Source organism: Aedes aegypti, chromosome 1 (genome assembly GCF_002204515.2).
Source record: "Aedes aegypti strain LVP_AGWG chromosome 1, AaegL5.0 Primary Assembly, whole genome shotgun sequence".
Lineage (NCBI taxonomy): Eukaryota > Metazoa > Arthropoda > Insecta > Diptera > Culicidae > Aedes > Aedes aegypti.
Genome location: NC_035107.1, coordinates 142,291,076 through 142,399,377, shown reverse-complemented (window position 1 = coordinate 142,399,377; position 108,302 = coordinate 142,291,076). Strand labels below are relative to the sequence as shown.

Genomic DNA, 108,302 nt, shown 5'->3' with positions numbered 1-108,302 from the left:
TGGGGCTTCGTTCTTAAGATGATGTTGTGGTCGATATATTTCTTTCATTCGTGTTTTGAAATTAACTAGTGAAAAACGGAAATAAATCCGTTTATAAACGGCTAAGTTATACGCCCTCAGAGTAGCGATTGTCTAATAAGCATAAAGCATCATAAACCACTTAGCCATTTTGTTTTGTTGTATTTCCTAACACCTTCTCTCCCCTCGTGCCTCATGGTCTTTTGTCCACACAAAAAAATGTATAGTACGTGGTCTTTGACCACAAATCATCGCCTTGCCTTGGCTGATCCTCGCTGTATCTCTTGCTCTTCAGAACTACGAAGGCCTCCTCCACTGACCTTTGATCGATTTAAATAAGGTCGATACCTTCCACAAAGTCAAGGAAAGAGACCGTGTGATTATAGTGCCGTTTATCTGCATGCTAGATCTCATGATAGCACCCTCGAATGAATGTTAAACAGTAAAATCGAATGTGTGTCTTCTTGTTTCAATACGCCTAACGTCACAAATAAAGTTGATACCTCGTCTGCAATCCATCGAACCATCCAGCTTTGCCCGCATCTGCCTAATAAGTTTCGCCGGACAACCATGTTCAGACGTTATCTGTCACAGCTCATTTTTTCACTGAAGCTCTTGAAACCAGCCCATGCTCTGTATTTGGTGTACACAAGACTTAAGTATACATATCTCAGTCTTGTGATAGTCTAGTCCCAGTTTTCTAGTATTCATCCAGACTGTGTAGATAGAGTGTACACCTTACTTCTTCCATCGATTCGTCATAAAACAATAGGGTGATGTCATCGGCGAATCCAACCGTCTTGAGCCCCGTTTTAAGAGACAGCCTCAGTACGTTCTTCGGTAATTCGAACGCTCCTCGAGCGGTCTCAGTCTGCTTAACAGGATGCGTGTCAATATTTTGTACGCCGAATTCACCAGGTGTACTCCACCCTGTGTACTTTCTTGAAGAATTTAATCAACCGATATAATTCGTTAGAATTCCAATTTTATGTCACTGGTCGACAGTATACGCAAAAACTAAAGGGTGGTTTCGGTTTTCTCAAAATGGTTGACCCCTAGCTAAACAGTTTGCAAAAAAGCCCATTTTTTGATAAATCGTGTGTATTTCTTCACATGATAGGTATGTCTCTTATTTCCATTGAAACACAAAACAATCTTAGTGGCATCGTATAGAGAAGAGATGTAGCTTTCATTCGAAGCTAAAACAAATCAAGCGACCATTTTAAATTCGGCCGTCATCTTAAATTTGGGTAGAAAATCGATTTATCACCATTAGCGCACCGCTCGTTCTAAATCCTGAGATCAACATCAGAAAGCTGAGTAAAAACTGAGTCAGATAGGTCACAAAAACTAGGTAAGCAATGCACATTGGTCCAGTGAGTTCATGGGTTCATGGTTGGCCGGTCAACTACCACCAATCTGCTATGTCTCACTTCGTTTATTACCGAAAGCATGGTTGAGCGGATGCAAACAGATGTTATATACACCGACTTGTCAGCTGCTTTCGATAAGCTAAACCAGAGTATTGCTATCGCTAAACTACACAGACTGGGGGTGAGCAGTACATTACTTCAATGGTTTCGATCCTACCTTTCTGGTCGCCAGCTGATGGTCACCATCGGCGATTGCACATCAGAAACCTTTCCTGCCGCGTCTGGGATACCACAAGGCAGCCATTTAGGACCTTTAATCTTCCTGCTATATTTTAACGATGTGAACCTAGTTCTCGAAGCCCCACGTCTTTCGTATGCTGATGACCTCAAGCTTTTCCTGCGAACCCAGTCTTTAAATGATTGTCATTTCCTACAACGACAACTCGGAATATTTGCGAACTGGTGCAGCATCAACCGTATGTTGGTTAATCCAGAGAAATGTTCGGTGATTACTTTTTCAAGGAAAAAAGAGCCCATCTACTTCGACTATGAGCTGTCCAACACGACAATTAAACGTAAAACTCACATAAAAGACTTAGGAGTTATCCTTGATTCGCAGTTGAACTACAAACAACACATGTCATACACCATAGATAAAGCATCTAGGGCTTTAGGCTTCATTTTTAGGATGACAAAACATTTTTCCGATGTTCATTGCCTGAAATATCTGTATGGATCGTTGGTGCGCTCGATTCTGGAATATTGTTCTCCCGTTTGGAATCCATATTATAACAACGGCGTTGAAAGAGTTGAATCGGTCCAGCGACGGTTTCTTCGATTCGCCTTGCGCAAACTGCCTTGTAGTGACCCGTTCCGTCTGCCAAGTTATGAGGATCGTTGCCGGCTAGACCAATCATAACTTGGACCAAGGAGCTGCTTCGAGTTCGTAAGGATACGTCAAGAGCTCTCCTGGTTGCTGACATCTTGCAAGGCCGAATAGACTGCAGCTATTTACTACAGCAGATCAACATAAACGTACAACCGCGAGCCCTGCGTAAGTGTTATGTTGAGAACGCCGCTTCATAGAACTAATTATGGCCTGAACGGTGCGATTGGTGGAATTCAGCGCGTTTTCAACCGAGTTTCTGCATCATTCGATTTTCACCTACCTCGGTCAACTTTGCGTCGGCGTTTTGTGTCACATTTCGCAGAATAGTATATTTAAGTTTTAAAATGTTTTTATTTTAATTTTAATGTTAGTTCATTCTATCATTATGGTTTTTGTAGTCTGTTGATATTGACTGTTAAATAAAATAAATTAGACTCCACTGAACGAAATTAAGTGGAATAAATTAATAAATAATAAACACCGCTAGCGCATGACGGCTCACCATAGTAGCATGTCCGAAAGAACTTAAAACTATTGAGAACCAGAGCTACAGGTCCAAGGCCCTGATAAAGGTGGATGGTTGTGATGGCTATGACCGTGGTCATCATGTAAAAAACAAGCGGATAATGCTGTATCGAGTCACCACCGAGGAGACAGCCCCTCTAGCACGATGAGGTAGCGCAACCCTGGTTAGGTGGCCTATCGAAGACTCTTCACCAACCAAGAAAGGCAAAAGTATAGCAAACGGATTGATTTTACGGCAACAGACCCGGCAAAGAATAAAGGACAACGATTGGAAAGTTGGATCTTATAACGTAAGAACTTTGAATGAACCCGCACGTGTTGGGCTCCTGGCTCGTGAACCGTGTGGAGTTGGCTTCATAGTGATTGGGAAGCAAATGAAGCGAATTATTCGGTGGAAACCGGTAAGCGACCGAATCTGTGTGTTGAGAATGAAGGGCAAGTTTTTCAACTAGAGCCTGATCAGCATATATGCGCCAACGAACGATAAGCCTGATGACATGAAGGATGAGTTCTATGAGAGCCTGAATAAGGCCTACGGAGAGTGCCCAAAACAAGACGTCAAGATAGTCATCGGCGACGCAAATGCGCAGATCGGGAGAGCAGATTTCTTCCGACCCGTCATTGGAACGGAAAGCCTTCATTCCGTTACCAACGATAATGGCCTGCGGCTAGTAACCTTCGCTACAACTAGAGGGATGGCAATCAGCAGTACTTACTTCGCACGAAACTGTGGGACCCTATCCAAGAAGCTATGACAACAACGGCGCGGGAAGTGATCGGCACTGGTCAACGACGAAGACGAAACGACTGGTTCGATGAAGAGTGCCAGAGAGTGACAGACATGAAGAATGTCGCCAGAAGCCGTATGCTTGTGGCCGGTACCCGACAGAACAGAGAGCGGTACAGGGCAGCGAGAGCCGAAGAAAAGCGAACTCACCGCAGAAAGAAAAGGCAGCACGAAGAAAGTGTGGTAGCTGACGCTCAAGAAAGCATGAATGATATGCGGGTATCCTATGCAACGGTCAAATACCGTACCAGTGCCCGCCATGTGCAATGATCGAGAAGGGAATTTGCTGATCGATAAAACGGCGGTGGCTGCCAGGTAGAAGGAGCACTTTCAGCAATTGTTGAACGGTGGAAATGGAAATGTAGCGAGGAACAGGATGAACATAGATGACGACGATCAAGCTGTGGACCCACCGACCATAGGAGAGGTTAAAAAGGCTATCAGCGAGCTGAAGAACTGTAAGGCTGCTGGGAAGGACGAGATCCCGGTCGAGCTTCTCAAGCACGGAAGCGAGTAGCTTTACCAGTCGATCCACCGAGTACTTCTGAAGGTATGGTTGGACGAAGAATTGCCCACCGGCTGGTTGGATGGCCTCATCCGCCCTATTTATAAGAAAGGGCACAAACTGGAGTGTGCCAATTACAGAGGAATTACCCTGCTGAATTCGGCGAACAAAATTCTGTCGCGCATCCTGTTTAACAGACTGCGTCCGCTCGAGGAGCCCTTCTTCGGCGACTACCAAGCTGGTTTTCGTGAGGGCCGTTCGACAACGGACCATGCGAATGATGCTAGACAAATTCCGGGAGTATAACTTGCAGACTCACCATCTGTTTATAGATTTCAAGGCGGCGTACGACTCAGTGAAAAGAAAGATTTCTTACGCGCCATACAAATTATTTTTGGTTTTCATACAAAAAATCTTACCATGGGGGGAGGGGGGGTTGAAAAACCGCTAAAATTGTCTTACGTAATTAATGGACAGCCCCTAGGCACAATATGGCTCCTTTTGAGTCCGACAAAGCGGAAAATAACAAGAAGTGGTGGAAATATCTTAACCCAGGGCTATGCTCTTGAAATTAGCTACCACTTTGGTTCTTCTAACAGTATAACATATCTATTTAAATGACGTCACATCTTTTGGGGTCAATACTTGCGATTTTGAAGAATGGTAGCTTGTTGTTTGGGAACCTCTGGTTTGCACTGGTTGATGGGTACATCCGGCAGTGAAGCCCGATCGAAAATGACCCAGGCAGGAAGATGGCGGTCATGATGCTACCCTGACCGATTGCTGATTTTCGACAACACATGCCGAAGTGATGAAATGGATTCGGATGCCGTCGAAGATGGTGGTTGGTGACATGAAAGCAGATCCTCGAAACGTTGATCCAGATGAAGGAGGGGTTCTAGGAGCGCCATTCCAACGCCTACCTGTGGAGATGCTACTCCCAGGAAAAATCCATCGTACTTCGGAAGTCTCAATGCTACGGATTTGGTACTGGACTACTCCTCTGAAGCCATAAACACTGGCACTTTTGGCTGCAATTTACTGGCGCTGATCTTCGGTGGGTCTTGCGGCGTCGCTAGTAGCATCTGATGAACTGCCTATTAGAAATTCGCTCCAAAGAGAAGAAAAAGGTCCATTTCTTGGACCTAACCACATATTAGCCCCTGTGACGTCATATTTATCATTATCTGATTTGTTTCACAAAAGTATTACCTTTTTCTTGTTGTTTTTTAACTTGTTTGTTGTACTGTTATTGTTCCTTGAGGTTTTAACACAATAACTATAAGTTATAACATATTATTTTAGGCTTTATCTAACAAATTGGAGACGAACCAGCCTCCGGCTGAAAGTCTCGATAATAAAGATAATAATAATCTAACAAATACTAACACTGATCTTACGATTGCATGATTTAACCCCTTCTGACTACTTATTTTAACCGTGCTAACAATACCTTAGATAGTAGGTTGCACTAACGGACTAACAATCATTTTTGAAGACCCTATTATGAAGAGACAATGACCCAGAATTAAAACACTTGCACCACATGAGGTAATCAGATCTAACCTCCAAAATGAATAAAAGTCTACACACGCGCGCACTTCTAAACCGTTCTAGAATCACCAGCCAAAAGAGATCTGAATCTGGCGTATTTATAGGAAAACTATTGCCAGCTAGCATAACTTTTGTGGTTTTGGCATGATAAAAACGATACATGCCTGTATTGACGCTACCGGCGCTCCACCTGTGGGTTGGAATTGTCATTTAAATGTAAAGGTTGCAAACGGAAACAAACTTCGCCCTGTATAAAACATTGATTCTTCCGGTGGCTCTCTACGGGCACGAAGCGTGGACGTTGAAAGAGGCAGACCGGAAAGCTCTCGGTGTTTTCGAGCGTAAAGTAACCATCAAGGTACCAACCATCAAGGTATCAAGGTAGGTTAATTAATAAATTGAAAAATAGAGATAGCGTTTTGGTGTCTTCTGAATATTTGCGTTATATGCAAAAGTGTGTCCGAAGCGCCAAAATTCATAGTTTTTGAAATTTGCTCTTAAACTTTTTCATTTAAAAAGATACCGTAATGAAATGTTGTAGATTATTGAAAATATGAAAACTTTCTAAAACATCAATTATTGAAAATATGAAAACTTTCTAGAATATCATTAGAACAGCATTACGTCCTTACTGGGACAGTCAAAGTTGCCATTTTCGCATTCGTATATCGTGTGGCAGGCATGATGATACTCTATCCCAAGGGAACTCAAGGAAATTTCCATTACGAAAAGATCCTGGACCGACCGGGAATCGAACCCAGACACCTTCAGCAAGGCTTTGCTTTGTAGCCGTGGACTCTAACCACTCGGCCAAGGAAGGTTCCTGAAGTTGCAGTACCTTAATTATGCTAAAGGGACTGCCTCTTCGATCATAGACATGGTAACTACTTTATCGCATTCTAGTGTCATCAGTGGTTATTTTTTCGGACAACATTTAACACATTTTTAACTAGAGCTGTTAAATCGTCATGTTTAATAAGGCTTTTAAAAAATCGTGGTACTTAAATATTGAACACCTTGCGTAGATTCAGTTGATTGTAGATCACTTTCTGGTCACAATTCGGCGCTGCAGTCTATCGCACTTTACGCAGTCGGATAGCCAGCATGTGTCGTGATAGCATGCGCCGCATTTGCTACATTTTACTACTCGTTTTTGCCAAGGAAAAATAATCTCCTTGCGATCACAGTTTTCACAGAAGAACCCATGCGCAATGCAGAGCTGCGTGTAAAGCAGAAGAGATGATTATGAGACATTTGAAGGGGTCTTTGAATTATTACTTACTTCACACTCATAGATGTGTTTCTCACAGCGCTTGATCAGATCGGTCTTTTCCTTCTGGAAGGATCCACTTCTAACGGAAATGAAATCCGCCATAGACCAACTGTCCAAGTCAGACGTTATGTGCTCCGCAACGTTTTGCATTTGTCCCTTCATCCTGAAAGAAATGTTGAAATGGTTGGTGCATTTGTCGTAAACTGAGTCATTAGTTGAAAATACTCACTCTATGGCAAAGCGGCAATTCATGATGAAATCCTTAATATACTTTAGATTCTTCCTAATATTTCGAGCTACTTGCAGAACACGTACTTTTTCGTAGAGTTTCGGATTCAGATGATTTATTCGATAGAGAGGAATTGCATTTATATCGTTGAGCAACCGATAGGCGAAGGTGCACACTGGATAGAACGTAAAGTCCCACCTTAAAGTAAAAAGGTACATTGTGAAACAATCGATGTAACGTATCATAGGATTAGAAACTGTACCGTTCGATTACTTTGGCTGGAATTGCAGCCATCTGATTCTTGTGGCATCCGGAGCAATTGTACTTGCCTAGGTAATGGCAATACCGGAACCGACTGGAATATGCCTGAGCGACTTTCATTCCACAACCTGCGCATCGGTTATTTTGTTTTAGCATTTGTGCCCGGCGACTAAAATACGAAGTATGAATTAAAAAATTCGAAAATCTCGTTCAACAATTTTGTAAAAAATATTAAACAATTACAAGAAAACATCAAACATGACTTTATAATGAGCATGGCGTACCATTGGTACTTCGCGTATCTACAGGAATAAAATAGACCTTTGTGTGATCATAAATCTCTTTCTTAGCAACTCCTTTAGGATATATCACTACCTTCTCGAGAACCAGCCGGGGCAAGAGCAACCTTAGAAAGATCGACAAACAAACTCCAATAAGAACTTTCGTCGAAATACTGACAGACAAGGGTAAGCTTCTGCACACCTAGATCGTATGGTTGTCTATGTTACGAGCGGCTCACAAAAGCGTATGCTCTCCATGTCCGAGGGACTCTAAGCAGAACTGTGCATTATGGTATCTGGAAAGTCGTGAATCGGTGTCCGGCCTTGCAAGCCAACCGGTGCACCCAGCTTTGAAAGGTCCCGCAGGGCACCTAGGTGGCGGCGTTAAGGCTACCAGCTGCAGAGGCCTACAAATCGAAGAACTTGCACATACTCAAAGTAGACTGGTCGCATTGCCGGCGGAGCATACAATTGTCTACTGAAGTTTTCTTGGAGATGCAATGGTTCTGACAGAATCATGTTGTGGAGCTGTTTTGGCAATCAGTCTCGGAAACGAAGGCTAATGTGGTGTTGCTATCGGACCCATACAAAGAACGGGAAATGGATGGCGGATAGATCTTAACAGCTAGCAGTTATAGGGACGACAAGACAATACCCAATCCAAGAAGTAGTCTCTATCTCAAAGCATCCGCGAAGCAAACAAATTGACTGACAATCTTACCAACGGATGCGAAAGAATCTTCAATCATAGCCCTTGCCTTGCCCATGATCGCACGATTCAAACGTTCGCTCACGCCGTTTTGTTGTGGCGTGTGTGGAATGGTGTATTCCAGTAGCATTCCACGGTCTCTGCAGAACTGTCGAAACGGCCGTTGTCACAGCGTTCCTTTTCACTTTACTCCGTTCCGTGAGCTGAATGACGTTTGAACCATTTTTAATCTGATCTGTGTTCAGGTTAAATGTGGTCAAACCAACGGGGGTACCCGGTACAGCTTTAATATGAGTAAAATCATCCGTGAACGTAACAAAATAACTTTTTCTGTTCCACGATGCCAACGTGAAGGAACCACACGTCGCTTTGTACCAAATTCAACGGCTTGTTGGATCTCTGAATCGGGATGTTTCCGAAAGGTTGCTTTGCATGCTTCCCTAAGTACACACGGTTTGCGAATATCGTTTTCCTGGAATTCTTCCTTGTTCAGCATCTCATCGCGAAAAAGAGTCTTCAAACCACTCTTTCCTATGTGATCAAATCCCAGATTCCAAAGCTCGTACTCGGTAACCGATAAAGTAACCACTGCGTCATCCACCGGTCCACGCTTGACGGTTGCTTTAGCACGTACAACTTGCGGAAAATTTACCAGTGGCAACGACACCGCCACCACGCTTGATTTCCACTGCATCGTTTCCAAACTTCACACGCATTCTAAGCTTACCGACATGCCGAACAAAAAACAGATTGTACAGCAGTTCCAGCACGTACAACCCGTTGTACGCTCTTGATTTGCAGTCCTTTAAGCATTGACACAAATTTAACAGTTCCAGGATGACGACTATACACTTTGTCAGAAGTGACAACGATTAGGACCGATTGGTCCAGCTTCATCACGTTTTGGAGCTAATCTGCACCATATGCTCCGATGCACCCAAATTAAAAATCCATTGTAACTTATCGCTTCTTACTTCCGTTCCTCGCGTCACCATGCGGTTCCAATACGAATGCCACTTTGGAACAAGCAGCGTTTGCTTTCTCTTTCTTCGGTTTTCCGGACGATTTACGCGTCTCGGTGTCCTTCTTCATGGTCCAGCTCATCTTATTATAACCCACTTTCCCACAGAAAAGCGCTTCATTTTAGATCACTCCCCATAGAACGCCGATTCACCGTCTAGCAAGCTCACCGTCTCGCAACCCGGTGCTAGGCAGCCATGTTTTCGTGGTCAGCATCAAACTCAAGAGCAACAACGTACAATGGTCTAATCATATTACGGAATTTTTCCTCCAATACTAAAATGTGTTTTTTAGCTAATCACATCAACCCAAATTGACTTGCTGTACTGCAATCCAATAGTTTGCAACCGTTTGTTAGTTCGAATAACTGTTGTTATGCGGGAAAAGAAATTTTTCGGAGAAAAAGATTTCGCTATCATCGATTGTTATTCCTCAAACGATTATTTGTTTTCAAACATTGAGCTGTCAGTAGGAACCACTTCCAAGTAGGAACCAAGTAGAGATGTTTGCTCGTTATTTTTCAATGGGGTTGTATGGGCCGTGTCAGGAGGCTACCGTCTCGCAGTCTCGGTAGCGTATCGAGAACTGCTACCAACTGTTGGAATGATCGCGTCAAAATGAAATAAGTTGAATACCACCAACCGCTTGTGCATCACGATATCCGCTGAGGCCAATTCCCAGATGATTCGCTCGAATCGAAACAGGTGCTCTTCCAACGGATCCGCTTCACTGTACCCGAACTGAGTTCGGCTTGCATTTGAAAAAAAAAAACTTCCGTCTAACAAACTTTCGTTTTCAAGGATACAGTATACTGGGCCGATAACCTGTCGTGAATAGCAAAATTAGGAAAAAAAAAAAAACGACTGCTTCTAGTGACGGTATAATTGAAACTGTGTTTTTATTAATGTTATATACACTCAACTAGGGTAAAAGCACCGGTTTTGGCCAGCCTAAGAGAAAATGTCAATAAAAATTAAATGGAAACCCGTATTTCTACTACAAATATGTCAAATGCAAGATTTCAATCCATATTATGTGTGTAAAATATCAAAACTGAGCTAAAACCATTTTTAAGCTTTGAAAATCCCGTTGGTCAATATAGGCCAACGGAACCAGTTTCGGCCAGAGATTTAACTTCAGTTCCTAAATTGGCCAATCGCATTGGTTTCTCATGAGAGTGGCCAAATTAGGAGTACCCTGGCCAAATTAGGTGTATGTGAGTTAATATTATAAGGAAAATTTATTGTTTTTCTTATGTTTTGAATCAATTTGGACGAGTAAATGAATGTAGCTCTATCATGTGAATGTGATCTACTGAACACAAAAGGATTCATGCTGATTGGCTATGTAAAACGGTGTATAATCCCCTATGGCTACAACTGGCGTATGGCCAAAACCGGTGCTTCTACCCTACTATGATTAAATATTTGTATAAGGTAGTAGGCGTTGTGGGCTTCGTGGCCGTGCGCACGGCATAAAAATTAACAAGGCAGGCTCTTTACTGATGTAAATATCAAGTTTGATTGTAAACATGTGACGTCACTCCTATCGTACCATATTATTCCGGACCACTAGATCATTTTTTTCGCAAATTTGTTCGAGGTGGATAGGAATGACGTCGTCAAGTAGCTGTCAGTTTTCGGAATATATCACCTTCTTAATTTTGTCCACCGTGGCCGTGCGGTTAGCGGCGTCAGCCGTTTGGGCGTATTGTCCCGAGGAGGAACAAATAACTCCCCAATAACTTATGCATACCATATTTTGGTATCATACCATAATTAGGTATTATTCAGTTGTCAATACCTCATTTTGGTATTATAATGGTATTGAAAAAAATCTTTAAAACAATTAAAAATACTTCATTTTGGTATTCGATAGCTATTGAGGACTGCTGGAGGTATTGAAAAATTTCACTTTTATATGAAAATCCATCAAGTATTATTTAGGTATTACAATACCTGATCTAGTTATCAGCTTGGTATTTGTAGAATATGCATGAGGTATTATTTGAGGTATTTTACCTCATATGCAGGGCTCATTCATACCTCATTCAGCTTGTAAGTATTGGAAATTGTCTGGTATGGAATACCTCAATTTGGTATTCAGTAGTTCTTTTCTTCTGCTCGGGGTGTCACGGAGTGTGGGTTCGATTCCCGCTCCGATCGGTGGAAACTTTTCGTCAAACGAAAAATTCATCACTGGGCTACTGGGTGTTCCGTGTTGCCCGTTGCCTAATGTTAGTGATCGTTCAGTCTGTGCAGCCTTTGGCTGAAGACGGTGTGAATTGTCTTTTAATTGTCTTTTAAGGTAGTAGGCGTGCTTTGTTCGTTCTTGACATTAGTTTCTACCTTTCGATCGCCCTCAATTTTCGATCACCTTACGTTTGTTCGTCACGATACTCCCATCCTTATCCCTGCAGATCTCGGCTCGCGGCGCGAAGCTATTGCAGGATGCGTTGAGCTTCTTATAGAACATTCGCGTTTCTTGAGACCGGCACAGCTGTTCCATCTCCTCGTACTTCGTCTCATACAGGCGGCATTTGTTTCTCCCAAAGAGGCGCATATACTATTGTCGTTTACGTCTATAACGATCCACGCGTCCCTTTGCAGCAGCAAGACCGCGCGCGCTGCATTCTTCTCCTCCAAAATCTGCCCACATTTCTTGTTGAACCAATCGTTTGGTTTACTCCGTCCCACGTACCCGACGTTGCATTCAGCTGCATCTTTGATGTTGATCGCTTTCATTGTACTCCAGCAGTTCTTAAGAGGGGCTTCATCCAGCTCAATCTCTTCCGCTAATGTAGCCCTAAGATGCTACGCGTATGCGGTTGCGACATTCGATTGGTTTAACCGCTCTAAGTCATACAGGGGCGGTCGTTGGTACCGTACGTTGGTACGACGGAGAGTTTTAAATGCAGTCACACCATCACCAGATAGTAGCCAGAGGCGATGTTAGCGTCATCAGTCAAAACGTGGTCAATTTGTGATTCGGTCTGCTGTGGTGATCTCCAGGTGTATCGGAAGGCTGTGCTGGAAGTAGATGTTATGAATGGCCATATTCTTGGAGGCGGCGAAATCTATAAGTCGTGGGCCATTCTGGTTCGTCGGCTAGTGAGCGCTGAACTTTCCAATTGTCGGTCTGAACTCTTCTTCCTGACCAACCTGAGCGATTAGACCTCCTATGATAATATTGACATCGTCGCTTGGGCAGCTGTCATAATAGTGTTCGAGCGTCTTTATCATCATCAATGCTTCCCGAGTGAGGGCTGTGCACGTTTATTATGCTGAAGTTGAAGAACCGGCCACATTCTCTCATTGATCGGCCATCATCTGATCACGCGTCTCTGCATATCACCCATCACAATAAAAGCACACATGTAAGTAAGCGTGTGCTCCTAATGTAAAAGGAATTGCAACTATAATAACATTGCAATTAAGTTGAGAGATTTACAGTTCCACGCTTCCAATCACTAGTCCCTTTTTGCCGCTCTGGTCTCTACCGGTTGTCCTAGTTTGTATTCTCTCGTTAATTATTCTTTGCTTGATTTAATACAGCTGGCTTGCAGGGCCTGGCACAAACCGCCCCAATTTTCAGAGAATTTTCTCCTAAATTTTCAGAAGACCATAGTGCACAGTTTAGCTTTATAAGTACTTTTCTGACATTCGAACAATGATCATCCGCCCCTAACATAGGGAACAGAAGTTACAGGTTTGCAGAAACAACAACCCCCCCTTCCCTGTCAGCAAAAAGTTTCCACCGAGGTTTGTTACCCGATCTTCCCTAAGGTTGCTCGTACCTCCGCCAGTACCGCGGGGATGTAGTGATAGGAGTTGTTGGGCAGAAGGCTAAGGACCACTCAAAGATTGCTGCAGAAACGCTAGGTGCTGCCAAAGACGGGGAAACCACCCGGTGACCCGTCGGCGTATAGACCAATATGCTTGATTGACACGGTGGGGAAGGTGCTCGAGAAGATCATCCTCAACAGACTGTCGAGGTACACCGAGGGTGTAAATGGTCTCTCAAGCAACCAGTTCGGCTTCCGGAAAGGGAGGTCCACCGAAGACGCTATTCTGACGGTTAAGAAAACCGCTGAGATAGCACTCCAGCGTAAGAGGAGGGGTATTCGCTACTGCGCAGTAGTGACTCTGGATGTAAGGAACGCATTTAATAGTGCCAGTTGGGCGGCTATTGCTGATGCGCTCCTGCGTCTGGGGATACCCGAGTACCTGTACAAGATTCTCGGAAGTTACTTCCAGAATCGGGTATTAGTCTATGACACAGAGGTGGGTCGGAAGTGCTTTCACATAACCTCAGGAGTCCCGCAAGGTTCCGTCCTGGGTCCGGTGTTATGGAATGTCATGTACGGCGGGTGTGGTCATCGTTGGCTTTGCCGACGATATTACGCTGGAGGTCTACGGTGAATCGATCGAAGAATGGAATTGACTGCAGCCCACTCGATCGCAATTGTGGAGGAGTGGATGAGCTCCAGGAAACTGGAATTGGCTCACCACAAAACTGAGGCTGTTGTTGTCAACAACCGAAAGTCGGTGCAGCAAGCGGTGATCAGTGTAGGCGACTGCACAATCACTTCGAAGCGCTCCGTCAAACACTTGGGGGTGATGATCGACGACAAGCTTACCTTCGGTAGCCATGTCGATTATGCCTGCAAGAGAGCCTCCACAGCTATTGTGGCACTGTCCCGGATGATGTCCAATAGCTCTGCGGTGTACGCCAGTAAGCGTAAGCTTCTGGCCAGTGTCGCCTCGTCCATACTGAGGTATGGTGGCCCGGCTAGGGGCACGGCTTTGAGTACCGATAGCTACCGTAGCAAGCTAGAGGGTACTTATAGGCTAATGTGCCTGAGGGTTGTGAGCGCGTACCGTACCATGTCACACGATGCACTCTGTGTCATCACGGGTATGATGCCTATTGGTATCCTTATCATGGAAGACATAGAGTGCTTCGAAATGCGCGGCACAAGAGGCATACGCAGGACTGCCAGACTGGCCTCCATGGTCAAATGGCAGGGTGCGTGGGACAGTTCCACCAAGGGAGTGTGGACTCACAGGTTGATTCCGAGGTTGGATATCTGGGTCAATAGGCGCCATGGGGAACTAACATTCCACCTAACACAGGTCCTTTCAGGCCATGGATGCTTTAGACAGTATCTAACCGTTTCGGTCATGCAGGTTTAGAGGGAACGGCGGAACACGTTTTGTTCGTGTGCCTGCGTTTCCGCACAATGCGTGACCGCATGTTTGCCAAGCCCGCAGTATCAGTTCTTGATACCTGCGGTGCAGCTGGGCGCGGGCTTAGTGGTCGACCCTGCCCGCTTTCAGCGGACAACGGGAGGTGAGGACCACCCGGGAAGCTGGCAATGCGCCAGCATGCTACCTTGGTAGACCCCCTTAAGCGTGTCATCGATGTTCGTTGCTGCATGGCTACGCAGCTAACCTGGAGGATGCGATGTGCAATAGCCCCTCTCCGAAGCAATGCCTTCTTGGTGGTCCCGGAGAGACGAAGGGCAATGGAAATGGTTTAGTGGGTCGGGGGTGTAGTCCTGTTTATTGCTTGCATGTAGTAAATGGTCCCTAACCCCACACTCCCGGACCTCGTTGAGTCTGTAAAGCAGATTATCCCCCCATTGCTTAGAAGGAAGAAAAAAAAAGGAACGCTAGGTGCTAATGGTACACCATGCCCATCATTTACCGTGCCGACCATGGACCGTGTGAATTGGCGGAATATTTTTGACAAGGTTTTATTGAGGGAGCAGGATCTGACATCAATTATAGAATTTTCAAAAGCAGTTTTTTCATTCAAAACCATGGGAATTTTTATGAATGATTGTTCACTGATTCTATTCGCTATCCGAAACACAGTGAACACATTTTCGTCGAATAAATTTTAATTTTGAACAGAAGAACTGCTGCTGGAGTTTTGATGTTGAGGGTGCTTGCGATGACGGATCCTTGAACGTTAATATGTTTGATGTAAAATAAAATAAATAAAAAATATAATGGCTTTATAATAGAAATATTAAAATACTTTCAACTTACTCTGACCACTGACTGCAGTAGGTGAAGATTATCTGAGGTCTCGGAGGAGCCCACTCTCGCGTTCCTCGGATGATGGTGTTCACCCCGTTCTGATCGTCCGGATTGGCAATGTATCCATCCGGTGGGATTGGAAGCAACTGTTGAGGCGCATCCTGCTCAGATACCAACCACAGCATTTCGCACGCCGTGGGCAGTTGTTTCTCGTTGAACTTGGACAGTAAGCTGAGGGCAACTCCTTCGGCAGAATACGTTTTTACGTCACCGCATTCGCTGGCTTCCACTGCTTCCAGATCCTCATCGCCGGAGGAATGGTTAGCATAACTCGGCGAAATTTGTCGCAGATATTTCGAATGCAACTCTCCCGACTCCACACTGCTGCTTCCACTCGATAGTGACGAGATGGCTGTTGAGTCACTTCCCCTGGAAGCGGTCGAAGGACTTATATTGTTTGCTGAATCTTCGCTGCTTTTGTGGCCACCAACAAAAAATTGTGGCGACCCAGGACACGATGTCCAAAAATTTGAATTGGACGGAAATTTCCGTAATCCACTTCGCCTCGTCGCCGCTTGCCCTTCATTCCACTTCAATTGTTCGAACGTTGCGATAAGTGCTTCGGAGAGACTGAAATGGGCATTCTCCCGATCGAGTTCGGTGTTGGTGCGAGAAATGGAAACTGTTTTCAGGTAAGAGGTCAAACTTTGACCAGGAAGGGGACGGGATGGGATCTCGCTCAACAAGCTTCCAACGCTCTTATTGTCGTTGGTTTTACTTATCTTCTCTCCATATTGTGGAATAAATTCATTCAGAAGTATTCTTGGGCTGCCCGTCAGCATGGCCAAGCTGAACAAGTCGGTTTTGGAACTGCTACTTTCCATACTCTTGTTTGGAGCTTTCGCCGGACAAGCCCCCTCCGGTTGATAGCTACTGCTAGATGAATCGGTATAGATTTTTATATTATCACAATTCAACACGTTCAAGGATGGTTTTGGCACACTGAAATAAAATGAACATATTAATCTTGATTCAATGTATGATATGTTTTCATGGACGTAGCCAGAGTGGGGCATTCCGTAGCCTTGTGGTAACGCTCGTGGCTGTAAAGCATAACCATGTGACAATACAGTCGAATTTTTACGTTGCACTATCTTTAGGTGGGCTTCGTTTTAATTGGGCTGTCATATGGTGGGATATAGCCCACTTAAAACAAAGACAAAGTCTTTCACTAGGGGGGCTACCGGTTTAGTGCAGCGAAAGAAAATTGACTGTATATATAACGATAATATCAGGATTCGATTTCCAGTCGGAATTTTTTTCCCAGAGTAAATAAATAAAGTAGAAAATCTTCAGGAAATTTCATACCTTGAAGGAATGAACAAGTTAATAATGGCTTCAACTTTCAAGAATTATACCCCCTTTAACATCTTACCACAATTGAGTTTGAGAATATACCTGCAGGGATATTTGGAAGCGTTTCGACGGTAGCCCAGGAGAGTTAGGTTTTCACCGGATCGGACTTAAATTGCACTGTGAAAAAGTGGATTTATTTTTTTAAATACCTTACCTTTGATTTCTCTGCAAGAACATCACTCCACGAAGCCTGTTAATGGACTGTTATATGTTTAACTGTTTGCTCCTCAGGAGCCCTTTTTCTTCCTGTACATTTCCTTTTCTTCCCAGCTTCTGATTAGCTTTCAACCTAGGCGTGTAAAAATTTTCACAGAAAAAAGCTCCTACCTGTCCCTTCTTGCCAGCATGCGCTGTACCGATATTTTTTTTTTTGTTTTTTACAAGTGGGAAATCTGCAAACAGATCCCCTGAAAAGGTAACTCGGGGCATGCGGGGATGACGCACCAACGACGACCCGCTAAAACCAGCCCATGCAATGTACTTGAGCAATTCTTTTAGAATTGCTCAAGTGGTGTACAGTGCACCGACATTACCCTTGGCCTCAGACCCTTAACTCCCCGGAACCACCTTACGGTATTTCTTCGGGGAGGGGCCAACACGTGTAGTAGAAGTAGCTTAAACAATGTTACAAGGGACCAGCCTCGGCAGGGCTAATCCTCTGCAGCCAACTCTTGGTCGGCGCGTCATAGTCGCTGCAATTCTAACATAATGTGAGTGACAGCCGTAGTTACTGCATTCCAGCACTCGGCATCCGCACACATCCTCTCTATTATATTGTCGGGGGACGTGTCCGCTCCGCATGTAGTGAGCATGCGACCTTTCACAACAATGAAACGGGGGCAATCGTACACGACATGCTGATGCTCCGCTGTTTCCTCACCAGCACAATTGGGGTACGCAGGAGATTCTGAGTGCCCGAACCTATGCAGGTACTGTCTATAGCAACCATGTCCTGACAGAAACTGCGTGAGGTGGAAGTTCACTTCCCCATGGTTTCTTCCATACCAATCTGACACATTTGGTATTAGCCGATGGGTCCATCTACCCTAAGTGGAGTTGTCCCCTTTCTGCTGCCAACTTCTGAGCGTTTCCTCTTTACACGTGTCGTGGAATCCTCTGGTACCTCTTTAGTTGAAGCATTGAACATCTTCCTTGATAATGAGCCCGATGGGCATCATCCCGGCTATGATGCACACGGCCTCTTCAGATACCGTCCGGTATGCACTTGCTACTCTTAGGCACATTATCCTGTACGTGCTTTCCAGCCGCTTTAGGTTTCTGCTCGTTCTAAGCGCTTTTTTACAAAATTGCTCCCCCATACCATAGTATGGATAGCGTCACGCTTGCCAGTAGCTTGCGTTTGCCGGCAATTACAGCAGAGCTGTTAGACATCATCCTCGAAAGCATCGCTATAGCCGTAGATGCCCTTTTACAGGCATATTCAACGTGGCTAACGAAGCCGTTAGGGTTGAACCTTGAGGTACTCCCGCGGTGATTCGTACGCTTTTCTGCTCGTCCTATGTGTCATACAATAGAATCCTACCATCAAAATAGCTTTCTAGAAGCTTACAAGCTATCTAGAAGCTTACACAACTGCACCGGTATTTTGAGGCAGTGAAGCGCGTGTGCTATTGCTTCCCAGCTGGCGCTGTTGAACGCATTCTTCACATCCAGAGTGACAACTGCTCAGCAACGAATGCCGCTCCTTTTATGCTTAGTTGCCTGAACGACGGACTGGATAGCGTCCAGAGTAGATTTACCTTCCACGAATCCAAACTGGTTGTTGGACAGGCCGTCCGCGCTCTCCGTATACGGTACTAGCCTGTTGAGAATCAACCTCTTCAATATTTTGCCGTCGTGTCTAGTAGACAGATTGGCCTATATGCCGATGGGTCACCTGATGGTTACCCTGCCTTTGGTAGTAGCACCAGTTTCTGTCGCTTCCATACATCTGGGAAAATTCCTTGATCAATGCAGCGTTGCATCGTGATTCTAAACATGTCAGATACCATCGGTTCCCGGTGCCTTGTTTGAATGATTTCACGATGGCTTCGTTCGTCACTCGCGCCACTTTTTCTCCTTCATCTGCCGCATACGGCGCTGGGGGCCATGGGCTTATAGGATGGTGCGGGAAGAGTACATCGACTATCGATCGCAGCAACTCGGGCGACTTCTCTTGGGGTGCTATGGCAGCTTTGGTCTAAGCCTTCACCGTTTAGGTCCAGAGTGTTCCGTTCGCGCCTCATAGCGCCTATAGCGACTCGATTGATGATCGCTATGAGTATAACCGTCATCAACGCGCCAGTTCATGATACCTACAAGGTTAGGACTACAAAATGTCACGTCGATAATCGATTCTGCACCATTTCTGCGGAAGGTACTCATTGTACCCACATTTGCCAGCTCTACATTTAATGCAATTCCAACAATAGCTGGTCTCTTTGGTTGGTGCAGCGGCTACTCCACTCCACTGCCCATGCATTGAAGTCGCCAGCTATCACTACTGGCTGACGATTAGCTAATTCGGCTATCATCCTGTTAATCCTGTGGGAAAATTCCTCAATCGACCACCTTGGGGGCGCGTAACAACTGCAATAGAACAAGCCGTTGATTTTTGCTATCGCTAAACCGGCTAAACCGATAGTAACACCGCGACTGTCTTGGTTTCCGAGACTGACTGCCAAAGCAGCTGCTGGGGTGCATCACAGTGGTTTAAATTTAACTGTTTCACTTCCGTTTTGGCTGCTTTGATACTCCGCTTGTGCCCGGAGATTTGGGTCCGCCCGTTAAGTGTGCATTGTCTGTTCTGTCGACACATATTAGACATTTGGCGATTTGCCTACAATCACTTGCCCTATGGCCTTCGGTGCCGCATTTTCTGCACATCTTACTTCTGTCGAGACTTTTGCAATTCCGAAACACTTGAAGCAAACTTCAAGAGGCTGTTGTTTGCTCAGTCGGCAAACCGACCAGCCCAAGTTCATCGCTTTGTTGGCCTCTGCGACCAGCAGCCTGATCGCTGCCACCTGGGTGCCCGGCGGGCCCTTTTCAAGGTGGATATGGTCTTACTGGTTACTGCATCCGTTACCTCATCCAGATTTTTACACTGGGAGAGCCGCTTCAGCAGTAGACTGCACCATTTTCCTTGGCGTCCTATCTTAAGACTAGGATCATTTCACCAATCCTAGTTCGCCTTATGCTCCGCACGTCTGCACCGAATGGCGATAACTTCTCCGTGCTTCGCATCGTCTTCAGAACTTCGGCGTATTTCGCTTCCTCTGTTTTGATAACGAGGGCTTCGCCTAAATTCCTACGTTTCACTGTTTTCGGTTTAGCGCTCTCCTTGGGCTCCGTTTTCGGTTTCCTCTGTTTTTTCTTATTTCCAACTCGTATCCACGGGTTGCTGTTGCCTTGCTCCCGTGGTTCTTGTGGATGCACTGCCTGGTTCGGGTTATCCCGTGGCTCTCTTTTCTTGGCTTTCTTGGCCTTAAACTTGGTGTTGGCCTCTCCTTTGTTGCCATGTCCTCTTGATCGCGGGGCTTGACTCGTGCCAGCTTTTCCGCTCTGGAGGACGGCCGCGTAGGTCACTTTTCCCTTAGCAACCATACGTCTTTTCGCCACGTCTCGGAAGGTCCCCTCTTTCGCATCGCGTATCGAATAATATCATCAGATATATTCGCGTTTTTGTGAAGGAAAACACTTCGGTCTGATGTTGCACTAGAGCGGCCAGTGCCTGCCGTCGTCACAGTATCTAGGCTTTTGCTCACACTGTTTTCACCAAAGTTGATGTTGGTCGCCTGCTTCCTTGGCGGGAACCTTAGCAGGATGTTGATAGGTTCAGAAGCCTCTCCTTCACATTCCGCTAGTTGTTAGTTTTGGTTGATCATCTCTTATGGGTATCCCTAAGGGCCGCTATCCATCTCCGCTGGAATAGTCACCTTTATGATCCCATAGTTATCTATGCAAGCAGGGAGGCCATGCTAGGGTTGACATAGTCCTTTATGGGGTACTATGTTCAGGCCCGTATCGGCGCAGGTCAGGTAATGGCATCTGAGCCAGTTGGAACAACCAGTCGACGGATTTGGAACATACTCTAAGGCCTGCCACGGTTTTACGGGACGGGGCAGCCTGCGCCATTAACTCACTTGCCGTTTCGGGCCAGTGTCACCCGACCCTACTAAGGGAGTAGAATGTCGCCGTTGTCAGCCTCAGCGCTGCACCGATATAAGAATGTTCAAATAACGGTATCCCAATAACACATTTTGTCAAAGCTAATTGCAGAATCGTTATAGTTTCACACAAAACGGCAGTATTTTTCGAGAAAACAGCAAAGTATTTACTAGGGTATTCATTGAAAAGCTATAAATGGAGGGAATATTTGGAAATATTTTTGCAGGAGTCCCTGGAGAAATTCCTAGAAGATTTTTTTTGCAAGATTGTGTGATCGCGAGTAAATCCTCGAGAAGAACCTAAAATGTTATACTTAATGTATTTATTAAGGCCAACAGACTAGCTTAGCACGACATTGAAAGTAAAATAATAAAATTACAAACAGGAAACATCGATTCATATTCAGAGAGTGTAACAGTTAGTGAACCGTAACAGTTCATGGCACATCTCAATCGGATAGTCCTACACGGGAAAAAATTCTGTGGTAAAAATTACTATATTAGCTGACTACGCCCATTCTTGAAACTACCATGGAATTTCAGACCAATTTACTATGTTTACGGTACATCCCACCACATTACTGATACATTTGACAAAAATAATTTACAACAATCTGATTTCGACTACAGACATGGTAAAATCAACCGCATTTCTGGTCTGCTGAAAATTGCCGGTGCGAGCGCTTAAGTTAACCCCCTAAAATGGTAGTTATTACCGCACAATTTTTTTGCGTGTATGAATGTTGATATTCACTCTCTCGTTTGGTACGTGGCGAGAGAGAGTTCAAGAGCAGCAACTCTAACAGACTACAACGGGGTCGAGCCAGGGTTGCTCAATAAGAAAAAACCTGGAGAAATCCCTAAACAAATTTATGTTAAAATCTTTGTCAAAATTTCGGAAACAATCCCTAAAAGATTTCCTAGAACTTTTGTTTGCAAAAATAGTATCAAATGTTTCGAGCAGACCGCTCGCCCAGCCCCTGATGGAAATCCTGGCTACGCCCATGTGTATTACCAATCTTACCTTTCATTACCACTATAACAGAACTTTGGCACGATGACTTCAGCGACTTCATTCTCCTTATTGCCATCGGGGCAGTCGGGTGGCCGTTTCCTAGTGGAATGATAGTGATCTTTGAGGGCAATGTTCGGCAGACTTCTCGACACTTTGGATATCTTTTCCTTGCGAAGGTTACTCCGGGAGTTGGAGTGATGTATCGTCTGTCGTCGTTTAAGGCCACTTTTCTCCTGTTTCGCTTTGTTGGCGTCTTTCAGCAGGAAGTTCGGATGAGATTCGGACCGTTTGATTCCTCCGATCAGGGTGTTGTCTTCTTGTGCATACAAATCAGGATCGATCCGGGACAGAAGCGTGGGCTGCCCTCTTTCCAGCGCATTAAAGCTAATCATCATCGCATCTGCATAACGTTCGTCGCGGAGAAACGCCGTTGACTCATAGCATTGACCCATATGTTCCTTATCATTGACGAGCCAGTTTAGATTCTTCGACAGACAGCGCTGTTGAACGCACTGAAATATCCACAGCAGACCTTTGTCTTCGCTTACGACTGTCGCAGCTGGTCTTGCTCGTGTAACGTGCAGCGAAATAGCAGGATTCGAGAACTGGAGACCTTTAATCACTTCCCAAACATCTGGCTCGTTCTGTAACAAAAAGAAAATCAGTGACAAATTCTATTGGCAGGGTTGGTAGCGACTGAGTGCCATTGGCGTAAATGGGAGGGGGCGTATTGGAACTGGCCACCCCAAACTTGGGATTGCAAAGCCTATCCCAAAAATGTTTGAAAAAGAAATGATATAGTTAAACTGCATATTGGATACCTATATATATTCAAAATTTCTGGATGATCATTGATCAAATTGCCGAACTTTTTTTTTGTAATTGTAATTGTAATTGTAATTTATTGGCAATACGATAACATGTTAGTATTTACACTTTAAATCATGTCAAGGGACAAATTATTTCAAGGAAAATACACAAGGAAAGACAGTTAGCAAGATAAGTTAACTATTGGTGCTAATTGTGATTGGCTAGTTGCCTCTGTTCAGTGCTGCTTTAAGAGAAATTAATGTGGGTTGTTGCCTGACGGAGAGTGGTAGCGAGTTCCAGGTTGACGCGCCATACACCAAAACACTTTTACGAACACTGGTTGTATGGTGTGGGAGAATGAATGATCTAGCTCGCTCGTTCCGACCAATCGGTGTATGTTGAGTGATGTACTCTGGGTGGTTACCATGATATGCTCCATGCATGAAATGACAGATACGCCGACGATAGTACTCAGGAAGATCGCATCCAACTATTGTGTGTCGCACCATTCCCGTTGTGTCACGTCTTCGAAGTCCGTAAACAAATCTCACAGACGATTTGAAGCAGCGGTTGAGTTGTTCTTTTTGCGCCGCTGAAAGCCCAGGATAAAAAGCAACGTCACCGTAGGAAAAGAACGGCATCAGCACTGCTCGAGTCAGCTTCATGCGAGTTTGAAGAGGTAACACTCCCTGGAACCGTCGAAATGTACGAAGGGTACAGTAAACTTTCCTGGTAATGTCGTTAACATGGTTGCTCCATTTCAAGTTGGAATCCATCGTAAGTCCAAGATTCGTTATCTCACTGGATAGTTCGATGATTTCTCCACAGAAACGGATATTGTCTTGCGGATTTATCGTACCCTCTTTACAGAAGACTATTGCCTTCGTCTTCTTGGGATTCGGAAACAGCCTGTTTGCTAAAGCCCAACGTTCAATCGCGGAGAGATCTTCGTTAATCAGCTGGACGAGTCTGTCGATTTCGTTTATTGGGCCAGACACGTAGATCTGCAGGTCATCTGCGTACAGATGGTATTCACATTTTACGACGTTTGGCAGGCTGTTGATGTACAGAGCAAACAGTAATGCGCTGAGGCACGATCCTTGTGGTGTCCCTTCATTCAGCATACGAGGTTCCGAAGAGATGCTTCCCAAAACGACACGTTGGCTTCTCTGCTCGAGATACGATGAAAGAAGTTTACAAGCGGAGTCCGAGAATCGAAATTCGCTTTTTAATTTTTCTTTCAACAGGTCATGTTTGACACAGTTGAAGGCCAATGAAAAATCAATTAGGACCATCAGCGTACATCTGTTGTTGTCGAAATTACCCAGAATGTCATGGGTGACTTTCACCAACGCCGTCGTCGTACTGTGCGCTCTACGGTACCCAGATTGGTGTTTGGCAAGAAGAGCAGGATTGGCGTCCTGAAGATGTTCGGTGATTTGAGAGAGAAGAATCTTCTCGAACACCTTCGATACTGCAGGCAGAACGCTGATCGGCCTGAAATCTTTTGACGAACCTGGCATGGATGTTTTCGGTAGAGGTGTCACCAGAGCTTGCTTCCAAAGTGAGGGAAATGATTGAGCATTGATAATTGCATTAAATAAATGCATCAGGAGTGGCAGAATGAATGGGCAAAGCATTTTAATGAACGAGATAGGAATCTCATCAATTCCTTTCGCGTTGGTGTTAATTTCGTTTATTCTCCTGCAAACTTCTTCAACGTTGGTAGGCCTGAACCGGAAACGTTCCTCAGATTCGTCCAGAACGGGTTCGATGATCGGTGCTCTATCCAAAGGTCTATGTTGAAGTGCTAAGTGTCCTTCAGCAAAAAAAAAGATTTAGCTGTTCAGCATTGAAATCTTCATTGGCAAGGTTGGATTTTGAATTATTGTGAATGCCTTCTCTTTTCAAATTGCTCCACAGTTGTTTGGCTGGAAGATCACTGCTGAACTGTAACTCAGCGTAGCGCTTTTTTGCAGTATTGATCAAGTTGTTGGCTCTACTCTTCTTCGAAGTGTAGTCTTGCCATTCGGCATTCCCTCTGACACGATTGGGATTCCGCACGTACAATGCATAAGCAAGATCGCGCAGAGCAATGGCACGCTTGATTTCATTACTAATCCATGGCGTACGCTTGTCGCGGACGCAGATTGTTCTTTCGGGGGCGTGTTGATTCATCAATGAATGAAGCTCGGTATTTAGAAGTTGTGCCTTGGTGTCAATGTCTTCTTCTTGGTAGATGTTGAGTAAGTCAATCGCTTGGAAGTCCGCTTGTAGACGTAGAAGGTCAATTCCACGGAGGTTTCGCACTTTGATGAGTTGGGGTGGTGCTACTTCATGTGGAAAGAAAAAGAACCAATTTGGGCTCATTCATTTATTTCATAACGCTAAAATTGACCATTTTGGACACCCACCCACCCCCTTGTAACGCTTTTTGTATGAACATTATTCAGTTTTTGTATGGGCCGTAACATCCTTAGGACACCCACCACCCCCTCCAGCGTTATGAAATTTGTGAATGAGCCCTTTGTGTCTTATTGTCAATTAGAAAGCCAATACCATTTTGGTTATTAGGCATGGCAAAAATAACAACTCTGAAGACCTCAACCTTGAAAAAAATAAACAAACAGGAATCAAATAGAAACCATAAAGGAATCAAAAGATAAAAGTTTTCATGATAGTTTTTCAGACAATTCTCGATTTTTCTTTGGATACCACAATCACAAATGTGTCCTCTGATGCGAGATGCTCTCATTAGTTTTACATCAAAAGAAGCAGTTATCCGGAGCGGCTTTATGCGTAGTGGAATCCCGATGCAGTGGATTACTCCTCTCTACGATCAAATGCGAATGAAAACTAATCCGGAAATGAATCGCTGCTTTTAGATTCACCAGAAATGAGGTTGATTCGACTGCTAGAAAGCAGACTCACCATGCAGCAACCTTTTCTACGTATGGAGGAATTTAAAAATCAGTTGCAATGATCTCTGCAGCAATGCTAAGTCTGACAATGCGGTCAATGATGAAGTACAACAAATAAGGGAAGGCGAACTTTCGGATGGAGAGAGCGATTTCAAGGGATTCATCTCCAGTTCGTACACCCTTGAAAGAAGCTGAATCGGAGCAGAACAACAGCGATAAGGAGAACGACGTTGATGATGTGGCATTCAACAGTTCATTCAGCCTACCGACGACTACGAAAACAACCCAAAAGCGGAAGGTTTTACGGCCACCGACTGTCGCAACAAGCAAGGAATTTGCTTTATTAATGGAAGTATAGGTGAAGTAGAAAGAAGCAATCGAATTTGAAAAACAGCAAAAGCGAAAGGAGCGTGCGAAACTGAGAAACAATCTGTTAAATTCGATAAACATAAAATAAAAGGCGTGAAAAGTGAAGAGAGAGAAAAGGGTAACAGAAAAGTAAAACAAGAAAAGAAAATCTAAAAAGCCACGAAAACAGATTCCACAGTCAAAACGCAGAAATGAAATCGTACATTTCTAACATTTGAAACATTTGAAATGTTTTAAATAAAAGTTAAACAAAAAAGTATTTTGTTATTTTACTTACAAATTACAGAAACATCATTAGCCATCGAGCAAATAGACAATATTGATATTCATGTTATCATGTTTGTTATCATATCATTCGAGTTTGTGTCGCTACTGAACCGTTGAGTTCGTTTGTGCTTGTCACATTAAACAAAAAAGAAGCAATCTGTAGTGAAACATTTTTTAAGTGCTTTACCATCTCAAACAATAAGTTGAACAGTTTGTTTCTAGGAAAAAAATTAATTAAGTTTTGGAAGTTCTTTTGGAAATTCTGCACCATTTTAAGTAGTGGCATTCGTGTTAATAATGCTCATCCTGATGGATTTTGGGTAATGGTACAAATAGTGATGCAGCAAAAATAAAAAATAAAATATTGCATGAAAAAAATATGAGCGTTTATTGGAACATTTTTGAGCGTCTATTGGAACACCATGTTTTGTCTTGAGCGGGTATTTGTACAATTGAAGCAAACAGAAAGTTCAATAAAATAAATATATTTTTTATATTTTCACCTTTGCAAATATTTTTACCTTTTTCTACTAGAAGTAACTTATTGTTTGTCAATAAAATTTTATACAAAATTGCACTGGTATTTTTTCAGCAAGTTTTCAAATATCAAATTCTTCTTAAATGAGCAGAAGCTGGTACACTGTTGGTATTTCTAATTGTTTCTACTCGTATTACTCGTGACATTACAATAAGTATTACTGTATGCATTTTCAAGAGTTTTTTCTCATTAACCCTTTAATACTCTAAATTTTTATTATATATCTGAATATCATTTTACGCTATCTTAAATCGATCTAATGTCACAAAAAAGTTTCTTTATGAGCGATTTAAAGTGCAAAGTTTAAGTTAAAATTAAAATCATTTTGATTTTCGAGTTGAGAAAAAATACACAAAATTCCAAAGAGCAGAGGTATTAGTGGTATTATTTGAAGGTATTAGAGGGTTAATTTGATCAGAAACTTATTCAGATATTTGTCCAGGTATTTGCCCGAAGTTTGCTTCATTATTACTCCGAAGGGTCAATAGGGGCAGTATGATCCACCTAAGCACTAAAGTTCTTGAAAAACATAGAAACACAATACAAATTAATCGGTCCATAAGCTTGATTTGTAGTTTGAAGTATCTCCTTTTATACCACAGTTGTATTTTGTTACAAAGATTATTTGAACATTTTTGAAAAACACTATTTTGTGTGTGATTCTACGTTATACGGGGCAATATGAGCCACCATACTAAATCTTATTATTTTAATTAGAAAACCTAAATCTTATTATTTTAATTGGAAATTGGAATTTCAATTGGAGCAAGGCTTAATTGAGAAGAAGACAATATGTGTAAGAGAGTTTAGTACAAGAACTGTGTTGAAGTCCTCGGCGATATTACCATCAGTGCACCAGTATACGCTCATGCCCCTTTATCCGCTCACTAGTGTAAAAATTGATTTTTCGTGTCAAAAACCAATATTTTTCGCACGGATATATCCTAGCAATATTAACTACATTCGAATGAAGTCGTCTAACATTATTTCCTTTGAAAACATATTTCTTTATATTGAAAACACACTACCTCGTGAGCGGTTATTGGAACACTATGTATTTTTGAGTGTTTCAATAACCGCTCATGCCAAAAAATAAACAAAATTTTGAATAAATTTCGATTTTAGTATACAGCCTTCTTTATTGCAGTAGTAGCTATGGTTCGACCATAAAAAAATATCAGTATAAATGAAGAAAATCGAAATAATGCATTTTTAGTAAGTTCGTCACGAAATCAGTTTACCGTGAGCGGAAATAGGAACACTTAGATGCAGTAACAAATGTATTTAAATATTTTTTTATAAAAGTTTTTCTTTTTTTTATTTAACCGCTGATTAGCTTTACTTGGAGCCGCATAGTGGCCTAAAAATAGTATTGATCGACACAATGGTTATTTTATAATAAACATTTGAACTCATAACTTCCCTTAAATGAGCGGATTCTGGTGCACTGATGGTACAATGAAACTGCAAAAATGGCATGTATTGATTGTCTATTTTCATGAAAGGATAGCTTTGACTGGCTTTGATGACCATATTGCCCCGTTCATACATGTTTCATAGAAATTCTGTTTTATTGAAAATTTATTTTAGAATCTATACAATTTCGTGCATATGTGGTAGCATCAACGTTTCAGATTTTCATGAGTCAGGCAACAGAGGCGAGGAGAGATGCAGTTATGACACAGGTGACTTGGTCAAATGAATTTCGACAATATGAAGCGATTAAGAAGAATGGTTACTGGCATGGATTTCAAAAATGTACAAACATCCAATACTGAATGCGTTCCGTGTGAGCAAAACACCAACGTTTACCATTCAAATCTAAAGGAAGAAGAGCGACGAAAATTTTGAAGTTGGTCCTCTCCGATCTTTGCGGTCCTATGGAAACGATTTCGATTGGAGGAAGCAGATACTCTCTTACGTTTATTGACGATGCGAGTCGGAAGACGTTAATATATTTTTTGAAGTCGAAGAAAGAAGTACTGGCTGCTTTCCAAGATTTCAAAGCATACGTTGAGACACAAACTGGTAAGAAATTGAAGCGATTGAAGACCGATAATGGAAAGGAGTATGTTGGAAGCAATTTTGAACGTTACATTCGAGAACACGGCATTTTACACGAGACAACAGTTCCATATAATCCCGAACAAAATGGTTTAGAAGAGAATATGAACCGATCGATTGCGGTGCAAGCTAGGGCTTTATTATTCCATGCTGGAGTTGTTGGTACTGCTGTTTACCTTTTAAAAAGATCGCCTACCTAAGGGGCTATTGTTACTCCGGAGGAGAAGTTCACTCAAGTCAGACCAGATAAAGCACACCTGAGGACATTCGGCGCTAAAGCAATGGCACATGTACCGAAAAATAAGCGGCAGAAATGGGGTAGAAAATCTCAAGCGTGTTTGTTCATTGGATATGCAACGAATTCCAAGGGCTACCGGCTGTATGATCCGGAGACTGGTAAGGTATTTATAAGCAGAGACGTGATTATCATCGATGAAAGCATGAGTAGTAGCGATCGTGATCATGAAGAAGCAGTCGACGTAAATAACATGGAGCTCTTAACTGAATGTGCAGAAGACTCAAATGCGAATGTAACACCAGCAGTTTATGAAAACGATGGAAGTGACAAATAAAGCATGGAAGGCTACGATTCGACCGCTGATGAACTCGATGCAACCGATGTGTGGATGAATGGATCATTAAAATAGCCAAAACGGCTGCTATGGAAAACATAGATAGCGCCACCGTAGCCTTGTGTGTTTGACAGAACAGCAATGCTGTCACAATGTTAAATCCCATATACAGTGGCGCCTTTGTTTTGATGCGGTGAGCACTTGCAAAAACTACCTGCAATGATCCAGTCTTGCAGGAAGTCATGTGAAATTGCCCGGAAAGATCACAGAATAAATTGGCGTGGGGATTCTTGTAGCTCTTTCTGGCAAAAAGTTCTGTAGGAATCATTGAAAGATCTCCTATAATATAGGTGAAAGAATTAGTAAAATAAATATATAGAGGAAATCCTGAGAGAGTCTATGGGAAAATACTAGGAGCGTTGGAGTGCTTAAGGATTTTCTGGATCAAATTTGGAATAAATTTCTTTAAACATCCCTTGAAACACCGCTGGAAGAGTTAATAGAAGAATTGGGAGGAATTTTTTTAGAAATATCTGCCAGAAAAAAATCTCTAAAGAAATATTTAGCAGTATTCTTGAAGCTTTTCGTCTAGGAACCCGAGAAGAAATTCAAGAAGAACCTGTGAAATGGTCGCGCAATAGTCTCTGAAGGATTCTGTGGAATCTCTAAAAAAAATTGGCAGCAGGATTCACTGCAAGCAGAATAAGGATAAGGTGACTTCAAAGACCGTTCCAGTTAAAATAGAGACTCAAGAGACTATATGTTGAAACTAGAGGCTTTACAGATACTTGCAAAAAACTAGAGATCAAGTCTCTATAAAAAGACCAGCCACCAGCCCAAAAATGAGAGAATTCGTTGATGAATTCATGAAGGAACATATGTAGAAATGGCTGCAAGAACTGAAAAAATCGGCGTAAGAGCTCCTTGAAAAGTTCTTGCAGGGTATCCTGGAACTTCTCTCAACAAATTTCTTCCAAAACTCTGGAATATACCTTTGAAGATGTATGAACATTGAAAGGAATTTTTGAAGCGAGTAATTTTCCAATAGAGAGTGTAACTATTGAAACAAATCTCGGAAGGATGGTGGAAAATCTCTGGAGGAAATGCTGGAATGATCTAGGAAAAAAATTGAGAATAATTCTCGTAGAAACTACTGAATCATATACGATACATTAGATTTCCTGAAGCAAATTCTGGAAAAATTCAATTAACAATCCGTTGAAAAATCTCTGGAGGGATTGTTAGTATGGGAAATATGTAAAGAAATTTCTGTATGGATGCCTGCAGAAGTCCTGGAAAGTATTCCAGAAGAAATCTCTAGGAGATTTCATTAAGATTTTACTTGAGAAATCTAAAAAACATCCTTTAGAATAATCGCGTAAGATTCTAAAGCTCTCTCTTAACCCTCTAAAATTAAGCACCAGGAATCAGCTCCAAGAAGAAAGGAAAATAGGGAAAATAGTGACATAAGATACCATTTCGGTCAAAATTGAGACTTTAGAGTTCTTCCATTATGAATAGACTTAGAGACCAAATCTCTAAAAAAACAGACTCGCTACCAGCCCTGCAATTAGGATTCAAACGCCCCCCGCACTTACCTTTTCGGAGAAGGTCATAATTTTGTGTGTGAATATTCGTTTGATACACCGATAGAGGGGCTCCAATCTGTTCGGATCGTAGGTCCCCAGCACGGAACTTCCATCGTCAGCATCTTGGGGCGTCGCTCCTTGGAAGCGGATGTGACTTCGCAACTCATTGGTCGCTGTAATTAGCTCGGCCAAAATCTCCTTGCATTCGTTCGAAGTTGTGTCGCTTGGTGAGGGTTTTACGGTAAACTCCATACGGTTGTTTAAAGCACAGGATACCCGCCACCCGAATGTCCACACAAACAATAATTATGCACCACTAAACAACGTAATTTACGCTAAATTTCCGCAGCGAGATGTTTGTTATTACTCAGCTTCTGATAGAGAATCAAGAAAAACATCAAAAGGAAAATGACGTTCCCTCTTAGCTGCACATTACAAAACAACCTATGTTGAGGAGATCGGCGATTATTGAATTTTATTTTCAAGTATAATTCAATATATTAGCTACATCACAATTACACTTAAACATTTCGCATAAATATAAATTTAATTTTTTTAAATAATGTATTATGAATAGCATTATATGACATAAAAGCAATCCCTTAAACGAAAAAAGCATCAAGATATGAATATGCGATCTTTTGAAATGATTGGCTAGAATTCGATCGCTCATCCTCACTTTGGGATCTCAAGCACTCACGGCCCCTCACGCCACTCGGGCAACTCCGACACGTTAGTTGGAAATGTGGTAACGGTCGTATTTTGGACCCTTTGAAGATGGACACGTTTTATGGTCAATACAGAGGGGATTCGCTCGTTGGGGGTCCGCTACATGGAAGACTCGATTGCTGGATCTTCGCTGATTGGAAAATATTCCAACTAAAAAGCACTCAAATGTCATTAGAAAATGTCAAACTGACTTTGACGTCTGAGTACCGACGCATTGTAGTCTCCATATTGGCGATCAAAAGTGAGGTTAGATTGCGGAGGTTTTTCAAATTGAAATGAATATGTACGGTTTCCTGTGCCTTGAATTGAAAAAATCTTGTCAGTAAAATGATTGTGGTGATTTTTCTTCCAAAGTTATCAATAGAAATATTGATAAGGATACACTAATCCCTAGTTTAGAAGAGCACCATCTACGCATTTTAGCTTTGCGTTAGATCACCAATATAGAACAAATGCGTATGTATATGTGCGTTTCGTGACGATTTGCTCTCCAGATGCGTTAGTGTGGAGCATTTTCACCAGCTGTCAGTCGTTCCAACTAACGGGTCGGATTCGCTAGATGGAAGGCAATCGTGTTCCAACCAGCGAACCCCCGCTGTATTGTCAATTTTTCTTTTGGTTGCAGTAGGCTATACAAACGCTGTGTGAAGATTCCGTTAAACAATAATGCATCGACTGTGTTCCTACATCCTCCGATCCGGATAACTCCGGATCATAATCGATTTTCGGAGGAATTTTTCTGCGACCTCAATGTTTCCACTTGCGCTGGTTTCGTTGCAGCTTTGCCTCAGGGATGAAAACAGAGGGTCACCGTCTTGAACACCGATCTCAACATTCCCTTCATCCTCGATACTTGCCTCAAGATACTCCTCCGATTCGTATGAGCTAAATGTATTAAATTCGATAAACATACAAACAGAAGGTCACACAATTCTAAAAAATAAACTTTTTGCAATTCCGTTGCAAATCAATCAACTTTTCATTGAGAAATTGATCAACATAACGGCCTACTTTTCCGACCAAAGGAAACAGTGCTGAAAAGTGCTACTTTTCAGCACTCTTTTCGGTGCTGAAAAGTAGCACTTTTCAGTACTGTTTTGGTAGGCGTCAATCGAATAACCCTGTCTCTTCATGCCATTCGTGCTTAGTCTGCGCGGCGTGTCGAGACGAATCGTTCTCACCTCTGGTAACGTGAGGCAGCTAATGTTCTTTTTTTTTGCGGGTACCGCGCATTCTTCGCTCGTCGAATTGTATGCCACAACTCTCTATGTTCCATCTTCTCGTTGATTAGCAAATACCAGCTGCTGCGCTGGGCTGATGTAATTCTTTTATTGAAAACGTTGAGCCACACACGTCTCCAATCCAGTGTTGGGTGGCGCAACTCAATTCTCGGTCGTTCTATTTGGTCGACAAAAAAACGGTGGATTTGATCGGAGGAAGGGGTTTGTTGGATTTGAGGAGGCAAACGAGGGTATGTTTGCAGGATTAATTTTAAACAGGGAAGATCTGCAGGGGGGGCTTGAGGAGGTGCTTGGGTAATGAAGGTTCGATAAAATGGAATGGAGCCGATCTCTTTGGTGTGTCGATTGATGAGTAACGCTTTTGCTTTCATTTGGGGCAGTTGCAGTTTCAATACACTTTGCTCTTTCGGTTTTGCCAATTGGGTCCTAAAATGTTTAATGAATTCTTGTTTTTATTTAATAATACGAAAGAGCATGTTATTGCAACTACTTTAGCAAGTTTTCCAGCTCAAATAACGGCTATAACATTTTTAACCTCACTTTTAAAAATGGTTCCAAATACGAACCTTGACACACAGAGAAACAGACGTAACACTTAGAACAAATCGCGATCAAAATCATAGTCGCGAAAACATGTACGCCCAATGCTAAAAACACTGTAGGTGGCCGACGGACCAACAGGTGGCGGTAGTGTGTAAACGTCAAACACGAACAAAAACGACGCGAGTGCTGCGGGTGGTCGATTGACCACCTACCTTATATTTGAATCGAACGTCAAAAAGTTGATCGATGGACAGCAGTGAGAGTGTGACGTCTGTTTGTCTGTGCTTGACACTTGTGATCTTGTTTGACATTCACTTTTTTGACAAAAATGCCACAGGGCATATAGTTTTAACACTGGGGTTGTTCCTATCTGACATTTCGGAAAGGACACGGAAAATAAAACATACCCAACATTTGAGTTTAAACCAAAGGGTGTGACAAAATCTCAAAAATCATAAAAACATGTTTTTTGCACTTAAACCAATGAAAATCATTTAAAAATTGAGTAAACATGTGTTTCTGTCCTAAACTTAAGCGTTTGGTACTAAAATTGAGACAGGGCTTTAGGACCCTATTGCAGCATTGGAACACGCGCTAATTGCCGTCACCACAGAAAGGTCCCCATAGTGGCAGTGATTTTAGCCATGTGTACACACTTAAATTATTTCACCGACCTCAGTAAAATTTTTCGCTGAGAACCCAAAAGCTGAGAGCTCGGTAAATTTTAACGCCGAATCTCGGTACTTATTTTACCGAGATTTCGGCAATCCGAATTTTTTGCCGAGATCTCGGCGAACGTTACCGAGATTCGGTAAACGTTTACCGAGATCTCGGTAAAAGTTTTACCGAGAATCGTCAAATTATTACCGAGATATCAGCTGTTGGGTTCTCGGCGAAACCGTTTAAGTGTGTACATTATACATTGCCAGAATGGCAGATAGATACCACACTTAAGATGTAATAAAGGTATTCAAGAGAATGACCTTTTGGTGGAGGGTAACCGAATTTGCTGCGCAAGTTTGGTCACTAAATCATCCCAATTGAGAGTCATCATGCGCCTCACAGAGTTTTCAACAGGTCATGGGCCCAAAATAGAGAAGGTGGTCAGAGTGAAGAGTTTTTATGAAAGGAAAGAGGATCGAATCGTGAATGTTTGTACTGTATGACTGTGGTGTTTATTTTTTGGCGCTTGTTCGGCTGTTCGGAGCCATACATAGGAAATTTTAAATTAAATCAGTAAGCGTGTAATTGGTCTTAGAATATTTAAATTAATTTCGAAAAAAAAATACTTGGAGTTGGTGAGAATGAGCGAAACAAAAGTGGTGATGGAACGGTTGAATAATTTTAACTGGGCCAGCTGGAAATTCCGAATGGAACTATTATTGGTGAAGGACGGATTGTGGGCAGTGGTGAGTGATCCCAAACCGCAAGGGGCGGATACTGTTTGGATCACGAAGGATGCTTCTGCTCAGGCGGTGATTGGACTGGCACTTGATGATGGCCAATTATCTTATGTCGTTGGAGCAGAGACCCTTGCGATTATCCGAGGAAAGTGACATGTCAAAGCACTTGGTAAAAGTGTCTGAATTGGTACATCGGTTGCTTGGCATGGGAGAGAAGTTGGGAGATCACTGGATTGTAGAAATACTATTGTCAAGTTTGCCAGAGTCATACAACCCATTGATTACTGCGTTGGAGGGTCGATTCGAAGAAGAACTGAAGCTGGAATATGTAAAAGGCAAGCTATTGGAGGAATGGTGACGGCGGTGTGAGATGGAGACTGATTTAAATGCCGGTCATGGCACGGCGCTCAGGGTAACGAAGCGGCAAACAGAAAGGTATGTAAAGCGAGAGTGTTATTATTGCCACGGAGAAGGGCATTTTCTTAGAGATTGTCCGAAATTGTCAGAGGCCAGGCAAGCTGAAGAAGATAGATTAGCGAGAGAAAGCGAAGGAACATCAAATTCCAACCGCGGTTCAGGAAGAGTTTTCAGCCGTAATGTGTGCTTCACTGCACCTACCAGTAGGTCGGAAGGGTGGTTGATCGACAATGGAAGCACTAAAGATATGACGGGAGAAATGGAACGTTTGGAGAATGTGAGATCCTGCAAACAAGAAGTCGTTTTAGCTGATGGGAAGAAAGTCTCCGCGATTGCCAGTGGAACGAGTACATTTTATGGATGTGACGCAAATGGCAAGAAAGTCGACGTGAAGGCTGTATGTTACGTACCAGGTTTGGCAGCCAATGTGATTTCTGTGAGCCGCATACTACAAGAGGGATACACGATTTCGTTTGGATTCAAGGTATGCAAAATATACAAAGGCTGTCAAGTAATTCTGATCGGAGAAAGGCGAGGTGAGCTGTTCTACCTCAAAGAAACCAAGTAGGAGTTCTTCTATGGCAGGAGGAGAATGTCGTATTGAGGAGGAGCATCGTTAAAATGTGCAACATGTTCTGATTGAGAAGAAGTGAAGGTGTCGACACTAAGGAGGAGTGTTGGAGGAATAGTGTCCGACCCCTCACAGGTTGTTATGTTGATTAACTTGTGCGGCCCTTTTGGTAAGTTGCTGTCATGGGTAGGCGCGGAAGTTTATTATTGTTGTGCAATTGGGTGAGCAAGATTGATGTGATTTTGAATAACCGAAGAATCAATAAGTTTTGACTAACTCTTCTCGAAACGCGGATGTCCCTGTTGTTGTGTTTTGCCCGAAAAGCTGGTTAAGGTTGCTGTTTTCAACACAATCTACTGGTACGTTACAACCATTGGTACCGGCACCCTACTTGGAAAGATTGTAACGAAAAAAAAGACAAAATCTTCACAAAACCATGCCTCCCGTGTTACCTTAAGAGCGTGGTTGTTTGTCGGAATTTGTCGGAGTTCTAGATGTTAATCTCTGTTTCTGGGAGCACTGCTTTTGTTTACGTTTTGTTGAGTGGGCACTCAGATTATTTTTGCCGAGGTTGACAACGTGCGCTCCGTCGTTCCGCGAAAAAAATAATTTAATCCGTTGTCGCGATTTTTTATCAGTGATTAGAGACCAAAAAATATCCCAGGAATGAAGCAAACTTTAGACTACGCGAACAAGGTGATTCTAGCGCCCATGGTCCGAGTGGGAACGCTTCCGATGCGGTTGCTAGCGCTTTCGTTTGGAGCCGACATTGTTTACACCGAGGAAATCATCGACTGGAAGCTTCTCAAGTCGGAACGACGAGTTAATGGTAAGATCCCAAAATACAAGCAAATTGTAGGGCTGGTGCTGGTAATAGGTCTCTTATTTGATACAAGTCTCACAGATCTCTCCAGAAATTCTTCTAGTCATTCCTCCACCAATAGCCCCAGATACTTCAAGTAATACTTAAAGAAATTCCTTCAGAATTTGCTTCAGGAAATCCTTGAGCATTCCAACACTTCTACATCCAGTAGGTTCCCAGAGACTATCTTAGAATTTACACTAGATATATTTTGACTAACTCATCCACCGATTTCCTCAGTGCAAAAAATATTCAAATATTCCTACAGGAGTTATTCCAAAAAAATCTATAAATGTTCACTGCAGAGTTTGGTTTTACAGAAATTCGTTCAAGGATTTTTCGAGAAAGATCTTTCAGTCATTTTTTCCAGTTATCCTTCCAGGCATTTCCATATAAATTCCTACAAAAAAATCAGTTTCACATATACCCTTTTTTAGATGTCTTAAAAACGGTGGACTACGTGGATAAAACAGACGGAACCATCATATTCCGAACGTGCGAACAAGAAAGAGGGAAAGTAGTGCTTCAGCTTGGAACTGCCAATGCAGAAAGGGCCTTACAGGTGGGTCTGAAACTTCAAGGGGACATTGCTGGCCTGGATGTGAACATGGGCTGCCCGAAGGATTTTTCCATCAAGGGTGGCATGGGAGTTGCCCTGCTGTACGATCTGGAGCGGGCCAAGGGCATTCTGAAAACGTTGGTGGACAATCTGAGCATTCCGGTCACGTGCAAGATCCGAATCATGCCCCAGTTGGAAGATACCATTCGAACCGTTCAGGAGTTGGAATCGACTGGGATAGCGGCGATAGCTGTGCACGGAAGAACAAAAGTTGAACGACCTCGGCATCCGGTGCATCCAGGTGGGTGAATAAACAGAGTGTTATTTAGTGAATATCTAACCATAAAATTGTTCATAATAATTATGATTATTGATGATTATGATTAATGAAAAATTCCAATAAATCATCACAAAAGAGTTAGTTTGAATGAATAATCACTGTTTTCGCGAAAGTGCAAATCCAATTAACTTGGTAAAGAATCGTGTTCGGTTCGTGTTGTGCGAGAGCGATAAAATAGTGGTCGATTCGCGTTGTTCTACCGCGAACAACAGAAAAATAGCGTTTGAATAGTTCGACATCATGAATGTCGACGTACCTACTTCTTTGGTCTCCTAGGGTGACACGGGGCAGTATGGAAAGAATTTGACAAATTTGACTGGCAAGATATAAATATTATACTGTTTTTATATGCAGTATGCTCTTTAGAATATTTAACCATTATTGCTAAACACTCATTATTTTGGGTTTTGTGCAGCGTAAGAACTATATCACAATCACACGACGCGACGCGAGACAGGACACAACACTTATGGTTCTTACAAACGTTAAAAGGACATATAAATTACCTTTTTTTTAACGACCGGTTTCGGGCTTGATGCTGTCCATCATCAGGACGATGTCCAACTGATTGTAGAAGGAAAACGCACATATACAGCTTCATACTTGACTAAGTACACGTCGAATGTAGGGGGGTAAAATCATTTGATTTTTCGTCTGGTCAGGTAAAATAAGGGTGATGTTATTGGGGCTTCATCTTCGTTCATCAATGGTTGCTCAGCAGTAGCGATGTGCATTGATTCCCAAGCGTTTAAATGCGAAGTCTTCCTCACAGGTTTCAAGAGCTTCGCATTATCTTAGTCTACGGAATGATTGAGTTCCACCGTATGTACTGCAACGCTTGACTCATTTGTTCTGCCGTTTTCAGCCGCATTCTTGTGTTCTCTCAAACGCGTTTTGAATTTTCGGCGAGTTTGGCCGATGTATACCGCAGGACAGCTTTTGCACGGAATTTGGTAGATCCCCGACAAAGCTTCCTTCGGTACTTTGTCCTTCAAGCAACAAAGACGGTCTTTAAGAGTGTTGGTACTCTTGTACACTGTCTGGAAGCCATGTTGCTTAAGGGTGTTCTTAATCCCATTGGTCACCTTCGGGTAGAATGGTAAACTAATCCTTCGGATATCCTCTCTCTCTGCTTCAAAAGTAGTCGCGGCTCGCCTGTGTTTCTTCCTCTCATGCTTGCGTAGGATTTTATTCACAAACACCTTGTCATAACCATTCAACTCAGCAGATTCATGAATTCTATTCTTCTCTTCTTCAAACTCTTTCTTTTCCATTGGGATGTTGTACAGTCGGTGAACCATCGAATGGAAGGCTGCTTGTTTTTGGGATCCATGGTGATTGGAATCCGACGTGATGTAGCGGTCTGTTGATACCGGTTTGCGATAAATGCCAAACTTCACCTTATTGTCCTCTTTTCTGGATATCAACAAGTCGAGGAACGGGAGCTTATTATCCACCTCTTTTTCAACAGTGAATTTTATCGAATCGTGACGAGAATTGAGTAGATCGAGTGTTTGGGATAAGTACCGTTCTTTTACTACAGCAAAAATGTCATCAACATAACGACGCCAAACCCGAGGAAAGAGCTTTTCTTTTTCTAGTTCTAATTCAAGATCGCTCATAAAAACTTCAGCTAACAGAGGGGAAAGTTTACTGCCCATGCTGAGCCCGTAGGTCTGTTTGTAGAACTTACCCCTAAAAGTGAAGTAGTTTTGCTTCATGCATACTTGTGCTATCGTGAGGTAAGCTTCGATGTGATTCAGCGGTACTCGGTGACGTTCCAAATGCCTACGTAAGCTTTCCAGCGCCTCATCAACAGGTACGTTTGGAAATAACGAAACAACATCGAATGAAACTAAAACTTCACCTCGTCGCATTTCCAAACTATTCAGCTTTTCGGCGAATTCGACGGAGTTTTTAACGCTTTTTCCATGGGTAACGGGGTACTTCTTTATTTCATTTACCAACCATGCTGCCATTTTCTCCGTTGGGGTGCAGATGTTGGATGAAATAGGACGCATCGCTACAGGGGTTTTGTGAATTTTAGGTAGGCAATAGAGTGAAGCCACTTTCGGATTCGGGACTAGGAACTTCCTTTCAAGTTTTTCTTCCCCCAACAGAAGAGCTACTTTTTGTCGCGTGCTATTCGCTTCCTCAATCAGTGCGTTAAGAGGGTCTTTGGTTTTATATCCTGCAAATAAAGAATAAAATAATATGTTAATCAGTCCACAGTTCAGGAAGTCCCTCTTCTGCGCCAACTGCAGCCAGTACTTATAGCTCAAAAATACCGTAGGTACGAACAGATAAAAGGTACCAAGCCAAAAGGCAGAATAATTAATATCACTTGAGATAGGTAGACATGACAGTCCTTTCCCCTTTAGAAACTTTCTAATAACTCTTTAAAAGCCAGCTACAAGTTGCAACAACTCATACAACGAACAATCGAAAATATATCCAAAGAATTCCACGATCTTATTTTAAATACGCAAATTTGCTAATTCCAAGACTACAACAAAACATTCAAATCATTGGATTTTACTGCTCAACATTACATTTGACAAATTCGTCAACACTAAAGAACAATTTCGTTCATCTCCATTCAGCAATCGCTTCACTGCTCAACATTACATTTGACAAATTCGTCAACACTAAAGAACAATTTCGTTCATCTCCATTCAGCAATCGCTTCACTGCTCAACATTACATTTGACAAATTCGTCAACACTAAAGAACATTTTCGTTCATCTCCATTCAGCAATCGCTTCACAAAAGAACAACTATGTTCACAATAAACGACAATTTCGTCAGCTCTGAAGAACAATTTGGTTCAACACAAATTGGTAATTTCACCACACTCAAATAAATAAAATTGGCAAACTCGCCACCTCAAAGAAAAACGCCAACACACGTTTCCATGATCCTCGTCGCCACTTTTATATCCTGCAAATAAAGAATAAAATAATATGTTAACCCTATCCCGCCCATGACTTTTTTACATGATTAAAAATAGAAATGTACATTTTTGTGCAAAATCGTAGAACAAAACCTTGTTTTAGAACTATGAATTAGTTGCCAAGGTAACTTAAAATCAAATATGAGGTGGTGCTCTGATGCACCACCAGGAACATAGAGTACTTTATAAATAGTTCCATAGTATTTTTTCAGATGTGCTTTCTTCAAACGCTTCTGTAGTACAAAAAATGCGGTGGATTCATTTAATGCTATTCCAAGAAGAATAGGGGCATCTGGGGTAATATGCACCCCCGAGGCCAACGACTTTTAGGGGTTTCTACTAATGTATAAAAAAAAAGTTTTTACTGCATTAATGAAAATACGTGCATTTAAGCTTGTCGTATCCAGGTTTCCCTCTCTGCTTCCTCGAGTCGTTATCGTTGAAGTGGATGAATCGTTCTATTTCTTCAACATGATTTCGGCTCATAACAACAGCTATTGGAGCGCATCTCTGTTCCCCTGGCACGTACATACAGGAAGATGGTATTTTCATAATGTCGATCAGCAACAAGATCTCCAAGTATATTGCTCGAATTTACCACATGTTATAAGCGCATCTACCATCGCGCATATTCGAATTCCCCACTTCCGATTCATCTCCTTCGGGGGCAATGATAAACTGCACGGTATCGGAATCTGTAATATATAGAAATTCCGCTTACGAATCGTAATCGTAAGTTACGATACGATTCTAATTTTGAACTTACTTCTGGTTCTAATCGGTTTCGGAGCCGCTTGGAGATTTTCACCACCTTATCATTAACTTCGTCAAATCCACCCAAAGCATCAGAATTTTCATCGGCAAATCCGATGAAATCCCTATTTGTATAACTTTCGTAAAGATATGCTATATTTCGTTACGATTTTTAGTTAAAGTTGCGCAGAGAGATGATAACAACAATTTCATGTTGCATGTATAAATAATAATGGCATGTTAATACTAGATAGGTACTACATTAAATTTGTGCGCCGTGCGCCCAGTGGTGCATATGTGCACCATACAAGTTCCATTCATACAAAAATTACAAAACCGAATTGTGCACTTCTGAACATATGTTGGAGCGAACGAAGAGTAAATCTATTGGAAAATAATTATTTTGTAACTGTCGGGATTAATTATCATTGTTATATCAGACTTCTAAGTCATGCAATATTTTTCGGGCGGAAAAACCCATTACTTCATACATTTTTTCGTGTAAAAATCATGTTAAATGTATAGGCATCCCTTAAATTAAGCATTGATGTGAAAGAGGGGATGTATAATTATTAAATAGTGTAAAAACAATTTGATGTTTTTTGTTATTTTTAGAGATACAAAGGTTGAAAGTTTTGGTGCTCTACAGACACCATGGGCGGGAGAGGGTTAATCAGTCCACAGTTCAGGAAGTCCCTCTTCTGCGCCAACTGCAGCCAGTACTTATAGCTCAAAAATACCGTAGGTACGAACAGATAAAAGGTACCAAGCCAAAAGGCAGAATAATTAATATCACTTGAGATAGGTAGACATGACATTTGGGTTTGCCATTTTTGTACTTACACTCATGATAAGGGCCGGATTGGATCATATCTAGAACCTTTGAGTCGTAATCCTGCTTGTTCATAATCACCACCGCGTTCCCTTTATCTGCCCGGGAGTACACCACGTCATGTGCTTTCAGTTGTTGAATCACATTTTCAACATCTGAATCGGGTTGACTGGAGTGTTTATGCTTTTCGGCTGTGCTTAAGATGTTACGTTCAATATCGCGACGTAAGGAACACTTGGACGGATAACTGGTGTATTGTATAGAACTTTCAACGCTGTTGACCGTTTCGGCCAGGGGAGCTTGCCGGGAGGGAACAGCAAAATTCAACCCTTTATTGAGCAAGTCATGTTCAGGAGATGTCAGTTGTACAGACGACAAATTCACCACAAAGTTATCAATGATTTTCGGGGCGCGCAACACTCTCTCTGGTATCAACAGACCGCTATCAACAGACCGCTACATCACGTCGGATTCCAATCACCATGGATCCCAAAAACAAGCAGCCTTCCATTCGATGGTTCACCGACTGTACAACATCCCAATGGAAAAGAAAGAGTTTGAAGAAGAGAAGAATAGAATTCATGAATCTGCTGAGTTGAATGGTTATGACAAGGTGTTTGTGAATAAAATCCTACGCAAGCATGAGAGGAAGAAACACAGGCGAGCCGCGACTACTTTTGAAGCAGAGAGAGAGGATATCCGAAGGATTAGTTTACCATTCTACCCGAAGGTGACCAATGGGATTAAGAACACCCTTAAGCAACATGGCTTCCAGACAGTGTACAAGAGTACCAACACTCTTAAAGACCGTCTTTGTTGCTTGAAGGACAAAGTACCGAAGGAAGCTTTGTCGGGGATCTACCAAATTCCGTGCAAAAGCTGTCCTGCGGTATACATCGGCCAAACTCGCCGAAAATTCAAAACGCGTTTGAGAGAACACAAGAATGCGGCTGAAAACGGCAGAACAAATGAGTCAAGCGTTGCAGTACATACGGTGGAACTCAATCATTCCGTAGACTAAGATAATGCGAAGCTCTTGAAACCTGTGAGGAAGACTTCGCATTTAAACGCTTGGGAATCAATGCACATCGCTACTGCTGAGCAACCATTGATGAACGAAGATGAAGCCCCAATAACATCACCCTTATTTTACCTGACCAGACGAAAAATCAAATGATTTTACCCCCCTACATTCGACGTGTACTTAGTCAAGTATGAAGCTGTATATGTGCGTTTTCCTTCTACAATCAGTTGGACATCGTCCTGATGATGGACAGCATCAAGCCCGAAACCGGTCGTTAAAAAAAAGGTAATTTATATGTCCTTTTAACGTTTGTAAGAACCATAAGTGTTGTGTCCTGTCTCGCGTCGCGTCGTGTGATTGTGATTATTGCTAAACATTGTTGGTGGTGGTTGATCCCTAGTGATAAATCTTACCTCTGTTCTGGTCACGATCTTCAGATTATCGTGATTCGTCAACATTCGTATTGATAAAGTGGGGGGACAGGCTTGAAGTAAAATTTGAAAGAAACAAATGTCAGAACAGGTATCCACCAGCGACGCCAAACGGACCAACGTAATGTGCTGTAATTTGGAATTTGTGGATTGAATACTGATATTTTTTGCCAAGCATCAATATAGGTGACTTTTGAGAATAGTGAAATGTAAGAGGGGATATGACAAGGTTGTGGATTTACTGGGTAAATCCATCACATTGGGTTTATGACTCTGTGTCTTGTCAGGAATAAGGTCTGATTGGTATGGTAGTATGCAATAGAGTTCGGAATTGATAGATAGACTTTGAGGAAAAAAGTTTTTAACGTAAGGTATGCCTTGGATCTTGGAGGGCGCAGGTCTGGAGAGTTGGGCAAATGTTCATGCTGGGTTACATTACGTAGAGAATGGAATCTGTTTTGCCTTAAATTATGGCAATTATTTGAGAATGGTTTCTGAAGTTACCGTTGAATTTTAGCATAACGTAATTGTTTTGAAATGTTTGTCGGTCGATGAAAATGATTTTTGGGGAATTTGTTTGAATACGGATGCATTATATTGTGCAATCTTATTGTTCGTAGCATACGCGGAGCATAGCATAACACGTTGGCAGCCACCGAATCTGCCCAAAGCGGGCCGAGTACATCGAGATTCGCATGAGGGCTTCCACCAAGAACCAGCGTGGGCGTGAAAAGCGTTCTTCTCCTCCCCCGCTCATCGAGGAAAATTTCCCGTGGCTCCGGTACCAAGTGCCGAACCTACCGCCGCTACAACCAAACCATCGTCAGCAAACCCCCAGTCGGCATCCGTCGGCCAGAAGCCATTCGTTCAGCAACGCTACGCGGCAGCCGCCGCTGCCCCATCCGTGCGAACAACTCCACCTTCCGGCTGGTCCAACCAGGGACGTTCCCCAACCGTCGACCCGTTGGACGATGGATTCCTCTACCCCCGGAGGTAGTAATCGAGCTCACCATGAGGTTATTCGAGCGGCTAGGAGCATGCCGCTCTAAACGAGAACAACTAAGCGCCGTGACCATCACGGTGCAAACCTTCCTCGCAAGATATGGACCGTGAGGGAACAACCAGAGTTTTCAACTGAAACGCTTGTTCCTTAACGAGCAAAACTTGGGAACTGCCGCCTTCCTAGCTCATGCCGCACCTCAAGCCAGAAGTTAACGTCTTCATCCCCGACTTCAGGCTTGTAAGGCTTGATCGTTGCGGCTCCGAACGAGGAGGCGATTGCCTTGCGGAACAACATAAACTGCACCCTGCTGCCGAGCTTCCAGCTGCAAGTCATCGAGACCGTTGTGGTTCTGGTGGAAACCTCCATCGGCCCAATCAAAATAATCGCGGCGTACTGCCCGAAGCAAGTTACATCAACGACGGAACATCGGTCAAACATCATCAAGCTGACTCGGTGGCAGGGGCAGTTCATCCTGGCTGGCGACCTGAACGCAAGGCTCGAGGCATGGGGAAACACCCGGCTTCATCCTACAACAGGACCTGGAGGAAGGCCACTACACCATCCTGGGCGTGGACTCGCCCATCCGCCTGAGCCGGTCTGGGGCCCACTCAACCATCGATGTCTTCCTGACCAACATGGACGGCAACATCTACCAGCCGGTCGTTCATCAGGACCCCAACTCGGACCACTATCCGGTGGTGGCCGAAGTTGGTTCCCTGGTCAACCTGCATCGAGTCACCCGGCGAAATTACCACCGTGTCGACTGGGGTCGATTCCAGCGGTGTGTCGACGCCAATATCGGATACGAGGCTCCCCTGGCGTCCATTGGAGACGTCGATCGGCAGCTGCAGAGCATCGAAGAGACCATCTCCGTGGCTCAAGAGCAGCACGTACCAACATCTGGGCAGGTGAGCAACACCCTTTCTATCGATCGAGTTACCAAAGATCTCGTTCGTTTGCGCAACACCGACTCTAAGGATCGCCTGATAACCCTTGCGGAGAAGGCTGTTGAGATAGGCCGGCATTTCGTCAGCGCATGCAATCTAGTGCTACACATTCATAGCCCACACGAAGCTGCTGTCTCTGAACATGCAGCTAACCTACACCGATCTCCCAACGACTTCTCGGAGGAGTTGAAGATCACTGCTGACGAATTGCTGGCCTATGTCAAAATATCCAAAAACATGATCGCCCCAGGTTTCGACAACATCCTGAACTTGGAGCTCAAACAATTATGTCTCCAGTTCTATCAACAAGAGGCTCTGATTTCCAGTTCCTCAGGCGGAACAAGTCCCTCGCCAAATCCTCTGGCATGGTGTTACTCGATGTTGAAAAAGCATTCGACTACATGTAGAAAAAGTTACTTTGATTTTTTTTGTGCACATTTTTGAAAAACATTATTTTTTGTGTAAAATTACTCTATACGGGAGCAATATGAGTCACCATACTAAATCTTATTGTTTGAATTTGAAAGATCGTTTCCAAGCTATAATGTAGAAGAAGACAATATGTTTGAAAGAGTTTTGTATAAAAACTGTTTTTGTTGATTACTTATTTTTTATTTTTTTTTCTGTTTTTGTTGATTACTTATTTTAACATCTACACGATTTCGTGCACATCGTGCCTATAGATAGTGAAAGAATTAACTATTTTGAAAAACAAATTGACACAATTTTATTCAAAGCTTATTTTAGCATCCAACATCTTATGGAATTTATGCTACTACTATTTCAGATTTTCATGAATATATGGAGTGTAAAATAATATTTTCGCACGGTTTTCACGGTGGTGGCTAGTTGAAACTTACTTTATGAGGTCCTGATGTTATCGGGACCAAAATCGTTTTTTTAAGCTCAAATGAAGGGTGGCCCATATTATCCCGTATGACCATACTGCCCTGCTTTCCCCTACCTACTGATCAACCTTGTCTCTGAAGAACCAATCTGTGTACCAATCTGGGAGAGCTGCGCCAAAACCCACCATCTTTTCGGGTTTGAAATTTTGAAATTTTTCGGGTTCGGGTCGGGTTTGAAAGGCTATAAAATTATCGGGAACGTGTTTCAAAAAAGTCGAGTTTTGTTGGGTTTTGTGACTATTGTAAACAAAGCAACACCTTAAAAGTTATTTTATTTATCAGAAACGATGAATCTACATCATTTTTTCAAACTTAGGTTTTATTGGGGTTTTCTCACAAGCATTTTTCGGGTCGGGTTCGGGTTTGTAAAAATATGGATAAATAAGGTACGAGTTGGGTTCGGGTTTGTAAAATGTGAAACCCGACCATCTATATTATATATATACCTACATGACATAAAAAAAGGAAATAATTCTGATAAACTGTTTGCATTTGAAGAGGAGCTGGAAAACGTTCTGAAAAAGGGGCTGACAAAATCGGGTCATCTATTTGTTTGATGTTTCGTACAATAGATGTTTTATTGTTTTCCAATGATAAAAAAATGGTCTTTTGGAATCAATAACGGGGCTCTAAATCTGGTCTTAAATTGGTCATCTGTACTCAAAATGATCAGAAAGGCACCGATGGTCATCTTTTGTCGAGTAATTATGATTTATATGACATAGTATGGAAATCAACATTTGATTTGGGTTGGTTCTCCGGATTGCATACAAAGGCTTTCAGACTCCTGGATCTGCACTCAGAATCACAGGTAGTCAAAGAACTACTAAATTTTAGTAATTTATGACTATTTTCTATCTGCCTCTCTTTCATTCTGCAGGGAATTTTGTTCCCATTTGTCAATTCGCCTGGGTTGAAGCATCGCTAAGCTTCAACCCAGGCGAAATGACATTTAGTGTAGAGATTCACACCAGAATGAAAGAGAGTATGATAGAAAATAGTCATTTATGCATAAACTTTAGTAATTCTGTGACTATTTTTATTTCTGAGTGTGAACATGTCAAATGGCCATTTTGGTTCGTAAATGTTTCTCATGGGTTCGCAAGACTTGATACATCTTCTTTCTAGCGTTACGTCCCCACTGGGACCGAGCTTGCTTCTCAGCTTAGTGCTCTTATGAGCACTTCCACAGTTATTAACTGAGAGTTTACTATGCCAATGACCATTTTTGCATGTGTATATCGTTCGGCAGGTACGAAGATACTCTATGCCCTGGGAAGTCGAGAACATTTACAACCCGAAAAAATCCTCGACCGGTGGGATCCGAACCCACGACCCTCAGCTTGGTCTTGCTGAATAGCTGCGCGTTTACCGCTACGGCTATCTGGGCCCCCTATAAGACTTGATACATACTGTATGCTATATTCATATAGGTACTTTCACATAAATACATTCGAAGTAATTGCACAGACAAACAGACGTAACAGTTAGAACAAATTTCTTCAAATTCCATCGCCCAGTTTACACCATCATCATCTGGTGAGCATGTTGCACGAAACACTGTTTCGTGCAACAAGACCGCCAGATGGCGGTAGAGTGACACGTCATACGCGAAGAAAAACGATGCGCGTGCCTCTGGATGTGAGATTTGTAACATAGCGAATTTGAAATCATCGTGAAATGAGTGGTCGGTGGAAATTTCGTCAGTGTTACGTCTGTTTGTCTGTGGTAATTGGTTATCCAAATTTATGTGGATGCATTTGGAGATGCAACTAATCTAAAACTAAAACCCTACTCAAATCTGTTGAAATTTCGAGAATTGATTAAAACCCTAAAAAATAGTCATAATGCATAATCATTAGTCATGGTAAAATTGAACGTAATGATTATTCACTCAATTAATCATTGGTAGGTATCCGTTAATCATAACCGCTCTGAATTGTTACAGATGTGATCCGTGAAGTTGCAAAGATAGCAAAAATTCCGGTCATCGCGAATGGAGGATCTCAGGAGATGAACAAGCGGTCTGACATTCTGAAGTTCCGAGACGCTTGTGGGGCCTCGAGTGTCATGGTAGCAAGAGCCGCCCAGTGGAATTGCTCCATTTTCCGGGATGAGGGACCTTTGCCGATAGAGGAGATAATCGACCGATACCTGCGGTTAGCGATCGAGTACGACAACCCACCCTCGAATACCAAGTATTGCGTTCAGATGATATTGAGGGATTTGCAAGAATCGGAGAAGGGGCGGAAATTTTTAGACAGCCAAACGTTGGAGCAAATTTGGTATAATATAAGATGGATTGCAATTCAAACCTTTCATTTTTACTGACTCGATCTTCTATTCTAGTGATGTGTTTAGCCTTGGACAGTATTGTAGGGCGAAGCAGCTGGAATATCACAATGCGGGCATACAGGGTCGAAGACAGGCTGCTCCCCGAATAGCCGAAGATGATGAGCAGGATGAAAATTGCCCGTCTAAGAAAGCCAAAGTTGAAAATGGTATCGGCGAAGATGTGATTGAGCACAATATCAGTTTCATCCGAGTCAACTATAATGATGGTAAGTGCCGAATGTACAATTAACGTTAATTTCCTCTACTACACTGCCGTGAATCGCATGTCAGTCCCATCTGTAAAATTTAGGCATGGAGAAAATGGGCTGTGAAGTTTTCAAACTCGTTTTCCATACGAATATTCACAAAAATCCAGAAGATTTAAACATGTTCAAATCTTAATGAAACTTTCACAATTTGCTTTTTACTATGATATCTTTCCGAGAAAAATATAAAGATTATCAAAACATGGTTCATTTTTGTGTTACATGGTGTGGGAATCCGTAGTGGGACTGATATGCGGTTACTTTTCATTATGGGACAATTTGACTTGCTGTTTTTTTCCTATTTTTCCGAACAAATCTTGTTATCTTATTAGTGCAGCTGCAAGAGCATTGGAAGATATGTGTAAAACCTGGGTTGCCAGTACATTTCGGAGAATGTCTGGCGAGTTCAAAATAAAAAGTCTTGCAAAATCTGGCAGTCACCATAGTAGGGCATACCTACTAGATCAAGTACTAGATTCAATTAGAAAAGAAAAAAATATCTAAACTTGCCTCAATGAAAATTTCATTATAGAAAACACTATATCATGAGATGGCCATTTTTAACTGCATAAGGCTCTATTGGTAATCATTTTTGTATTTTAGATATGTTATGTATCAAATAAATCCTTTATCTAGCTTTTTTATCGGCTATCTCAGTCTTAGGTGACACGGGAGACAATGTTATTTTCCTAACTCTATTTTCCTTACTCTAAGAATCATCATCAAACTTTACATAAGCAAATCTCGAGTTTTAGTGAACCGATAAAGCTGAAAATTTTATGGGTTGTATGATCACAGTCTTAATTTTACTTCTACTGAACCGTAAGCCTGAATTGAATAAAATCGTTCATTACATTAAGACTGGAATAGCCGATTAAAAAAGTAATATCAAGTATCGATCGAACCTCCCATTTGAGCCCTTTGTGTTTGATTGAGATCCTTGAAGTTTGCTTCTTGTGATTGTAAAAAAGTATATCCAAAACAGTGATCATCATGAATTAGACGCCACAATAATGTTTATTAAAATTTACTTAAATATTTTATTCACTGCTGTAATGTCTCGCTGGATTTGAAATAGTCTGGCAAAATGCGTAGTTTGTCTTTTTCTCCGCCAAAAGTCTGGCAGTGCCAGATTAATCTGGTATGATGGCAACCCTGTGTAAAACTGAACTCAACTCAATTTTGACAAAAATGCAGATGATACTGACTTGCGATTCACGGCAGTTTCAGGCATGATGTTTTTTTTGTATCGTGGGCCAAATCTCAGAAACAACATTATTCCGCGAGCTAATATTTAGTGCTCACTGGAATGCCAGACTTCCAACATTTTCGTAGCGGTCAACGTGCAGCTATTCATCAAGAGCAAGCTCCTGAGATCGTGGGTTTTCCACGTTCCCTAAAAGCAGTGGCGAATCGTAACCTCACTTTCTATCTGTTTTACGACTCTAAAAATGACTATTTCGATAAATTTAGATTATAAACCAAAAAGTTTATGATTAAAATCGTCCTTTCTAACTAATCTCTATTCATTAGATGCAAATTTGTTGCTGAAGTTCAAGAAATTCCAAACGTGGAACAGATAGATTTGAGGTTAGGGAATCGCCACTGCCTAAAAGTTAATCTAAATAATTGTTCTAAGCCTCAAAAAATATCTCCGATAATCTTTTCAAGAATTCCTCTAGAAATTCCTCCAAAGATTTAACCATAAATTCCACCCGAATTTAATCAGAGGATTATCTAAGGACTTTTTTGGAGAAATTCTTAGATATATTCCAGGAGTAATCCCTACAGCATCGTTTCCCATGCATGCGTGGATTTCAAGAATCCCCGACCCGTCAGCGCTTGGCTTTGTATGTACCCAAGTCTGGGAAACTATGCCCTAGAGAAACCTCTGAAAAAAAAAATACAGTCGAAGCGCGTTATAACGACATCGCAAGGGACCGTCGCAATAGAGAAAAGAGAGATAGAGAGCTATAGAGAGCTATAGAGAGCGCAATAGAGAGCTTTTGACGTTATAAAAGTTGTCGTTATAACGAGTTTCGACTGTATATGAACATGGGGAAATCTCTGGAGGAAGTGCTGTCAAAATCCCTAGAACAACTTTCGAAAGAATAATAAAAAGAGTTTTCTGGTGTAATCTCTGGGGAAATTCCTTAAGAAATTGCTGGAGAAATCTAAGGAGGATTACCCGGGTAAATTGCTTAGAATCATCTATAGAATCATCTTTGGAGAAATCCCTGGAGTATGCTCAGACAAATTTCTGCAAGAATCGCTGTAGAGATTTTGCCGGGAAAATATCTGTAAATGTTTTTTTCTGGGAAAATCCCTGGAATAATCCTCTTCCGAATATCCAAATTTAAGCGAAGTATGCACTTCAACAGAAAAGTAATCGCCTATCTCGATGCATGGGAAATTTCTTGCAAAAAATGCTCAAGAAAAGCATTTTTCTTTGATCGCAGTACGCAGATGGAAAGAATTGTCAATTCAAATGGAGCTCACTGTAGAAAATTTCTTGCGCAGAAATTTTTACATTTCTTGAGCTGAACAGCATACCTAGCTTTATGGAGAAATACTGAAAACAACTTTGGAAATATTACTGGAGGCATCACCGGAGGAGTCTCTGGAAGAATTATTTAGAGAAATTCTTGGAGTACTTAAAGGAATGGTTATATGGAATACGGTTGTGATTGAAGATCCTTAGGGAATTCCTAGATAATTGTTTGGAGAAATTCCTTGAAAAATTATTTAGAGGAATCCCCGGAGAAATAGATATTGTAGAGATTTGAAAAAAATATGAATGATGACACGATCTACTGGGTGGCAGTATAACGTTAGCCTGGTAAACTACTCGGAAATGAAAACTCGGAATTATTAAGCGATGATTTGGGAGAATTACAAAAAGATGTAAAATTTGATGAGTATCTGGAGAATCCATAGAACATAAAACAGAATCCATAAAACAGTCCATAATAAAAATCATATATATATATGAAATAAATGAAAATTTTGAATTAAAACTCAATGAACATTTGGAAAAAAAATTTGAATGTTTCTTCGTGAATATATCGTAAAAGTCTATTGATTTTGAATTAAAAGAATATATTAAGTTAGGTGAAGAACGTTTCCAAGTAAAATCCATGAAGCATTCCAAAAGAAAACCATAGAATGCCTCACATCTTTATCGAACATTTTAAATTGAAAAGCTTTCCTAAAATTTTCGAATTTCAAATTATTTAGTTATGTTGGTAGATTATAAAAAGCTGCACAATAGGATGACTTTATTGTTATTTTTCACGTGAAAATAAAAACTTGAATTTTTCCAGGAACTTATCGCAGGATTCTTTTAAAAATACTTTCCTTCTTAAATTAGTCCAAATATTTTAAAGGACTTTTTCCCAATTTTCTTCCAAGAATTCTTCTAGGGTTATTTCAGGCATTCCTTCAAGAAACCGTTTAGAAATTCGCTCTTGGATTCTACCAGTAATTAACTCAAAATAAAAATAAATAAAATTTGGCAGATAACTTGAAGTTTCTCAATGCTTCAGGAATCTCAGAATTAATCACACCTGGGATTTTTCTTCCAATCCTTGATTTATTGCGTTTCACTTTGAGAAAGCCGATCATTAAGCTATATTTAACTATTTTCCCTCAATTACAGATGGAGAGCTGCCCAAAAGTAAACTGTACATCTATACGGTGCGCAACAACCTCAAGTTGCCGAAGTACGAAGTGATACACAAGGACAAACTTTTCCGAGCAATCGTTCAAGTTGGTGACGAGAAATACAGCAGCTCTTTTTGGGAGAAAAGTAAAAAGTACGCGGAACAATCTGCCGCTTTGACCAGTCTGCTACACCTGGGGATTGTCAGTAGAGAGAAGTTAATCGAAAATGGCTCCATGATAGGATGAACCTACTTTTTAAGCATAAGATGCAAAATCGAAACTTTATTTCCATGAGATTTCGTTAAGTTTGGTTTACATAATTGTAAATATGTAGCATACAGAGGAGTTTAACTAGTAAAAAGCTGAAACAATCAAGACACTCGTTATGGGCAACCACATTCTTCTACAATCATCTTCGAAAGGTCCTGCTTAATGACGCGAGAGTCTGGTCCGTAAAAAATGAGCGACATGGGAGAATATTTGGTTGGTGCGCAGCATTGGTGGATTCCGGTCAGTTGACCCTGTCTTCGGTATTCATCCACAACGTATTGATATTCCGCTGAAAACTTGTCCGGTAGAAGACAGCTTCCTTTGCAATAATTGGCAAAGTATCCATGAGGGCGTATAATCCAGTCATCCCACTTGAGCGCCTTGAAATCTACGTAGAACTTCTGTTTGCAGCACTGCTCGTTTGGTGCCCCAGTACAGTCGAGTGCCCGTCTTCGCAGGCGCTTCACGTGGTTCGTTGCAAGGCTCACATAAAGATAAGGTCGGTTGTAATCGATGAAGTTCTCCGGCTTCTTTTTGGGATTTATCTTTTGCGCCTTCAGGACCGATTCCTTGTTCTTGTTCTGATTCTCGTCAAACAAATGGATGGTTATTTTATTTCCGCAACCCGAACAGTCCACAAACAGTCGCAAGCTGTCGTTGGTTTTCTCCGAATGCCATGCTCGGACTGCATTCGTCACGTCTATCTCCTGCCAGCCGAGTTTTTCCACCGAAATCGTGTGTTTAGCCACCATTGCCGTGTGCTTGGTAAATTCCTGTTGATAAGAACATTCATTATCAAAAGTTAGTTAGGAAAATATTTAATGCATTCTGGTGAGATGTTTAGGGTTCATCCCGTTTGGCATAACAGTCATATGGCATAATTATGAGAGACTGTTGAATTATAATAAGGAAAGAAGGCACAATATATTGTATGCCGCTTCTTAAGGCTAAGTAGCCCGTCATTCATTTAGGCAGCCGTGTTGACATAGCAGCTCGCAATTTCAAGGTAATAAATTTCAGCCCTTATCTATCTATATAAATAAAAATGGAATGGTGTTTGTATGTCACGAAATGGCTCACGAACGGGTGAACGGCTCGGGATGATTTTTTATCCGCTTTGTTCGTCAAGGGTTCCGACGTGTTTGTCTGTATAAAAATCCCATGATATTCACCAGGAAAATTGGAAAAAACGAGAGTGAACAGAACTGTCATTTTGTATGGGACGATTCATAGCATTTTTCAACAGCCTACTTGATGGCAAGACGAAGTTTGCCGGGACCACTAGTAGATCATATTAATCCGAAAAAGTATCACTATATGCGCTGACAATAGAAATATAAATAGTAGAACGCTAGTGGCGTTGTTATCACAAAATAGCATTATTTTATTATTACTTACTGTTAAAGTTTTTGATTGCTTGTTTAGTGCCATGTTGTAGAGAATGTTTTATTTTGGTCGAAAAAAATTGTTTGACACTTATAGACCCGGTGCTCAAGCTGTCAGAGCGTGGCAAACTAGATGTTGGTCACACGAACAGTCGCGACATTAGCATTCTAAGGCTAATGCTTCTACTGCGCTGACATGCAAAAAGTATGCTGATACTTTTTCAGATGCATCAGTGGAATACGTAAAGTCTCAATGGCTGAAGCGGGAATCGAACCCTCACCCCATGACACGATGCGCGCATTGTCTGACGGCACTAACCGAATGGCCACGAAGCTCACAGATGGCAAACAGGGTAGACCCGACTGTTGTTGTTCATCTTACCTCCTCATCGTTGAGCACGTTTTTGGACCCACTGATCAATCGAAACACCCAAAGGATGAGATTCTTGTTGCCGTACGAGGCCCAATAGTTGTCTGCGTGTTTCACCTTGAGCTCCAATCGTATCCAAAGGGTGGCATTGTAGATGCGTATTCCATGTGTTGTGGAGGGCAATGAGTTTAGCGACGGAAATACGAAGAACTGGTGACCAGGCGCTGCTTCACCTAGATATTTGTTGTTTTATGGTGCATTCATGTTATGTAAAAAAGACAGAATTAGTTATCTTTGGAACAAACATTCAATCATAAGCTGTAAAATTTTGCCGTTGTATTGTTTCATTTTTGACTTCATTCGTTTTGGCTACTTGTCATGTTTGGTGATTTAAATATAATATAATATAATAATTTGAATAGTTATAAAAATATAAGAATAAATTATTATGCTTATGGTTTCAGTTATTAGATTGGTAAAAAGACAGCTGAAATATGGATCCTGGTCGACCGCTGATTCATCAATATGAGTAATGCATCTGAAACAAAGAGAAAATTGTGTATTTTAGTTACAAACAAAAACAATTCCGTAGGTTAAATTTAAAATTGTTAAATTAACAATAATATCATTCGTAATTTGGACAGGAGTATTGAGAAATAAAAATAAATGGTTTTCGTTACCACAACAGAAGCAGAGTCTGAGCAATAATCAATAATTGTGGTTTTAAGAAGTTCTATTATCATTCCGAAACCCTTTTAAGCTTGACTATACTTTCAGGATATGCATTGCAAATAAACAACAAGAATTCAGTGATCATGACATTTAACCAAAGACGAAATAAAGACCTTCATGTTCAGTTACCGTCAAGCTACCATTCACCGTGCATTTAAGACAAATTTGCACTTCAAAAAATTATATAACTTTTCCAAATAATTTGAAGCGTACTAAAATGCCGCTACGTAGCGTGCAATTATATCATTATTCAGGAAAAAATCTAAAACTAGTGATGAATAACAAAAAAATACTCAAACATTCTGTTTGTCATGTCATGTTAAGGTTGCCTCGTACCGTTCTATGTCACCATTTACCGTGCACACTAGTGCACCATTCACCGTGCGTATAGTTTTCGTCATGATTTTCTTTCGTATCTTGAAGAAACGTTGTTGATGGAGCAACTATGTTGCTAGTATTGTGCGCACTCATTTTTAAGAGTATTCAAATATTCATTTACAATGAAAACCATTAAAAGTTTAAAAATTGGCTAAATAATTGATTTTTCACTAAAATCGTTAAAGGAGGTTTGACTGTATTGTCCAAACCATTCCATATTCACTCAAAAACTAAATATGAAGTAGTTTGATCATCGAATAATTTAATGCTTTTTACACTAATGTACGGTAATAGGAACCATATATATTGAAAAGGGTCCATTCACCGTGCATTTGGGTTTCGACTGAGACACAATAAAAAATTTTAATTAGCATAAAATCTCATTGCTCATGCAATACACCTTACTAATAGTATCCACAGTGAAAACTTGTTGAAAATTTCATACTCTAACGTTAAAATGAAAAATGTGAATTTTTGGCGTTTCTACTAAGAGTGTTGATCTCATTATCGAACAGAATTCACATGATTTTGACTACATAAACTAGGTTTTCCAGATTTTTTTGTGTCAAGAACTACTTTATTTCATCAGTTTTATCTTATTTTGCTGACAAAAGAATAATTTGCGAAAATTGTATCAATATTCTGTAGGAATTTGTATATATGCACGGTGAATGGAGACCGCACGGTGACTGGTGACTTAACGGTACTGAAAATTTTATGGCAAATAAGATAATAGAGAAAAATCTAGAATTCCGTGAAAAGTGTACTACGACCTGTCAAACCTGGGTACTTTTTGCAGTATCAAGGAACCAAATGTAGTACTAGAAGTGGTACTCATTCTGACTGACTACAATGTCTCCATTCGTCTCTGATTTAACTTCTATCAATTTCGAACTTCTCGACAAACTTTGAAGCTCGAATACAGAAGTGCAGAGCCGTCCGTGATCGTTGCAAAAAATTCCTACTTACAATACAGTCGTCCCACAGTTAATGTAGATAGCACACAGATATGGATCGGAGTTGGATTACGGAAAATATCTCATCGAATAGTATTGCAATTACGCAGAACACATTTTACCTACGTGAACCATGAATCTAAAATGCATCGCGATCAATTCAATATCCCGACTAGTGTATTACAACAAAATTACATCAAGGTTGGTTACAAATAACAAAATTTGTTTCATTTTTGTTAGAAGTTAAAAAGTGTCAGCTGTAAAAAATCAAGCAACGAATAATCAACGAGAGAATACGAACCGGGACAATCGGCGAAGACCACAGCGGCGTAAAGGGACTAGCGATTGGAAGCTCGTTACGTGGAACTGTAAATCTCTCAACTTCATCGGGAGCACACGCCCTCTCCCCGACGTTGCAGAACACACACGAGCTGGGAACAGCTTTTATAGTGATGGGTGATATGGCAGAGGCGCGTGACCGAGTGTTTGCCGATCAATGAGAGAATGTGCAAGTTGACGATCAAAGGCCGGTTCTTCAACTCACTGAATGATGATAAAGACGCTTTTTACGCGCATATCGAACGCGAGTACGAGTACGAGTACGACGTCAATATCATCATAGGAGCAGAGCCGTAGCGTTGCCTCATGGCGCCCTTGGCGAACCTCTGTTTGCGCGCCCCTAGTCAAAGTCAAAATTTAACATTTTTTTTTCTCATGAAACATGTTTACGTTAAACTTACCATAAAAGTTCCAAAAGGTTTATTTACAATTTTTTTCTGCAGCTTCTATATGAACTCATTTTTAAAAACACAGAAGAAGTGTCATGCTAAAGCTTAAGTGTTCACTTACATTTAAAATACATGAACTGTTAATTGATTTTGAGAAAAACTCTAAAATTTGCTTTTAGATGAACTGTCTGAGAATTGTGTTTTTAATACATTTGTTGATGAAATTCCATGATATTAACGTGAAAGAAATCAGCGGAAAAATAATAAGCTTTTAACAATGTTAGCATATATGAAAAACAAATCTCAATACTATGGAGTTCAATTTTTTGAATTGTGTTTGATAAGTTCGTCTGAATGAGTAATTCTTATTCCATATTTTTTTATGTCAAAATTTGTGTAAATATTCTGTTTAGGATTCTGAAGATAAATTGTTTGGGTCCCTGTAGAGGTTTTATCTACGATACTGTCAGGGAATTCTTCGAAAATTGTATCCAAGACGATATGATCATTGCAGTGATGAATTTTGTAGAATGATACTCAGAATGCAATCAGAAGTATTCTGACTAGTATTCAATCAAAATGACAACAACTACACACACAAATTATTTTACGGATTCCTGTGAAATCTCAACAGCTAAACGGTTCGGTAAAATGTATTAACGAAGTACGATAAATTTTCACAGTATTCGGTAAAAATTCACCGGAATCCGTAAAATTCCGACGAAATTACGGTGTTTTATTTCACCGAAAGGTTCAGCTGTTGAGATTACGGTGAAATTCATTATAGGAGCTTAGTATGTATTCTGTCAAAATCCAGATATATGTCCACGATTTCCTGTGATAAGATATGTTGTTTTCAACAGCGTTATTATTGTTATAATGAACGGTGTTTAAAACAGTCATATTTCTAAATTCGTATGACATTTCTTCTCACAAAAATATATCATTCAGCTAAATGTCAGAATGGGCATGGGAGAGGAAGCGTATCTTGTGATGCTTATATTTTTCCTAATTCACAAAAAAATTGTTTAATTCTCGTTTTGAATCCTTAATCGAAACAACAATTTAAACAGTTGTGAAGGATTTTATAACAGAAAAAAAAAGAAAAGTTCTTAGAACCTGGCTGCCAGACATACCTACTTGTACACTAGTTTTAAAAAATAGAAATAAATTTAAAAAAAAACAACTAGCAAATCTTAAAGTAAATTTAAAGAATTTATAATTTTAAGAACTCTTGTCAGGAATCTTCAAGTTCTGAATACTGAAATCTTCTGAGATGCTTTCAACACATATTGTTAAAATATCACAAATGTGTTAATTTTTCCACTTTGAATTTCACTTATTGGCTATGACTCTTCACAAACTTTGCCAAGTGCGTCACGCATTTTGGCGCCCCCTGAGAGCTGGCGCCCTTGGCGGGTGCCAACCTGGCCAACCGCACGCTACGGCACTGCATAGGAGATCTAAACGATCAGGTTGGTCAGGAAAAGGAATTAAAGCCGACTATTGGAAAGATCAGCGCCCACCGACGAACGAAAACGGGTTACGACTAATTGATTTCGCCGCATCCGATACACCTGGAGATCCACATAAGACAAAATCACAAATCGGCCACGTTCTGATTGATGGACGGCACATCTCCGACATTACCGACGTCAGGACCTATCATAGCACAGGCAATAAAGAACAACAAAGGAAATGCCTTCGTCTGTACTGTGGGCGATGGAAACCAACCAGCCCCCACTTTGAGGGAGGTCAAGGATGCCATTCACCAGCAACAATAAAGTTGCTGGTAAGGATGGTATCGGAGCTGGGCTCATGAAGATGGGCCCGGAGAGGCAGGCCATTTGTTTGCACCGGCTGATAGGCATAATCTGGAAAACAGATCAACTATCGGAGGAGTGGAAGCAAGGGGTAATATGTCCCATCTACAAGAAAGGCGACAAATTAGATTGTGAGAACTTTCGAGCGATCACCATTCTTAATGCGGCCAAAAAGTATTATCCCAGATCATCTTCCGTCGTTTGTCACCTGTAGTAAACGGACTGATAAGAGTGACGATAGAATAAGTGCAAAATTGTGTGAATGTTTCAGGCGAACATTCCAGTTCGTTTGGATCCCGCTAGGGACTACGACAAAGTGATGGACTTTCGTGCATATTATTCAATATTGCGCTAGATGGTGTTATTGACTGTTTAACGATAAACTTGCCACGATCGACGCGCCACCATATTTCATATAACGGAGGGTATTACCGTGTACCCCCGCTAATTTGAACGGTACCTCATGCAAACCATCGGGGTTCATTTTTAATTTGAACATCTAGTCACCCTAGAAACGTGTTTCTGGTTACCCATTTCACTGTTCCATCTCACTTCACTCCGTTCCATGAACTAAATGACGTTTGAACCATTTTTAATCTGAACGATGTGCAAATTAGCGGGGTACAGATTAAAAAGTGTTCAGATTAAATGTGGTCAAACCAAAGGGGGTACCCGGTATAACTAACTTGGAGGTGATGCTTTGGAGGTTATTTGGCAATTTGGAGGTTAAAATCCCCTCCGAACAATTGACTGTTTAACGATAAACTTGCGACGATCGATGCGCCACCATATTTCATATAACGGAGGTTATTAGAACTAACTTGGAGGTGATGTTTTGGAGGATATTTGGCAATTTGGTGGTTAAAATCACCTGCAAACACTAGCGATTTTGCGGTGGGATGTTGACGTTTGATGACGAATATGGACGGATCACGGCATAAAAATTAACAAGGCAGACTCTTTACTGATGTAAATATCAAGTTTGATTGTAAACATGTGACGTCACTCCTATCGTACCATATATCTTCCAGACCACTAGATCATTTTTTTCGCAAATTTTCTCGAGGAGGATAGGAATGACGTCGTCAAGTAGCTGTCAGTTTTCGGAATATATCACCTTCTTAATTTTGTCCACCGTGGGACGGATGATATGAACGTTGTCAACCGAACATTTGAAAACCCGCCTCCGCCTGAAACGCGAGGCATCTAAAGTTGGACTGGAGGTGAATGCGTCCAAGACAAAGTACATGCTAACTGGTGCGGCCGAGTGCGACAGCGCTCGCCTAGGTAGCAGTGTTACAATAAACGGGGACACTTTCTAGGTGGTCGACGAGTTTGTCTACCTTGGATCCTTGCTGACTGCTGACAATAACGTTAGCCGTTATAAGTACGGAGGCGCATCAGCAGTATAAGTCGGGCCTACTATGACCTCCACAAGAACCCGCGGTCAAAAAAGATTCAGACTCGCACCAAATGTACCATGTACAAAACGCTCATAAGACCGGTAGTCCTCTACGGGCATAAAAGATGGATGATGCTCTAGGAGGACTTGCAAGCACTTGGCGTCTTCGAACGTTCGGTGCCCTGAATCTGGTAAATTGAAGAAACATTATAATGCAGGTTCGGTCCTGAGTGTCGTTTGATCAACCTTGCAACCTAGTAGTTCCAAAATCGCTATCAAAACAAATGGCAGCTTGGGCTTCGATGATGTGTTTATCAATATGATAAATTCCAATCCAGTCTTTGCATTCGCTATCAACCGTTTTTGTAATGCACAACACACAGTGGCCGAAGAAAACCTCAAAAATGGAAATTATTAAAATGTTCGTTCAATACTTCAATAGACTTCCACATTATTCGAGGACATAATTCCAAATTTTTAGATTGATTGGGATTGCTTTCAATTTTAGTTAGGTTTATGTGAGGACGCGGCATGATAGAAACTCCTCTGCGATGCAAAAATGAGGCGACTTTGACGTTTTTTCTGAGGAGTATACTAGTATTTATCGAGCAACGGACTCTTGTTCCGTAACCGGTCGTTTGAGAACGTCGCGACTCGCGACCCATTGGAAGCTATAGAAATCTCAGCCAGCATGTCGTTGGCGAGTGTGGTGTGGTATTTCAAAACCTAATAAATAATGCGCTCTCGGGCTAGGAATTGGATATAAATAGAAAGCGTTGTGTTTGGATGGGCATCTAATTCTTCCGAAAGAGGTGCGCTTTGCGAAAGAGGACCACGTGATTATTGAGCTGAAATCGAATTTAGGATAACTTCTGCGTCCATGAGTCCTCTCGTGGCGTAGGGGTGACGCTCCCTATCTCTAGAACAGGGTGTCGTGAGTTCGATTCTCACCGAGAAGATGTGTAACTTTCGCAAATTACACATCAATTTGTCCATTTTTTTTTCTCTGTTCGGACTACTGCGACCAGTATTTAGATCTATTGTGGCATTACCCGTATCCTTAGTGTATAGTGCATGTCGCATTACTCCATTTCCATTGATAGGTAATGAAGCATCGATTAAATTTTCTGTACAGTTCTTGTTTTGATTCCTCAGATATTGATACAAATCGACTATGATGAAAAGGTCCTATTTACACCCTTCATAGAAATTTACGTCTCAGCGAAGGCGCGCCCCTTAGCAAACATAATCGATTAAATTTCTGAGAAACCAAATCGGTACTACTGATATTTGACCTTGCAACAGAACTCTAGTCCCATCCTTGTTTCGCATTTAGTTTAGTCCCAGAAAAATTCTAGAAAAAAGGGGCTTAATGCTAGCAGCAAAACCTAATCAAGCTAGAAAATTTGTTTAGTAATCAGAATTCCCGTGAGTCCTTGAATTCCCAGTACTTACAGTCCTTGTTGAGTTAATACTCATGATTGTTATCCTGGCTTTGAGTGTAGTCTTGGGACTGACCAACTCCGAGTCTTTAACCATCTGCTAGGTAAAATAGATTAATTTTCAGAAACTGTTGTCAGTAACAAGGACTTTGGACCGCGAATCCTTGAATTATCAAAACATAGAGTTCACGAAATCTGTTTCTCGCGGATAAAGGCGGCAACTAATTGTCGGATTGCTTGATAAATGCCTATTTTCGTCTCATTTCCGCGAATATTTCATTCAATGGCGTCTAGCTAGGTAGTGCTTCATGAAGCCCAAGCAGGACAGTTCGGTTTTGCGTCGTCCGATAGATTTTGCTCACGGTTTCGCGCGTGTTTTGGTTGCCGGAGAATTTTTTTCCCTGTTTTGGAGCGTCTTGCTGGGTTAGATATTTGGGAAGGCCCAAGCAAGATGGTTTGTTTTCGGGACGCCAAGAAGTTTTGCTGTCAGTGTCAGTTTTGTGTTCAGTCGGGAATGGATTACCAACTGGTGAGTTCGTTTCATGCTTATGATAACTTTTATGTAATATTAAAACAAACTTTGTATGGTTCGTCACTATAAGTGTCAGCAATATGCTTTTTTCTTATACAATTTCAATATACATATATTTGTCTCTTTTTGACATTAAAAATTATCTTTTGAATTGTTCGACATTGTGAATGTTGACGTATTTTATAAAACTTTACCATATCGAGACAAAATGCACAGTAATACTCATATGTAATTTTCAAACAAACTATGTATGGTTCGTCACTACAAGTGTCGGCATTATTCCTGTTTCATATAATTTAAAATATATATGTAATTTTCAGTTTTTGTCATTAATAAAAACGTCTTTTGAATTGTTCGACATTATAGATGTTGACGTATTTTTTAAAGCTTCTACCAAAAACTTCTCGAGACAAAAATACAAAACTAGCTTTAAATATAGGTCGTATATTTCCTCCTTGTCCATGGATCGCATCACCGACCAGAGGTGACTCCCAGATCTTTTCCTCCCTCACTAATAAACACCCTTCGCGTGGTGATTGTGGAGATGCTGAGGTATTCTCGGTCTCTAGAAGCAACAATCATTACACCCTAACATTCCTTCCCCATCCCAACTGACTGTAAGGACTTGGCCAGCGCCGTTATTGATCAATAATATTAGATCTGCTAAAATTGCACTTCGAGAGTCAGCGGAAACTCCCATCCCTTATTCATTTGGATCGTAGTGCAATTCTTACCAGTTCCGGTCAATCACGGAGTAGCAACCATTGACATGTACAGTCAGTCTATGCTATGCTATGCTATGCAAATCCTTGAATTATCAAAACATATTACCCTAGCCCGACAAACAAGATGAGACTAGGGTTAAAATTGGTAGATCTTACCCCGTAACGCACCACGAAAAGGTGATCTACCCGCGTTACGGGTAATTTGTCCATTTAATCCAATTGCAATGTATATGTAACGTTTAGTTTTTCGGTAGTTGTTAATGAATAATCTTAATATCATAACTTTTGAAAAGAACCAGCATGGAAAACTTAATACATTTGTGGACTAGGATTCTATAGAGTTGAAGATCAAAAACTTGTTCATTAGACAAAGTTTCAATTTCCTGTTAACAAGTGAATACAGACACTTTACATATTTGTTACTTTAGGATTGAATGCGCTCAATATGATTTTTGAAAGTTTATTTTTTATCTAGAATCTAGAACTAAGTTCATCTGACCAATTTATTGAAACCCCTCTCATCGTGCCAACATGTTTACTTGAAGGTTTCAAATATAGACCTTTTTGTTTATGTGGGAAACGTATAAGGTGACCAAGGATGATGGATCTATATACGAAGCCAACGAACATGGGTACAAAGAGGTAAGATACTTTAATAACACTTTATATGATATATTACTATATATTGGGTATTGGGGAGGGGTAGCCTAAGGGAGTTAATTGAACTGTTGACTGGATGAAAGTGCGTGGGGTCGCCAGCCTTTTGTCATGAGAAAATAGTCTTAGTATTGTCTTCCAAAGGTCTTCAAAGATATTAACTAGCTCTGCTATAACAAACCATCAGGTAGATCATTCCATCCCGGTATGATTCTGCAACCATAGGTAATCCTTGATGGTGGCTAAAAATCATCATCATCATCATCATCAACGTATAAGGTGAGTTTTAGAATTTATAATTTTTCATATAATTAAAAGTCAATTTTTGGTTTTGAGATTTCTTTGATAATGGGTATGTGAACACATGGAAATCCACAATCAAACTACTATTTGGATTGGATACTGTTTAGTTAAGATGAATTGAACCAATCCTCAAATACTTATGAGCTTAAATCTGAAAAACCAGTACGCGGTTCGAGATGAAAACTTGATCGATGGGTCAATCGTTGATGGTGACCGACCGATCAAGATTTTAGCTCGAACATCTATCTGGTTTTCTAAATTTGTGCTCTTGAAAATATGAGATATTGGCTAGATTTACCTGCACCTTAATAGAGAACGTGGTTTAAAGTTAATGCATTAAAGGAAGAATTTAAACATGACAAACACCATTATAAGTATATACAAATTCGTAAAAATATATGTTTCGGAAAATATATCGATTGACTCTCTTATTTTGAGATTGATTTCGACACAAATCAATCGTTTTTTCGAATAAAAATATACATAAAGTGTGAAGCTTCCAACAAAATCGAATGAATTACGCCAATGATACAGGGTGAACTAGGCTAGGGCTGTCCATTAATTACGTATGACAATTTGAGGTGTTTTTCGACACCCCTCCCCAGGGTAAGATTGTTTGTATGCAAAATTAAAAATATATTGTATGACGCGTAAGAAATCTTAACAAACCCTCTACCCCCATACCCCTTACGTAATTAATGGACGGCCCCTTAGGAAGGCGTTTCAAACATACTAGGTAAAATCTACACTCAAAAAATCTAAACGTCATTGCTACGTGAAAAATCACGTAGATCATTCCAAATTCATTTTACCTCCACTTCAGATAAAGATCACTACACCATTCATAACCACCTAATAGTGACTCGGTAATTTTTACTGAGGTTACCTTTCGCATTTACGTGAAATTCACGTAGGTGCCGAGGTTCATTTAGACATTTGCATATTGTACGTACATTCGGTGTTGAGCTCAAATCCTAAGATGGCGCCCGCTTGATTTTAGAAGAACTTCAGAAGCTGTTGCTGCTTTAAACCCTGTGTAAGATTGATTTCAAGGTAAATATGCTGTGAATACCAAAGAATCCCTGCATTACTTCATATTTTATACCCGATTTATAACCTCTATCAATTATAGCGAAGGCTACAACAAGACTACAAGAAACTCATAACATTGGCGAAACAGGATTCAAAATGCTTAGATTGACAATAAAAATATCACAATCTTTTAAGTTTGTTTACATTGGGAATTAGTTTTCTTCCCATTGGCGTAGGAACAGGGGGGCCTGGCCCCCTCCAGAATCATCCAGATAACCCCCCCCCCCCCACCAGAATTTTTGATGATAATAAAAAAACACAACAAATTAACACGTAGCAGAATCTTCTGAATCAATGTAACTATATAACAAGAGTCATGGTTATTGACAAAAATCTCTTCAGTAATTACGTTTTCTTATGTGTAACAACTGAAGTGAGGAAACCTCGCTTGTCTCACATAGCAGCAGCGTGGTGGTTCTGTCCGTTGCTGTCGATCGAATGGTTACTGTTAGAAATAACTTTTTGTTGTATGCGATAAGCGCTATTTTTCGACAATAAAAGTGTTAATATCCTGGAAATTCGATTCCTAAAATTTGTTCCAAATCCAATTAATACTGTTTCAGCATAAAGCAGCATGTTCCCTGCATTCTGATTTATAATGTTTTTGGAGGATACCCTGCTCGAGGTGTCCGATAATGAGAGTTCACTAAAGAAATCCATACATTAACTCCAACTCGTATAGTGTCCGAAAAAAATAATTGAAAAATATAGACAGAATTTCTAAAGGAATTTCTAAGACAATACATAGCGAAAATTCTTGTTGAAAATTAAGACATAACTTTCATGGAATTTTGGCGTATCCAAGTTTTCTTTAGATGATGTGAAAAGATGTAACACAATTATCGCTTAAACTATGTTTTTCCAAAAATACTTATTACTTCATAAATTTTAATTTGATTAATTTCCAACAGATTTGTAGAATTTTTTAAAAAACTTCGATATTCTTTACAGAATTTTAGTATAATCAAATCCCTCAAGGAATATTGAAAGGTGGCTTCAGAAATGTCTTGTAAATAAGTCAAATAATATTGTGGGACTTGTTCTTATTTTCATAGTGAATTCCTCCTTGTTGACATTCATTCCTTACCGAGCAGAAGAAAATAACTACTGAATACCAAATTGAGGTATTCCATACCAGATAATTTTCAATACTTACAACCTGAATGAGGTATGAATGAGCCCTGCATAAGAGATAAAATATCTCCAATAATACCTTCTGTATATTCTACAAATGCCAAGCTGATAATTAGATCAGGTAGGGGGGTCTGTAGCCTTGAGGTTACGCTTTCGCTTCATAAGCGGAAGGACATGGGTTCGATTCCCAGCCCCTCCACAAAAAAACCCGTCCAGCCACCAGAAGACGCCTCACGGAGGACCGTGCTTTGGGGAGCACATCCATCCTCCGTCAGTATCAGATGGTGACTGAGACAAACTGACCCTTTTCGCAGGCAGCTAGCCTCACTAACAGCAGAGCTCTCTCCTACCTGCTCGGTGTGAGAGTAAAAGAGTAGGAGAGAGTGAAAGCAGATGTAAATATGAATAACTTTAAAATAGATCTGTATCGGTAAAGAAGCTACAGATCAACTGATTCCGGCACAGTAGTGGCCACGAGCAAAGTGCCTTAAAAAAAAAAAAAAATTAGATCAGGTATTGTAATACCTAAATAATACTTGATGGATTTTCATATAAAAGTGAATTTTTTTCAATAGAAGTTCACCTCCAGCAGTCCTCAATATCTTTCTAATACCAAGAAGTATTTTTAATTGTTTGAAACATTTTTTTTAAATATCTTTATAATACCAAAACGAGGTATTGAAAACTGAACAATACCTAATTATGGTATGATACCAAAATATGGTATGCATAAGTTATTGCGAGTTATTCTTTCCTCCTCGGGTTGTTTGTCTATTTTTCATTAGCAAATTGATTTCGGAATATGTTCCCGGATTTACCTAAAAAATGTTACTAAGTCTTTCACAAGTTCAATTTTTTCTCGCAATTCCTCAAAAAGTTGATTCTGTCAAATCTAATACTGAGATATTTTGCTGATTGTTCTACTAGAAATTCTTTTGCGAATCCCTTTAATTATTTTTTCCATAAATGTTATTACAAATTCATCCGCAAAGTTCATAAAAGTCCTTAACAAATATTTCCAAAATACATAAAAAAATGCGTCAAACATTCTTCTATGTTTTCTTTTTCGAGAAATTTCTCTTCAAATCCCCGGATTTTTCTAGAATTGAAAAAAAAAAGGTTTTTAGATGTCGCTTGCCTGCGAATTCTTCAGAGGAAATTTGTTGAAAACCCCAGAAAAAGTTTTGCTTCCGAAATTGGCACAGTGGTTCAGTAATCTGTAGAGAAATATGTAGCAAAATAAATGAGAACTAGAAGAGTAAAGAAAATTGTATTGATCTTCCTTAAAACACTTCTTTGGAAATAATGTTATCAATTATTAGCAGAATCCACTAGGGCCAATTTCTATAGGCTCGCTGGCAGAATTCTAGAAAACCGGAAATCAAGGAAGGATATTTTTCAGAATAATTTCTAAAAAAGATTATGATGCAACTTCTTGAGAAATTTATTTTATTTGTCAATCAATTAGAGAGGTTTTAACTATCCTGTAATTTACCTTTAGAAATAAGATAAATAATCACTTGACTTTCATTTTACCATTAACCATCTATTGCTCTACCTGCATCAACCTTTCAACCTGCTTTTGTTTCTCCTTCCTTCGCATGACGCTTTGAGGAACTTCGTACAAAAATCTGTCCATACTCCAAAAAAGTTTTGAATTTTTATACGTACGGTTATGATCTAAAAACATACCGGCAATGTTTTCGCGTTAAACGCCTACAGTATTACAGAATAATAGACCCTTCAAAAAAGTTTGTTTTGAAATTCTGAACGTAGGAAAAATTCTACATCAATATGTTCACCAGAGTATTATAAAACTTCGGAGTTGATACAAAATTTTATCTAAGATTAAGGTTACAAATGCTTTCAGTAAAAACACCAATAATTTTCTATTATAGGAGACGAGGAAAAAAACAAGATTTGTTGTAGTAAATCCTACAAGGACCACTTAACTTTTCTATGAGGTACATTGTCAATTCTTGAATTTTACGACAGGAATTCTGTATTTTTTCCGAATAATGTTTATTCAAAAGATTACCAACAAAGTACTTTCAAACCTTTTTTGTATGTGTTTCTCTAAAAATCTGATATGGAGTGATTTGTAGGGGAATATGTAGAGCAATCACTAAAAATATTGTAATATTCCCGGAGTAGTTTTTGAACCAAAAAAATTGAGAATGGATATTTTTTTTCAAATTTTATTCATGGAAAAATCCTAAGATTACCATTACCGAAAAAATAGAGTTAATTCTAGCCCCGTAAGAATATTTGATGGAATTTCTAGAGAAATTTTTAAAAAATTCAAGAATAAATTGCAAAATATTAGTAAATCTGATGAAAAATTTCTTCAAAAATTCCGAAAAGCATCGTTAGTGCGGTTTAAACAAAAAAAATCTCTGGAAAATATTCAGATGAATCTCTGGTGATTTTTTCGGAAGAATCTTAGGGAAACTAAAAATAATCTGTGAAAATAATGTAGATACAAATGCGGAGAATTTCTCTGAAATATCGTGAATAAAATTTTCTCAATTGTATTTTTTTTACAATTGCTCATGAAATTCTTGTGAAACATTACGAGGAATTCTTAGAGCAACACCTGGAACAATCATTTGATTGTTTTGCAGGAAGTCCGGATAATTTTTACTGCGGTTTTTTCCCTGCAGAGACATTCAGGAAGAACTACGAAAGCAAAGTGGGAAGAACTGTTGATGAACTACCTGAAGAATTCGTGGAATGAATCCTTGCTTGTTAATCTTGAAGACATTTTTAGTGAGAGTCATAGAATTTTTTGTACTATTTTTTTGAGGAAATTCTCAGTTATTCCTGAACATCCTAATCAAATTTTTAATGGACAACTGGAGGATACTTTTAACTAACAATTGGAATTTATACGTAATAAGTATGTAGAGGGCCTTCCAGGAGAATTTATTAAAAGAATTTTTAATGCATTCTCTGGAGAAATTCTTCAAGTGTTTTTTTTATTTTTTAGCTAGTTGATTGAGAAATTTTCTAATGATCAATAAGTCTATGAATGATTTTTCGTGAGAATCCCAGGATGAGCTCAGTGGAAACCGGTAAAGGAATTCTTGGGCAAAGCACTAAAAAGTACGAAAATAATTGAGGAATGAATTTCTTCTCCAAGAAGGAATCTCTTCAAAGCACGCGGTTGAATACCTGAATAATCCGTGGAAGTACCACAAAGGACAAGCGTTGAAAGTTTTTTTTTTTCTAGAATGCTTAAAGAATTTTTGACTGGATTACAAAAAGAATCCAGTAGCGAAGATTGAAATTTACAAATATCGCTGATGTGCCGTGAAATGAGACAAAATAATAAACAAATAAAATCAATGCAATTCTGGTAAAACTACGATGTTTTGGGAAAATCGTGATTATTGTGACCGACATTACTTCTGTGAAACAAGTATTTTCTAGGCCCCCCCTAGGCCCTCTCCAGAAAAAAATCCTAGCTACGCCAATGTTTCTTCCAAAGCCTTTTAGAAATAAGATTGGTCTTTTTTACAGTTAAATTTAATGCAAAACCATCTAGGTCCTATTGAAATGCTTCGTAAAGGCTACCGGAAAATCCACGTAGCTCTTACGTGTAGCGCCGGTGGAATGGACGAAGTTCAAAAGTTCATGCGTTCATTCTGGGCTACCTATGATTAACGTAAGAGCTACGCGAAAAGTGCTATGGAAAAAAAATCACGTATGTTTTCACGTAACAATGACGTTTGGATTATTTTGAGTGTAATCAATTTTTAATATTTGAATGCCGTGGTGAATCAAAATGCGGACGGTATAAATATCCGGACACTCTGATGATATTTATCAATCATGAGTAAAATTAAATGTTTAAATGTTTGATTTTACACATAACCTATACTATTAACACTGTTGTTCGTTTCACTATCATTTAAAATCTAGTTATCATTGCGAAATAATTAATAAGTAAAAAAACAAAAATGTTCCCCCAGACGTCGTTCCTTTGCTAATGCTAGTTCAATTTTACAGAACTGCGACAATCGCTTCACAACATTCAGTTAGCGAAAACGAGCTTAAATTATATTGTTAGATTTGCTGCATAAAAGTCTAAACGACGATTTTTTTAAGACTTAGTTACATCGTGGCCTCAAAATATGATGTAAATAGCCATTTAAAGTTGTGAACAGAGACTGTCCGGTATTACAGACAAGTGGCTCTAAAACCAGACATGATTTACAGAAGCAAAAGCAAACCCCCCTTCCATATCAGCATACGACCAGAGTTCCCACCGGGGTTGGTTATCCGATCTTCCCTAAGGTTACTTGTACCCCGGCTTGTATCACGAGGAGGTAGGGATAGGAATTGCTAGGCAAGAGGCTAAGAACCACACAAAGGGGACTTTTTTATTCCTGCAGATACGCGAGGTACCAATGGTACGCTATGCCCAGCCGTTTACCGTGCCTGATTTACTCTTTATTATTTGCTCAACTGATTATCTGAAATTATATTATTTCGTTTAGGTATTATTTCGTTGGGTCCCACACTATAAAAGATACTCGTTTTACTGCACTTTTAATGTTTTATCCGACCTTTATTGCAAGCCGCGCCACTGCGCAACGGTGTAAATTCTTATCATTTTGCGTGATAGCGTGACAACTGATAGAGTGAAGTGTGAATCACTTGCACGCTCCACAAACCTATACTCAAAACAGTTACCAAAACGGTGCATCAAGGTGATGTCTGGTTTTAGATTTGCTTCATCAACTTTTGACTGCATGGATTTGAAGGATATCAATTTATCTAATCAACTTTATCGATAGCTGATTACAACCAGTCGATATCGCAGCTCAAATTAATTTGAAACTTTGAGTCAGTTGCAACTACGGCGTCTTAGGTAACAGGTGTTAACAGTTGTGTAAATATTTCAGAAAAATGTTGACTCAATTTGCTGGTAATTTATCGTGCACTGTCGAGGCGGGGCAAATATTTGTTATCAGCGCGAGGCCCATTGATGATGCCGAGAGGTGGCCAACATATGAAACAGTGAAATGTAAATTGTCACTTGGAATTATTTTCTAACCGTTTTGCAGAGTTAACATCAACTTTCTGTCGGGAAAATCCGACGAAGCAGACATCATTCTCCATCTCTCTATTCGTTTCCACGATGATATAATTGTGCGGAATTCTAAACTCGGTGGCGTTTGGGGCGGAGAGGAACGTGAAGAGAACTTGAATGAGCTGACTGCCCCGAACCCAACAACTCCAGGTTTGCAATAACTTCTTTAATTGGAGATAAAAATAAATCGAAGCCAATCCTCAAATTTTCAAGAGCCCAAATTTGGAGAATGGAACATTCGTTTGAGTTGAAAACTTGATCGATTGAGCACTTGTTAGTGCTTTAAATTTGTACTCTTGAAAATTTGAGCTTTCGCTAACCTGGCACTCAATGAATGCTTTTCAAATATGTAGGTGATGTATTCAAACTCTACATTCTGATCGGAGATGATCGGTTCCATATTGCCATCAATGGGCATCCATATTGCACGTATGGATTCAGAGCAGCCTTGTCCGAAATTCGCACCATTACTGTGGTGAAGGATGTTCAGCAAATTGTGCAAATGGATCACCGACAAGCATTTCCCACGCCCTTCCCGGCTATTCAGTTCGATGAATCATTGAACTCGTTCAGCAATGATGTGCCTAAACCGTTTTTACCAGGTGAGTACTGAGGTTGAGTGTGTAGCTCGGCTTTTTCCCACAATCAGCGAGTAACTTTCTGTAGCTTGATGATAACGTCCGCAGTTATACAGAATGGCCCAAGTTGTTGGTAAATTAGGATAATGAAATTTCCTGATTGATAATGCTTATTCGGCGAGTTTGATGAGGCGATAAAAGTAAACCCGTTTAGGTTTACATTAGTCATCTCACGGCACTCGAGAAGAATACTGTTGGTGTTGTCTCAACCGGCTCGCAGAATAAGCATTTTGCCTTTGCAGCCGGCTTTTTATCAGGCTTGATAATTCTCCTCAACATCATCAGAGTTCGGTGACATACTCTAGAGCAGCGTGCTGCCAGTGCCTCTTTGCGAGGGAGCCAAAAAATGCTAAGCAGCGAGGCAACGAAAAATGAGCGAGGAAGATGCAGCACAAAAAAAAAACCGAGTTAAATTCCATCAAAAAAGGGTGCTCTCACAACTCCCCGAGGACTGTCTGTTCGGGCGGCAGACTCGAGAGTTCGTTTGAAGTGTGAGTGATGGTGGGCATCGCAACGAGAGAGAGAGAGTGTCTGAAAAAATCCTCGCATTTTTCTGCACTCTCACTCGAATCGCTTGAGGATCTGTGTTGAAAATTTTGAGTTTATTTTTTTCTCCTCAGAAAAACGGCAAAATCGCCTCCTCTTTGCCTCGCAGAGGAGTTTCTATCAAGCCTGCTTTTTATGCGTCGTTACGGGCCAAATAATTTTGAACTTAAACCATGTTAAGGTGAAAATGCATTTAAGCCGAACTTCGAATGTTCAAGAGCACAAATCTAGAGAACCTGACATCCGTTCGCGCTGAAAATTTAATTGATTGATCACCATCAGCGAGTGACCAGTGAGTTAAATTTTCAGCACAAATGGTTATCAGGTTCTCTAGATTTGTGCTCTTGTAAATTCGAGTTGATGTATCTTCACCTTAAGAAAGTTTCGATATTACTGACCGATAATAATTAAAAAAATCAGAGGGGGTTGTGTACAAGACACGACCGCATGACGTTAACTACGCCAAGTGATTTTTTGCATTTGAATTTTGGTCGATTTTCATAGTTGCTGACTTCCTTTAGTTCAAACTCTAACATAATATCGTGACGGTCGCAACATTTTAGATTTTCAAATGACACCCAGTATATTGCTGTAAGACGTAGTTAACGTCAAAAGAAGAATGCGCGAAGAAGCAGAAATTGGTCTGCTTTTATAGTACACTAGCCAACCCAAAGGAATCGTGGAAGACAATATGAACGAGTTTGGTTGCGTAAGAAAGGGGTCCACATTTTCCCAATTTTCGACAGTCTATCGTCAAAAAACAAGTTTTCTCCATTTGAGTAAAATATTGTATAAATTTCCGACCGATTGGTGGGAAAATATTGAAAATCTACCGATAAATGGCTGAGTTATTATTATTCAAGATCTTACATAATTTCGTGACGGTCGCAACATTTTAGATTTTCAATTGACACCCAGTATATTGCCGTAAGACGTAGTTAACGTCAAAACTTAACGATTTTTAACACAAGGACAGCGTAAAAAATCCGCGTGATAGATTACGCTGACTGCACGTTATTAATGGAAACTTATTTGGATTTTGACTAAAAATCAAAAATCGGGTTTAAAAATAGTGAATACATTTTAATTTTAAATAAAATAATGACAGTTAAATAAAAATCAAATTTGTTTAGAGTAAAAGAGATGCAAGTGGATTATATCAATATATTAAATCGCCAATCAACCGCATTGCCTAATAAAAAACTAGTAATTATAATTCAACAACTACTGAACTCGGGTTATGCACACAATAAGTCACGCATCAATTTACCTGGGAAACAGACACCGATACTACACACGAAATATGAAACAAACTTTGAGATAATTCCAGCTCGCCAACGACCAGGCAGGCTTGGCGAAAATCACTAGTTTTGTTTTGTTGTGTGCCTTCGATCTTTCCGGACTAAAGCCTAATTTGCTGCTGAAAAAAAAGTCATTTCTTTTGAACTGCGTATTTACTGCGATCAGGAAAAAAACTCTCTCTTGATCGATTCCTTGCAGGAATTCCAAGGAATGGCCAAGAAATTTCTTTTCAACAGCGAATCAGCCTCAACTCTGGAAAAGGGCCGTATTTCTCTATGCATTTAATTTCAATTTTTATCTAAAATAAGTAGAAAGATGCATGTTTCACTACAGTTTTTAATTTGAATCGAAGATGCTATTGTGACGTTTCCTTTAGATTTGTAGAAACTAAATCTTAACTGATTTTTGTCATCTTCAATAAAATGCAAAAATATGCTTCAATCAATTACGCGTTTCTAACATGTCAAACTAACAGTTCGTGGCGGCTAACCTTGATGTACACAAAATTCGTATCGGTGACAAGCCTTACACAATTTTCATATGTCTCATTCAAAAAGCTCAACAAATAGGGGGAGGCATCGAAAAATTTTGCGTGACATAATTTCTGACCGGTGCCATTGACGTTCCAATAAATTGCGATTCCCTTAAACATGTTTTGAGAAAATTTATCTTTCAACTGTGAGGTGAATTTATTGATTCTCATACCAAAATATCAAATCAAGTGTTGTCAACTTGTATTTCATGTTTTTTTCTTTTGATCAAAGATTACTAACGAAATTCAACATGTTGAGCGCTAACAAGGTGAAAAACTCATTCCACTACTTAAAATCAAGATGGCGTCAAAATCCAAGATGGCCGCCAGACTTTTTCACTTAAATTAATGCTACCGGGTATATTCCCAGATCCTGGCGTGATATTACTGTAAAGTTTATCCCGAAAGGAGGACGTGCGTCGTATGAAGAAGCGAAGAGTTTTAGACCAATCAGTCTGACCTGTTTTCTTCTGAAATGTCTGGAACGCATTATCGATCATCACATCCGTGATGTTTATTTGGCAAACATGCCTCTTCATGTGAATCAACATGCTTACCAATCTGGAAAGTCCACTGTGACTCTTTTACACAAAGTTGTATACGATATCGAGAAAGCATTCGCTCAGAAGCAATCCTGCTTGGGTGTTTTCTTGGATATTGAGGGTGCCTTTGATAACGTGTCTTTCGATGCCATATTGGAAGCCGCACGAAACCATGGGCTACCTACAATGATTACCAATTGGATTCATCAAATGCTCAAAAACCGACATCTCTTCTCGACATTGCGTCAAGCAGCGATTCGAAAATTGAGTGTTTGCGGATGCCCCCTTGTCTTGTCACCACTTTTGTGGAATCTCGTAGCAGATACGCTATTGAGGCAACTCAATAATAGCGGTTTTCCAACATATGGATTTGCCGACGACTATCTAGCTCTGATAGTTGGTATGTGCATAAGCACCCTATTCGACCTGATGCAAAGTGCTCTTCAGGTAGTCGAGAGTTGGTGTCGCCAATATGGCCTTTCGGTTAACCCGAATAAAACATCTATTGTTCTGTTTACGGAAAGACGAAACCGCGATGGAATTCGACCTTTACGTCTTTTTGGCACTGAGATTAATGTGACTGATCAAGTAAAGTATGTCGGAGTCATTCTAGATTCCAAACTTTCATGGACACCTCACATTGATTGCAGAGTCAAAAAAGCTTGCATGGCCTTCGGTCAATGCCGGCGAACCTTTGGTAAAACTTGGGGCCTCAAACCCAAATATATCAAATGGATTTACACAACAGTTGTTCGACCAATATTGGCATATGGATGTCTTGTGTGGTGGCAAAAGGGCGAAGTGAGAACAATCCAATCAAAATTGGGCCAACTCCAAAGGATGTGCTTGATGGCGATGTCTGGTGCGTTCTCTACAACTCCCACAGCAGCGCTTGAGGCCATTTTCGACGTTGCGCCACTACACATATATCTTAAACAAGAAGCACTTTCTTGCTCTTACCGTTTATGGGTACTGGATCTACTGGAGAAAAATCCAGTGAATCGTAGATCTACACACACTTCGTTGTTTCCACTTTTGGTAAATTGGGACAAAATTGTCCTTGCTCCAAGTGATCTCACAATTGCTTGTCACTTTCCTTACAGGACATTTACCACACAATTCCCTTCACGGGAAGAGTGGACGTCTGGCTATTTGGAAAGAAGTATATCAAACAATATAGTATGTTACACTGATGGCTCCCTTCTTGAAGGTAGAGCTGGTGCAGGAGTATATTCTCGTGAGCTAAGGCTGAATCAGTTTTACTCACTTGGTAGAAACTGCACCGTTTTTCAGGCGGAAATATTTGCTCTTATGTGTGGAGTGCCATCAGCACTTCAACAGCGCGTAATGGGTAAAGTCATATACTTCTGTTCAGATAGTCAAGCTGCTATAAAAGCTCTCGCTTCGGTCAACTCAAGGTCGAAGCTTGTTATCGCATGTCGAACTCAAATTGAGGAACTGAATTCAGTCAACTCTGTAAACCTTGTATGGGTACCTGGCCATTCTTCCATCGTTGGAAATGAATTGGCTGATGAGCTAGCTCGCGATGGAGCATCGCATGACTTCATTGGCCCTGAGCCGGCTATTCCAATTTCGAAGTGCTGGGTGAAGCTTCAGATAAATTCTTGGGCGGCAACTCAGCACAAGCAATATTGGAATAGTTTGGAGTCATGTCGTCAAACAAAATTGTACATTACTGAGCCATATCCAAGGGTGGCGAAGTATTTAACAAATCTGTCAAAGCAGAATTGCAGTCTCTTGGTCAGAGCGTTGACAGGCCATTGCCGACTCAACTATCACATGGCAAATATTCAGCGTGCTGACTCATTTGTGTGTGATAGTTGTGACTCCGATTATGGAACTTCGTATCACCTGATATGTAACTGTCCAGTTTTTGCACAAATGCGATTCCAATTACTTGGTAAACACTTATTAAGTGAAACTGAATTCAGAAGCCTGAATCTTCAGGACATTCTGTTATTCTTAACCCGCAGTGGTAATGAGCTATAGGCTCTCTTTACGCTCATGCGTTTTGCAGTGCCCTTTTTAGGGCGCTGTTCGAACCCATTGTGGTATGGAGCTACATGCTTATGCGATCTTCCCTCTTCAAGGGACCCCACTCCTATTTCCTCCCATCTTTTCCTTTCCTTTCCTCTCCCATCGGGTAGATGATGAAATAGGCTCAAATATGGCGATGGCACAATTCTCCCAACTGGTGGGGAACGTGCCTTTGGAGCCGGCCTTCTGATACCTTATTCTTCACTCGACTCGAAGAAAACACCAACGATTGAAAACATGGTTCTATTTTGTACCAAAAATGATGTTTTCATTGATTGCACAACATGATTTAGAAAATCGTTAATTTCATAGGGTTAATACCATTCCTCACCTAGTTTTTGTAGCCTTTCTTACTCAGTTTTTCCTCAGCTTTCTGATGGTGACCTCATAATTCTAAACGAGCGGAGAAAAAACGCCGAACAGGAAGAAAATCCCAAGATTTCCTACAGATATTCTTCCACCAATTTTTCCTCAGACTTTTTCAGTTGTTATTCCGGTAGATCTTACAATGATTTCTACTGGATGATTAATTATGATTTATAAGAAGATGAAGTACCGTATTTATTTGATTCCACTAGAGTTTAAATCTTTTGACAGATACGCGTATTTCGACCTCAAATATAAGGCCGTCTTCAGTGTCGTGTACTAGACTCGACTTGTCTCGACTTATCTCGAGTCTAGTACACGACACAGAACACGACCTTACAGTTGAGGTCAAAATACGCGTATCTGTCAAAAGATTCAATCTCTAGTGGAATTAAATGGTATAGTACTAAATACGGGTTTTCATCTACATATAGGTATTCCACTAAACAATAGAGATAGGCAAAAAGAATCGGAGCCGTTCAAAAGATCTGGATCACTCAAAAGAACGAGTGATCCGTGGCTCTTTTTTGGTGAAAGTTTATTTGATCAGATCGGATCAGACAAAAAATGAACCGGGAAAAGAACGATCGTTCGTTTTTCGGCTTTATTATAACGCTTGACACGTGCATTGTTTTGCGCGACGCGGAATACATGCAAACACAGTTTGCTTCATACACAGACAAACGACTATAATTTGTCCCGCCCATTTGCATACAGGCAGATGGAAGATAGATAGAAAATGTGCCCACATTTTGTTTCTTCATTTTAGATCTGGTAGGGGAAATCACGCGTGAGTTTATGGGGAAGAATGTACGAAGAATGAGAATGTACCGCCGTGTGGGGTTACATTGGGCCTAGGGGGTGACTTTGACCGCCCTTTTCGATGCATCTCATGGCTAGTATGAACGTCAAACAACTAGTGTATGCCCATCTAGTGGCTATTTATGACCAATTCTTGAAGCTTTTCACATTGTTTTCATTCTTCTGGTAATGGTTTGAGTCACCCTTATGTTCCAGTATCACCCCGCACGACGGTTTTGGAAAATGCTTGACAAACGGAAGGAGAGGGTATAGAAATCCCAAAAACGATGCACGATATTTTTAACCTTCACATGCGGTGTGATTGACAAGAGGCACACCGTTTTAGAATCAATAGTCAACTATTATTGAGCTGTACAACCAAAGTATTGTTTGTTTAAGTGGTTTGATTACAGCAGTAAAGTTGAACATTATGTAGTGTCAACAATGCAATGATTTTTGTCGATTAAATTTGTTTCTTGACGTGCTCCTCTTGCATGTAATTGTTAGAAATAAAGAAGGGCAAATCATTTATGAAAACGTTATTGATTAAAACTTAAGTAATTTATAAGAATGCATATCTATCTTCTACATTTATAAGGTTTAATCACCGCATGACTTCAATGTTATGAAAATTTATTGGCTTTTTTCGGTGAATGCAATACTTATACTCTGAGTGAAAGGGAGTAACGAAAGTAATGAAATGACAAGATGGATAGAATCGCAAGCGAGCGACGAGAGAAATGAATAGAAGTTAAAAATGTGTTTTAACAAAGGCCAATATGTGTGAACAACACAATCAAAACGACAAATCGTTGTCTAACGTGCTAGTCTTGAACGGCTAGATTTTGTAGTGTTGGTCACTACTAACACTAGACAGGCTAAAATGTTTTACGTGACTATAAGTATTGCATTCACCGAAAAAAGCCAATAAATTTTCATAATATCAAAGTCATGCGGTGATTAAACCTTATAAACGTAGAATCCAATCGGCAAAGAAATCTAAATCTAATCTAATCTAATCTAAATCTAGTCTAAATCTCCGAAAGTATGCCAACGATCGATAGAACTGTTATATACGCCGAACAATATAGTTAACAGGTCGAGGCGACACATTTTGGCATATTCGGCTTCAGGCATCATATTCGGCTTTAGGGGCCATGATTTATGTAAGTAACGACATTTTTAATATTACCGAACGTTGTTTACATAGATGATCAATGTTACCCCATATCAGCTAAATTAAAAAATCACATAAAACATTTTGGTAAACATGCTTAAATCTTTCAAAAAAACAAAATACAGTATATAGTCACAAGCTATGGGTGGCAGTATTTGTTTTAAAAATATAAAACTCACAACATTTACATTTTTGGATGAAATATTTAAGAAATATCCTAAAAACTGATCAATGTTACCCCGGATTACGGTACTCCAAATCTCATCCATGATTTATTCGAAAAAATCTATTAAGAACTCTTTGAGGAATACCTCCACGAGTTTGAAGTTTCTAGAATTCCTATTTTAGAAGGAATGTCTGCAGTATTTCCTGAAGTCATCGTCAAAGAAATTCCTGGTTACTATCTTAAACTTATCCTGAACGACAAGGCTGCAGAAAACCCTTTAGATATCGATGGATCCGCATTAGACAGTTTCACAAAAATCAAAATTTCTGGGATTCAACCAGTCACCCCCTAGTCCCAGTTGCAATACTAAAACAAACTACCAGACAAATTTTCATCCAATTTGGAGAAAATTAGCAGGTGCCTCAAGTCGAATTTGTGTTTTTGGCTATTTTTTACATTCAAAAAATTCTAAAGAGAATTAGGAAAAACGAAAATCAAAATAAATACCACTAGTTGAAATTATTATTAATTCTTTACAACTTTGGAGAACACTGTATGCCGATTAGAGATGGTTTTGACCTCATAAAATTGATTTCTGTGCATTAAAATACCTGTAAAACATACATTTCTCTACAGTTTTTGTTCTACAAGATTCTTAACCTCATGCTCAATCATAAAAGTTCAACCGTAGTATCATTCCTTTGTCATTTCTGAACATTATTGCAGTACTTCATTTTTGTATCCGAATTACAGATAAATTGTAAAAAATCGTCGGAAATACGACATTCCTCATTCCTCTGAAATTAGAGCTGCTGCTAAATGGCGCAATTGCTGACATGTTACAAAATTGAACATAGTAGCTTTGCTTTTTCAATGATGGATGATGATTGAAGAAAACAGCTATCAAATGTCATCAACGCAGTCGTGTTTCAAACATCATTCGCATTTGATGCCAAGCATTTACATATGCGATATAGCCCCGAGGTCAAGCTTCTCGACTACAGATCTAGAGGATCGGAGTTCAATTATGATTCTTTTTTTCGAGTGAAACCAATGTTTATTATATGCAGCATAGAAAAAGGACTGAAGGCAAAAATCACTACTTAAGCATTTCTCTTCATTCACTTAGGAGTGGGAAGTTTTTGTGAGTCCTATTGATTAAGACTCAGACACAAGATGAACTTTTGAACAATGAATCATGATGAAATTTTTTGGCCTCAAGTCATTTGGTCCATGGCAAAAAACAACACTCTAAATGAAGTCCCGTAATCAAACTCTGATCCTCAAGATCTGTAGTCGAGAAGCTTAGCCTCGGGGCTATACTGCCGTTATACGCATAATTGTCCCATGTTCCAAAATATGCAATCGAGAAAAACGCGTTTAAAGATTTTAACACATTTAGGCCTCGGATTGACAAGGTGTGTGGTAAATTAAATTAAAATCTTTACAATAGTATAACGAATACCTTGTTCATTAGAGTCAAGAGTTTGTATCATGGGAATAAAGTAAATTTAGCTACGAAATTCAAAGTGGGACTGTTATGCCTAGAAATACAGGGTTTTTGGTGAATTTCTACGCATAAAAGTCCCACTGATAGTAGAGACCAATTATGTGCTAAGCATACAATTCTTAGGGGAAGGGGTGGTAAAATGAACACCTTAAGGAAATCATCTTGTTTCTGATATAAAAACGAGGAATTTGTGTAGTTCTATGGCACAACATCAAAAATAGTGATGTAATCTATAGCAGCGACATGGATTCAGACTAAAATAGCTAAATTTTCACATATTTTCATCGCTATCAAAAAGCGATGCAAATGTTCATTTTACCTGCACTGTGTGGGTAAAATGAACAGCGATTGGTGGTAAAATAAACACCACGCAAAAAACGTGAGCAAAACAAATATTTCTGGAAATATTCATTGCCCCACCGAAAATACATCCATTAATGATTGTAACCCATTCAAAAAGAATTCTAAAGGTATCAGATTTGACATCATATCATAACGATATCCACCTCACTGAAAAACCTCAAGTCTTCCGAGCTAAAAGTAACGTCAGTTCTAATTTTCAAACATGGTTTTCTAAAATCTTAGTTTTCGTTGATATTTTCAATTCAATTGACCTACGTATCAACCCGAACACTCAGATTTATGCTCTAAATCGGCCGTGCGTGATAAAAATTAATCGAATTTTGTTTTTTCTCGGTAAAAGGCACGGTGTTCATTTTACCACCCCTGTTCATTTTACCACCACTTCCCCTACGTATAGATTGTACCGAATGTAGAGGACGTATATCCTCAAGACTATGTTAAGGCACCTAATGAAGGCTCAAGTGGCATGTGCCAAACAAAGCCACGTGTAGGGAAGTGAAAAAATACGATTTTATAGTTTGGGATGGAAAGCAAAGCTTTCTGTATGTGTGATAATGAGAAAATGTATGAGTTAGTAAAAGAAATAGTGGATGAGTAAGTTAGAGGGTTTATCAGATATAATAAATTCCTATATCGACTCTTCCAGCTACAGGCTTGACAGAAACTCGTCTCGTCTAATTCAAGGTTATTCTGCGGAGAAAATATTTAAATCAAAATTCACGACACAAATCTTCCAACGATTTGACATTTATTTGTACTTGATTTGCAAAATCATGATATTTGATACATTGCTAATTAAGTTTTAGGACCACCAACATATTTGCCACTTGCACCGAAAAACTAATTATTCGGAAAAACCCAGATGTGGCCAGGTCATCCAAAACCTCTTGAACTATTCTTTTTTTGACTTGACTTTGACTTCTCCTTGACTTCATCAAGTTTGAAATGTCGCAAGATAGGTCTCAGAACCGCCCATATAATGGCCACTGCCTCTGGGAAACAGGCCTGGCATATTATCAAGTCATCCAAAAATCTTTAAATTACCATTCTTTAGCCTTGATTTGGGAATTTATGAAGTTTGATGTTGCCTGCTAGGTTTCAGAACCGACAGTTTAGAGGCCATTTTCCTCAGGGAACCGGGAATTCAGAACAATCCGACATGTTGTCAAGTCATTCAAATGCATTTGAACCACCTTTAGACTTGAATCGCAATTTTATGAAAATTGATATGTCGCAAGCCAGGTTTCAGATTCGCCAATATAATGGCCACTTCTACCAGGGAACCGGTATTCGGAACAACCTAGCATGTGTTCAAGTCATCCAAAAGCGGTCGAACTATTTTTATTTAGACTTGGTTTGCTAAATCATGAGGTTAATTTTTCGCAAGCCATGGACTCGAAATTAAAATGATTACTGATTCTTCAAGTGGGATTATTTCAGTACTCCCCGTGATGAATCCAAAATTACGGTAAATTTCTAATCGATGACCGTGGTTCCAAAAACTAGAAGAATTTTGTGATCAACCCTGAAACTGAAATTCATTAAAAAACGGATGGGAAATAATATTTTGATATCTAAAATTTCTATCAAATTAGACTTCAGGCTCGCATGAATGATGAATGCATCCCGATAATACAAACACATTAAACAGGTTGCGTTCCACATGGGATTTTAATCCAACGTAAGAAGATATTCAAAACGATTGTCCCAAATACCAGCTAATTCAAAACTGCCTACTGAATATTTTGTTCGAGAACAGCGCAGCGAATTGTTTGGTATGACAGTTATGCGTAGAAATACAGTAGTGGGACAGTTATGCGTGGAAATTCAACAATGGGACAAATTGACTTGGCTTGCTTTTCATTGAGTTTCCGAACAAAGTTAATTTTTGGTAAGTGTTTCCTAAAACTATACGTAAAAATAAACTGTTTGATGACAAAACAAAAACAAAATGCACTAAAAGTAACATGGGACAATTATGCGTATAACGGCAGTATATCACATATGTAATTGCTTGGCATCAAATGCGAATGTTGTGTGAAACACGACTGCGTTGATGAAATTTGATAGCTGTTTTCTTCAATCATCATCCATCATTGAAAAAGCAAAGCTACTATGTTCAGTTTTGTAATATGTCAGCAATTGAGCCACTTGGCAGCAGCTCTAAAATGCAGGGAGGGGAATGAGGAATGTCGTATTTCCGACGATTTTTTACAATTTATCTGTAATTCGGATACAAAAATGAAGTACTACAATAATGTTCAGAAATGACAAAGGAATGATACTACGGTTGAACTTTTATGATTAGACATGAGGTTAAGAATCTTGTAGAACAAAAACTGTAGAGAAATGTATGTTTTACAGGTACTTCAAAAAACAGGAATCAATTTTATGAGGTCAAAACCATCTCTTATCGGCATACAGTGTTCTCAAAAATTGTAAAGTACTAATAATACCCTCAACTAGTGGTATTTATTTAAATTTTTGTTTTTCCAAATTCTCGTTAGAATTTTTTGAATGTAAAAAATAGCCAAAAAACACAAATTCGACTTGAGGCACCTGCTAATCTTCTCCAAATTGGACGAACATTTGTCTGGTAGTTTGTTTTAGTATTGCAACTAGGACTAGGGGGTGACTGGTTGAATACCAGAAATTTTGATTTTTGTGAAACTGTCTAATCCGCATACTAGACAAAACAATAAAGAAATAATATTTTCGATGAGGTCTCACATCCATTTTGTTTGTATTCTTAGAGAATACTGTCAACTCCGAATATAATGTTGCGAGAAACGCGTCATGTACACTTTTCATATGGAATTCTCGATCATTTAAAGTAAACTGCAAATTTACTTTACAAAGACAAAATTGACTCACTTATTGAGCTTCTCTGAGTTTTGAAATAATCATAGCTTTCAAATGTTTAGTTTTGTTTGGCAATGATTTAAAATGAAAAATGAAATTTTTTAAACCGAATTTACATTTCGAACATATTTTTTTTTAAGGGCACAAACACCTTCTAATTTGTGCTTGTATTGCTGGTTGCATCCCAAGTTGAACCGTTACAAAAGTGTGCACTAGAGTGATGCATATTTTGAAGTTTTAGCTCCCCTATGCTTAAACGATTATAATTATGGTAACTAGCATCCTCCCAAAGTTTGAAGTGATTCGGAAGAAATTTGACTGTGCACACGCCATTTGAAGTTTATATGGAGATTACTATGGAAAACGCCAATCTTTTGTGTTCAGCCCTCTATCTCTTCGTCATAAAATTTTATGGAAAAGTGAACAAACTCTCCTAATGAGAAATCCTCCCAGCTACAACTTTACCGAAGACCACTTTTTGATTGGACGTCAGGATAAATTGTTATTCATCATCATAAAGTTGGTTTGGATGTAGCATGCTTCACCAACTGTTCGGCAGGCAACAGTGATGCTTCTGGCGGGAAGAATAGATCAAAGTAATCCAGGCTACTATGTTCTACAGCAAAAAGCAGTGTTGCTCTGAATGTAATTGAATGATCACGTAAGCATAATTTAGACTTTGTTATCAATAACAACAAATTATCCTGACGTCCCATCAAAATGTGGTCTTTGGCAAAGTTGTAGCTGGGAAATTTTCACATGAGATGAGTGTGTTCACTTTTCCATACATTATTATGACGAGCAGTTAGAGGACTGAACACAAAAGATTTGCGTTTTCCATAGTAATTTCCATATAAACTTCAAATAGCGTGTGCACAACCAAAGAATCACTTCAAATTTTGGGAGGATCATTTTCATCATAATTGACATCGTTTAAGCATAGGGGAGCAAACACTTCAAAATTTGCATCAGTCTAGTGTGCACACTACTTCTTAGTGTGCTAGCAGCTCAGTGTCACGTATTATCCTGATTGTGTCCTCGATACTTCAAGAAACATTTGTTTCGAATACATCTTGATGATCTGATGCAAACGAGCACTTTTGTTGCACTTTTTATGCACTCTACAACTTGTGTGATAGGGTGCAGAACCACTTGGGCACTTACATGATTCACTTTGGCATGGGTGGTTTTTCTCGACCGAGTTGTCTGAAACTTTGCAATAAGAAGCACTCTAGTATGATGCATATTGTGGCCAAAAATGAGCTTTGAATCTTTCAAAAAACCCCACTGCCGAAGTGAATCAAAAGTGCCAAGAATAGGATCCGGCTCCCTAGTTAAATTTGGAGTGGAGTTAGCAAAACTTTTTTCGGTTTTACAAAACCTTTTGCCATTCATTATCATGTTTCAGGTAACACTTTTCCATTAATTCTTCCATTTTGTTCGACAATCCACAGGACACGTCATCATAATCACTGCCATACCGTTCGGCAACCCACGTGGTCGATTCATAATTCGATTCATGGAAAATGGCACCAAGCGCCAGGCACTACATTTCAATCCTCGCTTCGACCCCCAGTATCAGGTTGTTCGAAACTCGCATACCGAAATGCTCGAGTAGGTTATTTTGTATTTATTTCTTTCGATTTTCATCTGTTAATGACTAAATAATTTTGCTTCAGATTTCGCCGTGAGGAAGAAACTAGCGGAGGTTTTCCATTCGTTATGGATCAGCAGTTTAAGTTGGCAATTGCTTTCACGGAAAGTGAGTTCAAATTTGGTGTGAACGGCAGTTATTTCGAAGCCTATGCCTACCGTAACGTCAATCAATTGGATATTTTGAACGGATTCAAAGTACAGTGCATCAATGGCATGCAGCTCGAAATTACTAACGTGGACCACATGAACATGGGAGTGCCGGACTGTGAAGGATTCGAATCCTACTCCCACCCGGAAGTCGAAATTTTCTAATTCGAGGTTAATTGGGCTATTGGAAATAAAAAAGATTGATTTATGCAGGTACTTACCAGTATGTGTGAGTAGTTTATTCCTTCGAAATCCAAATCTCCTGGGTATTGTGTGTACTCGTCGGTGGTCTAGAACAAACTGCGGTGGCTTTTATTCTATCTATTTTGGCAACCGAAACCATATATTGATTTTTATTATGCTTGATGCGTAGCTACGCGCCACAATGTCTGGAGAGCGAACATAAAATCTGCAAGATCATGTGCGCTAGTTTGTGAAGCACGCGAGTACCAGTGGTTGACTTGAAAACGCACGGTGAGGGGACAGTATAAAGAACTGCTAAATGATGATAACATTAATGGAATGGAAGATTTAACGGATAGACCAGATAATTTTGATTTTTGGAGTTGTTTTGTAATAGATAAAATTACACTTTATGACGGTTGTTTATAATATTACCAAACATCAAATTTAGAATGGAATAGAACCACCCAATAAAATAAAAAGTGTACTTACGATAAAAAGTCAGGTAGAAACATCAAAAATAAGTGCTTATCTCTGGATCAAATTTATAGAAGATTCAAAATAAAAAAAGTATCGAACAGCATAAACAAATTGAAATTGAAAACTGGTATAGTACCCAAGTAGTCACACGCATTAATAATAAGTCCTAAGACAGGCATTTTAATAGCACTAAAAATGCTGATATCCCAAGTCACCACTAAGTGGTTATACGAGTCGAAACCACAATTATGATAGAACTCGGAGCGGTTTATCTAAACAAATATTCCAGACTTACTGGTACCAGTTCGAATTTTCTAAAATATTATAAATAGAAGGATTGAACGTTAAAAAAAATCCCTCATTTCCGCTCAGAACTTTTTATTAAATTTTTAAAATGGTTTCATTTATTAGTGACAGAGTTTTCTGTTTAATTCCATGCTGCCATTTTTTATTAAGCCGCTAAGGATATCTTGACAAAATTTCCATGGATTTTTTTTGGTTTTCTTGATTTTATCCTGGAAAAAAAAATTGTTTTAGTTTTCGTTGAGTAACAATAACAAACATTCTAAAAATTAGTGTACTATGCAAACGGTGTATGTGCATAGCTCACAGGCTTTGGAAAATATATTTTCAAAACGTGATCTAGTGGGGATGACAGCTAGTGTCCAATTAATTATTGGTAGGGGAACTGGGGGTAAAATGAACACCCTAAGCAATTTACATTTTTAGTACTTATGAAACTGTCAGATTCTTTCTAAATTGCTCGGAAGAAGGAAGGATGTTTATACAATGTAACAGTTGAAATATTGAGATGGAAATCGAATTTTACCAATATTATTACAGTTTTAAAATTTTCATTCCACAGAGTCAATGTTCCAAACATATGGGTAAAATAAACATGTAATGAGGGTAAAATGAACAGATGCTGGGGGTAAAATGAACACCATTCAAATTAAACGGGTTGCGGTATGATTCTCGGCATCTGGTACATGATCAATGCATATCTCACAGACATTTCGGAATCGATGGAACGTTCAGCCGCGATCATTTGGATGGCTGTCCATGTCTGTCTTTGTATTTTCTCCGGAAAACTCTCGGCATCTGAAATAAAATCCGCTAGTAGTCGCAGAAACCCCGGTGTTCATATTACCCCCATCTCGGGTGGTTCATTTTACCCCAAAAATCAACAACTTTAAATCACTTGATTTAAGAATTTAGAAGATAAAACTACACTTTCTATTTCCATCTACTAACCATAAATACTTTAAAGATATGGTGTGCTACACAGTTCAATAGATGTTTTATGGTTATGAAAAAAACGGAGAGATGTACAGTGGCCCAATTTCATATTCGTACAGTACACTGGCGTCACATCAAGTAAGTAAAAAACTTTTAAATGGTCTATTGAGTTTGAAATGCTTTATCTATAATGATGGCCATAGGTGTCATCTATTACACAGCGTAACAAAAATGACATTTTTGCATGTCTCAAGAACTAAATTATGTATCTCGAGTAGATTTGGAATTGCTAAATCTGATGCCATTTTCAGAAATGTTTCAGCATGTCACAATTTTTAGTTACAGGTCGCCAAGTTGTATAAAACACTGGATTTAATGATGTTTACATAAAGTTTGAAGTATAATTTATTAAACTTTTTTGTAATCTAATCCACCAAGCATGCTATTTTTCACCTAAACTTTCATTTAAGATATAATTTGGTTAAAATTGCACCGTCAAATTTAGACCAAACCGATTTTTTCAACATACTTGCTGTCTCCATACAAATTTTTTCGTTTCTCTTATATGGGAAAAAACAAAACTTTTTTTAAACCATCAAATAACAACTTTTCCGCATCAAAACTATTATAAACTTTGTTGATAGTTATTGTTATATACATAAAATTTGAATTCTGTGGAAAATTAAGCAAAAAAATTGTCTTACAAGTGCATTCAAGTTGGCTAAAATAGTATTTTTACATTTTCAACAGCCAATATCTCAAAAACTAGACGTGTTATGAAATTTTTGTGAACGGCAATGGATTCAGCAACCCTTAATTGAGAAAGCATCGGTATTTTGGTGCTTGAGACAAAAACGTATTCCGCAGTGTTATTTAACAGCCATTAAATGTTTCCATATACGTTCATCTTTGGATCAATGGAAAAGTATTCAATTTGTGTCTAAAATTCGCCCAATCCCATATTCGTACACCTATAAAAATTCAAACATACAACATTCAAAACTGAATTTTAATGCTCTATTTGATTGTTTAAGTCCTATATTACGTTATTCAGAAGTAGTAGAGTACATTTGGACAATTTATAAGTGGACATATATGGAACTTAGGCAAAATTATAAGAAATACCGTGATGAATCAAAATCCGGACGGTACCAATATCCGGTCACGCTGACAATATTGATTGAATAAAGGTAAAATTGAATGGTAATATATTTTACATATGCATAAGCATAACTTTTACCTTTAACATTATATATAATTTTACTGAAACTTGTGATCTAGTTAACCCCTCTACCGGCAGCTTCATTTTTTACCGCAAAATAAATATTGAAATCGTTATAACTTTTTTGTTTTTCAATATATTTGCGCCATTTTTTCACAAGTTCTCAAACAACTCTTCTAGTTTGGGAATCCGTGTCGATATTAATCTTTCGTGATCTGGTTTTAAAGATATTCCGATGTTCCTTGGGGACTGACATTTTCCATATAAAATGTCTATGGCGGCCATTTTGTTTATGATCAATTAATCAAAAAAATAAAATGTGGGCTATATAATGCCAGGTAATAAGGAGCTACTCTGAAAAAATCATACAAATCAATGAAGAATTCTTTGAGATATCTGAAAATTACGATATGATGTTTTTTAAAGTTTTTAAGATCTTTATTTGGCCAGCGTGGTTCCAGAAACCTAAATGCTCATTACTTAAAGACGGCTGCATCAAATTGATTCATTTTTTCACAACATACTCTCATTAATGTATTGTTCCGAAGAGTGGATTTCCGAATACGATTAAAATTCTGTAGCCTGAGGAAACAACGGGGGGTTCTGGTTACGGGTCGGTCCCCCAAGGAATTTTGGAATATCTTCAAAATCAGATGACCAATGATCAATATCGACACTGATCCTAAAACTAGAAGAGTTTTTTGAGAACTTGTGAAAAAATGGTGCAAAAATATTGAAAATCAAAAAAGTTATAACGATTTGAATTTGAATTTTGCGGTAAAAAATGAAGCTGCCGGTAGAGGGGTTAACATTGCTAAATGATTGATAAAAAAAACAAAAGTGTTGCTCCAGACAGACATAATTTCTTCGTAGTGCAAGTTTTTCTCAGTTGAACATCTACGAACGCAGTATCAAGTTCGGGTGAAAGATATTGTGATCAAATTCAATTGTTTCGATGGTATTCTCAATACAAGTACGAACGGGACTATTATTTGACAATACAGTGTTATCATTCCTTGTTGAGCTACCGTGCGAGACAGTCGATAGTTCTCGTGTGTCCGGGTTCACCCCCGTTTTTCCAAATCTTTGGTATTTCGACGCCTATTGCAAAGTGTTTTTAGTGCAGTGAAGAGCCTTAGTTCGGCTTGGAAGCGGAACACTTTTGGCGAAGCCATTGTGTTGCCGATTAATCGAGTTTTGCGCAAAAGTATTGAACGTTTTCGCCATTGCGTGGTTATTTTCCGATCACGTGTATCGTAGAAGACAGCTTGCACCTCGTCCCGTGTGCTACCGGAGTGGTCATCGTTTGTGGTGTGCATATAGCGTGCACAGCGGTGCGCTCTCCACACCGACAGTGGTCACCATCGTTATCGACGCCTGTGTTGGTTGGTGGCAGGCAGTGAGAGACCAACCACACATACACCGTACCAGCGAACCAGGAACCAGACCGTCCTTTTTTGATCACGTGTATCATCGAAGGCAGCTCGCACCCCGTCCCGTGTGCTACCTGTGTGCAGTGCAGAGTTCATCGTCTGTGGTGTGCGTATAGCGTGGACAGCGGAGATCAACCACACATCTACGCGTCCCAGCGAATGGTCGTACGTTACTTGCTACCTCTCCCCAAGCGTAGACGCCCATCGATTACAGCATCGACGACGCCAGCGTGGATAGAGTAAAAGATAGGTACCTCTCGTTGTCCTTCTCCTCTTCACGTCTTTTTTGATTAGTTTTTACTGCGTGTGAAAGTTTTCCCTCTTCCCTCTCCCCTTTGTATGTTTTTTTTTTCAGTTTGATTCAATTTCCATTTCTGTGAATAGTGTTAGTTTGAGTTATTCGTGTGCCCTTTGCGGTGTTAAGCTACCGCAATTGGTGTAGATGATGATGGCGGGGGAACGTCGTATCTCCTCACTGAGTCTTCGAATGTGTTGAACCAACAAAACACAAACACCTCTATGCCCAATCCATGTGTGTCCCCTCAATCTGATGTGTCTCAAATAGACACCAATATTCTACCATCTCCGACGTCTCCTCGCCTCAAGGCCTACCCGCCCGACTCTGGTGGGCCTTTTGTTGTTTTCTTTCGATCCAAAGGCAAACGGTTGAACACTATTCAGATCAGTAAGGATCTGACTAAGCGATTCTCTTCCGTTGTCGCCATTGACACAGTGGGTTCTGGTAAGCTGCGCGTCACCGTCAGTGACCGTAAACAGGCCAATGAGATTGTGGCCTGTGAGCTCTTTACTCGTGAGTACCAAACTTATCTGCCAAGCCATCGGGTTGAGATTGCGGGAGTGGTCACCGAAGGCAGTATGACCTGCGAAGAATTGATGCAGGGTTGTGGTCGCTTCAAAAACCCTTCTCTCCCATCTGTCCCCATACTGGAATGCAAGCAATTGCATTCCGTATCCCTGGTGGGAGAAAAGAAGATCTATTCACATTCTGAATCCTTCTGTGTGGCCTTTTCCGGATCTGCTTTGCCGAATTTTCTTGTAATCGGCAAACTTCGTTTACCTGTGCGGCTGTACGTACCGAAGGTAATGAATTGCACAAATTGCAAGCAGCTGGGCCATACTGCCCAGTATTGCTGCAATAAACCTCGCTGTGCTTCTTGCGGGGAGAGACATGTGGATGGTGTATGTAGTATACCGCCAAAATGCGTTTATTGCAACGAAAGTCCACCACATGCCCTCGAAAACTGCCCAACGTACGTACGCCGGCAGCAACATCAGCGACGATCATTAGAGCAGCGCTCTCGGCGTAGTTTTGCCGAGATGTTGAAAAAGGCTGCTCCGTCTGCTGAATCCCAAAATATCTACTCTTCTCTGTCTCTTGATGATCAGGGCTCCGACTCTGAGGTTGGTGAAGGAATTTCCTTCGTTTTCAAGGGTTCATCGAGGAAGCGTGTGAGACTCCAGAGACCCACAAAAAAGCCTCGGAATCTGCCTAGCAGTGATGACCCACCAGCCATGAAAAATACTAAGCCTGTCGCGAAAGTCTCAAAGCTTTCACCTCGTGGATTCAAACTCCAAGAGGAAAGAGACTTTCCGCCACTACCGGGAAAATCTAAAATCCCAAATATTCCAAAATTTCAAACTGCTCAGCCAAAAGAAAGTTCGCATTCGGAGCCCCTAGGGCAACCTCAGGGCGTTCCAATGTTTACGCTTTCTGGCATTGTAGATATCATCCTTAATTTCTTCAATGCTTCTGACCCAGTGAAGAACATTGTCAAAGGATTGCTTCCATGTGTGACTCCTCTTTTGAAGCAACTGGCTTCTAGAATGCCCCTCCTTGCAACGATCATATCTTTTGATGGATAAATTATCCACAGAGGTCGAAGATATGATTTCTGTTCTACACTGGAACTGTCGTAGTATTATGCCTAAATTAGATAGTTTTAAATTTTTAGTTAGTAATTTACAGTGCGATGTTTTTGCGTTATCAGAAACATGGCTAACACCTGATGTGACCCTTCCTTTCCATGATTTTAATATTATTCGCCTGGATCGATCCGACTCATATGGAGGAGTGCTTTTGGGGATCAAAAAGCATCACTCGTTCTACAGAGTCGATCTGCCGCCGATGTCAGGCATTGAAGTCGTTGCATGTCAGGTGACTATCCGAGGCAAAAGCCTCAGTGTCGCCTCCATATATCTTCCTCCGAGATCGGCGATATCTCGCAGAGATCTCTCTCACATCTGCTCTGTTATGCCTGAACCACGGTTGTTCATTAGGGATTTCAACTCCCACGGGACAGGCTGGGGGGAACTGTATGACGACCACCGATCAACGTTGATATATGACCTCTGCGACGACTTCAATATGACAATTCTCAACACTGGGGAAGTTACACGAGTGGCACCTCCAGCTCAAGATGGAAGTCCTAGGGATAGCCGTTTAGACCTCTCAATATGTTCAAGCTCGTTATCGCTGGATTGTTCATGGAGGGTAATCCAGGATCCCCATGGTAGCGATCACTTGCCGATCGTAGTTTCAATTTCCAATGGAACACAACAGTCTTCATCCATCGATCTCGCCTACGACCTCACAAAGCAAATAGACTGGGGAAAGTACGCGGAAACGATCATTGATGGAGAACAAGCGGTAGAAGTACTTCCTCCGTTGGAAGAGTATCGCTTTTTATCCGAGTTGATTCTCAACAGCGCTCTTCAAGCCCAACGCCGTCCTGTGCCTGGTCCGTCGGTTCGCAAGAAGCCTCCCAATCCGTGGTGGGATGAAGAGTGTAAGGCACTCTATCGCGAGAAATCCGCCGCGTTTAAAGACTTCCGGAAACGTGGTTCAATTGATAACTATGAGCGCTATTCTTCCCTTGAACGCAAGTTTAAAAGCTTGGTCAAAGCGAAGAAAAGCGGTTATTGGCGTCATTTTGTGGAAGGATTATCACGTGAGACCTCGTTGAGAACGCTTTGGACCGTCGGAAGAAGAATGCGTAATACATCGTCGGTTAATGAAGATCGAGAGAGCTCTCCTCGGTGGATTATCGATTTCGCTAAGAAAGTTTGTCCGGATTCCGTTCCTGTTGATCGCGTGCGACGAGATATTCCGGTGGATAGGGACGCCATGGATAGACCTTTTTCGATGGTCGAATTCTCACTTGCTCTCCTTTCATGTAACAATTCCGCTCCAGGAATGGATCGAATCAAGTTCAATTTGCTTAAGGGCCTACCTGACGTCGCAAAGAGGCGCCTATTGAACTTGTTTAATCACTTTCTGGAGTGTAACCTGACGTGTTTAATCACTTTCTGGAGTGTAACATTGTTCCGGATGACTGGAGGCAGGTGAGAGTAATAGCCATCCAAAAACCCGGGAAACCCGCGTCGAACTATAATTCGTACCGCCCAATTGCGATGTTGTCGTGTATTCGCAAGTTGTTAGAGAAGATGATTCTCTTTCGGCTGGATAAATGGGTTGAATCGAATGGCATGCTCTCAGATACACAGTTTGGTTTTCGCAGAGCCAAAGGAACGAACGACTGTCTTGCGCTGCTTTCTTCAGAAATTCAACTTGCCTTTGCCCAAAAGGAACAGATGGGTTCAGTGTTTTTGGATATTAAGGGTGCTTTTGACTCAGTTTGTGTTGATGTCCTTTCAGACAAACTCCACGCAAGTGGCCTTTCATCAGTTTTGAACAATTTTTTGTACAATTTGTTGTCCGAGAAGCATATGAGTATTACTCATGGCAACTTGTCAGTTTCACGAATTAGCTACATGGGTCTCCCCCAGGGATCATGTCTGAGTCCCCTTCTTTATAATTTTTATGTGAGAGACATTGATGACTGTCTCATGGAAAATTGCTCGTTAAGACAGCTTGCAGACGACTGTGTTGTTTCTGTCACAGGACCAACAGCAGCCGAACTACAAGGACCCTTACAAGATACTCTGGACATTTTGTCTACTTGGGCCTTAAAGCTGGGTATCGAATTCTCTGCGGAGAAAACTGAGATGGTTGTCTTTTCAAAGAAACACAAACCTGCCAAGTTTCCGCTTACACTCATGGGTAAGACAATCACTCATAGCTTGTCTTCTAAATATCTCGGGGTCTGGTTCGACGCCAAATGCACCTGGGGGAAACACATTGTGTATCTGACACAGAAATGCCAAAAACGAATCAACTTCATGCGAACTATAACCGGAACATGGTGGGGAGCCCATCCGGAAGATCTGATCAAGCTGTACCAAACAACCATCTTGTCGGTCTTAGAGTACGGTAGCTTTTGCTTTCAATCCGCGGCGAAAACACATATGCTGAAGATACAGCGGATTCAGTACCGCTGTCTTCGCATCGCGCTAGGCTGCATGAACTCGACTCACACAATGAGTTTAGAGGTACTTGCAGGAGTACAGCCCCTGACAGATCGTTTCGCGGAGTTAACACTCAGGTTCCTCATCCGTTGTGAGGTTCTCAATCCATTGGTTATTGAAAACTACGAAAAGCTGCTTGAACATAACCCTCAAACTCGTTTCATGAGTTGCTTAAGGGCCTACCTGACGTCGCAAAGAGGCGCCTATTGAACTTGTTTAATCACTTTCTGGAGTGTAACATTGTTCCGGATGACTGGAGGCAGGTGAGAGTAATAGCCATCCAAAAACCCGGGAAACCCGCGTCGAACTATAATTCGTACCGCCCAATTGCGATGTTGTCGTGTATTCGCAAGTTGTTAGAGAAGATGATTCTCTTTCGGCTGGATAAATGGGTTGAATCGAATGGCATGCTCTCAGATACACAGTTTGGTTTTCGCAGAGCCAAAGGAACGAACGACTGTCTTGCGCTGCTTTCTTCAGAAATTCAACTTGCCTTTGCCCAAAAGGAACAGATGGGTTCAGTGTTTTTGGATATTAAGGGTGCTTTTGACTCAGTTTGTGTTGATGTCCTTTCAGACAAACTCCACGCAAGTGGCCTTTCATCAGTTTTGAACAATTTTTTGTACAATTTGTTGTCCGAGAAGCATATGAGTATTACTCATGGCAACTTGTCAGTTTCACGAATTAGCTACATGGGTCTCCCCCAGGGATCATGTCTGAGTCCCCTTCTTTATAATTTTTATGTGAGAGACATTGATGACTGTCTCATGGAAAATTGCTCGTTAAGACAGCTTGCAGACGACTGTGTTGTTTCTGTCACAGGACCAACAGCAGCCGAACTACAAGGACCCTTACAAGATACTCTGGACATTTTGTCTACTTGGGCCTTAAAGCTGGGTATCGAATTCTCTGCGGAGAAAACTGAGATGGTTGTCTTTTCAAAGAAACACAAACCTGCCAAGTTTCCGCTTACACTCATGGGTAAGACAATCACTCATAGCTTGTCTTCTAAATATCTCGGGGTCTGGTTCGACGCCAAATGCACCTGGGGGAAACACATTGTGTATCTGACACAGAAATGCCAAAAACGAATCAACTTCATGCGAACTATAACCGGAACATGGTGGGGAGCCCATCCGGAAGATCTGATCAAGCTGTACCAAACAACCATCTTGTCGGTCTTAGAGTACGGTAGCTTTTGCTTTCAATCCGCGGCGAAAACACATATGCTGAAGATACAGCGGATTCAGTACCGCTGTCTTCGCATCGCGCTAGGCTGCATGAACTCGACTCACACAATGAGTTTAGAGGTACTTGCAGGAGTACAGCCCCTGACAGATCGTTTCGCGGAGTTAACACTCAGGTTCCTCATCCGTTGTGAGGTTCTCAATCCATTGGTTGTTGAAAACTACGAAAAGCTGCTTGAACATAACCCTCAAACTCGTTTCATGAGTGTGTACTACTGGTACATGACGCTGGAGGTTAGCCCATCTTCGGTTAACACCAATCGTGATAACTTCCTAGAATTCGACTGTTCCTCTGTAGTATTTGATTTGTCCATGAAGCAAGATATCCATGGTATACCAGATCGCTTTCGTTCAAAGTTTATCCCTCCCATGTTTGCAAGTAAATTCGGGCATGTCAGCGAGAGCCGACAGTTCTTCACTGATGGGTCAAAAATGGATGATATCACTGGTTTCGGTGTTTACAACGTTTCTCATAGCGCCTCCTTCATGCTTCAAAAACCATGCTCTGTATATGTTGCTGAACTAGCAGCTATACATTACACCTTAGAGTACATCAGTTCTCTCCCACCCGAGCACTTCTTCATTTTTTCCGACAGTTTAAGTTCTCTGGAAGCTGTTCGGTCAATGAAGCCGGTGAAGCACTCAGCGTACTTTCTGAATAGAATACGCCAGGCATTGAGTGCTTTGTCAATTCGCTCTTACACTATTACCCTAGCTTGGGTCCCTTCGCATTGCTCCATTCCTGGCAATGAGAAAGCGGACTCTCTGGCTAAGGTAGGCGCTAAAGAAGGCGATGTTTACGAGCGTCAAATCGCCTTCGAAGAATTTTTTGCATTGGCCCGTCGGGAGACCTTGATCAGCTGGCAACAGAAATGGAGAGACGGAGAAATGGGTAGATGGCTGCATTCCATATTTCCACAGGTGTCGAAAAAGCCATGGTTTAAGGGGTTGGGCATGAGCCGTGATTTCATTCGTGTCATGTGTCGGCTTATGTCCAATCACTATTCGTTAAGCGCGCATACCCACCGTATTGGGCTCTCAGAAAGCAATCTCTGTGTTTGCGGCGTGGCTTACCAGGATATCGAACATGTTGTGTGGGGATGCGTTGAGCATCGTGGCGTCAGATCTGAGCTGACTGAAACTCTCCGGATCCGAGGAAAACAGCAGAAACCTGTCAGGGAAGTGTTGGCGGGCCTTGATTTAGAATATATGAATTTAATCCATCTGTTTTTGAAGCGTACCAATATCCGGGTTTGATTGTGTTCGTTCCCTGTCTTTCTTTTTCCCATTCAAATTGTCCTCTTCTCGTCGTGTCTCCCACAAACCGTTTCTGTTTAGTTTTATTACAGATCTGGACATCCTGTCCCTTCAAGCTTCATCAGCTTAGTAGTCTAAGTAGCTTAAGAAATTCCAAAAAATCCTTTCCTTCCCTGTTTCAAATGTATCCACTAACCTTAAAACTTCCGCACACTAACATAGTTTTTAAAATAAGTTCAAATTTCAAAATGTAAATAATGTAAAAAAAAGAAAAGATTTCGGCTCTGTTATGCCCTACGGCGCCTGAGCCTGCCAAATAAACGAGATAAGTAAAAAAAAAATACAGTGTTATGAAAACTGTGAAATATGGTTAAAATGGTTATTAATAAGTGCTACAAGAGACTTTCCGGGATTGAAGACGAGTGGCTTGAAATTCGGACGTTATAAAAAAATTCCTGAATTTGATATATTTGAACGAGGATTTTTAAAGAAACATACAAATAAAACTAGAATCAAACCCGGTGAAAGTGTTATGTAATCACTCACTTTGTTTTTCGCCAAATATGAGATATGAGCGTCTAACCGGATATCTCTGGATTCAATTGAGGTAATGCAAACACGATTCAACTTACATTTCACGTTTTTTGGAGCAACATAGAGTAAATAAGTGCATCAAAATCATATCAATGTTGAGTTTAAAAGGTCTGAGATACGCTCTCACTTATTTTACATAAATATTTTATGTAGTAATCCAACTGTCCGGATTTTGATTCATTAGTGTCCGGATTTAAGGTCAAGGCTAGTTCTGAGTGTCCGGATTTAAAGACAAGATAAGAATTAATAATTTGAATATTTAAATGATGAAACCTTCATTTTTAGTTAAAAATTCGTTATCATTGCTTAGATAAGATATGAATTTATATGTTGCATCACAGAAGATTATATAAATCTACAGATAATGCTCTTAAAATAGCATTTGAACATTAATCCTTGCTAAAGCGTCCGGGTGTTGATGCAGCGCGGTACTACTGAAGTTAGGTATCTAGGGCTCATAACTTTGTCTTAATCATAACTTTGTCTTAAGAACAAGCTTTTGATATTCAAACAAATTTTCAGGCCAGCCATGTTGTATGCTGTACCAATATGGACTAGCTGTTGTAATACCAGGAAGAAAGCTCTGCAGAGAATTCAAAATAAAATTTTGAAGATGATTCTGAGGCTTCCTCCCTGGTATAGTACCAATGAGTTACATAGAATATCCAATGTTGAAACATTGGAACAAATGTCAAATAAAATAATCAATAATTTCAGGCAAAAATCGTTATAATCTCCTATTGCCACGATTAATGCGTTATATATTTAGGTTAAGTTAGGTTGGTATAGTACTAAATTCGGTTTTTTCGTCAACTCAATAAAATATACTTTGAGAAATATCTTCTCCTTCACTTCAGAATAAATAGCTACATCAGTTTTGCCTATCATCGTGCCTGACAATTCATTAATGTCAACTTCAAATTGACATCTCCTATCTAGTCCCTCTAAGGGGTTACATTGCACCGGGCAGAGGAGTATTCGCCGTCCTCAACATTTATACTTGAGCATTATCTTAACAACTTTTGGTAACTTTGATGGAACATTTTTGTATTGTACACAGCGGTCAGTAAAAACCTTTGAATATGATTCTGAAGCTGTCTCTCTGATATATGTAGTATAGAAATTTTGAAATATTGAACAAAACATCGAATTAAACTGTCAGTAGTTTTAGAAAAAAATCGTTGCAATCTTCTATTGACAAGATTGGTGCATCCGAAACAAATTAACAGTTAGCATTCCGAAATGTTCCTTTATGACGTTTCATCGATCTAAACACCCGTTGCTATTCGATTACCAAATCAATGGAGTGAAACTGCGAAGAGTGGATGAGTCTACTGATCTCGGAGTGGTGCTGGATCCTAAATTGACGTTCAACGTCCATTATACTTCGATCATCAGCAAAGCAAACCGACAACTGGGCTTTATTTCAAAGATCGCCAAAGACTTTACGGATCCGTATTGCTTGAAGTCTTTATTCTGTGCCTTAGTTCGGCCTATTTTGGAAAACGCTTCTGTTGTTTGGACGCCTAATGTCATCTCATGGACTTTGAGAATTGAAAGTGTGCAACGTAGATTTATCCGGTTGGCTTTGAAGCATTTACCTTGGCGCGATCCAGTGAACCTTCCTGCTTATCCTGAACGCTGCAAATTAATTGGTATGGACACCCTTGAGAAAAGACGGAAGATGCAACAAGCGATCTTTGTGGCAAAACTTATGGGCAATGAAATTGATTCTTTTCGGTTACTTTCCATGCTGAACTTTCGCGCTATTCAACGTCCTCTTCGACAGCGCTCTATGCTGCAGAGCAGGTTTCACCGAACAACGTTCGGTTATAACCATCCAATATGCTCGATGATTCGTTCTTTTACTCTGGTTGAGGATCTGTACGACTTTGGTGAAACATCGCTGCGCTTCAAGCATAAAATTTGTCAGTCATCGTTATTGTAATGTGCGTTTATGTTTTATTATGCATTCATTAAGACTTTGATGTCAGATGGATTGAAATAAATAAATAAAATACGTGCTTTATATAGGGTGACCATACCCTGTAGATTCAAAATCAGAACAGCCTTTTTCACATTTTTCTTGTGCGAATTCTATTTTATTTCAAATTTTGATGAAATGACTCATTGTCCTAACAGCAGGTATTACAAAGAATTATTTTTAATGTTGAGGACTTGTAATGTACGATCTCGAAAAACTTGTAATTAGTGGGTATAAGAACAAGTACAGTACTTTTGTATTTTTCAACCGTTCGGCTTGGTTATACATGTTTTGGATTCGGAAATGTCAATTCAGTACAATTTTAACTATGAATAACTTCACATCGAAATAACGAGACAAAATAGTGACGCTGTATATTGGAAATAGTATTTCAGTTGTGCTAACTCAACGTTCATATCCTTGAAAATGCTCGCCATTTGAGGAACAGAAAATCTACTCGACATCCATGAAACGGCATTCTTTGACCGAAAAGTGATCGTTTTGCCGACGTTTGCACTAAAAGATATCTTTTCAAACAGTTTGGAATAGTCGATGGAAATCAATATGCGTGAACGTTGGCTCATTCTGTCTGCCCGCAAATGCGTATAAAGAGTTACTGGGCCCAGATAGTCGTAGCGGTAAACGCGCAGCTATTCAGCATGACCATGCTGAGGGTCGTGGGTTCGAATCCCGCTGGTCGAGGATCTTTTCGTAAAGGAAATTTTCTCGATTCCCAGGGCATAGAATATCTTCGTACCTGCCACACGATAGGGTAAGTGTACCAGTTTTGGCCACCCTAAGGAAAAATATTGTTTATTTATAAATCAAAAGACCTTTGGTTACTGTCTGGACATTAAACGAAAGCTTTCAATCCATGCTCAGCAGGGAAAATATAAAAACTAATCAGAAACTTTGTTTTTGTATTAAAAATGGTGGTGGCGAATACTGGACCACTTGCACCAGTATTCGCCACGATTTTAATTTCGGTTCCTGAATTCGCCACTTACGTTGATTTCTTATGGAGGGTGGCGAATTCAGGAACAGGTGGCGAAAAATAGGTGCAAAGGAGCAAAAAGTTTAAGGAAAATGATTTTTTTCTATTATTTTCTGAGAAAATTTTGCGGTTTTCAAGAATGTTTCCGTATCATCTCAAAGCAATTTAGCAAACACTAAACAATTGGCAACCATATATGAAGTAAAACGGTATAAAATCTGGGGTGGCGAATAACTGGTACATGGCGAATACCGGTACACCTTCCCTATACGCATGCAAAAATGGTCAATCGGCAAAGAAAGCTCTCAGATAATAACTGTGGTAGTGCTCATAAGAACACTAATCTGAGAAGCAGGCTTTGTCCCAGTTGGGACGTAACGCCAGAAAGAAGAAGAAGAAGTTACTGGTCGTAATAGAGCGGCTTATTGCAAATTTAATTTTTCAGTTTCTTCAACGAAAATTCCCTGGACGTCCGATGTCAAAAAGAAGGGATATTTAAATTGTGTTTGAGGATCCTGATTTGACCCCTCTGACTTATTTTTGAGGAGTTATTTTAAAAGCAAGGTTTATGCCAGCTTATATCGGACCATTGACGATCTCTAGGCAAACTAAACAGTTTCTTGATTGATGTTGTTCTCATGAAATTGTCCAGATAAATTGCAAAGGGTCAGATTAATTCCAAATACTTCAATATAGAAATTAATTGATTTTTAACATAGTTATTATTATTTTTTTTTTTTTTTATTAACGAGATTTTTAGCCCTGGGCTAGTTCATCTCGGGACCAACGGCTTTTCTTCCCTTCCGAAGGAAGTCGTCACTGAAATTTTTAATGATGGGATTCGATCCCAGGTCCTTGGCGTGAGAGGCGTGTGTTCTAACCACTACACCAGGTCCGTCCCCATAGTTATTATATTTCCACGTACCAATGCAAATGATGGCGCACACTGTATAAATTCTTTAATATAACTAAATTATACATTATTGTCTTAGCCTTCTGCTAAGACAATAATCTATAATTTTTCAGAATACACTAGAGTATTTTTGACTTTTTGACCAGAGCATCGTGTTTTTAAATTCAAAAATACATTATGCTGTTAATCATCAACTATCTCGGGGCCCTTAATAACTTTAACCTGAGGCGTCCAGGAACTGCTTTCGAAATATGTTTATTGTGACCCATATTCCAATCTAAACCTTTCAAAATGAATGTTTGTTCTCCAAAGATCACTACGCGACTGTTCCATAGGTTTACAGATTCACCATGGAAAAGCTCCAGGAGTTCTAGTGCTTTCTTCAGGAGTACATAGAAAGGCTCCTCCAGAGATCACACCAAAAAATATTATTCAGATTCCTCTAGTGATTCTCTCAGGAATTTTGTTTGCAAATTTTTGAATGATTTCTCAAGCTTCAATTTTTCTCAAATCACTTCAGCGTTATCTACAGGAAAACGTTCACCAGTTCAACAAACAAACTAATTCTTCTACCGTTTTCCTCAGTAATTACCATCGCAGAGTAATAACTAGAGAAATATTCCTACAAGAATATTTCCGAAATGCTCTCATGTTATTTTTTTGTAATTTTAAAACAACTCCTTCAGGAATTGTACTACAGATTTCCATAGGAATTATTTCATAAATTCTTCCAGGGATTATTCCGCAAAACCTATTAGGAATTTTCCCATAAATTGTGCAATGAATTCAACCGGGGATTCATCATACATTTCTTAGTTCTTTTAAACATTTCTCAATCAACTCTTGAATTATATGCGCAATGGATTCTTTAATTTAATTGTTCGTCTAGAATTAAGGACTGTTCATTGTATAAAGTGTTGTGGTAATAAAAAAGTCATTAAAATAATTTCATTTCACACAAATGTGGCACAACGTTTAGATCGGTCGATTTTTGGAGGTTATCAAAATCAAAGATCATTAAAAATTAGCTGTAAAATTCAACAATCTATATTTTTCATTTAAAAAAAAAGCTTGCTAAAAATATCAAGTTCTTTTTAGAGAAACAATTTCCCAGATATCATAAAATCCTTCCTTAGCCGAGTGATTAGAGTCCGCGGCTACAAAGCAAAGCCATGCTGAAGGAGTCTGGGTTCGATTCCCGGTCGGTCCAGGATCTTTAATCATCGTACCTACCATACGATATACGAATGCGAAAATGGCAACTTTGGCAAAGAAAGCTCTCAGTTAATAACTGTGGAAGTGCTCATTAGAACACTACGCTGAGAAGCCGGCTCTGTCCCAGTGGGGACGTTAATTCCAAGAAGAAGGTCATAAAATCATTCCTATAGATTTTTTTAAAGAAAAAATATTTAAAATTTAAATAGTACTGACATGAGTAGGTTAAGGTTAAAAGTACATCCTGACGATAGTTTTAATATGAAAAACAACCTACGCCTTCATAGAGTTGCTTATTTAGTCCCCACGTCATATACCTATGAAGCATAATAGGAAAAAAAAAAACTTTATTTTCAGAAGACCACTCAAAACACAATGATAATCAGCAAAATTCAAAACACTGCTGTAATGAAATCGATTTTTTGTAAAATTTGTATTTTCAGAATGTGTTATTCTGAGATTATCCATCAAAATATTCGAAGAAAAAAAATTACAATTTGCTCTAGATCGATAAATATGCGTATATGATTTTTTAAATAAGGCATTTATTATTAAACGACCATAATGGGTAAATATTGTACTAAAAATGTTGATCTCTTTTTAACAAATATAGTTTCTTTAGCAATCTTAACCAATTTTAACACCCTTTTCCACCCTTTTTTGCTGAGAGTAAAAGGATGGTGTACGAGCAAAGTTGACCATTAAGAATAAATTACTTAAGTGACCTAGTGTCAGAAAATGGTGGAATATTATTGATGTTATTGAAACTCTACCTTCAGTAGAATTGGAAAAGATACCAACATAAGTTCATAATAATTAGGATTTTTTTCATGCAAAGAATAATGCTTAACCTTGTCGAATAGTTTTTTTTTTGAGTTTTTGTAAACACTTTTTTAGTTCTTCAACCGAAAAGCATTTTGTAAGTTTCTATATTTTCATAACATTGTTGAATAATAGTTGAACGATGCACAGAAAACCGATTACGATTTTATCAATAAATAAAAAATATATTGCATAAACAAGGTGTCCACTTTATAAAATGAACAGTCCCTAAAGATCACAAAATGCTACAGCAATTATTTATGTAGTTCCCTCAATTCAATTTTCCAATAATAACTTTATCAGTTTTTCGGGATATTTATCCGAGACTTTTTCAAGAGTCTGAAAGAAATCCGGAATTAATAATATATTTTAACAGAATCAGTTACATCTTTAGAAGTTAGTTTAGATATATACACCGGATTTTTTCAGGAATTTCCGCCAAATATTTCTAGAAAATTTACTAAGCATCCTCTTGAAGACGTCCTCAGAGATATCCTGGATAAATTATTTGAGAATTTCTTTGAAAAATTATTGAAAAAACCTGTTGAAAATTTTCGAAAGGAAACTTAGGAAAAATCTCCCAAGGTATCTTCAGATATATTTCTAGTTGCTATTTTGAAAAGCTCTGAACGAAAATTGAAGGGAGTTCAACATCCCCGGAGGAATCTCTACAGTTATTTGTGGATTCTATGGAAGAATCGCTGGATGTGTTCCGAGAAAGATAACTTCCTTGAGAAACGAATGTTCGAAGAAATCCCTGGAGTAATTTCGGAGAGTATCTTTGTAAAAATCAAAAATGAATTCCTCAAGGTATCCTGAACAAAAATCTGAAAGCAATTATTTGTGCAATTTGTGAAGGAATCGCTCAATGTACTCCTGAGGAAATCTTTGAATGATAACTAAAGTAAACTTTAAGCAAATACCTGAATTTCATTTCCATCAAAACATGGTTGGATTTTTTTGAGGAATGTTTATTGAAACGTGGTTACTGATCAGTCTCTTTTTGATCACGTTTTTCAGTCATGAGTCAGTCACATTTTAAGATAATTAGCCGCTAATAGCCCTGTTAACTAAATCAAATTTTAAGGGCCTCCGAATTCGACTCCGCACCGGGCCCCGAAAACCCTAGCTACGCTACTGCATCTACCATCTCGGCAGGAATCTAACAACAGGAATCCTTTGAGATCCTATTGAGGGTGTCAAAACAGGGTGTCCAGGAAATTCTGCAACAATCTCGCCAGCAATGTATCGATGATTTTGAAATAAAATCTGCTTAGTGTACGATCAAGGTCTCGCTTGTAAATTACAAAGAATGTCAAAACAGCCTTTGAATGTTAAAAGTATGATTCTTATAAACTAAAACAAACGAAATCCGCTTAAAGTCTTTTGGGAGATTTATTGAAGATCGTCCAAGAACATGCCACCTGAATTCATTGTATCACGGTTTCACAAATAATCTGCTAAGAGTCTTTCTGGGAGTTTCACAAAGAAGCTTCCCTTAAGTTTTCATTGACATCTCGTGATAATTCACTAAAGATTTCGCTAGAAATTCCTTAAAAGTCTTACTTGGCAGACCTTAACTGAAAACCGACGGTTTTATCAACACGATTCTGAGAGATATTCGTTAACGATTTTTCCAGAGGACATGGAATGCGAGTCTAACATTTGTCATGCTCCCCTGGTTTGATTTTGTAGTTTCGGCCTTGGTTTTTATAAATATTAACTCCATTGAAAGATCAACCAAATGGCCGTTGCGATAATACGCCCAACACCGAACAAAAACTCCACTTAAATTGCAAATTGTGTTTTTTGAGAACATTTTCAATGGTGCCAGCAATCAAACAAGCTTTCTCATTTGATATTTCTTTGAGTTAAAAAAATGGCAAAATAAGGAGAGAATGCTTCATTGCGATGCACCAAAACATCGCACAAATATAGGAAAAAGTTTTATGTTCCCATGGATTGCTACCATCTGTGATGAAACTAAAAATCGGAGTTTCGGAGACCTCTTTCATTCTGATAGCGATAGAATTCTGTGAAAATACTGATAAATAATAGCTTGTGTTTAATCCGAGGACTTCTATATTGTGACGCTTAGCCCGCTAAACTATGTCCAGCGAATTCTGCGTGGCAGCTGAGCGGACACAATGCGCTATAATGCTTCCATCTTTAGTTCGCGCTCTAGAACCCACAATTTTGAACCATTAATAATACAGTTCATATTAACAGCCCATCATCCAGTCCTAATACCCTTGGGTTAATCTTCTGATCCGGTTCCCAGTCTGGTAGGGAAACACATTTTTTTTCCACCGGAAACGCACCCACCGCCTTATTTTTTGCGGTTTCCAAAAATTCCGTCTGTCTTCTTCACTTACATAACATTCACGTAACATGAACTTCAACTGGCACGGAACACCATCCACCTCCACCAGTAGGGAAGGGAACCTTCTGCTCAGCTGATGCGACTGACTACATCAGTCTGCTGTCGCTAGAAGTTTTCACTTCCATGTGTTGGTGCCCGGACTGGGTTTGGGGTTCTCCCGTTCGAGTAATTGCAACCCACTGGTAGTAAAAGCCAAGCGAGTAAAACACACAAGAAATAACAACAAAACGAGGACCAGCTAATTTACGACTGCCGACGGAAAATCACTCTCACTGAAGGGAAAACTTTCTCTCTCACCCACGATGGCGACCGCGGATGTCAGGCCCCAAACTGGGCCGGAGGTGTGTTACCGGTGTGCTTCTGTGCACCAATACCACGGAATGGGAAAATGAGTGCCAGCTGGAGAGGTGAGCTTTACAGTGACGATCGAAAGTATCAGAATATGATCATGATTTACTTTTTTTACCGAAACATATAAAACTATTCTTTTTTTAGTCAACATTTGAGAGAGCAGGTACATTGAATCAACAATTTCATGCCACAATGCAATACTCGGTACGTGGTCGCATCTTTCCATCCTACATTCCGAAAATCGTTCTAAGCAACTGACATTCGAAAATTCCAAGAGCTTACAGGTCATCTTCGATGCTTTTTGTACGTGGTACATTTGGTGCGGGAGTGAATTTTTTTTGCCGTCAGCTTCTTCTAGAGCTTATAAACTTCCACTGATAATGTGCGTACGTATTTTTTTGCTCATCTATCATCACAATGTTTTCCATGCGAACCCTATTAGAAGTTGATTCCAAACTATTTCACCTTAAGATGCCATTACAAGGGGGAGTCCAAACAATCGAACAATATTCTAGGATGGGAGGAAGATAGAGAACAGTACGAGGACGTCAGACAGTAAATGTTCTTAAACTCCTTGGCTGTTCTGAAGCTAAACCTAAATACTCTGAAGGTTTTACCAACGGCGTAGTTCACATGTTGTTTAAACGACAGTTGTGCATCCAGGATTACTCCTGAATCCTTGACTTGTCTGATGGCTAGCAGCAATGGAGGATGATGAAGGGTAAGTTTCACCAAATGAACAGGAGCCTCGCATGAAAAAAGAAGCCGTATCCTGTGCGCTTATGAAGCAAAGATCTAGACGACAGTTATTCTGATAGGTGACGTTATCAATGTGAGAGAGTGTAGCAGCAATGTAGTTGTCCAGCAGAAAGGAAGCGTTGAACTGAATGACAGAAACCATTGGGCCCATTCACAAATTGCATAAC

At 40.1% G+C, this 108,302-nt stretch overlaps 4 protein-coding genes across 5 annotated transcripts; 2 read left to right on the top strand and 2 right to left on the bottom strand.

The window, feature by feature from the left end:
* Positions 1-6,601: 6,601 nt before the first annotated feature.
* On the bottom strand, positions 6,602-31,615 carry LOC5575870 (run domain Beclin-1-interacting and cysteine-rich domain-containing protein). Its single transcript, XM_001655822.2, has 7 exons — positions 31,211-31,615; positions 22,081-22,715; positions 15,481-16,473; positions 7,416-7,583; positions 7,154-7,351; positions 6,934-7,087; positions 6,602-6,870 (listed from the first exon to the last, which is right to left on the bottom strand). The coding sequence occupies exons 1-7, from the start codon at positions 31,451-31,453 to the stop codon at positions 6,694-6,696; spliced, it is 2,568 nt and encodes an 855-aa protein (XP_001655872.2). The 5' UTR covers positions 31,454-31,615; the 3' UTR covers positions 6,602-6,693.
* A 5,034-nt stretch (positions 31,616-36,649) lies between these two features.
* LOC5575869 (tRNA-dihydrouridine(20) synthase [NAD(P)+]-like) lies at positions 36,650-53,362 on the top strand. Its single transcript, XM_001655821.2, has 5 exons — positions 36,650-36,934; positions 37,405-37,827; positions 48,666-49,002; positions 49,067-49,278; positions 52,976-53,362. The coding sequence occupies exons 1-5, from the start codon at positions 36,772-36,774 to the stop codon at positions 53,224-53,226; spliced, it is 1,386 nt and encodes a 461-aa protein (XP_001655871.1). The 5' UTR covers positions 36,650-36,771; the 3' UTR covers positions 53,227-53,362.
* LOC110674289 (inhibin beta chain-like) lies at positions 53,230-107,040 on the bottom strand (the record flags this gene model as incomplete). The annotated part of the gene is made up of 4 exons (XM_021838568.1): positions 53,230-54,023; positions 55,018-55,238; positions 55,491-55,543; positions 107,018-107,040. Coding segments are annotated over 4 exons (957 nt in total), but the record flags the coding sequence as incomplete, so codon positions are not given.
* Positions 71,566-86,899, top strand: LOC5575865 (32 kDa beta-galactoside-binding lectin lec-3). 2 transcript variants are annotated; one of them, XM_021849155.1, is made up of 6 exons: positions 71,566-71,760; positions 71,820-71,915; positions 71,982-72,157; positions 72,361-72,609; positions 86,325-86,484; positions 86,550-86,899. In XM_021849155.1, the coding sequence occupies exons 2-6, from the start codon at positions 71,824-71,826 to the stop codon at positions 86,836-86,838; spliced, it is 966 nt and encodes a 321-aa protein (XP_021704847.1). In that variant the 5' UTR covers positions 71,566-71,760; positions 71,820-71,823; the 3' UTR covers positions 86,839-86,899. The 2 variants fall into 2 exon arrangements, with proteins under 2 accessions (XP_021704847.1, XP_001655870.1); XM_001655820.3 differs by having other exon boundaries at positions 71,593-71,915.
* Positions 107,041-108,302: the final 1,262 nt, after the last annotated feature.

What these genes read in the sequence shown, in the direction of transcription:
- LOC5575870 (XM_001655822.2), bottom strand. Translation starts at nt 31,453, where the DNA reads ATGGAGTTTACCGTAAAACCCTCACCAAGCGACACAACTTCGAACGAA. An exon ending in AATTGCCGCTTTGCCATAGA is followed by an intron (nt 7,088 to 7,153) that starts GTGAGTATTTTC and finishes CATTTCTTTCAG; the next exon opens with GATGAAGGGACAAATGCAAA. An exon ending in AACACATCTATGAGTGTGAA is followed by an intron (nt 6,871 to 6,933) that starts GTAAGTAATAAT and finishes CTTTACACGCAG; the next exon opens with CTCTGCATTGCGCATGGGTT.
- LOC5575869 (XM_001655821.2), top strand. Translation starts at nt 36,772, where the DNA reads ATGAAGCAAACTTTAGACTACGCGAACAAGGTGATTCTAGCGCCCATG. An exon ending in GTCGGAACGACGAGTTAATG is followed by an intron (nt 36,935 to 37,404) that starts GTAAGATCCCAA and finishes ACCCTTTTTTAG; the next exon opens with ATGTCTTAAAAACGGTGGAC. An exon ending in CAAACGTTGGAGCAAATTTG is followed by an intron (nt 49,003 to 49,066) that starts GTATAATATAAG and finishes CTTCTATTCTAG; the next exon opens with TGATGTGTTTAGCCTTGGAC.
- LOC5575865 (XM_021849155.1), top strand. Translation starts at nt 71,824, where the DNA reads ATGTTGACTCAATTTGCTGGTAATTTATCGTGCACTGTCGAGGCGGGG. An exon ending in CCCATTGATGATGCCGAGAG is followed by an intron (nt 71,916 to 71,981) that starts GTGGCCAACATA and finishes ACCGTTTTGCAG; the next exon opens with AGTTAACATCAACTTTCTGT. An exon ending in TCGCATACCGAAATGCTCGA is followed by an intron (nt 86,485 to 86,549) that starts GTAGGTTATTTT and finishes ATTTTGCTTCAG; the next exon opens with ATTTCGCCGTGAGGAAGAAA.